The sequence below is a fragment of the Cebidichthys violaceus genome, unplaced genomic scaffold, assembly GCF_023349555.1.
Source record: "Cebidichthys violaceus isolate CVI_PGR_0920_01 unplaced genomic scaffold, fCebVio1.0.p SCAF_9, whole genome shotgun sequence".
NCBI lineage: Eukaryota > Metazoa > Chordata > Actinopteri > Perciformes > Stichaeidae > Cebidichthys > Cebidichthys violaceus.
Window position 1 is genome coordinate 974,731 of NW_027176975.1, and position 144,179 is coordinate 1,118,909.

Below are 144,179 nucleotides of genomic sequence, written 5' to 3' on the forward strand. Positions count from 1 at the left end.
TAGAAGAATACTACCTTTAATACACTTTACCAGTCTCATAGTAGAAGAATACTACCTTTAATACACTTTACCAGTCTCATAGTAGAAGAATACTACCTTTAATACACTTTACCAGTCTCATAGTAGAAGAATACTACCTTTAATACACTTTACCAGTCTCATAGTAGAAGAAAACTACCTTTAATACACTTTACCAGTCTCATAGTAGAAGAATACTACCTTTAATACACTTTACCAGTCTCATAGTAGAAGAATACTACCTTTAATACACTATACCAGTCTCATAGTAGAAGAAAACTACCTTTAATACACTTTACCAGTCTCATAGTAGAAGATACTACCTTTAAACTTTACCAGTCTCATAGTAGAAGAAAACTACCTTTAATACACTTTACCAGTCTCATAGTAGAAGAATACTACCTTTAATACACTTTACCAGTCTCATAGTAGAAGAATACTACCTTTAATACACTTTACCAGTCTCATAGTAGAAGAATACTACCTTTAATACACTTTACCAGTCTCATAGTAGAAGAATACTACCTTTAATACACTTTACCAGTCTCATAGTAGAAGAATACTACCTTTAATACACTTTACCAGTCTCATAGTAGAAGAATACTACCTTTAATACACTTTACCAGTCTCATAGTAGAAGAATACTACCTTTAATACACTTTACCAGTCTCATAGTAGAAGAATACTACCTTTAATACACGTTTACCAGTCTCATAGTAGAAGAATACTACCTTTAATACACTTTACCAGTCTCATAGTAGAAGAATACTACCTGTAATACACTTTACCAGTCTCATAGTAGAAGAATACTACCTTTAATACACTTTACCAGTCTCATAGTAGAAGAATACTACCTTTAATACACTTTACCAGTCTCATAGTAGAAGAATACTACCTTTAATACACTTTACCAGTCTCATAGTAGAAGAAAACTACCTTTAATACACTTTACCAGTCTCATAGTAGAAGAAAACTACCTTTAATACACTTTACCAGTCTCATAGTAGAAGAATACTACCTTTAATACACTTTACCAGTCTCATAGTAGAAGAATACTACCTTTAATACACTTTACCAGTCTCATAGTAGAAGAAAACTACCTTTAATACACTTTACCAGTCTCATAGTAGAAGAATACTACCTTTAATACACTTTACCAGTCTCATAGTAGAAGAATACTACCTTTAATACACTTACCAGTCATAGTAGAAGAATACTACCTTTAATACACTTTTACCAGTCTCATAGTAGAAGAATACTACCTTTAATACACTTTACCAGTCTCATAGTAGAAGAATACTACCTTTAATACACTATACCAGTCTCATAGTAGAAGAAAACTACCTTTAATACACTTTACCAGTCTCATAGTAGAATAATACTACCGTTAATACACTTTACCAGTCTCATAGTAGAAGAAAACTACCTTTAATACACTTTACCAGTCTCATAGTAGAAGAATACTACCTTTAATACACTTTACCAGTCTCATAGTAGAAGAATACTACCTTTAATACACTTTACCAGTCTCATAGTAGAAGAATACTACCTTTAATACATTTTACCAGTCTCATAGTAGAAGAATACTACCTTTAATACACTTTACCAGTCTCATAGTAGAAGAAAACTACCTTTAATACACTTTACCAGTCTCATAGTAGAAGAATACTACCTTTAATACACTTTACCAGTCTCATAGTAGAAGAATACTACCTTTAATACACTTTACCAGTCTCATAGTAGAAGAATACTACCTTTAATACACTTTACCAGTCTCATAGTAGAAGAATACTACCTTTAATACACTTTACCAGTCTCATAGTAGAAGAATACTACCTTTAATACATTTTACCAGTCTCATAGTAGAAGAAAACTACCTTTAATACACTTTACCAGTCTCATAGTAGAAGAAAACTACCTTTAATACATTTTACCAGTCTCATAGTAGAAGAATACTACCTTTAATACATTTTACCAGTCTCATAGTAGAAGAATACTACCTTTAATACACTTTACCAGTCTCATAGTAGAAGAATACTACCTTTAATACATTTTACCAGTCTCATAGTAGAAGAATACTACCTTTAATACACTATACCAGTCTCATAGTAGAAGAATACTACTTTAATACACTTTACCAGTCTCATAGTAGAAGAATACTACCTTTAATACACTTTACCAGTCTCATAGTAGAAGAAAACTACCTTTAATACACTTTACCAGTCTCATAGTAGAAGAAAACTACCTTTAATACACTTTACCAGTCTCATAGTAGAAGAAAACTACCTTTAATACACTTTACCAGTCTCATAGTAGAAGAATACTACCTTTAATACACTTTACCAGTCTCATAGTAGAAGAATACTACCTTTAATACACTTTACCAGTCTCATAGTAGAAGAATACTACCTTTAATACACTTTACCAGTCTCATAGTAGAAGAATACTACCTTTAATACACTTTACCAGTCTCATAGTAGAAGAATACTACCTTTAATACACTTTACCAGTCTCATAGTAGAAGAAAACTACCTTTAATACACTTTACCAGTCTCATAGTAGAAGAATACTACCTTTAATACACTTTACCAGTCTCATAGTAGAAGAATACTACCTTTAATACACTTTACCAGTCTCATAGTAGAAGAATACTACCTTTAATACACTATACCAGTCTCATAGTAGAAGAAAACTACCTTTAATACACTTTACCAGTCTCATAGTAGAAGAATACTACCTTTAATACACTTTACCAGTCTCATAGTAGAAGAATACTACCTTTAATACACTTTACCAGTCTCATAGTAGAAGAATACTACCTTTAATACACTTTACCAGTCTCATAGTAGAAGAAAACTACCTTTAATACACTTTACCAGTCTCATAGTAGAAGAATACTACCGTTAATACACTTTACCAGTCTCATAGTAGAAGAATACTACCTTTAATACACTTTACCAGTCTCATAGTAGAAGAAAACTACCTTTAATACACTATACCAGTCTCATAGTAGAAGAATACTACCTTTAATACATTTTACCAGTCTCATAGTAGAAGAATACTACCTTTAATACATTTTACCAGTCTCATAGTAGAAGAATACTACCTTTAATACATTTTACCAGTCTCATAGTAGAAGAAAACTACCTTTAATACACTTTACCAGTCTCATAGTAGAAGAATACTACCTTTAATACATTTTACCAGTCTCATAGTAGAAGAATACTACCTTTAATACACTATACCAGTCTCATAGTAGAAGAATACTACCTTTAATACACTTTACCAGTCTCATAGTAGTAGAATACTACCTTTAATACACTTTACCAGTCTCATAGTAGAAGAAAACTACCTTTAATACACTTTACCAGTCTCATAGTAGAAGAAAACTACCTTTAATACACTTTACCAGTCTCATAGTAGAAGAAAACTACCGTTAATACACTATACCAGTCTCATAGTAGAAGAATACTACCTTTAATACACTTTACCAGTCTGATAGTAGAAGAATACTACCTTTAATACACTTTACCAGTCTCATAGTAGAAGAAAACTACCTTTAATACACTTTACCAGTCTCATAGTAGAAGAATACTACCTTTAATACACTTTACCAGTCTCATAGTAGAAGAATACTACCTTTAATACACTTTACCAGTCTCATAGTAGAAGAATACTACCTTTAATACACTTTACCAGTCTCATAGTAGAAGAATACTACCGTTAATACACTTTACCAGTCTCATAGTAGAAGAATACTACCTTTAATACACTATACCAGTCTCATAGTAGAAGAAAACTACCGTTAATACACTTTACCAGTCTCATAGTAGAAGAATACTACCTTTAATACACTTTACCAGTCTCATAGTAGAAGAATACTACCTTTAATACGCTTTACCAGTCTCATAGTAGAAGAAAACTACCTTTAATACACTTTACCAGTCTCATAGTAGAAGAAAACTACCTTTAATACACTTTACCAGTCTCATAGTAGAAGAAAACTACCTTTAATACACTATACCAGTCTCATAGTAGAAGAATACTACCGTTAATACACTTTACCAGTCTCATAGTAGAAGAATACTACCTTTAATACACTTTACCAGTCTCATAGTAGAAGAATACTACCTTTAATACACTTTACCAGTCTCATAGTAGAAGAATACTACCTTTAATACATTTTACCAGTCTCATAGTAGAAGAATACTACCTTTAATACATTTTACCAGTCTCATAGTAGAAGAATACTACCTTTAATACATTTTACCAGTCTCATAGTAGAAGAAAACTACCTTTAATACACTTTACCAGTCTCATAGTAGAAGAATACTACCGTTAATACACTTTACCAGTCTCATAGTAGAAGAATACTACCTTTAATACACTTTACCAGTCTCATAGTAGAAGAATACTACCTTTAATACATTTTACCAGTCTCATAGTAGAAGAAAACTACCTTTAATACACTTTACCAGTCTCATAGTAGAAGAATACTACCGTTAATACACTTTACCAGTCTGATAGTAGAAGAATACTACCTTTAATACACTTTACCAGTCTCATAGTAGAAGAAAACTACCTTTAATACACTATACCAGTCTCATAGTAGAAGAATACTACCTTTAATACACTATACCAGTCTCATAGTAGAAGAATACTACCTTTAATACACTATACCAGTCTCATAGTAGAAGAAAACTACCTTTAATACACTTTACCAGTCTCATAGTAGAAGAATACTACCTTTAATACACTTTACCAGTCTCATAGTAGAAGAATACTACCTTTAATACACTTTACCAGTCTCATAGTAGAAGAAAACTACCTTTAATACACTTTACCAGTCTCATAGTAGAAGAAAACTACCTTTAATACACTTTACCAGTCTCATAGTAGAAGAATACTACCTTTAATACACTTTACCAGTCTCATAGTAGAAGAATACTACCTTTAATACACTATACCAGTCTCATAGTAGAAGAATACTACCTTTAATACACTATACCAGTCTCATAGTAGAAGAATACTACCTTTAATACACTTTACCAGTCTCATAGTAGAAGAATACTACCTTTAATACACTATACCAGTCTCATAGTAGAAGAATACTACCTTTAATACACTATACCAGTCTCATAGTAGAAGAAAACTACCTTTAATACACTTTACCAGTCTCATAGTAGAAGAATACTACCTTTAATACACTTTACCAGTCTCATAGTAGAAGAAAACTACCTTTAATACACTTTACCAGTCTCATAGTAGAAGAAAACTACCTTTAATACACTTTACCAGTCTCATAGTAGAAGAATACTACCTTTAATACACTATACCAGTCTCATAGTAGAAGAAAACTACCTTTAATACACTTTACCAGTCTCATAGTAGAAGAATACTACCGTTAATACACTTTACCAGTCTCATAGTAGAAGAATACTACCTTTAATACACTTTACCAGTCTCATAGTAGAAGAATACTACCTTTAATACACTTTACCAGTCTCATAGTAGAAGAATACTACCTTTAATACACTTTACCAGTCTCATAGTAGAAGAATACTACCTTTAATACATTTTACCAGTCTCATAGTAGAAGAAAACTTCCGTTAATACACTATACCAGTCTCATAGTAGAAGAATACTACCTTTAATACACTTTACCAGTCTGATAGTAGAAGAATACTACCTTTAATACACTTTACCAGTCTCATAGTAGAAGAAAACTACCTTTAATACACTTTACCAGTCTCATAGTAGAAGAAAACTACCTTTAATACACTTTACCAGTCTCATAGTAGAAGAATACTACCTTTAATACACTTTACCAGTCTCATAGTAGAAGAATACTACCTTTAATACACTTTACCAGTCTCATAGTAGAAGAATACTACCTTTAATACACTATACCAGTCTCATAGTAGAAGAAAACTACCTTTAATACACTATACCAGTCTCATAGTAGAAGAATACTACCTTTAATACACTTTACCAGTCTCATAGTAGAAGAAAACTACCTTTAATACATTTTACCAGTCTCATAGTAGAAGAAAACTACCTTTAATACACTTTACCAGTCTCATAGTAGAAGAATACTACCTTTAATACACTTTACCAGTCTCATAGTAGAAGAATACTACCTTTAATACACTTTACCAGTCTCATAGTAGAAGAATACTACCTTTAATACACTTTACCAGTCTCATAGTAGAAGAATACTACCTTTAATACACTTTACCAGTCTCATAGTAGAAGAATACTACCTTTAATACACTTTACCAGTCTCATAGTAGAAGAATACTACCTTTAATACACTTTACCAGTCTCATAGTAGAAGAAAACTACCTTTAATACACTTTACCAGTCTCATAGTAGAAGAATACTACCTTTAATATACTTTACCAGTCTCATAGTAGAAGAATACTACCTTTAATACACTTTACCAGTCTCATAGTAGAAGAAAACTACCTTTAATACACTATACCAGTCTCATAGTAGAAGAATACTACCTTTAATACACTTTACCAGTCTCATAGTAGAAGAATACTACCTTTAATACACTTTACCAGTCTCATAGTAGAAGAAAACTACCTTTAATACACTTTACCAGTCTCATAGTAGAAGAATACTACCTTTAATACACTATACCAGTCTCATAGTAGAAGAATACTACCTTTAATACATTTTACCAGTCTCATAGTAGAAGAATACTACCTTTAATACACTATACCAGTCTCATAGTAGAAGAATACTACCTTTAATACACTATACCAGTCTCATAGTAGAAGAATACTACCTTTAATACACTATACCAGTCTCATAGTAGAAGAATACTACCTTTAATACATTTTACCAGTCTCATAGTAGAAGAATACTACCTTTAATACACTATACCAGTCTCATAGTAGAAGAATACTACCTTTAATACACTTTACCAGTCTCATAGTAGAAGAAAACTACCTTTAATACACTTTACCAGTCTCATAGTAGAAGAAAACTACCTTTAATACATTTTACCAGTCTCATAGTAGAAGAAAACTACCTTTAATACACAAGTACTTTAGCAACAACATTTACTTTAATCATAAAAGATAAAAGTACTCATAATGCTGAGGATTAATACGACTGATGCATTCTGGGTAGTTTTATCTGCTCTTTAATATTGTGTAAATGATGCACCTTAAAGACGCGATGCATTGTTGCCATGTCTTAGAAGTTCATCATTTGTTTCTCAAAGTGAATCTTAGTCAACAAAGTGACCAAAGAAAATGTCTTCCAGTAAAAAAGTACAACGTTCCTGAAGATTACCTCAACATTGTACATCGTGTGGAGAATAGGATGTTTCTAAACCGATTTTCTGATTTTACACTTGCAACACTTGGTTTCCGTCCGTTTTCAGCTTGTCTGGGTCCAGGTTGCCGTTGAGGATCAACTTTAACTGCTGGGGTCCCCCTGTGTTCCTCACCCAGTGCATCGTGTCATTTGTACAGAAAGAAGTGTTTTCCAACAAAAGTGCAAATTTCTGCTCGTAACATGATACGGTCCTTTCAAGATGAACGAAATGTCTTCACGATAAACTCAGGTAGGGTTAGACAACTAAACTACGTAAAAGACGGTGGTTTTGGTTAAACTAACCGTTACAGAACGTTGACTTTCACATCAGGGAACAACCAGCGGTCTTCTGCCTAAACGCTCGATGTTTGTTGGACCGATCCAGCTCCCCTCTCGTCTGCCGTGTGTGTGTGTGTGTGTGTGTGTGTGTGTGTGTGTGTGTGTGTGTGTGTGTGTGTGTGTGTGTGTATACTTCCCCATTCATGATATCGTGGATCGCGTACGGAATTATTTTGTATGAATTATGGTGCGTTATTTTTGGTAGCTTTTGCTACGGATGCTGCTCCTGAGTCCTCCAGCTGTCACCTCCTCAGAGGGTCTTACTTAAAATGGTCCTTCTACCACCAACGATGTCCCCAAATCAAGTCTCCACTGGCTTTAGGAGCAGCAGTAAACTCCATCAGAAGTGTTTGTCAGACGGATTCTCTTAGAGATCTTCACAGACTTCTTTGCCAACGTTTGATTGTTTTAAACGCACACGTCAAATGTTTGGACCACTTCCCCACAGTTACCCCGGAGATTCCACCGCCATAGAGCAAATTGGCCGCCATTGAGAATATGGTGAATACCCCAACCTCAACCCCCTGATGCCCACCTACAAGCTCCCCTCCCAGGTCTGGATCTAGTAGGAGACCATCTGGGCAAAGTGTCTCTTTCCCATAGACTGTCTATGAGAAGTGGACATAGTCATTGTAATGTCACTCATTGGTTTGTGGACGTTTTGAAGCCTCTTTTTTGCAACCAGTGAACAGGAAGTGACCATATCTAGACTGAGGAGGAGTGACGTAGAGACCTGTCAATCAGCGTGTAGCCCCGCCCCTAAATCATCCCCTGCTTTATGGTCTGTTTGACTCTAAATGGATCATAATGTACTAAATGAACATCATGCTGTATTGAAGAAGACTGTAAACTAGAGATTGAGACCATAAACTCATGTTTACAATGTTTACTGAGGGAATAAATCAAGAGAGAAGTAGAGTCATTTTAGACTAGACTTCTATACGACCAGAGGAGTCGCCCCCTGGTGGACACTAGAGAGAATGCAGCTTTAAGACTCTTTACTCAGCAGAACCGGAGGTTGCCGCCCATGACTACACCTACCAGGTCTTGATCTAGCAGGAGACCATCCGGCCAAAGCGTGTCTTGTCCCTGAAGACGCCGCTCGACGGAGGTCTTTTGAATTGCGTCGTCTGTGATCAAACTGGATGTGGTCTCAGTTGTGCCGGACATGTGACCGTGTGGCAAATAGACGCAAATCTAAAAACAGACACTCTCATTACAAACAGCCTCTCGTCTCTCAGCGAGCTGGAAGACATACCGGGTCAAACACTCGACCCTGCAGACGGTCTGGTTCTTAAAGGTCTCCGTAATGATGATCAGGAAGGCTGGAACCTGAACTCACCTCGTAAACCTGTAGACTGCATCATATTGAGAAACCTTCCTTCCTCTCTGCTGTATCTTATCTTAACTCTTGTTGTTTCATAAAGGTTTGGTATTGATCCATCCATCTTCTTCTTTCTCAAACTCCGTCGTTACATTACTAAGGGATTTTCAGGTGTACGTATACATCCTCCCGTTAAACCTTCACCTCTTGGCGTTACAACCAGCTATTAGCCAGATCCCTCCTAACTCCAGTCCTCTATCCCCCCTTAACCTCACACCTCCTCCTCAGCCCATCACACCTAATCCCCCTGCTATCCATTACACTGTACCCCTAAATCCCCCACCTATCAATACCGTGTATCTCCTAATCCCCCGGCTATCTATTGCAATGTCAGCCCCGAGTCCACAGCTATCTGCCCCCCCCCCCCCCCCCCCCCCCCCGCTGCCTCTAACCCCGGCTCTAGCTCCTGCTAATTGTGTGTGTGTGTGTGTTATGTGTGACCTGGCCAGAGGCTGGGGGGGGGGGAGAGCGATGAGTGATGGAGGCCGGCTGACATTCGGAGGCTGAAATTAGAAGATATTCCATTCTAGAAAAAAAACAGACATGAGGAAGGAAAGCTGGAATTGAATTATATTATATCATGTCGTCGATGCTCTTTGGTATACTGAGCTGCAACAAATTGTGGATTTATTGATTCGTCTATCAACAGAGAACACAAAGCACACATTTTCATCCCAGATGTCCTCAATATCAGCAAATTTTGACCCAGGCATCAACCTCCGGTTCTTTAAAGTTCTTCAAAGCTTCACGTGTTAAAGCTGCATTCTCTCTAGTGTCCACCAGGGGGCGACTCCTCTGGTTGTATAGAAGTCTAGTCTAAAATGACTCTACTTCTCTCTTGATTTATTCCCTCAGTAAACATTGTAAACACGACTTTATGGTCTCAGTCTCTAGTTTACAGTCTTCTTCAATACAGCATGATGTTCATTTAGTACATTATGGAACATTTAGAGTCAAACAGACCATAAAGAAGGGATGATTTAGGGGGCGGGGCTACACGCTGATTGACAGGTCTCTACCAGAGACGTATATACGACGTCTCTATGTCACTCCTCCTCAGTCCAGATGTGGTCACTTCCTGTTCACTGGTTGCAAAGATCCAAGATGGCGACGGCCAAAACACTGAACTCGAGGCCTTCTTGGGTCGATCTCAATCCTCACACTTCCTTCTTCGATGTCGATGAGTTTATCTCTGTCATATTCCATAATCCAGTAATAAAGACAAAAAGATTAAAACTGAAAAAGGAAGCAAAGTTCATTGGAACAGTTCCTGTGTGTTCTTTGATGGCTGCTCTTGTATATTCTATGATACAGATGAATACCTGTAGCTACTGTAGAGTCATTAGTATCTGATTAAACAGAAGCCAGATGTTGGTGGTGTTAGCGGGTTTCTGAACGAGGATTTTCTCTCTGCCTCTGCTGAGGTCAGCTAGATTATCAGCAGCTGAAAGGACAAATGGAATAATCCAAAAAACTTGACAGGAAGGTGGCAAAGACACAGTGAGGACAGCTGAGAGTGAGGGTTAGGTTACACACACACACACACACACACACACACACACACACACACACACACACACAGTGATGTTGGTGTGTGTTTGATTGATGGTGAAATAAATAAAGGAGTGAAATGAAACGCTGATGTGAACGTGATAACACTGCAGCTGTCACCAAGATACCAGATCTGCTTAGAGACACTAAATCTGACCTCAGTGCTGCTTCTACACACCGTGAGAATGAAATACTGTGAGGATGAAACACTGTGAGGATGAAACACTGTGGATGAAACACTGTGGATGAAACACTGTGAAGATGAAACACTGTGAAGATGAAACACTGAGGATGAAACACTGAGGATGAAACACTGTGAGGATGAAACACTGAGGATGAAACACTGTGAGGATGAAACACTGTGAGGATGAAACACTGAGGATGAAACACTGTGAAGATGAAACACTGTGAGGATGAAACACTGAGGATGAAACACCGTGAGGATGAAACACTGTGAAGATGAAACACTGAGGATAAAACACTGTGAGAATGAAACACTGAGGATGAAACACTGTGAGGATGAAACACTGTGAGGATGAAACACTGTGAGGATGAAATACTGTGAAGATGAAACACTGTGAGGATGAAACACTGAGGATGAAACACTGAGGATGAAACACTGAAGATGAAACACTGTGAGGATGAAACACTGAGGATGAAACACTGAGGATGAAACACTGAAGATGAAACACTGAGGATAAAACACTGTGAGAATGAAACACTGAGGATGAAACACTGAGGATGAAACACTGTGAGGATGAAACACTGTGAGGATGAAATACTGTGAAGATGAAACACTGTGAGGATGAAACACTGAGGATGAAACACTGAGGATGAAACACTGAAGATGAAACACTGTGAGGATGAAACACTGAGGATGAAACACTGAGGATGAAACACTGAAGATGAAACACTGTGAGGATGAAACACTGTGAGGATGAAACACCGTGAGGATGAAACACTGAGGATGAAACACCATGAGGATGAAACACCGTGAGGGTGAAACACCGAGGATGAAACACTGTGAAGATGAAACACTGAGGATGAAACACCATGAGGATGAAACACTGTGAAGATGAAACACCGTGAGGATGAAACACTGAGGATGAAACACCATGAGGATGAAACACTGTGAAGATGAAACACCATGAGGATGAAACACTGAGGATGAAACACTGTGAGGATGAAACACTGTGAAGATGAAACACTGTGAGGATGAAACACTGTGAGGATGAAACACTGTGAAGATGAAACACTGTGAAGATGAAACACTGTGAGGGTGAAACACTGAAGATGAAACACCGTGAGGGTGAAACACTGAGGGTGAAACACTGTGAGGATGAAACACTGAAGATGAAACACTGTGAGGATGAAACACTGTGAGGGTGAAACACTGTGAAGATGAAACACTGTGAGGATGAAACACTGTGAGGTAAAAGTACAATAGTTTGCCGGTTTGAAGGACCTGATATCACAAATTAAACCTGACTCTGACTCACCTTCTTCTTTTTGTAAATAAAGACATAAATCGTGTCCTCTCCTCCTCTGTGTCTCCAGGCTGAGGGACGAGTGGACGATCCGTCTGGACAACAGAACCAAACACCTGAAGAAACTCAACGACAGCGTCAGGAAGGTCCAAGAGGAGTCAGCTGACCAGACATGAGGTCCAACATATGAACTATGACATCATGACGTCACCAGAAGAATAAAGGGAATAACAACTCTGATTCTTTTCTCTCTGATTATGTCGAATTTAGTCTTTTGTTTGCAGGAATTATGAAACTAAGGGTGTAAATAATACGTTGTATACACAGTAAACATAATAAACTGTGTAGGACCGTAGAGATGTCAACACAAACGTGAGAATCAAGTTTTAATCTATTTAATAGTTCAACACAGTGAACGTGTTTGAGGACGAGCCAAGAAACAAACATTCAGACATTTAAACATAAACTCATCATTAATAACTCTTTTCTGTTTGTGTTTGTTTGGCATTAAATTAAAATATATATATATATATATATATATATATATATATACATATAGAGTATATACTTAACGTATTTCCCTATTTAAAGGGATACAATAAATATGTATCTGTAAATCTGCAGAGTGATTAGTACATGTCATATAATATAACATACAGTAATATAATAAGACATAATACAATGTAAAATATGTATGTATGTATGTATGTATGTATGTATGTAGAGTACATGTTATGTCTTAAAGGGACAGTAGTGATGTTTAGAAGTGTGGTTGTATGAGGTACTTCTACACAGTCAGAGTATTACTACAGTACAGTGCGCTGGTATTCCTGTCATGTTCTCATGCGCTCATAAAACCACACTTCTGTCCCTTTAGAGCCACCAGTTAGCGTGTTCCTTTCACAATAAGAGTCCTCTTGAGTGCTCAGTACAGGCTGTGGATGGGTAAGATGGAGGTGTTTTTGGTCTTCTCCAGCAGTTTCTCTCTCAGAGTTTGTTTCTGGACTTGGTGCCAGACGTACCGAGGGTTTTCCACCGGTGGAGGCGTCCCCGTCCCCGTCCCCGTCCCCGTCCACTCCACCTTCTCCCCGTCCTCGTTGCGTCTGACGTGGTCGGGCACCAGCACCACCAGCGTATTGAAGCACACGCCGTCCGTCTTCCCGTGCTGCCGGCCGTTGTGCTGCAGGCTGAAGGCGCCCAGCGTGTTGACGTCGTGGTCGTGGTACGCAGACGGCATGGCGTCCTGCACCACCATGTTGGCCGCCCACGTCACCGTGTGGGTCTTCACCGCCGCCGCCGTGGGGAGGTGGAGCACCGGGGCTGCAGGACACGGGGGGGGGTTAATACTATCACTATTATGTATAAATACATATATATATATATATACATATATACATATACATACATACATATATAAAGTTCATATACACATTTACAGAATAGTGTGGAATATAAAATACAGCTCTGATTAAAATCCGCTACCTTTGACGAGGAGGATCCAGATCTGCTCCTCAGCGCCGGTGAAGACCAGGACCAGTTTCTGGACCACGTGACGGCAGCTCAGGTCTACGGGCAACGTGACGGGATGCCAGGGATCCTGACGGTACCTGAATGCATCACAAACAGACAGACGTAAAAATGCTCTGTTCGCTGTAATGAGATAAGATAGAACTGTATTAAAGGATATTATAATAAAATAGATCCTAGGTATCTTTTTCAGAGGACATTAAAGTTTGTGTTTTTGTAGAAAAGGACAGAGACACACTGAGTGTCTTGTGTCAGATATCATAGACATCTTTAGCCTAGCTTAGCATAAAGGCTCAGAGAGCTTTAATGGCGTACTTGAGTCCGCAGTCGATGAGACGCAGGATGTCCCGTCCTCTCAGAGGGAGGACAGACTGTCTGTCCCACCACAAGGCCTGAAGAGACTCTTTATCTGCAGCCGACAGACTCTTCAGACTCCCTCCTGGAACAGAGAACACGTTTCACTTCATTGAAGTCGTCAATAAGTTCTCCTGACGATGGTTCTCCTCCAGTACTCAGTAGAACTTGTGTTTCTAGTCTCTGATCTCTGATCATGTTTCATTGTTAACAACTAATCAAGAGGTGAGCTAGTAACGTTAGCAGCACCGCTAACGGCTAACCAACGGAGGTTCACTTCAGTTACATTGTGATGCCTTCAGGCTCTGCTCAGTGAACATGAGTACTGGCTGAAGGTACATTATAACGTTATCGTGATGTGTTCACATGTAATCTGTAAAATGTAGTTTTGGTGGTGAACTTACCTGTGACCGTAGCGAGGAAGATGAAGCGGATCCACTGTGGTCCCTGCTCCTGGATCAGCAGCAACGTGATTGGCTCACAGTCAAACCCCGCCTCCTCCTTCACCTGCAGACAAAAACAAGAGCGTGAACCCAGGTAACAGTGTGTGTGTGTGTGTGTGTGTGTGTGTGTGTGTGAGAGTGTGTGTGTGTGTCTCACCTCCCTCCTCAGACCCTCCTCCAGACTCTCCCCCACCTCCACCCTCCCAGCAGGCAGGTACCACTGTTTGTAACAGTCCTGCTTCGCCTCCTGCACCATCAGCACCTCCTCCTGATGGACGACACACACACACACACACACACACACACACACACACACACACACACACACACACTTATAGACCCTAACACCAGCTGACTGATGAAGCAGACCGATGGACTTGATGGTGCGTCACCTTCTCGTTGAAGATGACGGCACAGACGATGTAGGTGACGTTCTTCCTCAGAGACGCTGGTTTGCTGTCTCTCTGCTCCAGACCCACGTCACACCCCGTCACCTCCGAGCCCTGACCGCCCAGCAGCCGCTCCACCTGCTCCTCCACCTGCTCCTCCACCTCCATGTCTGCAGGTACACAAACACACTTTAGTCCAGAAGTAAAGTAACATCTCAAAGTGTTTTATTACACTAAAGTAAAAACTTATTCTAAATATGGAACTAGAAATATTTCAAATTAGAATAAAAAACTAAAACAAAGGCAGTAAAATAAAACTAATTATATAACATAAACACAACTGTTTTTAATCTAGTATTTACGTCTCCAGCCAACATTTAATTTACATTTAATTTAGTCTCATTTTATTCCAATAATTCCACATTATTTTATTACATTTTAGTGTTATTTTGTCAACTTTTAATTAATTCCGTAAATGTTTTTAAGTAAGGTGCAATACAATATTATAAGTATTAATATAATACATCAGTACTTCATCACATTGATGCAATAACAATATATATAAATATATATATGCCATATATTAAGGAGACAAATATGATATGTTATAATATTAGTTCGTACTTCTGTTTATTCTTAGTGTATTATTACATTTAACAGTGCTAATAAAAGTATTTTTTATATTTAAATGAATGTTTATTTGATGTAAACAAAGCTTTAAAAATTTATTTTACTCGTCAATTAATAAATACTGAATTAATTGATTATTGTTGTTAATAAGAAGCTCAACATGCAGATTAATAATGGATTTATAAGCTAAACTAATTAGCTTCAGTAAGCTAACGTTAGCTTCATGTCGTCAGAAGAGGCGTTTTTTTCCACTTTCGTCAAACTTCCAAACCGGAAACGGGTTTTATGAAACACTCGGAAACATATTCAGAAATAAAAGCACGAACCTTTCTGTGATAAACGAGTTAAGTTTAGTGTCATTCACTGGTTCCGAGCTGACTGCTGCGGCTCTGTTTTGACATTTGATACCTTCAAGTCAAACCGGAAATCAGCATTCTCTTCCGGTTCGGTTTCTTTTCAGAATAAACTTGATGTGAAAAAAATCCCTTGTTTATAAATCAATTAAAGCTTTATTATTCTACTCTACCAATATGTATCTGATACACACCAGCTCATACATATTAAAAAATGCGTCATCACAACAATTTCTGGTGTTTTGACCAAGAAGGAATGTTTTTGATTTTATTATTTATTCATTTAAATCATCAGTTTACATTATTTTAAGGAATCTGAAATCAATATTCCTACTAGACCTTTTAATGTGTTGAATTTTTCTAAATTAATAACAAATAAAAAAGTCGTAATATTCCGTGTTTCGAAATGAGTATTTTATTGTGAAATCGTTCACCGGAAGTTGTAGTCTTCTGTAGTCTTCTGGCTTCACAGTGGTGTTGTAACTCGTAGTAAGGTCACACGGAGTCGGTTAGCATCAGCTAGCATCAGCTAGTAATGAAGTACTGGTCGTATTGAGGTTGATTACCTGACGGTTAACTTCACGGGTCTGAACCACAGATTGAACAGGTAAGTTGAGTTAACTAGTTTAACTGGTTTAACTGGTTGAGTTGTGTTACTGGTGTATCTCCCAGTTTAACTCACGTTAACATGAATGATGTGTTTGTGTTGGTTGTATTGACACGTTAGCAGCAAGCTAACAGTTTCTGTTCGTTCTTAACCTCATTAGAAACACATGGTGGTCAGTTGATCTGCTGCTAATACTAGCGCATACTAATATTGTTGTTTCTACTACTTAAACTACTGTAGTACTCAGACATAAGCTAGTATTACACCTGTATGTTTGTCTTACAACTACTACTAGTACTACTACTTCTACTACTACTTTAACTACTGTAGTACTCATACATAAGCTAGTATTCTACTTGTATTTATGTCCCACAACTACCACCATATCTACTACCACAATTACTACTTTAACTACTGTAGTACTCAGACATAAGCTAGTATTACACCTGTATGTTTGTCCCACAACTACCACCATATCTACTACTTCTACTCCTACTTTTACTGCTGTAGTATTAATCCATACACTATATTCCACAGCTGGTCCTCTCTCCATCCACTCAACATCTGTTCAACACCTGGAAACCTCAGACGACCTCTCAGCCAATCAGAGCGCCCCGTCCCCCCCTCATCTCAGAGACACCTGTGAGAGGACAGCGAGGATCGGAGCCCTAAAACGCCCCAGAGAGGAGAGAAACCGGAGCGCCGTGGTGCGTTCAGGGTCCTCTGTGATGTGCTGAACTTTCCCCTTCACTTCCACACAGTCAGAGTTCACAGCAGCCTCTGGTGGACGTTAGACGAACTGCAGCTGAAGACACTCCTGTCTTCCCGTCTGCCCGGTTCTGATCGGGGTCGAGTCGGTCCCGATGGCGCGGCACAGCAAGCTGCAGAAGCAGGTCCTGGTTCTGTACCGGCACTTCCTGCGGGCCGGTCGGGACAAACCGGGCTTCGTCCCGCGGATCCGCGACGAGTTCCGAGAGAACGCTCGCATCAAGAAGACGGACGTGATGCACATCGAGTATCTGTTCCGCAGAGGACAGAGACAGCTGGAGCAGCTGAGGGACGTCAACACCAAACAGCTGGGCTCCTTCTGCAAGCCTGCAGAGAACTCCTGATCCTGGTCCCGGTCCTGATCCTGGTCCCGCTCCTGATCCTGGTCCTGATCCTGGTCCCGGTCCCGGTCCCGCTCCTGGTCCCGCTCCTGGTCCTGATCCTGGTCCTGGTCCTGGTCCTGACTCACACCAACAAACAAACCTCTCATCACTCTCAAACTGTCATGCTGAGATGCTGCATTCAAGTCCAGTGGGAGAAACGACGGCTCAGCAGAGGGAACATGAGTGATGAATGGTGACATATTGTGGATGTTTAATCTGAAGTGTCAATGTTTTGAACATGAATAATCTGTGATAATAATAAACTCAGTGATGTGAAAATGATTCATGTTCCATTAATCATCATCATCATGTTAACAAATGTTAAAGTTACACGTTTAAATACTTTGAACCGCAAGACGCTGAAGCAGGACTCACCTCAGTTCATATTGTATCATAACAAAGTACATTTACTCAAGTACTGAAATACTATCTCCTGGTTGTTGTACTTTGGTGAAGTATTTTGGGTTTGTGGTGCTACTTGTACTTGTACTCCACTACATCTCAGAGGTAACTATTGCAGTTTTTACTGCACTGCGTTCATGTAGTAATAATATGATTTCACAATGAAAACATGATGAATGTATTAAATATATTAAACTGTCAAACAGTATCTGAAGGAGTTCTAATCATGGTGTGTGAAGAAATACTGAAATAAATCAACACAATGTTGACATGACTTGATAAATCAATGAAGACATGAATGATGTTACTGATGTGTCTCCTTGATAAATCAATGAAGACATGAATGATGAATGATGTTACTGATGTGTCTCCTTGATAAATCAATGAAGACATGAATGATGTTACTGATGTGTCTCCTTGATAAATCAATGAAGACATGAATGATGTTATTGATGTGTCTCCTTGATAAATCAATGAAGACATGAATGATGTTATTGATGTGTCTCCTTGATAAATCAATGAAGACATGAATGATGAATGATGTTATTGATGTGTCTCCTTGATAAATCAATGAAGACATGAATGATGAATGATGTTATTGATGTGTCTCCTTGATAAATCAATGAAGACATGAATGATGTTATTGATGTGTCTCCTTGATAAATCAATGAAGACATGAATGATGAATGATGTTACTGATGTGTCTCCTTGATAAATCAATGAAGACATGAATGATGTTATTGATGTGTCTCCTTGATAAATCAATGAAGACATGAATGATGAATGATGTTATTGATGTGTCTCCTTGATAAATCAATGAAGACATGAATGATGAATGATGTTACTGATGTGTCTCCTTGATAAATCAATGAAGACATGAATGATGAATGATGTTACTGATGTGTCTCCTTGATAAATCAATGAAGACATGAATGATGAATGATGTGTCTCCTTGATAAATCAATGAAGACATGAATGATGAATGATGTTACTGATGTGTCTCCTTGATAAATCAATGAAGACATGAATGATGAATGATGTTATTGATGTCTCCTTGATAAATCAATGAAGACATGAATGATGAATGATGTTACTGATGTGTCTCCTTGATAAATCAATGAAGACATGAATGATGAATGATGTTATTGATGTGTCTCCTTGATAAATCAATGAAGACATGAATGATGAATGATGTTACTGATGTGTCTCCTTGATAAATCAATGAAGACATGAATGATGAATGATGTTACTGATGTGTCTCCTTGATAAATCAATGAAGACATGAATGATGAATGATGTTACTGATGTGTCTCCTTGATAAATCAATGAAGACATGAATGATGTTATTGATGTGTCTCCTTGATAAATCAATGAAGACATGAATGATGAATGATGTTATTGATGTGTCTCCAGCAGTGAGGGTTGTCTGATGTAGCACAGTTCATCCTGTACTTTATTAAAGTCATCTGGTGTCACCACTGATCTTCATGTCTCCTCATATTGGGTTGTTGTTGTTTCAGTGACCTCAGAGCTCAGACTGGAGACGTTAAAGTGTTTCACATCTCTACCACTAGGTGTCACTACACGTGTGTTTAAAGCATACATGTTCTCATATGGAGCTGTTCTTTGTTCGTCATCTGATTGATACACATGTTTTAATGATGCTCCTTTCATCTCACACTTCATGGTCATGCTTCAGTTGGACTTTACTGTCGTGGGACTGCTGCCACCTGCTGGTGGACTCAAGAAGTCCACCAGCCTCACAGGAAGAGGACCAGGAACGGAGACCAGGGAGAGAGACCAGAGACATAAGACAAGGGACAGAGACCAGAGACAGAGGACCGGGGACGGAGACCAGGGACAGAGACCAGAGACAAAGGACCAGGAACGGAGACCAGAGACAGAGGACCGGAGACAGAGGACCAGAGACAGAGACCAGAGACAGAGGACCAGAGAAAGAGGACCAGGGACAGAGACCAGAGACAGAGGACCAGAGAAAGAGGACCAGAGAAAGAGGACCAGGGACGGAGACCAGGGACAGAGGACCAGAGAAAGAGGACCAGGGACAGAGACCAGGGACAGAGACCAGAGACAGAGGACCAGAGAAAGAGGACCAGGGACAGAGACCAGAGACAGAGGACCAGAGAAAGAGGACCAGGGACAGAGACCAGAGACAGAGGACCAGGGACAAAGGACCAGAGAAAGAGGACCAGGAATGGAGACCAGAGACCAGAGAAAGAGGACCAGGGACGGAAACCAGAGACAGAGAACCAGAGACAGAGGACCAGAGACATAGGACCAGGAACGGACACCAGAGACAGAGGACCAGGGACAGAGACCAGAGAGAGAGGACCAGGGACGGAGACCAGGGACAGATACCAGAGACCAGGGACAGAGACCAGAAACCAGAGACCAGTGACCAGAGACCAGAGACAGAGGACCGGGGACAGAGACCAGAAACAGAGACCAGAGACAGAGGACCAGGGACAGAGACCAGAGACAGAGGATCAGAGAAAGAGGACCAGGGATGGAGACCAGGGACAGAGACCAGAAACAGAGACCAGAGACAGAGGACCAGGGACAGAGACCGGAGACCAGTGACCAGAGACAGAGGACCAGGGACAGAGACCAGAGACCAGGGACAGAGGACCAGGAACAGAGACCAGGGACAGAGACCAGAGACAGAGGACCAGGAACAGAGACAAGGGACAGAGACCAGGGACAGAGACCAAGGACAGAGACCAGAGACAGAGACCAAGGACAGAGACCAGAGACAGAGACCAGGGACAGAGACCAGGGACAGAGACCAGAGACAGAGACCAGAGACAGAGACCAAGAACAGAGACCAGAGACAGAGACCAGGGACAGAGACCAGGGACAGAGACCAGAGACAGAGGCCAGGGACAGAGACAAGGGACAGAGACCAGAGACAGAGACCAGGGACAGAGACCAGAGACAGAGACCAGGGACAGAGACCAGGGACAGAGACCAAGGACAGAGACCAGAGACAGAGACCAAGGACAGAGACCAGAGACAGAGACCAGGGACAGAGACCAGGGACAGAGACCAGAGACAGAGACCAGAGACAGAGACCAAGAACAGAGACCAGAGACAGAGACCAGGGACAGAGACCAGGGACAGAGACCAGAGACAGAGGCCAGGGACAGAGACAAGGGACAGAGACCAGAGACAGAGACCAGGGACAGAGACCAGGGACAGAGACCAGAGACAGAGACCAGGGACAGAGACCAGGGACAGAGACCAGAGACAGAGACCAAGAACAGAGACCAGAGACAGAGACCAGGGACAGAGACCAGAGACCAGGGACAGAGACCAGAGACAGAGGCCAGGGACAGAGACAAGGGACAGAGACCAGAGACAGAGACCAGGGACAGAGACCAGGGACAGAGACCAGAGACAGAGAACAATATTAAAGTAAATAATTCATGCATAGAAATCGGTCCTGATCTTATAAACAGGACACAGTATAAATACCACAGACTGTGTATAAATACTCAATGCAGTTTGTTAAAGAGGAAACAGACTACAGAGAGAAAACTCCTCTACAGTGATGATTACTGTCTTTATTAGTTATTAGTAGTATTAGTTACCATGATGATATTATATTTATATTATATATCTCCAGCTGTGATCAGCTGATCCTCCGTCATCAGAAACAGACGTAGCTTCACGTGACGCACCGAGGAAAGGACGTCTCTTATCTCGTTTCCTCTCTCCTCGTGACGGCCCCTCCCTTCCTGCTCCTCTTTAGTTTCACTTCTGGAGCTCGTGGTGTCGCAGCTTCTTCTTCTTCTTCTTCTAAAGGTTAGTGATAAACTCTTTTCACTGAGGACTCTTGGAGGACTCTTTGGTCCTTCGGGTCCAGCAGAAACTGGTTCAAGTGGTCTTCAGAGGAGGACCAGTGAAGAAGAACAGAGCAACACGTCACAAAGTCTTCAGTGCGCGTGTCGCTCCTTCTCTCCTTCTCTCCTCGTGAAGGAACCAAAGTGACTTTTGAGTTCAGTCTCGCGAGAAGAAGTAACAGAAACACTTGATGTTTTTCTTCAGTCAGCTGAACTCAAATGATTTAAAGTGAAGTTTAGTGTGTACAGGATGACGTCTTCGTCCACCCTGAAGCTGCCGCACATCCCTCCATGGAGTACTTCCGGTCCGGATTTCAAAGTAAAGGATCGCGTGAGTTCCAGTTTTCGTTCTTTGTGATCAAGGAACAGAAGAGTAATTTAAGATCCTGTTATTTATTACTATTTAGACTACAGTCAGTACTACTATGAAGTATTTTACTGTGTACTTTGTGAATTAAGACAAAAAGAATGAGTCTTGGTCTCTGAAGGAACTTTGACATTAGATTATTCACATAGTACACAGTAAAATACTTCATATTAGTACTGACTGTAGTCTTAATAATAAATAACAGGATCTTAAATTACTCTTCTGTTCCTTAATCACAAAGAACTCACGCGATCCTTTACTTTGAAATCTGGACCGGAAGTACTCCTTGGAGCGATTTGCGGCAGCTTTAGGACGGATGATGACGTCATCCTGTACACACTAAACTTCATTTAGATTTAGAGGAGCTATTGTTCTCCTAATGTTTGTTATTATTATTGATTATGATTATGATGATGATTATTGTAATGTGATAAAGATAAAGACTTTAAAGTGTTTGGAGAGCAGGAATGAGCTCACAACAGTTTAGAGTCATGTCAGTAGGCATCAGTATAAACCACCTGTAAAGCAGTAAACGGTGAGCTTCAGGTTACGAGTCACAATAAATGATGCACACTACATTGAGACAACACATCACTAAACATCTGCAGATGAAAGCTCACAGTGTTTCATTGAAGGGTTCAACTAACAGCCAGTTGAGTCCACTTTCCTCTCTCAGCTCTGGATTCACTGACGCTCCTTTCTCTGGACTCCTCACTCGTCTCCTCACTCGTCTCCTCACTCGTCTCCTCACTCGTCTCCTCACTCGTCTCCTCTGTCAGCGTGTTCTACTAGATTACTGTCAGACCTCCAGGAGACACACAGAGAGTTCAGAGAGATGCTTTTACTTTGACAGTCTGTTATGTTACAAACACTGAAGCTACTCTAAGTGGCCGTCTGCATGAAGAAGATGTTCAGCTGATATTAAACCGTTTGATAAGAACATCAACCCAACAAATAATGATGGTGTTTTATTGTGAAAAGCTGTAGACGGTGAAATGAGTCAGTTGAAGGTGACGGTTTCCCTTTGAGCCACCAGAGGGCGACAGCTCCACTAACAGCCTCATTGAGAGGAGGCATCAGTGTGACTCCATCAGAGAGAATCAGGACGTTGATGTGAAGGAGGAATGAGTGCTGATGTGCTGATCAATGATTGGACGGATGCTTTCAGCTCTGCTCTCAGTGGTTCCTCTACACATGAAGGTACAAAGTGATGTGGATCCAGCAGCAGCTAACGAGGTCACATGACTGATTCTGGATTCTTGGACTAGCTGCTTCATGCTCTGACTGGATGTAGTAGACGTGGAAACAGAGGAACATTTCAAACGTGGAAGAGCTTTTCAAAGTCAGTCCAATAGAAGTGAACGGTGACGTCATCCCAAAGAAAGGCCAATAAAAAGCCACATGAAGTGTCTTCCTCTAGTCTTCAAACAAGACAAAAGACTAGAGAGCATTGAGAACGTCACTTCTTAGAGATGACTCTGCAGCTCAACGTGACGACAACATGGAAACTGTCCCATGAGTGTGTTCAGTGTTGAGGTGAATGAGCTGTGTGTGTTTGTCCTGATGAAGAGACATAATGTTGTTGTGTTTGTGTGAAGGTGTGGACTCTGCTATGAATCAGTGTGAGGACAGAGAGGAGGGAGTCCCTCCCTCTACAACCAGACACACCAAAGCTCAGAGGTGAGATGACCATCTCTAACTGTCCATGACTCAAAGTCCTTCATCCACTGACTCTGTTTCTACATGTGACCAGGACCCATCAGGGACCACACTGTCCTGGACCTGGACCAGAGCCTGAACCTGAACCTGGACCTGAACCTGAACCCAGCTGTGTGTCCATGAAGAGTGACTGGTCTATGCCTTATCTTATTAACTTCAAAGATGGACGCCACTCTGTTGATCAAAGGTGAGGATTTCAAACTGATGAAGATGTTGATGATGAAGATGTCAGAAGGTCACTCAGGTAAAACTCTGTTACACCACATGGTTCCTCTCTTCATCCTGATTGGACAGCATTACTCTTCAACCATCATGGTCACCTCACTGCATCACTTCCTGTCTTTGCTGCACTGAATACAGCTTCAACATCAACACTGAAACATTTCTACATGAAACATTGATTTAATGCTAAATGTCTCCTAAAACTACCAGAGTACAAATACACTGAGTACAGTAGGATTATTACATCACTGAATGTATCTGGTGTTTCTATCAGGAGGAAGCTGGAACAACCTGGACCTGGACCTGGACCTGGACCTGAACCTGGACCTGAACCTGGACCTGAACCCAGCTGTGTGTCCATGAAGAGTGACTGGTCTCTGCCTCATCTTATTAACTTCAAAGATGGACGCCACTCTGTTGATCAAAGGTGAGGATTTCAAAGTGATGATAATAATAATGACTTTATTTAAATAGCACCTTTTCAAAATAAAGTTACAAACTGCTTCACAATAAAACATGAAAGCAAATCAGAAACAATCAAACCGTAAAATAAGATTTTAAATCAATAAACAGATGTAGAAATAAGTCAAAGGGTGAAAGTGAGTCTTCAGAAGAGGTTTAAAGAGGAGACTGAATCTGCCGGTCTTAGATTAGCAGGAAGAGAGTTCCACAGCTGAGGGGCCCGGACAGCAAAGGCCCGTTAGTAAGGTGTGGTGTAAAAACTATAGAATAGTAGCGAGTGAGTGCTGTAATACTGAAATAAGGAAATGTGAGGAAAGAAAGTTTGTCTTTGGAGTATTTATTGTCTGTGCAGAGAAGGTTCAATCATCCCACTGAGCGCCTGTGTGCAGTCTGAGGGATGAAGAGCCCCGTGTGCAGGTTTGAACATCTTATAAAGGACCAGTGCACAAGGGTGGGGGGGTAGGAGGAGTCCTCACTAACATCTGTTTCTGTTCCTAACCCAAACATTCTGTGCTTCACTGCCTGCTCCCCCATTCACTTACTTCCTCTCATGGAAGCAGAGCAGACATCACATATATGGTCCTGATATACACTGAAGCTCACACTAAGTCACACATATGGTCCTGATATACACTGAAGCTCACACTAAGTCACATATATGGTCCTGATATACACTGAAGCTCACACTAAGTCACACATATGGTCCTGATATACACTGAAGCTCACACTAAGTCACATATATGGTCCTGATATACACTGAAGCTCACACTAAGTCACATATATGGTCCTGATATACACTGAAGCTCACACTAAGTCACACATATGGTCCTGATATACACTGAAGCTCACACTAAGTCACACATATGGTCCTGATATACACTGAAGCTCACACTAAGTCACATATATGGTCCTGATATTGTGTTGGAAAAAAAATCCTGTACCCGCTTTGCGTGAGTCTTCTAATGCTGAAATACATAATACCAAAAACCAGGTTGTCTTTTAAGTATTTATTCTCTGCGCAGAGAAGGTTCAATCATCACAACAGAATGCGTTCAGTCTCAGTGAGGAAGAACCTCGAAAAAAGTGAACAAGCTTTCTTTATACAGAGTAAAGGTGGGGGCCGATGGCCAACGTTACAGACATCTCAGTCTCAGACTTTTGGTCTCAGACTGATGGAACAACAAGTGAAAACAAACGGCCAGCAACCAAAACAAGCAGCCCAAAGGCCTCAGCATGAACGTTCTCATACAACACAGTTAGTTATCTATGTGAACAGAGAGGGAGAATTCTTCTTCTGCACAACAGAGACACGGTGAAGTTCAACAAAGTCCAGAGCAAAATGACTTCTGCATGAATACAATATACTGAGGAGAAATATATACTACGTAAAAAATGACCATTACAATCCTCCCCTTGATCATTACATTAGATCACTACAATAGTATATATTCTCTGCTAGAAGTGAGAACATAAGTCAATAATATTTCATAACGATTTTAGTTAAGGGCATCATTAGTAGTGAAAACACCAAGCCTGTGGAGGAAACAATCTTTATCATAGTTGTGAAAAGTGTCTAATTGTGCAGTCGTTAGAACAGAGTGCTCATGGGAATACAGGAGGAGTTGATGGGACACTGATTTATTGATGGTTCTCACTGAAGGACAGTCTAACAGACGGATTGACACGTAGCATCATCTGGACAGTTCACTAGTTAGTTTGGTTAACATTGGCAGGCGAGACTAGAGAAGTTGACTGACATGTAGACAGAATAATTAAAGTGTTGAAAACACAGATTTCGTTGTAGCCTGTCGTCAATCAGGGGCATATCAAAACATCAACACATAATACTCAAAATGGTTTACATATGCACATCATTAATCAATAAGGTTAAGGCATTAGCTGTTTTTTTTTTTTAAATTGTAGGCAAATCTATGTTGCAGCAAGCTAGGGAATGTTAACATGAACATGGGAAGAGAAGTCTCCTGAGATGAGGTGAAACACAGACCCTCTCTGTAGAACAGTATCATAAGACAACATATCAGTGAGTTTCATAACAAACAATAATCAAACAACTTAAACGATTTGTAAGAAATTCTATCATATTACCATAATGCACATTCAGAATCAAGTGTCAGTTTAATCGATTCCTTTATCAGGTAAACTAAAGAAAAGCACGAGCTGTTTTATGAGATCATATTTCTCAGATAACAAGCTGGTATAATAAACATAAGTATTACACAGAAATGTCACTATTAAAGTACTACTCCTCTAAGGGAGGAAAACAGTCGGGCATTGAAAACAAGTCACATGTTGCAGGATCGGCCTTTTTCCTTCTTTTCTAACAGCATGTCTACGGCTAATTTAAATCAATGTAGTGTATTCATATCACATCTTATTTGCCGTTTAGTTAAATTACAAACCGTTTCTTTAATCTGATGGTTGCTGGTTTTTGGTTCTATGTTATTTGGTTGCCATGGTTTCTCATGCATCAATTATTAGGAAACACAATTATTATTGGACAAAAGTACAGAAAACCCATTGAACCTCTTAGGCCACACCCCCCCGGACCGTGGAATGGGTGCCATGGTGCTGGAGATCTGCCTTCCATCAACGTTACTTAGGTGCTTGATGAGTTGTTAGCAAACAATACATTTTCTTTAAAATACAAAAAACTGTGCACTCTTTTGTGTACCATGCTGAATTAATACAATAACATTCCATATTTCTTTGCTTTATTTCCACTGACCGTTACTTTAAGTCTAGTCTTAAAATCCTGAAATCTACAGATGAATGATGCTACTTAGTCTATTCTGATAAATCCCTGCTGTGATACATCATAACGTATTGTATTGGAATTCCTAAAATAATAACTTAATAAAACACAAATATTTATCGCTGCAGTTCTTTTACATTCCTTAATGCCAGTTAACAACTAATTTGAATACAGTGATATTTATATTATTTAATGTAGAGGCTCAGCTCATCATGTTATCTTGAGTTTAGATAGTAGATAGTAGATACTTTATTCATCCTGCAAGGGGGAATGTGTTTGTTACAGCAGCAGAAAATATACTAAAGCAATTAAAGTAAAATAAAAGTTTAAAGTATAAAAATGCACAATATATACAATAAAAATAGCAGAGTAAAACTATAGAATATATACAAAAAACATGCACAGTAGTGTATACAATGAAATAGAATGGTATCATTACCAAGGCTAAAATAAACAGTAGTGCAAAGATTTAGATTTAGTATAAGAGGTGCAAAATGTTCTAAAACGTTTGTACTCATTGTATTTAAGTTGTGTTTTTATTTGCTTTGATGATACATCAAGATTTTGATGACCAGTTGAAGAAAGGGATCATAACCTGCATGGAACAGTTACAAAGTAAAAGTATAAGATTCAATCTTATTCAATCTCTTATCACTGGTAGAAGACTGGGATTTTGGTAGTCTTTTAGACAAAGGTTGTGGTTTTAAACAACGTTGTTGAATATTAAATTCTGTACAAAATGTGGATAACACATATACTTAAAACTACATATCTCCCCTGTACCAAGTTATCTCTGCTGTGAGCTAATTTAGCGTACTACTGGAAGAGAGCATGTGGCAAATGTCTGCAATAATTGAATATCATAAGTGAGGGATATTTCTGTAGGCTCACCTAGCATAAGTGTTGTGAGCTAAAAAGAGTAACCTGATAATAAAAAAAATTAAAAAATGCTTGCTTAGTCGTAGCATCAGCTGCAGCATTTCCTGTTGAAATGGGATCAGAAGCGTTCGTGTGAGCATCACATTTCATAACACAGACAGTTTTAGGGAATGCATTCTTTACTTGTCATCTGAATATAAGAAGTTTTCCTAGCAACTATGACAAATGAATTCATTATTTGTCTTTACTTAAGCATGAATTTGCATTTATTGCCCTCTCAGAAACATGGCTTACTGAGGACTCTAGATACATCTTTAAAATAACAAAATAGAGTTCAGTTCACCGTGTAGGAGAGGATGGATCTGGAGGTGGAGTATCTCTGTTTATTCATGGTGATTATGAATTCAACAGTTTGTCTTTACTTTAGTTACCTTTTCCCTCTTATTTTTAAAGCAACATGAGTTACAGAGTTACATGAGTTCTGTATTCACGATTAATAGAGCTAAATATATTAATACAATAATGGATAATACATCGTTCCACAGTAATGTTAGGCACATCTAATGTATTAATCTAATCTAATGTGTGAAACGGCAGAAAGGAACCATGAGCTCCCCATGTTCCTGAGTCAGAACTGATGTCATGTAAACGTCTCTTTGGTCAACGTACTGAGTGAACGGTGTGTCTAGTTTAAGTAGTCCAAGTGTCAGAGCTCACAGTAAAGCTCTTCATGTCATTAAAGCAGCAGTCGAGGAGTCAGTCCAGGTCAGTTTGTTCTGAGCAGAAAGATGTTCACCATGAATCATGGGAGAGAGGGATGCCTCTCTTTGTGAGAAGTTTAGGATCCACCGATCTAATATGACGTCATTCATATAAAGCTCATCATTGTTTCTTAGTTGTGTTTTAGGCACATTTTGAATTGCCTGTATTCTCTTGGGAGAGAGAGTTTTGTCCTCTGCTGTGATCACATGTCCCAGATATGAAACTTTATCCAGAGTGAATTTCAATCTGACGGATAGCCTTGTGACCATTTGCAGACAAAAATTTAAGTAGAATAACTGTAATTGTGAATTACTGTAATCTGCATGCTTCTTCTGTGGGGCTGCAAATCATGATGTCATCAACATGTTGTAACAAGGCAGAACCATTTGGTAACTATAAATTAGCCAGATTGTCTCTCAAGACACTGTTTAACACCAGGGCATTCTGGGTATCCCTGAGGACACCGGGTCCCTTTAAATTAGAAGCTACCCAAAAGTGACTCTTTGTGCACAGGTACAGAAATACAAATATAAAAAAACATTGGCCAAGTCAAAGACGGAGAAACTGTGTCTGGAGGGATGAGTGACATCATGGTGTGGATTAGAACTTTGAGGCGCTCGTGATGCACCGAAGCATTAACTGATTGTGAATCTTAGACAAATCGTCACTCAGTCGGTTTCTCCAGGTCTGAATTTTCTTTACCTGAACGATTGGTGTGCGCAACACCAGAGAATCATCACAAATCAGATTTTGGGTGAACCACCAAAGGTGTCACACCCCTCACCAGTCCTACGTCATATTTGTGTGCAGACCATAGAGAGGAAGGCACCTCAGACAGCTCAGCCATGTTTACAGACGGAACATTTCAAACCATGGTGTGTGTGTGTGTGTGTGTGTGTGTGTGTGTGTGTGTGTGTGTGTTTATCAAACATAAGTTGAGTTACTCTTTTACTGTTAACATTGATGTACATCATATTCTATTCTGTATACATATTACTGAAGTGAGTTGAGTCTTACTGTGCAGCCAGTCAGACATGTCCTTCCATCTCCAATAATGGGCCTCATGCATAGGACACATAGGACACATAGGACACATGTGTGAACTCCCTCTTAAACAACCCAGATTGTGTGGGAGACAGAGAAACAGAGACAGCAGCAGCATTTTCTGTCCAATAAATGTCCATCATACATAATTTCTCTACCTACCAAATGTATAGGGCAGTGATCAGACGGTAGAAATGAATGTTTGTCTGTGATGTTATCTAACATACAGGATAAGGGCTTTGTGTACATTTCACTAATTGGTATTCCCCTGAGCCAATCAAGAATGTAACATATTTACCTTTAATAGTTAACGTGTCTTGTGGTAACTTTCTACAAACTTAGGTGTGAGTGGTGTTTGTATGGTTTCTAATGTGTGTATTGATGTACAAGTTTGTCATAGTCAGAATCTAAAGTTGACTCACCCTCTGTGTTGTAATGTGTGTGCGTTGAATGGTCCATCACTGAGGTCCGCCCCTCCGCCTGCTCCTCCCCTTGACTGCTGATGTTGAGCCCTCCCACCAGTCCTGTCTCCATGGAGATTGTGGGCCGTCCCTTAGACAATGTCCAAGTTGCCACTTTTATGGCACACAAAGTCTTCAGCCGGTGTCTGTTTTCCAAAGTCAGTTTTGCTTCTCTCCTGTCATGATCTGATTCCATCGTCAGCTGGGCCTCCTCCAGTTTGAGCTGATGAAAGTCTTTGCTGGTTCTCTGTCGTTGATCTGCTCCTCAGCGTGTTCAGCATCTTGTAATATGGTTGCAGTCTTCCATATCACACAACTCTCTTCAGTGTGATGTTTTTCAGATTCATAGATGGCAGGAAAGCCTTCTTACAAAGTTCTGTGGTATATCACATATTCCAGGTTGATTACGGCTGGTGTGAATGCCGCACATCTTTTATGATAACGCACAAAGGAGGTCATAGTTCTCTTGAATTCTGTGAAGTTGCTCTTTGAACTCTCCACATGAGTCATGGCTTCTTCTTCTTCACGTCTTCTGTCTCTGTAGTAATGTCCTCTTTGTCTCACGTTCAGATAATCCAGGTTCATATTGTCACCAGTGTTCATTGACAGGCTTGTAGCTGTGAGCGTTGACATGGTGCCTGTAGGTTTTGATGAGTCTCCTTCTTCTTCTTCATCCTTGGAGTGTTGAGTGGTGGGTTTGGCTGTAATGTTGTTTGTGTCTGGAGAGCAAACAGCAGCGGTGTTGGAGACCAGATCAGGATCCACTCGACCATGTAAAACAAATTCAAAACAAAAAACAAAAACACAGTTCAGCAGTATATTTTCCTTTTCTATCAGTTGTATGTGTCTCATTCAAACACATCTCTTTCTTTCTTTACCTCTTGGACATCACTTCATCTGTTTCTGCTTCTCCTTTTCCTCTCTGCTCCAGACACGGGTTGAGTTGATCACATTTTTGTCGTAGGCTAAAGTTGCCTTTTCCAGGGAACCCCAATTTTATCCATTCTTCCAATTGTTAGACCGTCTGATTATCTTTGTCCCACATGTATTTTATTATTGGAGGTAAGACCTTGGCATCGGGCTGCTCAGGCTCATTATATGACTTTTTATCATTTCCAAATGTTTCACCTTTATCTTTTATTTTTATTATATATATTTTTTTCATATCATTCTCTTTTCTTCTTTTCTCTGTATATAATTTCTGTATCAGATTGAGACTGAATAAACCTCCCGCAGGAAAACCGTTTACTCATTTGTTTGGATGCCGGCAACTCACCTCCCCATATTTGTTTTTCATGAACATGACATTGGGCCCATCAGGCGGAGTGTAACCTGGCATTTACTCTTACTAGCCCCCATATCTTCACTTTTTCACTTATATGGGTCTATCTATCTCTTTCAACAATATAAACACAGTCGTCACCGTGAGTTTCAAGATTCGTTTCTGGCACAATCTGAATAAAAGCCGTTGCTCTAGACTCCCAGTCTAAGCCGTTATATAGACGCAGTTGTCCTTACGGACTCTTTGTCTCTTTGGTCAAGCGACTTACCGCCTAACCCCAAGATGGAGCAGGCGCTAAATGCTCACCTCTGTTTCCTAGCATAGGTCAAAGGACTTCGGCGCTTAGCGTACCTCCCTCCAAGGTCTGCAACATGCAACACTAAACACCCATCCTTGTTTTCCAGTTCTCCTTTTTTAGACAACATTTACTTACAGACTTTCGTTTTACAAGTCCAAGGACTGCAGTGCTCAACGTCTACCTCCTCGAAGGTCTGCAACATGCAACGCTAGACACTCATCCCTGCCTCGTTATCTACGGGTCAAAGAACTTCAGTGTTTAGCTCCAAATCCCAAACACTCACCCTTGTTTTCCAGCTACCCAATCGTCACTGCTCAGAAAAATGCTAAATTACTAAAATACGAGTTGCGCCAACATCCTCAATAAAACCCCAAGAAACACATAATAAAACCCCAATGTGCATAATATCAGATAGCTTTGCATAAAGTTTTCTGTTCTTTCTTCACAATTTCAGCGACTCACCAAATGAGAATTTGTAGTTATTTGGACTCAACGGGTCCTTCAGGATCCCAGTGAAGACGACCAGGACAGGGATCGGGCCTCTCTCTCTTAAATTTGTCTGGAGGTACGCAGAGGCAGAAGGGCCAGTTCACCGATCCCTGTTGGCTCCTGACGATCTTGCAAGGGATGCTGTTTGTGACGCCAATTGTGTTGGAAAAAAAATCCTATACCCGCTTTGCGTGAGTCTTCTAATGCTGAAATACATAATACCAAAAACCAGGTTGTCTTTTAAGTATTTATTCTCTGCGCAGAGAAGTTTCAGTCATCACAACAGAATGCGTTCAGTCTCAGTGAGGAAGAACCTCGAAAAAAGTGAACAAGCTTTCTTTATACAGAATGAGCAAAGGTGGGGGCCGATGGCCGATGTTACAGACATCTCAGTCTCAGACTTTTGGTCTCAGACTGATGGAACAACAAGTGAAAACAAACGGCCAGCAACCAAAACAAGCAGCCCAAAGGCCTCAGCATGAACATTCTCATACAACACAGTTAGTTATCTATGTGAACAGAGAGGGAGAATTCTTCTTTTGCACAACAGAGACACGGTGAAGTTCAACAAAGTCCAGAGCAAAATGACTTATGCATGAATACAATATACTGAGGAGAAATATATACTACGTAAAAAATTACCATTACAATATACACTGAAGCTCACACTAAGTCACATATATGGTCCTGATATACACTGAAGCTCACACTAAGTCACATATATGGTCCTGATATACACTGAAGCTCACACTAAGTCACACATATGGTCCTGATATACACTGAAGCTCACACTAAGTCACACATATGGTCCTGATATACACTGAAGCTCACATTAAGTCACATATATGGTCCTGATATACACTGAAGCTCACACTAAGTCACACATATGGTCCTGATATACACTGAAGCTCACACTAAGTCACACATATGGTCCTGATATACACTGAAGCTCACACTAAGTCACACATATGGTCCTGATATACACTGAAGCTCACACTAAGTCACATATATGGTCCTGATATACACTGAAGCTCACACTAAGTCACACATATGGTCCTGATATACACTGAAGCTCACACTAAGTCACACATATGGTCTTGTTAGTGAGTCTATATATTTTGCGTCCACAGGTGCAGCAGTACAAAGACTCAAACGCTCACATCCTTTGGTCATAGTGGTAGTTGGACCAGACAGGGTCCACCTTCTCCTCAGGCTTTCAATGGTGGAGACAAAGAGGGCAACAGGGGATGAACCCAGATGCAGGTAGACTCAGGAGCAGAAGGATGTTTAACAGTGATTTTAATAAAGAATAGTCCAAAACAAAACTTACAGAGGTGAGTCCAAAAGGGAGGAACAAACAATCCAGAACGGACAAAACACCAAACAGGATGAGGTGATTTAAAAGATAAAGCAGGAGGGATACATCCATGAGAGCAGGGAACACAGCGGAACATACCGGGAAGATCAGAGCAGAAGAACCAACACTGAGACAGGAACACAGGCTTTAAATACACTGAGGAGGTGCAGGTGATCAGACAGGAGGACTCAATCACACAGGCAGGAAGTGAACACGGGACACAAGAGGCAGGGAACTTCAAAATAAAACAGGAAACAAACTAAACAAAACCAAGACCGTGACACGACTCAGGTTCATGATGAACTTTGAGGATTGTCTCGACACGACGTCATCGGTGGCAGCGTTCACTATCACAGTGAGGACAGAGGGATGATGTCAAGGAGAGATCAATGAAATCACAGGATGTCATTGTACCTGAGAGCTTCACAAATCTCAGTATTGAGTCTCCAACTATGTGAAGCGTCTGCTAATCTGTTTACACGTGTTCTTTGACGTTTGTGTTCATAAGCTGAGAAATATAGTTTGTAAAAGTACTGAAGTGGCCTACAGTTCGAGTTGCCCTTGAACCTCTCGTGTCCTTACCGGATTGGTTGGTCAGGTGTCAATGTGTCGCCAGCCAATCAGGAGACTCAGAGGAGACTTTCTGGTAACCTACCGGGTTGTTAGAGGGGCGGGACTAACGACCGGAGAGCGCGAAGCGGAGAAAGAGAGAAGAACGAGGGACAGCGGTGAAGAGAGAGAGATGTAGACTAGTTATAAGATCAGAACGTGTGTTATTGTTCTTAGTTAAAGAGTTACAACCGGAGTATTTAGTAGACGTGTGGGTAAAACGTTTAAGCACCGCTGAGGTCATCGCTGCATCTGAACTTAGCTGCTAACAAGCTAACAAGCTAACGGCGGGAAAACCCCTTTAGCGTGAGTGAGTGAATATGAGAGATAAACATGTGATGACAGAGTGAGTGAGGATGAGAGATAAACATGTGATGACAGAGTTAGTGAGTGAGTGAGGATGAGAGATAAACATGTGATGACAGAGTGAGTGAGTGAGTGAGTGAGTGAGTGAGTGAGGATGAGAGATTAACATGTGATGACAGTGAGTGAGTGAGGATGAGAGATAAACATGTGATGACAGAGTGAGTGAGTGAGTGAGGATGAGAGATTAACATGTGATGACAGTGAGTGAGTGAGGATGAGAGATAAACATGTGATGACAGAGTGAGTGAGTGAGGATGAGTGTTGCCACAAGCTGCTACTGCGGTCAAGTCATCCGTCATCCGTAGAACGTCGTTCACGTCAGCCGGCGCTTGAAATGTGATGCTCGTCTATTCGTGGCGCTACGGTACGGGTGCTTTGATAGCCCAAAAAGCTCGGAAATAGACCTACATTTGATCAATCATTTGCCCAATTTTATATAACAAGCCAAAGCCTCGGACCACATCCACGGTCCTGCTGGATCCTCACCGGCTCGAGGCATGTTAGCCGGGAACACAGCTCCGTCTGCTCTGGAGGATGTCCTCCATGAGCCGCTCGATGGATCGTAGCTCCTTTTCAGCTTGAAACCTCTGCCGATGGGCCATCAGTGGAGCTGAAGTAGCCAGAACGATGAAGAGCCGCCGCTTGATTGTAGACTGTTAACACCCACGGCTAGCTAGCTAGACTGAGGTGAGCTAGTGTTGCAGTCCCAGCATCAGTGTACCAAGTACCAACAGATAAACTGCTGTTCAACGAGTAATATCCCCAACACGTAACTTTTACTACGTTTTAAACTAGATAAAAACCGTTACCATGTGTTGGTCTCTGTGTGGACGGACACAATGTGAGCTGATTGTTCATGATTCCTCCACAGAGAGGACCAGGAGAGCTCAGAGGTTCCCAGAGGTCAGTCTGCCCAGCAGCATCAAACACTGGACTCCATATTTATGGTCTGTACATGTACAACTACTGTTACATCTATTCTGTTCACAATCATCTCCATGCTGCACTTTGTAGACCAGTTGATCGTCAGTCTGTCCAACATGGATCTGATGTTTGGTTCCATGGTTTTAGTTTGTGTCATTCATAGAATGTTCTGTTCCAGCTGCTGGAGGAGAACATGGTCACTTTTGTGAAGAATGAGCTGAAGAAGATCCAGAAGGGACTGAGTTCAGATTACCCAGAATGCTTAGAGAGTCAGAGGGAGGATGAGGAGGTGTTGGACGGTGAGGATGAAGAGCAGAGGAGGAGAAGCAGAGAGGCATTCCTGAAGATCACACTGAACTTCCTGAGGAGGATGAAGCAGGAGGACCTGGCTGACTGTCTGCAGAGCAGTAAGAGGATTTCTAAAGATTTAACATGCTGGATAAATGTGACGTTTACTGTTGTCTCAAGAGATGGACCATCATATATTCATAGACTCATTCTTTGAGGACATGACATGTTGAAATCTATTCTTTGACTCATTGATCTTCTTTGTTGTGGGTTCATTCAGGACTTTTTGCACCAGTTTGTCAGCGTGAACTCAAATCTAACCTGAAGAAGAAGTTCCAGTGTGTGTTTGAGGGGATCGCTAAAGCAGGAAACCCAACCCTTCTGAATCAGATTTACACAGAGCTCTACATCACAGAGGGAGGGACTGCAGAGGTCAATGATGAACATGAGGTCAGACAGATTGAAGCAGCATCAAGGAAACCACACAGACCAGAAACAACCATCAGACAAGAAGACATCTTTAAAGCCTCACCTGGAAGAGAGGAACCAATCAGAACAGTGATGACAAAGGGAGTGGCTGGCATTGGGAAAACAGTCTTAACACAGAAGTTCACTCTGGACTGGGCTGAAGACAAACACCACCAGGACATACAGTTCACATTTCCATTCACTTTTAGAGAGCTGAATGTGCTGAAAGAGAAGAAGTTCAGCTTGGTGGAACTTGTTCATTACTTCTTCAGTGAAACCAAAGAAGCAGGAATCTGCAGGTTTGAAGAGTTCCTGATTCTGTTCATCTTTGACGGTCTGGATGAGTGTCGACTTCCTCTGGACTTCCACAACACTGAGATCCTGACTGATGTTACAGAGTCCACCTCAGTGGATGTGCTGCTGACAAACCTCTTCAGGGGGAAACTGCTTCCCTCTGCTCGCCTCTGGATAACCACACGACCTGCAGCAGCCAATCAGATCCCTCCTGAGTGTGTCGACATGGTGACAGAGGTCAGAGGGTTCACTGACCCACAGAAGGAGGAGTACTTCAGGAAGAGATTCAGAGATGAGGAGCAGGCCAGAGGGATCATCTCCCACATCAAGACCTCACGAAGCCTCCACATCATGTGCCACATCCCAGTCTTCTGCTGGATCACTGCTACAGTTCTGGAGGATGTGTTGAAGACCAGAGAAAGAGGACAGCTGCCCAAGACCCTGACTGAGATGTACATCCACTTCCTGGTGGTTCAGTCCAAACTGAAGAAGGTCAAGTATGATGGAGGAGCTGAGACAGATCCACACTGGAGTCCAGAGAGCAGGAAGATGACTGAGTCTCTGGGAAAACTGGCTTTTGATCAGCTACAGAAAGGGAACCTGATTTTCTATGAATCCGACCTGACAGAGTGTGGCATCGATATCAGAGCAGCCTCAGTGTACTCAGGAGTGTTCACACAGATCTTTAGAGAGGAGAGAGGACTGTACCAGGACAAGGTCTTCTGCTTCATCCATCTGAGTGTTCAGGAGTTTCTGGCTGCTCTTCATGTCCATCTGACCTTCATCAACTCTGGAGTCAATCTGCTGTCAGAAGAACAAACAACCTCCCGGCTGTCTGAAGTCTCTAGAGACAAACCTGAACTAACACATGTCTACCAGAGTGCTGTGGACAAGGCCTTACAAAGTCCAAATGGACACCTGGACTTGTTCCTTCGCTTCCTCCTGGGTCTTTCACTGGAGACCAATCAGACTCTCCTACGAGGTCTGCTGAGTCAGACAGGAAGTAGCTCACAGACCAATCAGGAAACAGTCCAGTACATCAAGAAGAAGATCAGTGAGGATGTGTCTCCAGAGAAAAGCATCAATCTGTTCCACTGTCTGAATGAACTGAATTATCGTTCTCTGGTGGAGGAGATCCAACGGTCCCTGAGTTCAGGACGTCTCTCCACAGATGAACTGTCTCCTGCTCAGTGGTCAGCTCTGGTCTTCATCTTACTGACATCAGAAAAAGATCTGGACGTGTTTGACCTGAAGAAATACTCTGCTTCAGAGGAGGCTCTTCTGAGGCTGCTGCCAGTGGTCAAAGCCTCCAACAAAGCTCTGTAAGTACAGAGAGACTAAGATTCATATATCATACCTTAAATACGCTGCTGTCTTTTCTACTTATTGTTTTTTATTTTTCATCCTTGTCTCTTCAGACTGAGTGGCTGTAACCTCTCAGAGAGAAGCTGTGAAGCTCTGTCCTCAGTTCTCAGCTCCCAGTCCTCTAGTCTGAGAGAGATGGACCTGAGTAACAACGACCTGCAGGATTCAGGAGTGAAGCAGCTGTCTGCTGGACTGGAGAGTCCACATTGTACACTGGAGACTCTCAGGTGATCCTCTGAATTACTTTTCTTGGACTAAGTACAAAGTTTAAAGTTTACACACAAACAGATTGGTGATGACAGTAATAAACATAAACCTTCCAGCCCTCACAGTTCCCTCAGATTATGTGACATTTGTGTTGTTTTGTGTGTTTGCAGCCTGTCAGGCTGTCTGATCACAGAGGAAGGCTGTGCTTCTCTGGCCTCAGCTCTGAGAACCAACCCCTCCCATCTGAGAGAGCTGGACCTGAGCTACAATCATCCAGGAGACTCAGGAGTGACAATGCTGTCTGCTGGAGTGGAGGATCCACACTGGAGACTGGAAACTCTCAGGTATGAAGAGACCTGCTGCAGCCACAGACAGTCAGTCTGATAGAGGAGGTCGAGCTGGAGACTTGTTCTCTGTCACACTGTCAGCCTGGTTAATGTGACCCTGACACACCAAGCTGACCTCAAACCAGAGACTCATCAAACTGTTTGTGTCCCACATCAGACCATCAATACAGACAGAAGTAGTCAGGGAACAGTAGCCAGGATGAGCCCAAACAGGGAGGGAAGGTGATGAAACTGATGTTTTTCTGGAGCGTTGTCTTGTTTCAACATTAGAAAATAGGACAGTGGTGTATCCTGACACGTTGACGGCATCATGGTGGGTTGACATGAGACAACGTTGTCACGCTGCAGGTTTGTGGACTCATGTCAAACAATAGTTGATGTTTTGATGCTCATCATCTGTCACCAGTGTGTGTTGCTCTTTAGTCCAGACATCATTGTGAAAAGACAAACAGACAAAGAAACAATCTATTTAAGCGTCTTGATGAATCATCTCAATAGGAATGTTTTTCTGTTTCAAAGGAGTTCAGCTTCACCTGATTCTGGTTTGTTCTGCAGGGTTAGGGTTAGGGTTCCCTGTCTGATAAGAGTCGACTTGTTGAAACTACAGGTGACAGTCGGCCACAGACGCTCAGTGAAGAACCAACAGCTGATTGTGGACATGGTGTGTCAGAGCCCAAAGAGGTTTATTTAGGACTGGACCAAAGTTCTAGGGGGACACAGGCAGTGCTCTGTGGCTGCAGACGGACTTGAACTGTAATATCTTCACCCCCGGATTACAGATAATAGAAACCAGTGTTGACTGTTGCTAGGAGACGGGATGTGAACGGCTTTGTACATCCAACCATCCCCCCCGACCTCCTCCATCAGAGGGTTTGTGGTGCTGTAGTGATTTCAGGATACTTTCTCCTTTACTTCTGAGAGACAACAGTCATTATCACACAAACACAAGACAAAAACAAAACATCAACAATCAATACTTCTATATTGACAACGGATCAGCTGACTCTGTGTGATGGTGAAGAGTCGTGTGGTGCTGATGAACCCACAGAGAAGCGTCTCCATCTCTGCAGCTCTACAGAGCTTTTGAGCCTCTTTTAGCTCCTAGTTTTGGTTCTGCAGCACATTTCCTGTTTGGTTCAGTCTCAGTGTTTCCAGCAGCAGCTGTTTTCATCCAACAAGCTGTGATGAAGCCTCTGTTCACTACCTGCTCAGCAGCAAACAGCAGACCGACTCAGTCAGAGACTAGCTGGTGAACATAGTGGAGCATTCAGCAGCTAAAGAGACAGATGTTTCCCTCAGGAGGTGGTGGAGACCAAAAACAGAGCTAGAAGAGAGAGAACAGTGGACTTCATTCATCAGGTGACACAAACACAAAGACTCCTGATGAGTCATCATGTTGATGTGTAACTGCTGGATGTGGAAGCAGCTGGTTGATATCATGTTAGACACGCCTCCTTTCTAAGATGATGAGATGTCACATGTTGTGTTTACAGCTTGTTGTCACTGAACCACAAGTGGACAAAGAAATCAGCTGATGCAGGTTTAAACATGTGATTCAGTGACTGACTGGTGGAGGAGACTGAGTGTGAAATGATGATGATGTATGAAGGCAAATCAGTGTCAAAATCCCAGAGCGCAAATGAGACCCACGCGCACAAATCAAACATATGTGCGCGTATTTTACTTTGTCGAGTGCTTTTACATCACTCACTTGCTCGCAGTTTTTCTTTTTGACAGTAAGTGGGCGGAGCCAGTCTCCGTTGTATCTCTACATCTGTTGGTTACAGTCCTCGTCTTCGGACAGACCGGATATCACTGTGACACAGACCCTAGGTCTGTTAGAGGTGGTTCTCAATCCTCCACTAAACACTACTCCACTACTCACCATGTTCTACATTTGTCTGACAGGTTTTGTAAAGTGTTCAGTTAAAAATGTGTTTCTCTTGTAAATGGAGTCAAGTTGCTCAGATTGATTTAAATTCACTCATCATTCTATTACAGACAATGTGTGTTTGATAGTCAAACAGCTCAAAGAAGCTCTTTGATCTGAATTGATTCAAACAGGATGTGATCATATTTAATCATACTGGTGTGTTTACAGAAGAGATATCATGTAGTTGTATATAATATGAGCAACAATTTGGACCAGGGTTAGGAACCACTGTTTCTATATGAACTGTTTGCCCAACTTCAATCACTGACAAGTAATTAGTGGATGAAAAGGTATTCAGATCCTTCACTGCAGTAAACGTACTAATACTGATGAAACAATCCACTACCAGTAAATACCTGCATTCAAAACCTTAGTCAAGTATGTTATTATCAGCAAGATGTACTTTAAGTGCAGAAAGTAAAAGTACCCGTGCAGTAAGATGTACATTATTACTGCATTATTATTATTAGTGCAATCTGAAAATCTCTGAGAATCTGAGTCTGTGTCACAGTGATATCCGGTCTGTCCAAAGACGAGGATTGTAACCAATAGATGTAGAGACTGGCTCCGCCCACTTACTGTCAAAAAGAAAATCTGCGAGCAAAAGAGCGAGAGGGACTTTTGCTCGTGGAGTGATGTAAAAGCGCTCGACTAAGTAAAATACTCCCGCGTATGTTTGATTTGTGCGCGTGGATCTCATTTGCGCTCTCGGATTTTGACACTGATTTGCCTTCATAATGATGCTCAATATAATCCTGATGAAACCAGGGACATGCAGTCATCATGACAAGTAAAACACAAATAATGATAGAATAAAATAAATATTAATATTTCTCTACTGATCTGTGCTATAAATGTAGTTTATGTATGATTCCAATCATTCCAATCATTGTTATAATCAGAACCTCTGAATGATGTCATGTCCTGTTCAAACAGAGGAGACAGTGAGGTGAGACAGTGACCAGCTGTTCCTCACCTCACTGTGAATCCTCACTAACTGGGTTGAGATCGTGTCTTTTTCTGTCTCATTGTTTGTCTCCACTGTAATATCTGTAGACTCTTTTATTATACGTCCTTTCTTTTGAAGCGTGAACGGACCCCGCCCCGGGGACAGCGGGACAGGCGTGCTCACCTAACACGGTGGTCACTCCATCGGCTGTCCCTCCTGCGAGGACATACGTTCCTCCTGGAGGTGTCAGAACAATACCTCCGGCCTTCTATCTCACCCCGTAGCTGAATCGTTAGGATTTCAGATTAATCGTCTTCATGAGAATCTTGTCCGGCTACGCCCTCGGCGTTCTCGTTAGGATGCAACCCTAGCACCCAGTATGGAGAGTTATGTAGAACGTCTGTACTTTACTATCGCCTGTTGTGAACATTCTCACCATTTATGACTAATTCTGCCAAGTCTTCACCCAGAGAACTCAGCTTAAGCTCCTCTGGTAGAGTCGGTGGTCACCTCTGTATCACACGGATGAGGGACAGGGAAGAGGGTCAAAATGTTCTAAAAACAGTCTCTAGTTTAGGTCCAGTTACTTACAAATGGTAAGGCTGTAGTTTTATTCAAGCTATTCACACAAAAATCACAATCAACACTTTCAATGCAATGAAACAGTCTCTGTGGTCCTAAACAATGAATGTGAACTGTATCCCTTTACACCGGGGTCTCTAACTTCTTGTGAAGGAATGTTTCCCGTCTCTAGAGATGTGAAAAAGAGAGTTTACTCTCAGTTTTCCTGCCTCTTTTCTGCTCCTCTGAGGCTGTACCTCCTCTAATCACATGCGTCACAAATACAGGAGACATCTTGGAGCAGAGTCAGCAACAGAATGGAACTGGTTCTGACTGGTTTGGTCCAGATGGAACCACAGAACTATACGAGGCTCAAGTGACCTTGTTACATGAAAGAGTCTAAGCAGGCTAAATGTTTCTATCACTTCTATCATGAAATAAAAGAGTTTATGTTAAATCACATCTAATATGAAATAAAAGAGTTTATGTTAAATCACATCTAATATGAAATAAAAGAGTTTATGTTAAATCACATCTAATATGAAATAAAAGAGTTTATTTTAAATCACTTCTATCATGAAATAAAAGAGTTTATGTTAAATCACATCTAATGTGAAATAAAAGAGTTTATGTTAAATCACTTCCAATATGAAATAAAAGAGTTTATGTTAAATCACTTCTAATATGAAATAAAAGAGTTTATGTTAAATCACATCTAATATGAAATAAAAGAGTTTATATATTGTGACAGTTATAAAAAGTGAACAAAATATATCTTTGGTGATTCTACTTTTATGCTTTCATATCTTCCTATGATCTCTGAACACTTTACATAGAATCATGTATTTCACGTCTGTGTAGAACATGTTTAGTGTTTCTGATCTGACATTAAACCTCAGTGAAGAAGCACAGAGAGGCAAACAGTACCTCTGACTCACTGAAGGGGGCGAGAGAGAGTCCACGGGTCGGTTCATGCTGTTCTGTCGTTGCTCTTCTTCTACACTTCTCTTCTTCTTCTACACTTCTCTTCTTCTACACTTCTCTTCTTCTTCTACACTTCTCTTCTTCTCTTTATCTGAGCTTAAAAAGTCTCTAAAAACAGTGAAATGTGAGTAAATCATCATCAGTTGACCGTTGGACAGGTAAAGTAACCTTTAATGTGTTTGTTCTTCTCTTTATACATCCTGGTTGTTCCACAGATTATCACTCGTGAGCGCTCCTCTTCTGAAACGCTCCCGGTGGAATCAAACATGGACCTTAATGTGTGTGTAAAGAATGCTGATATGAAATATGAAGAACAACCAGTAGTCAATGGTCAAGCTGCCAGTTGAATGGTGATGGAAGCTTCTCTATTGGGTTCATGTGTTTGTAAATCTGACTCATGTAGAGTCAGATTTACATTTCAGTCAGTGGGGCAAGTTTTGCCCCACTGACTGAAATCCAGGGGCATTTAAAAAAAATGGGGGCACTTTTTGAAATGTGTGAAAAATGATAAATCTACTTATTTAGGCTTACAGTATGTGAGCAATTGTCATCAAATGGCAATAATAAGACTATTAGGCAGTAGTCTACAGATTGAACGTGTTTTCTGAGATTTCTTTAACAAAAAACAAACAATAACAATAAACAATAAATCAGACAATCATATTAAATTGTATTCTTATTTCTTTGTGGTTATTTATTGTTATTATAAAAAAGTTAAACAACTATTAACAATTGTAACTTTTCTTTCTTTTTTATAATTATAACTTATGATATCTATAGATTGTTTTGGTACCTTTAATCATGTTGTACCTACCTAGTACAGGAAATACAGATAGGACAGACAAAAGAAAGAACACCAACATATAACGGCGGGTTCTCCGGGAAACGCATTTCTCAAACCCTACCAGCATCATCCCCCCCGATGCTCGCTTCGACCCGGGCAAGTCTGGTGCCAGCAGCCGCGGTAATTCCAGCTCCACTAGCGTATCTTAAAGCTGCTGCGGTTCAAAAGCTCCCGGTTGGATCTCGGGATCGAGCCGACGGTCCGCCGCGAGGCGAGCTACCGTCTGTCCCGGCCCCTGCCTCTCGGCGCCCCCTCGTCCCGCGGGGTCCGAAGCGTTTACTTTGAACAAATGAGAGTGTTCAAAGCGGGCCCGGTCGCCTGAATACCGCAGCTAGGAATAATGGAATAGGACTCCGGTTCTGTTTAGTGGGTTTTCTCTCTGAACCGGGGCCGTGATTAGAGGGACGGTCGGGGGCATTGGTATTACGAAGCGCTCCATTGATTTATTGTTTTACAACGTTCGGTTCTTCACGCACACGCAACATCAGTCAAGGCCAAAATCAAACACGTTCTATGGCAACTGGACCGGGTCATATAGGCTACGATGTTTTTGACCAAATGATCATTATTATTATTAGAGGAAATTATGGGGGCATTTTTTGCCCCTCTCCTAGTGGTATCAGGGGCAAAATGATATTTCTTAGGGTCAGTTTTGCCCTTTGCCCTCGTGAATTTGCGACGCTGGCTCCATGTGAACATGAAGAACAAAGCTCTGTGATGACAGGATGTAATGTCCATGTGTCCGTGCTGCTCTGACCCCCCTCCTCCTTTCAGGGCGGAGCCTGCTGGAGTCCGATGGGTCAGACCGGGTCTGAGGAAGTGTGAGTGTGCTTTGAATTTGATTCATGAGAACAAAGCGTCTTCAAACTGTGACATCACTCATTCACATCTCTGATGTCATCATCAAACAGATGAATAACTGCAGCTGTATTGTGTCTTGTTCTCTCCATCAGACTCCTGTGAACTCACACTCGACACAAACACAGTGAACAGAAAAATCAAACTGTCTGACAACAACAGGAAGGTGACAAGTGTGAAGGAGGAGGAGGATCAGTCATATCCTGATCATCCAGACAGGTTTGACTTCTATCATCAGCTGCTGTGTAGAACTGGTCTGACTGGTCGCTGTTACTATGAGGTCGAGTGGAGAGGAAGAGTTCATATATCAGTGAGTTACAGAGGAATCAGAAGGAAAGGAGAGAGTAGAGACTGTAGGTTTGGAGAGAATGATCAGTCCTGGAGTCTGGAGTGCTATGATGATGGTTACTATGTCCGTCATAATAAGACAAGAACACACATCACCTCCTCCTCCACCTCCTCCTCCTCCTCCTCTGGTAGAGTAGCAGTGTATGTGGACTGTCCTGCTGGCTCTCTGTCCTTCTACAGAGTCTCCTCTGACACACTGATCCACCTCCACACCTTCAACACCACATTCACTGAACCTCTGTATCCTGGGTTTGGGTTTGGGTTTGGGTTTGGGTTTAGGTCAAGTGCCATGACCATGTTAGGTTTTGGTCCCTCAGTGTCTCTGTGTTCTCTGGAGGAGCAGAGTCTCCTCCTCTAGAGGAACCTTCTCTCTGACCACATAGTTCAGTGTGTTCAGGATCACACACAGCTGATGTTAGTTAGGACCAACCTGATCTCTCAGTGGAAAACCTCTGAAGGTCAAACAAGAGTCTTTGTGGATCAAACTCAGCATCTGTGGAAAAAGAGTCTCAAGTTTAAAGAGTTGTTTTGATCTGAACAAACTAAATTCATCCTCTTTGATCATCGTGGAACAAATGAACACACTTTGAGAAGAGACGCTGAAATGAGAAGAAGTCAAAGATTTGATTGATTCTAGATAATAAAGCACATCAACATCACGTCAAAGCAGAAATGTCCAGATCCATCAGAACCGTGTGTAGAATGAAGGATTAGTTAAAGCAGCTTCATTCTTCACGTCGTATTGTTCACTGTTCCTTCATTCATCACTGACTGTGAGCTCCTTTGATCAAACTCATAGAAAGAAAAGAAAAGAGACAAAAGAAGTTTGAACCAAACTACTGATCAAGAACCAATCAGCTGTTCATTCAATGAAGACATATGATCACTCACAACGTGTCATGATTTCACTTTTCACTCTTTGGTTTGTCTTCTTACTCATCATGTGTTCATTTAATGATGATCATGTTTCAGTGATCTTCATTCATGTGTTAACTTGTGATTGTTGACGAGGCTTATTGGTCATCTGAACTTTTGAGGTTTTTGACATTTTATCTTTTCTTTTCTTTACTTTCTACATCCTCTGTTTCTGTAACCTTTAATCTTTTTATTGTAGAAACAAATAAAACTGGTTTGTATTTTGTACATTCCAACCAAAGTCCAGTGTTGCTGGTCTCTGTGGGTCTCTGAGGGTCTCTGAGGGTCTCTGAGGGTCTCTGAAGTCTCCAATATGAATATCACAGAACTGATGAACAAAGAGGGGGCGTGTCTTCTGTTAAAACACTTTCTGGAAGTCTGTTCTCGTGCGTCCTCTCTCATGTCTCCTCAGAGATCCCTCCTCTCTCCTGTCTCCTCCTTCCTCTCTCCTCTGTATAAATACCACAGAGCACAGTATAAATACCACAGACTGTGTATAAATACTACAGAACACAGTATAAATACCACAGACTGTAAATAAATACAACAGGCTACAGAGAGAAAACACCTCTACAGTGATGATTACTGTGTCTTTATTAGTTAATAATTATGTATATATATATTTACATATATATATATTTATATATATATATATAAATATATATATATATATAAATATATATATATTTACATATATATATATTTATATATATATATATATATATATATATATTTAATATATATGTTATATAGTATATACTATAGTAATAATATATATATTATAGACATTATAGTATACTTTATATACATCAAATACTATTACTGTGACTATTAAATGGAGTACTTTCACTGCTTCTACTGAAGTAACTGTAATTCATGCTGTGACCGCTGAGCGGCAGCAGCAGCAGCGAGTCAGAATCACAAAGTGACACCAACGAAGAAGAAGTGATGTAAACAGGAAGTGAGAGGTTTGTCCTCCGGTCGACAGAATCACTTTGTTTTGTTCTGTTTCAGTGAAAGTCACGAGTTGAGCTTCTGTCTCCCGTCACAGAGGAGCTTCTGAAGCTTTTAGTTCTCATAACTTTTGTGTTTTTGTCGATAATTCTTCATTTTTTCCGTCATGAACTCAGGAGGAGAAATGACGAACGCTCAGTTATTTCAGCAGGTGAGAAAGAAGACATTATTATGAATGCGTTAATTCATCACTTTAATGACTTCATATGCTGTGTAATCTATAATAATGTATTAGTTTGTTGTGTTTTCTATTAATCTGAATCTGTAACTTCCGACTAAAGTTATCAGAGCAGTAAAAAATGCAGTATTACCTCTGAGATGAAGTGAAAAATTGAAGTATTTCACATAAATAGAAGTACTTAGTGATATTACTCAACTGACAATAAGAATATTTTAGAAAACCTTTGCAGAACATGTATAAAATGAGTATTCTGGTACTTTTCTTTGTCCAATAATCTGTGTTTTACTCTATTTAATTGTCTCCAGACATTACATGACAGTAGTGAGTATCAGACATTTAGATGAATGTAGATTATTCAAAATACATTCAACTTTACTTTTGATGTGATTATAAGTGTGATTACTGTGTGAATATGACTGAAATAAATGTGTCTCAATAATGGTGGATGAGCGTCCCTCATAGCCTCATAGACTTCTATACGACCAGAGGAGTCGCCCCCTGGTGGTCACTAGAGAGAATGCAGCTTTAACACGTGAAGCTCTGGCTCTCCTGGTTTAAACCCGCAGCAGCGTCACAATGATCCTCTTTAACGTCTCCTCCCTCCTGCAGGTGGCGCTGCTGCGCTGGTTGTCCTCTCAGACCGACGAGGACCGGGCGGTTCTGGCGGCTGTTTAGTTCCTTGTAGGGACTAAACATCCTGCTGGAGGATCTGGGTCTGTCCACGGTGGACCAGGTCTCTGCTGGAGGATCTGGGTCTGTCCACGGTGGACCAGGTCTCTGCTGGAGGATCTGGGTCTGTCCACGGTGGACCAGGTCTCTGCTGGAGGATCTGGGTCTGTCCACCGTGGACCAGGTCTCTGCTGGAGGATCCGGGTCTGTCCACGGTGGACCAGGTCTCTGCTGGAGGATCCGGGTCTGTCCACGGTGGACCAGGTCTCTGCTGGAGGATCTGGGTCTGTCCACGGTGTTTGATGAAGAGAAACAGAATCATGTTCTGGTTATTTAATAATCACGTCACAAGTTATACAAATACAGACGCAAATAATAATAAATATATAAACACAACAGAACACAGTATAAATACCACAGAACACAGTATAAATACCACAGACTGTGTATAAATACTACAGAACACAGTATAAATACCACAGACTGTAAATAAATACAACAGGCTACAGAGAGAAAACTCCTCTACAGTGATGATTACTGTGTCTTTATTAGTTAATAATTATGTGTCCTCATGTCCTTGTGTCCTCATGTCCTTGTGAACTCATTAACACTGTACATGAGTCTGATGCTATAATATATATATATATGTATATGTGTATATATATACTGTTACTATAGTATAGATATATATATATATATATGTGTATATATATATATATATATATATATATATATATATATATACTGTTACTATAGTATATATATTTATATATATATATTGTGGTGGAAGAAAAACTATTCACTAGTACCGAGTGAGTCCAATAAACACTGAATACTGAAACAAGAAACATTGAGGAAAGAAGTTTGTCTTTAAAGTATTCATCCTCTGGCCAGAGAAGGCTTCACCGTCATACAGTCTGCAGAGGATGAGCCAAGAGTTCAGTTTGTCTCCTGCTCTGAAGCATCTCAGCACTCAGTAGGGCGGGGGGGGGGGGGGCCTCAGGTATTTACATTAGATACAACTGATCAACAGTTCCAAGCTCCCCATTGACCCTCCAGTCATCCCCTTCATCTTCTGAGCCTCGTCACACAAAGACACGTGTCTTTATTACTCTTGTCTGTCTCTGAGAATCTTCACACCTCAACATTCTCTGGTTAAACTGCAACCCCCCCATTTGGTTACTTCCTGTTATCACAGCAGAAGGCAGAGATACCCCACATGGTCCTGTTACCACTCTCCTTACACCATCATATGTCACATGTATCGTTCTGTTAGTGAGCAAGGCACATAAAGTACATCACAGTAGAAATGTACTAGCACAACTACATTCTCTATCACAATCCCCCGTTTTGATCACTATCAAATAGATCACTATAAGTCTATCAAATACACTAGTGTCCACTTGGAACATCTGCATTAACAATGTATGAGGCGAGTACATTTGAAGAGCCTTTGTGACTGTTCTTGTGTAGCATTACTGAGATGAGTACAAAGCTGTGGATGGAGACGGATCATTCCTCACACATGGGCGTCTTCATGATGTGTAAGCAGAACAGGTGTTACAATCGACATGTTACAAACAGTAGACGACACATTGTGCCTCTGAGGCCGCAGGTCTGGGTGTTCCGTCGTCGTCCGACGGTGGTGAATTTGCGTTTCACTCTTGAAGGTGTGTTTCACTGTCAACAGGTTAAGGTGAGTCTGTAGGTGCAGGAACCTTCTCACAGTGACTGTTTTCAGGTCGCTCGTTCTGCCACCGTTACAGTTGTGTGGGTCATTTTAATCAAATTAAAAATGACATTACATATTCCCCCTTTTGCCACGTTGTCTCTGCATTGAGCTAATGTAGCGTAACAATGGAAGAGATCACGTGGCAATTGTCTGGGTTCATCCATACATTAGCTTGTGAGCTACAGCCGTTGCAGCGTTTCCTGTTCAAGAGAAAACAACACAGTTATGCAGCTCTCCATCCTTATTACTGTACAGATTACCATGACAACACGACTTGTGGTAACTTTCTAAAACCTTCATTTTCATTACACCAAATCTTAGAATTCTCTGTGTGTGTGTGTGTCTCTCTCACCCCCTTCTCTCGGTTCAGTCCCCGCAGCCCCCCTTCTCTCGGTTCAGTCCCCGCAGCCCCCCTTCTCTCGGTTCAGTCCCCGCAGCCCCCCTTCTCTCGGTTCAGTCCCCGCAGCCCCCCTTCTCTCGGTTCAGTCCCCGCAGCCCCCCTTCTCTCGGTTCAGTCCCTGCAGCCCCCTGGTGACGGCCGTTACAGTCAGCTGCCCGATGTCCCTTTTGAAGGCACATGTAACACTCGTCTCTCTCCAGCAATTGGAAAACCACGACCTCTTCGTCTTTGTCTTCTGCCTCGTCCTCTGCCACGTCTGTTGAAGTCCGGACCCCCTTGGTTCTGTTGTTGCTGTGGTGGGCCCATGGTCATGCTCTGAACAGCCTGGACCGTAGTCAGTTGAGCCATGTGCATCTGTTTTTCTTTTGCCTCAGTTTTCTTCTGTTTGTCAGCAACTGCTTGTTTTTCTGCATGATTAGCATGTCTGATTAGTTCAGTGAGGCGGGCTTCTTCAGAACCAACACAACTCACTTTCACTGCTGCAGAGATGGGTGGCAACAGTCCATCCAGGAAGCATTGTTTGAGGTGACGCTCCCAGTTGCCTGCTGCATCTCCTCCGTTTGCAGGCTCCTGAAGGCCGCTGTGCTCGTTGAAGACAACATGGAGTCTGGCGTAGTAGTCTGCCACAATTTCACCAGTCTTTTGCTTGCGTGATGTTATTTTTGACATGTTGATTTTCGGCGGGAAAGCAAGTGTCAGAGCTGCAACCGGTGCGGTAATCACGTCTCTATATGCAGCGTCGTCGGCGTGATCCCAGTTGGTTCGTTTCTGTCTGGCATTTCCTTGACAGGCTGCTCCAACCTTGGCATAGTTAGCTGGGCCAAGTTTCTTCACCAGGAGGCGTCTGAGTTCTCCTTCAGTGGGGCTAAACTCACGGCAGAATACCACAAGTTCATCACCAAACTTTGTGCCTGATACTTGGGGGTCCGGCAGATGTGCCAGGGCGTCGGTCATGTCTCTATCAGTCCGGGGTCTATGGACCATCATTGCTCCATTTGGACCGATAGTTTTGTTAGTGAGTAAGGCACATAAAACTAAATCACAGCAGAAATGTACGAGCACAACTACATTTTTTATCACTCTATATATATATATATACATATATATATATACATATATATATATATACATATATATATATATATATATATATATATATATATATATATATACACTTTATATATAATATACTCTTTATGAGTCCTCCTGAGACAAAACATAGTTTCTCTTCTTTTTAACATTTTTCACATATTCTGATTTAATTGTACCATTTGTTCTTTCAATCAACCCTGCTGACTGTGGGGGATAAGATTATTAATTTCATGTTTATTCCAAATACATCAGCCAAATGTTTTATCACCTTGTTTACAAAATGTGAACCATTTTCACAATATTTAACTTCTGGTATTCCAAAACGTGGTCAAAGTTGTTGCTCCTGTAATAGCATCTGGTGTTTTGGTTAGAAATACCTCCATCCATTTAGAATATTGGTCAATTCTTGTCAAACTATATTTCTTCCCTTCACTCTGGTTTAGTTCAATGAAATCCATGTAAATGTGTTGAAATGGATATTGTGGTTCTGGTAGTTCACCTCTAGCTGCTCTTTGCTGCCCCTGAGGATGATGTTTCACACATACAGTACATGCTAGACAAGAACAATGTTGTTAGTAGTTTGTAGAGTCATACGCTGTAACCACCCTGCTTATCATAGATACCATCCCTCCGCATATCTATATCAGCTCTTAGGTAACACTAGTTTGCCCTCAGGTCATTCCCAGAACCCATTGCTGTGGAGCATCTGTTTGCGTGTCTTTAAGATCTCTTGATCTAAATGTTGTACTTCAAAAGAAAGTCGGTCATCAGGTGAGTTGATGTCACCATCTCTCTATTGTATTTGATTTCACACATGGACGCACGAGTACGCATAGTGACTCTCTGTCTAGATGGTGACGACCTTGACCTCGACCTCGACCTCGACCTAGTGTCCGTGCTTCTGTTGTTAGTTCAGCAGCTTGTGCTGTAGAATGTGATGGTAGAGGTTCAGATTTGAACACTATTATTTGTCACTACTGCACATCCTGTTCCCTTTGTACCGTCCAAATTCTTTGACATGAACATCAACAAACACAGTCACATCTGCTCTTTCAAATGGAGACTCTGTTAAATCAATGAAACACGACTCTCAGTTTCAGCAACACAGTCGTACATGAAAGGTGTCTTGCAGGTGACATGTAAGTTATGTTGTTTTGCAGAAGTAGAACTGCAACTGCATGTGGTACTTTTAGTGTTGAAGGTCTAAACAAAACTATTGGTGCAGATGTTTGCACAGCCATCGAGGCTGCTATCAGACAGACAGGCATTGCTCTGGAGACCCAGTCTAACTGTGAGGAGTAGAAAGCAATGGGTCTCTGCCCCCCCCCCCCCCATGCTCTCGTGTTAAAACAGATGCAATTCAAACCTCCTCAGTCCATCGTCTGTGTGAAAGATTTGTCATAGTTTGTCAAACCCAGCACTGATGAACTTGTTCTTCATCTTTTTAAATACATGAAAGCTTCATCTGCTTCAGGTGTCCAGCACAATGTGTCATGTGCTGCCATAGGTTCATCATCAATCACTGTTGATGAAGGTTCAGTTAATTCAGCGTAATTAGGAACCCAACTTTTACAGGAATCAGTCATTCCTTAGAATGACATCATTGGTCAGAAGGTGCTTTGAGAATGACTTCTTTTCTTTTGTCATCTAGTGATCGGCCGTTCTTAGAGAAATCATAACCCAAATATTTGACTTCTTCCTTCCAGAGCTGGAGTTTGTTTTTGATTACTTTATGACCTTCTTCACAGAGGAACTTTAGCAACACAAGAGTGTCCTCTTTGCATTGTTGTTGTGTCTTAGAACAAATCAAAATGTCTTCAACATAAAGTAAGATTTGACTTCCCTTCAGGTGGCTTGAATCGAGCTCTGTTAGCTGCCATCAGTAGATCAAAGATGGTAGGACTTTCACAATACTCTTCTATTATAAGTGTACTTTTCCCCTTTGAATTGACCATTTGTTTTCTTCTCACTAGTATTGATAAAAATGCATCAGCTAAATGTCTCTCAGTCATGGAGAGTTTCCTGTCTTCTGCTGCAGTGATCACACCACTCCTGTTCATCTTCTCCTAGCCGCTGTTCTGTTAAAGAATGTCTCTGCATGTTCTTATCTGGCCCTGGAGTGTCTGTAGGACATGGCACAATGCATGTCTTCAATGTATTGTTCTTGTACAGTGTGAGGAGCTGTTTCATCAGCTTCTTCTTTAACTCCTGTGTACTTGTTGGAGTCGGATCAAGACTGTAGTAATCATTTGGTGAGTTAGAACCTCTTGCACACAACAGTCAATCGTTTATTCAAACCACTTTCGTTCTCTTTCTAACAGGTTAACTGGACGGTTTTTCCTCGATCGCACAATTTTCTGTTTTGTCTGTCGGCCTGTTTTTGATCTTATGATCGTTTCATTCGTTTTTTGTCTTCTGAGGTTGAGATAACAGATTTGCTCCAGAATCACACAAAAATACCACTTCACACCCTTCTATCATCACATCACACATGTTTTTTCTTCCTGCATCAAACACAATTCTTATTTGATCTAATTCTAATATTTCTATCTTCATTGTTCACCTTTAGTCTGTGTCTGTGTATCAGTGTGTGTGTGTGTGTGTGTGTGTGTGTGTGTGTGTGTGTGTGTGTGCTTTTACATGACCTGATCTGTCTGATGAATGTGTTGTCCAGACGTCCTCCTCCTCCGATGTCCCACTCCTCTGCTCCTTTTTTCCTGCCACAGACTTCACTCCTCCTGTTGACTCCTCCTGCCTCTCCTCCTCTCTCTCTTCATCCTCTGCTCCGTCCACAGAAGCCTCCACGTCTTTGATCATCTCACAAATACACATGAGAACAAACAGGTTCACATATTTCATCAAGTCTTCAGAGTCTAACAGCATCATTTTGTTTCCCTTTTTCACTTTTGATGGTGACGCTGCAACACTGTTGCTGCATATTCAACATATAGAGAGATAGATAGTCACTTTTGCAAGCAGCACTAGGTTACAGTCAAAATAACAGGGTACAAATCTTAATATAATATCAAAAATGCACATGTCAATACACAATATCTACAATTATAATAACAGAGTAAAGATATTAGATAAAGAATGCACACTATATCCACAATGAATAGAATAACAGAATAATATTAAATCAACTAAATAAACAGTAGTGCAAAGATTTAACCAGCAGTGAATGATTTGGCCAGAGGTGATTTATTATAGAGTCTGATAGCAGAGGGTAGGAATGTTCTCCTGTACCTGTCCTTGTGACAGAGGAGCTGGATCAGTCTGTTGGAGAAAGTGCTCCTCTGTCCCTGCAGTAGGTGGTGCAGAGGGTTGGTCCAGGTTATCCAATATGGATGATAGTTTCTTCAGTGTCCTCCTCTCCACCACCTGTTCCAGACCGTCCGGTTTACAGCCGATGATGGAGCCGGCCTTCTTGACCAGTTTGTTGAGTCTGTTGGTGTCTCCGGCTCCAGTGCTGCTCCCCCAGCAGACTACGGAGAAGTACGGTGCACTGACCTCAACAGACTGGTAGAACATCTCCAACATCTTGCTGCACACGTTGAAGGATCCAAGTTTCCTCAAGAAAAAGAGTCGACTCGTCCCCTTCTTGTACACGGCGTTGATGTTGGTCTTCCGGTTCAGTCTGCTGTCGATGGAGACACTCAGGTACTCGTCCTCCTGCACCTCCAGTTTAGTGCAGTAGACAGATAACTAGAGAACCGGCAACGGTCACTGACGTGCCATTAGTTTATTCATGTGTTGTTTGTTTACGAGGTTGCACGCATCTGGTGAATCCTGAAAATTCACTGACGCACACTCCAGAATAAGACGGAATAGACGAGAGAATGGGCAGCGGTCAGAGTAAAGGGGAGAATGATGCAAGCCATGATACTAATATCCTGCCACCCTTGTGTAAATTTATGTCAGAACGTGATCCTGGCAGTTTAAATCAAATGCAAAAATGGGTTGATTTGGGGTTTCCTTCAAATGGAAGTTTGAGTGAGAATCAATTAAAACAGTTGAAGGAGCAACTGAGGGAGATGGAGAAGAGATGTGCATCTCAGCATGCAGCCCTGTCCGAAAGGAAGAACAAATAGAATGTGATAGTGAAGGCAGACTGGGGGGCATTTAAAATGTGGAAATGTGAGTCAGAGAGGAGAGAGAAGCAGAGACTGAAAGCATTTAATTCACAAAAGCCAGAAAAGACGACAAAGGGGGAAAATATTTGTCAACCAAAACCTGTTGTTTATCCTTGTCTTTCTGAAATGCTGAGGAAATCGCTGGATCTGGATCTGGACTCCTCCCCTCCCATCCCCCCTCCAGCCTACAATGTCCAGCACTCTCCTCAGCCAAGTCAAGTTCACACACACCCTCCTTCGCCAGACAACGTTCCAGAGAGAAGGCAGCCAGATTCAACCACTGACACCAGCAGGACGACCTTCTCGCCTCATACGACCCGCCTAGAGGCTCTACGAAGGGGGGCCAGGATCCGAGACCAGAGGGAGGCTTCCTTTGATCCTGAGGGTTACATGCCAATGTTGGAAGTGGCAGGGGCACAAGGCCCGATGCTGGTTTTCAGACCCTGGTCAGATGCGGATGTGGCCAAAGCAATGAGCCACGTCTGCAATCCTAAAGACAATCTTGCCAAATGGGAGACCGATATCAGACAATTTGTCCAAGAATATCGTCCCTCCATGTCCGAGCTGCGACGTCTGATGAGTACATTTCTGACAAATGACCATCACAAGGTTCAAAGTGTGTTTACCCCTGTAACAATGGCTTACCGCCTGAGTATACCAGACTATGAGGACGCTGGTAATGTGGACTTTAGAAATGCCGTGAATGCTCTCATTACAACAGTAAAAGAGCACTTTCCTTTGAGACTAAACCTGTCCTCTATCACCTCTATGAGACAAGAGCCACAAGAGACATGCAGTTCATTTCTGGCACGCCTGACTACAGCCTTTGACACTCACAGTGGCCTCACCCGACCCAACCTAATGGGCACACAGCCCCTACAGCCGTACGAAGTCCATCTGAAAGAACATTTCATAAGCAGAATGAGACCAGAACTTGCACAGATGGTGAAAAGATCCTGTGGAACCTGGAAAAGGTGTACACTGGCAGACATACTCCAGCATGCTGAACACGCCGAAGATGAGTTTCACAGTAAAGATGAACAAAAGACAGAGAGCAGGACGGATTCACAGAGGGTACGATCCAAATGTGTGTCACAACTGTGGAAGGCGAGGACACTGGCGAGCAGAATGTCCGGAGAAAGGAATGAGACAACCTTTCCACACATCGGATTGAAAGAAGGAGGGGGGAGAGGAGGACCCCGGAGACAGACCACCTCTTTGCAGAAAAGCAAATATCTACATCCACTCATATACAGACAAGAGTCAACGCAACTGCACACACACCCATCCTACATTTGACCATGTATGTATACGAGTGGAAACTAATGTTAGACCATGAAACTACGATCACTCATGATCTTGTCACGTTTGCACACACACACACACACACACACACACACACACACACACACACACACACACACACACACACACACACACACACACAGTACTGCAGCAGAAGATTACATGCAGGAACAATCATTACATTGTGCATCTCATGTAAGCGTAGGGCCAGACAGAAAGTATGAGAAAGTATGGTATGATCCACAAGGGGAATCAGAGAGATGATGTTTGAAGCATGTGTTCTGGTCAGAGGGGGCTGCTGCGGTGTCTGTCTCTCTCTCTCCCACACAGGAAAAGGTGTTCCTGGGGTCCACCCCACACATTTCATTGGCTAAACCATCACACTGGAAGTGGGAGGATCTTGGTCCATGGTTGCAACGGTGTCTCGGCCTATCAGATTTAAGAGCGGGTGCGGAGGATCCTAAAATTGAGTATAGCGCTAGTGGTAATGTATTTCTCACTGCATTGACCAGCACAGTAAATGTACAGAGAACAAGAGAGCTCGTTGAGGAACCCACTCAACACACAGACTTGTAGTCACAGATAACAGTGGAAAAGAGAGAGAGGCACCCCTCTCATGGTCCATGGTCCATGGTAGAAACCTTAGTGCGCGTGATAACTTGACTCGGACTACAGAAGCCAACAGGGCATTCGATGACTTGAAGACTTCCTTATTGCAGGCCCCGACCTCGGGCCTGCCGAGACCCGACTTGCCATACGCTCAGTTCATAGACCTAAAGGACTTTACATGACTTCAGTTTTGTGTCAACCTCATGGAGGGAAACTTAGGCCCGTTGCCTACTTCTCCTCAAAACTTGACCCTGTTGCCTCAGGCCTTCCTCTCTGCTTGCGAGCGGTGGCAGCAGCTGAGAAAGCCATATTAGCAGCATGTGACATAGTGGGCTACTCTGATGTCACACTTATGGTCCCGTATGCTGTTTCCCACATCTTGCATGTTCAGAAGACTTCTCACCTCTCTGCTCAGAGATGGCTCAGATATCATACAACATTGTTAGATTTGCCTAACATTACTGTGAAACGCTGCAGTGTCCTTAACCCAGCTACGCTTCTTCCGACCGCAGATGATGGAGAACCTCATGATTGTGTCGAAGTCTTGCAACAGACCTGCACCCCGAGGCCTGATCTGATGGACACACCTCTTCTCAATGCAGTCTGATACAGCAGTGCTGAGCCTTCAACAGAAAAGTGATGATAGCCTTGATACTGATGTATGCTCTAAGAATTTGTGTATTACCAATTGTTTGTTCGATGTTTTGATTGTCAAAAATGACAAAAAGAGAAGGATGTCGGGGGAAAATTGGTTTCATGCGACTTCTAATGATTATTTCTTACTTAGATTCGTTGATCATGTGTTTTCTATCTAGTTTGAACTTTGGCCTTTGGATAAACAGGCTCATGGGAACAAAGGGGGGCAACTTCCATGTGATAGAGCCTTATAGAGAACAGATGGTCACCTGATTTATGTAAACATCCCTCGGCCGCATGGAGCTGGACAGCTGGACTTTGATTGATAGTAGTTTCTGCTGAGGAGGGTGATACTCCGCTCAGACATTTAAGAAGGGCCTTCTTAGAGAGAAGGCAGAGTCTTCCTTTGTTCTGCCATGGGTGAAGGAACGCTCTCTGCTACACAGCTGTATCGTAATCTATGACTCTGTTTAATTAATCTGTTTATTAATATGTTAATTAATCTGTTAATTAATCTGTTAATTAATCTGTTCACTATTCTTTTATAATTGTTCTATATCTTATCCTGTAATAAATCCTTAAAAGACAGAAAGCTTGAGATACTTTTTAGATCTCTCACAAGGAAATACTTTAATTTCCACCACAGTACACAGCGTTGATGTTGGTCTTCCGGTTCAGTCTGTTGTCGATGGAGACACCCAGGTACTTGTCCTCCACCATGTCCACGTCCTCTCCCAGAACTCTCAGCGGCCGTGGAGCCGTCGTCTTCCTCCTGAAGTCGACCACCATCTCTCTGGTCTTGGCCACGTTCAGAAGCAGGTGATTTCTACCGGTCCACTCCACAAAGTCCTCCACCATTGCCCTGTACTCCTCCTCCCGTCCGTCCCTCATACACCCGACCACTGCAGAGTCATCAGAGAACTTCTGCAGATGGCATGACCCAGAGTTGTACTGGAAGTCAGTGGTGTACAAGGTGAACAGGAAGGGAGACAGAACAGTTCCCTGTGGAGCTCCAGTACCACTGACCACCGTGTCAGACAGCACACGGCCCAGTGGGACAAACTGTGGTCTGCCTGTGAGGTAGTCAGTGATCCAGGAGACGGTGGACTTGTTAACCCCCACCTCCCCAGCTTCTCACTCAGCAGCAGTGGTTGGATGGTGTTGAATGCACTGGAGAAATCAAAGAAAGTGATTCTCACAGAGCCACCGGTTCCATCCAGGTGCGACTGAGCTCGTTGCAGCAGGTAGATGATGGCGTCGTCCACTTCCACATGAGGCTGGTATGCAAATTGCACAGGGTCCAGTGAGGATCTCACCTGTGGTCGGAGGTGGGCCAAGACCAGCCTCTCCAGCACCTTCATCACATGTGATATGAGGGCAACCGGTCGGTAGTCGTTGAGGCCAGGTGTTGTCTTCTTCTTTGGTACAGGAACCAGGCACGATGTCTTCCACAGCACCGGGACCTCCTCCTGCTTCAGGCTCAGGTTGAAGAGGTGTTGCAGGACATCAGACAGCCGGATGGAGCAGGTCTTCAGGACCCTGGGGCTGATGCCATCAGGTCCTGCAGCCTTGCCTGTCGTCACAGAGAGGGGGGGGGAAGGGTGGTCATGGTGTCGGTGGTGAAAGAGCCCTTTCATGTTGAGGGCTCTGTGTCCATGCAGCTCACCAGGGGGACAGAGGGGGGAGGGGGGGAGGCAGCAGAGGTGTTTGTGAGGTGAGGTGTGTGGAGGAGACAGATGAGGGCTGTGAACTAAACCTGATGAAGAAACAGTTTAGCTCGTTGTCCCTCTCCAGGGAGCCTCCTGGCTGTCTCCCTCCAACCTTCATGTTGCACACTTTCTCCAGCTTCCTTGCTTCCTCTCTCTGCTCCTCGTTCTCACACTTGATCAACAGGCCTCCGTCACTCAGCACCACCACCATCAACATGTCTCCACCTTTCTCCTTCAGCCCGTGAGTCGGCACCACCGGACTAACTTTCCTCAAATCCTTTCCTTCCTTGAAGCCCTGATCCTCAACAATCCTCCTCCTCCTCATCACCCTGCCTTCCTCTCTCCCTTTAAAACTACGAGCAGAGACACGACTGTGTCTCCTGACTCCTTTCTTCCTCCGTACTTCAGTCCACTTCTTCACATCCTCACTCCCTCCCTCTCATCACCATTCCTCCTTCCTTAGTCCAGTCACACAGTGGCGTTTCTACATTAGGGGCACGTGGGGCACTGCCCCACCAGATCCAGATGGCGCTGTTGTGCAGAAAGCTCAATACTTTGTGTCAAAATATATTTTATTTTATTTAATATGCAAAGTAGCGTGAATGTGTGTGTGAATGAACTTGATCACAAGCATTACAGTCCTGTTGTGGAGTAATTTGATTGGTGTGTGTTTCTGTCTGTATGCTTGCTCTGTGAAACGCTGCTCTCTCTGTCCCTCTCTGCTCTGTGGGTTTAAGAGTGTTACCATGGAAACACCAATGAGCGTGAACCACTCAGGCCAAAGTTTACATTGGGAGATGGGGCACTTTCAGATGCGCCCCGTGAAATCTGCCTAGCGACTCGACTCGAATATTGCGTAAACCGCGAAAAAAGTATCTCGTGACCAAGAAAACAACAACATAGAGTCAGATCGTCATCAGACAGATCAATGGCGGTAACGTTACTGCTAGTTAGATATCGCTAGATTTGGAGTATTTTGGAAGTGTTTTAATTCAGCCTACAATGAATAATGTAGACGATTTGTTGAGGGTGAATTTACTACATTGTCGTTGGAAGAGAAATTAGAAATGAAACGTTTGGGGCCACACAGACCAGACGACTTGATCCTGCTGCAGCCTGGTGAGAAAGCGACTGGAACTTTCCAGACGGAATGGTTTGAGAGAAAGACATGGCTAACTGCTAGCACATCAACAGCAGCACTGTTCTGTTTCCCACGCCTTCTTTGTGGAAACGCTACTAATGCAGACTCACTTTGGACATGCATGTTTTGTTGCTGTTATTGGTTTCAGTTGTGCCTTTCGCTTCATATTGTATGACACACGTGAGCCACAAGCTTCATACATGATGCAAGTTATTTGAGCCGTGCGTCTGTCTAATCTTTGTACTTTGTTGCAATCGTTGTACTTTAATGCTGTATTAGAGGCAACATCTTTGTGTCGCGCTGAGCGCTGAAGCACGTGAAATGGATTTGAAACAGGATTTCTGCTCCCTGCTGGCTCTCAAAACAGGCCTCCAGGTAGCGCGTGAGTCGAGCTAATTCTTGGTCGCGAAAGCCAATCGCCGTTCAGTCTGCAACCAAGAATCGACCAAGAATTGACCAATGACGGACGAGAGCGGCCGAAGACCAAATCCCTCCCACATGTGAAAAGTTGTTTCCGGTGTTTGCGGTGGATGAAGAGAACGGACGTCGGATTCTGTTCGTTTTATCAACATTTCGAAAGTAAGTCAATCCTTTATAGCTGTTGTCAATAGAAATGAATTGAGATATATTGATGTTTGAATGAATGAGCCGCTCGGTAACTCGTTACTAACGAGGAAACGCGTCCTAACGTAAACGGCAGCTGTCCATCACTGTATTACATTATGTTACAGAGAGCGATACTTAGCTAACGTTAGCTCTACCGTTACTGATGTTACGTTCAGTCACTTTAACGTTCACCGACAAAGTTAACAAACCGACCCGCTTGTTGACGACCGGAGCGAACTCCCGTTAAGTGGGACTGTCCGCCATTCCGCCGTTATTGGACTGTTCTCTTTATGGATTCATTCATTTACAATAAAGTCAAGTTACATACAGCGTGACAAGACTTACACTAACATGAAACAGCACTCTCGTCTGTGAGTCGGAACCTTTACAATGACGTAACAACGTAACAACGTTACCGGACACCTGTTTGTAACGTACCGTTCATTTCATTACTCAACGTTACTTACAGGAGGCAGTGATGGAAAGTAACGAGGGAAATTGCATTTACTCAAGAACGTTACTGTACTGAAGTATCATTTTGAGCTACTTGTGTTTTACTTGAGTATTTCTGTTTTATTCTACTTCATACTTCTACTCGATTACAATTCAGAGGGAAATATTGTGCTTTTTACTCCACTACATGTAATTGATAACTTCAGTGACTTTGAAGATCGAGGTTCTACAAACAAAGCTCCGTGTATAAAACATATTGCGTTATAGATAGATTGTTAAAGATGAAAGGACCTTGATCAGCTGATTGCTCACACAATGGTTACACTGTGAGCATGCTTCATACACTCGTACTTTATGCACAGCAGGTTTTCTGCATTGCTTCCATTAGTCAGTTTTGCATTCCGGCTGTAATCTGTTTTCATAACATGACAAATGAAATGAAGATCTAAATGAAGTCTCTATTTGACCAAAGCAAGCATACAGAAGAGGGTGTGGTCAAAGTGTGATCCAGCTGTGTCATGCTGCTGCATCACAGTCCTGATCAAACAGCAATTCATCACTTTTGTGTATTACTGCTTAAAGGTACAATGTGTGTCGCATCATGTGGGATATATGAGTAGAAATGAGATACAACATTGATAACTATGTTTTCATGAGTGTACTATCACTGAGTTATTATTGTATGAGTGTTTTCCTTCTCTTACAATGAGCCCTTCACATCTCCATTGATACGTAGATATGAAGGCTCCGCCGTGGTGACAGACAAACACTGGTTATAGAGAGAGCCTTCTTTCACGTCTTCATGTTCACATGAAGATATGCTCAGACGTGCTTGTGAAAATGCAATGTGTTCAAAGTGTTATTATGGGATGGATGGCCCCTGAGCGAGGCAGACTCAGCGGCTCACGTTGCCACGGTCTTGGAAAAAGAGGAGCGAGCGGAGCGGCGTTCAGCTGCTCACAATCTGTTTATGAATATTGGTCGTTTTATGTTTTCCCAGGTTCAGGGCCAGATCCAGATGCACCCTGAGCAGGACCAGAGAAGCTCCCTGCAGCTCTGCAGAAAGGCTCATCTCTGCATTCTGGCAGTTTGGCTGAGCCCCACCTGTTCCTCCTGCCACCAAACAGTGCAGGAGAAGCAACGCTCAAGAAGAGGACCGCCCGTCTCCTTCCCCTTCTCTTCCATCTCTGGGGCTTCCTATAGTGGCCGGACCCTCACAGGTGATGTTTGTGAACTCCCCCAACCCCAGTTTACCTTCTGTGCCACCTTCCACTCACACGTCCGGCCGAGCGGTTCCTCACGGTACTCGACGGTACGGGGAACAAAAGAGGAGACGGAGCAAAGTGGAACCGTCAAGAGAAAGTAGGTGAAGAAGACGGACGTGATCCTTTGCAGAAAGTGCAACAAAGACAGAAAGACAGCATCACACCTTCAGTACTTTGGGACCTGGTACTGTCCAGAGTGTGACACTCATGTGAAGAATGGAGGGCTATGCTGAAGAAGCGGGGTTGAGATGAAAACCCTCCAGCATCTCCAGTGTATGTTTTCAAGTTCTTTGCACTGTTACAGAGTTTGGCTTTACAACGGTCACTGTTTTAAGGCTGCCTGTGTAAAACATTGTTGGATATCTGATCTGGGACCATCTCGTCTCTTCACTTTAGCCGTCTTGTCACCCGATCGATGATCTCACACCAGTTTTCCAACGCTCATAAGCTTTATGGACACAGAATATGTTTCATTTTAACTGTATTATCGATTATTTCAATTGTTGATTTTGATTTCTTGATTTCTTCACTTTATTTATGTTGCACTTTCATTACATTACATTTTTCTTTTAGTTTATTTATACCTTAAGTCCTTTATGTTACACTTTATTATTATTGTCGTTTTAGTTTTTCTGTAATAAAAAATATGAAACTGACTTTTCTGTGTTGATAACTTCTTCCTATTTATTATTAGTATTATTTAGTTATTACAACAACTTCACTCAAAAACATTACAACTTGTAATATCTACCCAAGAGAGGATTATCTGAACTCCAAACTATGTTGATAAATAATAATAATCCTCCTATTTGTCACATTCTTTGTTTGCTTCATCATCACATGAGGTTTTTAGTCTGCAGGCTTCTTAATTAAACAGTAACTAATTACATGTACTCAAGTACTCTACTTAAGTACAATTTTGAAGTACTTGTTCTTTACTTGTGTATTTACATTTCATGTCACTTTATACTTCTAGTCCACTGCACCTTAAAGGTAAATATTGTACTTTTTACTCCACTACATTTGATATCTTTAGTTCCTTGAAGATTCAGATGAATAAAGAAAATGTCATCACCTTTCCACCAATGCATTAACATAGGCCTGCTATGTTTATTTTAGTTGCTGACGTACATATTTCTAGATGATCACGACGAGTCAAAACAGGCCCGAGCGGGTTTCGAAACCGCGCAATTAGGGCGCATTTCAGGCTAATCGTGGTCCGTTACATAGACCAATGCGCTACATCTTTAGCGCATAGCGGGTCTTACCGGTCTATATATAGACCTACTGCTTATAATAATCAGCTGCCTCTAGTTCTGTGACGGTGACATGACGTCATACAAAATTGCCCCACCAGAAATTTCAGGCTAAAATCGCCACTGCAGTCACACATCACTTTATGAACTGAGCTCGTTTTTGTAAATTCCTCTTTTGTTTTCTCTTTTGAAAAGACACGCAAAGCAAGACAGGAAGTAGGAATGTTTCAAAATAAAAGTCAAGGCAATATAAATTCTTCTCTAGTCCGTGATGAACACATACCAGAGTAACATTAGAATCAAATACATGAATGAATATAAGTACATAAACGTGGTAGATGGAGTGTGTTACCATCAGTAGACGACTACATGCAGTTTAATATGTATTTATCCATGTACTCATCAAGAATGTAGTTTTCTATGAATGTGAGGCTTGTCTGATGTAGCTCACTTCATCCTGTACTTTGACAGTTGACTATAGTCACGTGTGTTTAAAGCATACATGTTCTCATATGGAGCTGTTCTTTGTTCGTCATCTGATTGATACACATGTTTTAATGATGCTCCTTTCATCTCACACTTCATGGTCATGCTTCAGTTGGACTTTACTGTCGTGGGACTGCTGCCACCTGCTGGTGGACTCAAGAAGTCCACCAGCCTCACAGGAAGAGGACCAGGAACGGAGACCAGGGACAGAGACCAGAGAGAGAGGACCAGGGACGGAGACCAGAGACATAAGACCAGAAACAGCGACTAGAGACAGAGGACCAAAGACAGAGGACCAGAGACAGAGACCAAAGACCAGAGACAGAGGACCAGGGACGGAGACCAGAGACATAGGACCAGCAACAGAGACTAGAGACAGAGGACCGGGAACAGGGGACCAGGGACAGAGACCAAAGACCAGAGACAGAGGACCAGGGACGGAGACCAGGGACAGAGACCAGAGACAAAGGACCAGGGACAGAGACCAGAGACAGAGGACCAGAGACAGAGGACCAGAGAAAGAGGACCAGGGACAGAGACCAGAGACAGAGGACCGGGGACAGAGACCAGAGACAGAGGACCAGAGTAAGAGGACCAGGAACGGAGACCAGGGACGGAGACCAAAGACAGAGACCAGGGACAGAGACCAGAAACCAGAGACCATTGACAGAGGACCAGAGACAGAGGACCAGAGAAAGAGGACCAGGAACGGAGACCAGGGACAGAGACCAGAGACAGAGGACCAGAGTAAGAGGACCAGGAACGGAGACCAGGGAAAGAGACCAGGGACAGAGACCAGAGACAGAGGACCAGAGACAGAGGACCAGAGAAAGAGGACCAGGAATGGAGACCAGGGACAGAGACCAGAGACCAGAGACAGAGGACCGGGGACAGAGACCAGAGACAGAGACCAGGGACAGAGACCGGAGACCAGAGACAGAGGACCGAGGACAGAGACCAGAGACCAGGGACAGAGACCAGAGATCAGAAACAGAGACCAGGGACAGAGGACCAGGGACAGGGAACCAGGGACAGAGACCAGGGACAGAGACAGAGACAGAGACCAGAGACATAAAGGGATGAGTGATTTACAAAACCAGAATCGGGTCCTTATTTGACTTTGGTTCTTTGGTTTTCTTGTTTTTTTGTTTAAAAAGGAAAACAAAAAAAAGATGGTATTTCTGAATTTCCGTTTTTTTTCTTGATTAAACAAAGTATCAAAACAATGATTATAATCTCTCCTTTATTTGCTTCATAAAACATTTCTAATAATAAAATGTTCTACACATCGTTTCATATCCCCCCCCCTCGGATCGATAAGGTGGATATGGTTTGATATGAACACAAAGCAACATCTCCTCGTGACGTGTCCTCGTGACGACCACTCTCTTCCTGTTCCTCTTTAGTTTCACTTCTGGAGCTCGTGGTGTCGCAGCTTCTTCTTCTTCTTCTAAAGGTTAGTGAGAGACTCTTTTCACTGAGGACTCTTGGAGGACTCTTTGGTCCTTCGGGTCCAGCAGAAACTGGTTCAAGTGGTCTTCAGAGGAGGACCAGTGAAGAAGAACAGAGCAACACGTCACAAAGTCTTCAGTGCGCGTGTCGCTCCTTCTCTCCTCGTGAAGGAACCAAAGTGACTTTTGAGTTCAGTCTCGCGAGAAGAAGTAACAGAAATACTTGATGTTTTTCTTCAGTCAGCTGAACTCAAATGATTTAAAGTGAAGTTTAGTGTGTACAGGATGACGTCTTCGTCCACCCTGAAGCTGCCGCACATCACTCCAAGGAGTACTTCCGGTCCGGATTTCAAAGTAAAGGATCGCGTGACTTCCAGTTTTCGTTCTTTGTGATTAAGGAACAGAAGAGTAATTTAAGATCCTGTTATTTATTATTATTTAGACTACAGTTAGATATAATATGAAGTATTTTACTGTGTACTTTGTGAATTAAGACAAAACGAATGAGTCTTGGTCTCTGAAGGAATTTTGACATTAGATTATTCACATAGTACACAGTAAAATACTTCATATTAGTACTGACTGTAGTCTAAATAATAATAAATAACAGGATCTTAAATTACTCTTCTGTTCCTTAATCACAAAGAACTCACGCGATCCTTTACTTTGAAATCTGGACCGGAAGTACTCCTTGGAGCGATGTGCGGCAGCTTTAGGGCGGACGATGACGTCATCCTGTACACACTAAACTTCATTTAGATTTAGAGGAGCTATTGTTCTCCTAATGTTTGTTATTATTATTGATTATGATTATGATGATGATTATTTTAATGTGATAAAGATAAAGACTTTAAAGTGTTTGGAGAGCAGGAATGAGCTCACAACAGTTTAGAGTCATGTCAGTAGGCATCAGTATAAACCACCTGTAAAGCAGTAAACGGTGAGCTTCAGGTTACGAGTCACAATAAATGATGCACACTACATTGAGACAACACATCACTAAACATCTGCAGATGAAAGCTCACAGTGTTTCATTGAAGGGTTCAACTAACAGCCAGTTGAGTCCACTTTCCTCTCTCAGCCTCTGGATTCACTGACGCTCCTTTCTCTGGACTCCTCACTCATCTCCTCACTCGTCTCCTCACTCGTCTCCTCACTCGTCTCCTCTGTCAGCGTGTTCTACTAGATTACTGTCAGACCTCCAGGAGACACACAGAGAGTTCAGAGAGATGCTTTTACTTTGACAGTCTGTTATGTTACAAACACTGAAGCTACTCTAGGTGGCCGTCTGCATGAAGAAGATGTTCAGCTGATATTAAACCGTTTTATAAGAACGTCAACCCAACAAATAATGATGGTGTTTTATTGTGAAAAGCTGTAGACGGTGAAATGAGTCAGTTGAAGGTGACGGTTTCCCTTTGAGCCACCAGAGGGCGACAGCTCCACTAACAGCCTCATTGAGAGGAGGCATCAGTGTGACTCCATCAGAGAGAATCAGGACGTTGATGTGAAGGAGGAATGAGTGCTGATGTGCTGATCAATGATTGGACGGATGCTTTCAGCTCTGCTCTCAGTGGTTCCTCTACACATGAAGGTACAAAGTGATGTGGATCCAGCAGCAGCTAACGAGGTCACATGACTGATTCTGGATTCTTGGACTAGCTGCTTCATGCTCTGACTGGATGTAGTAGACGTGGAAACAGAGGAACATTTCAAACGTGGAAGAGCTTTTCAAAGTCAGTCCAATAGAAGTGAACGGTGACGTCATCCCAAAGAAAGGCCAATAAAAAGCCACATGAAGTGTCTTCCTCTAGTCTTCAAACAAGACAAAAGACTAGAGAGCATTGAGAACGTCACTTCTTAGAGATGACTCTGCAGCTCAACGTGACGACAACATGGAAACTGTCCCATGAGTGTGTTCAGTGTTGAGGTGAATGAGCTGTGTGTGTTTGTCCTGATGAAGAGACATAATGTTGTTGTGTTTGTGTGAAGGTGTGGACTCTGCTATGAATCAGTGTGAGGACAGAGAGGAGGGAGTCCCTCCCTCTACAACCAGACACACCAAAGCTCAGAGGTGAGATGACCATCTCTAACTGTCCATGACTCAAAGTCCTTCATCCACTGACTCTGTTTCTACATGTGACCAGGACCCATCAGGGACCACACTGTCCTGGACCTGGACCTGGACCTGGACCTGAACCTGGACCTGAACCTAAACGTAAAAGAAAAAGTAAACCTGGACCTGGACCCAGCAGAAGGTCACTCAGGTAAAACTCTTTTACACCACATGGTTCCTCTCTTCATCCTGATTGGACAGCATTACTCTTCAACCATCATGGTCACCTCACTGCATCACTTCCTGTCTTTGCTGCACTGAATACAGCTTCAACATCAACACTGAAACATTTCTACATGAAACATTGATTTAATGCTAAATGTCTCCTAAAACTACCAGAATACAAATACACTGAGTACAGTAGGATTATTACATCACTGAATGTATCTGGTGTTTCTATCAGGAGGAAGCTGGAACAACCTGGACCTGGACCTGGACCTGGACCTGAACCTGGACCTGGACCCAGCTGTGTGTCCATGAAGAGTGACTGGTCTATGCCTCATCTTATTAACTTCAAAGATGGACGCCACTCTGTTGATCAAAGGTGAGGATTTCAAACCGATGATAATAATAATAATAATAACAACTTTATTTAAATAGCACCTTTTCAAAATAAAGTTACAAAGTGCTTCACAATAAAACATGAAAGCAAATCAGAAACAATCAAACCGTAAAATAAGATTTAAATAAATAAACAGATGTAGAAATAAGTCAAAGGGTAAAAGTGAGTCTTCAGAAGAGGTTTAAAGAGGAGACTGAATCTGCCGGTCTTAGATTAGCAGGAAGAGAGTTCCACAGCTGAGGGGCCCGGACAGCAAAGGCCCGTTAGTAAGGTGTGGTGTAAAAACTATAGAATAGTAGCGAGTGAGTGCTGTAATACTGAAATAAGGAAATGTGAGGAAAGAAAGTTTGTCTTTGGAGTATTTATTGTCTGTGCAGAGAAGGTTCAATCATCCCACTGAGCGCCTGTGTGCAGTCTGAGGGATGAAGAGCCCCGTGTGCAGGTTTGAACATCTTATAAAGGACCAGTGCACAAGGGTGGGGGGGTAGGAGGAGTCCTCACTAACATCTGTTTCTGTTCCTAACCCAAACATTCTGTGCTTCACTGTCTGCTCCCCCATTCACTTACTTCCTCTAATGGAAGCAGAGCAGACATCCCATATATGGTCCTGATATACACTGAAGCTCACACTAAGTCACATATATGGTCCTGATAAACACTGAAGCTCACACTAAGTCACATATATGGTCCTGATATACACTGAAGCTCACACTAAGTCACATATATGGTCCTGATATACACTGAAGCTCACACTAAGTCACACATATGGTCCTGATATACACTGAAGCTCACACTAAGTCACACATATGTTCCTGATATACACTGAAGCTCACACTAAGTCACACATATGGTCCTGATATACACTGAAGCTCACACTAAGTCACATATATGGTCCTGATATACACTGAAGCTCACACTAAGTCACATATATGGTCCTGATATACACTGAAGCTCACACTAAGTTACATATTCATCATTCATTCATCTTCGTCCGCTTATCCGTGATCGGGTCGCGGGGGCAACAGCTCCAGCAGGGGACCCCAAACTTCCCTTTCCCGGGCCACATCAGCCAGCTCTGACTGGGGGATCCCGAGGCGCTCCCAGGCCAGTTTGGAGATATAGTCCCTCCACCTGGTCCTGGGCCTCCCTCGGGGTCTCCTCCCAGCTGGTCGTGCCTGGAACACCTCCCTAGGGAGGCGCCCAGGTGGCATCCTCACCAGATGCCCGAACCACCTCAACTGGCTCCGTTCCACGCAAAGAAGCAGCGGCTCTACTCCGATTCTTTCACGGATGACCGAACTTCTCACCCTATCTCTAAGGGAGATGCCAGCCACCCTCCTGAGGAAACCCATTTCGGCCGCTTGTACCCGCGATCTAATTCTTTTGGTCATGACCCAGTCCACATGACCATAGGTGAGGGTAGGAACGAAGAAAGCGACTGCAATACCGCCCCAGCTGCTCCGATTCTCCGGCCAATCTCGTGTTCCGTTGTTCCCTCTCTCTCGAACAAGACCTCGAGGTACTTGAACTCCTTCACTTGGGGTAAGGACTCATTCCCTACCCGGAGTGGGCAATCCACCGGTTTCCTGCTGAGAACCATGGCCTCAGATTTAGAGGTGCTGATCCTCATCCCAACCGCTTCACACTCGGCTGCGAACCGATCCAGTGAGTGCTGGAGGTCACAGCCCGATGAAGACATCAGGACCACATCATCTGCAAAAAGCAGCGATGCAATCCTCAGCCCACCGAACTGTAAACACTCCTCCCCACGACTCCGCCTCGATATCCTGTCCATGAATACCACAAACAGGATTGGTGACAAAGCGCAGCCCTGGCGGAGGCCAACCCTCACCGGAAATGAGTCCGACTTACTACCGAGAACCCGGACACAGCTCTCGCTTTGGGCATACAGGGATTGGATGGCCCCCAGAAGTGGCCCCCTCACCCCATACTCCCGCAGCACCTCCCACAGTATCTCCCGGGGGACCCGGTCATACGCCTTCTCCAGGTCCACAAAACACATATAGACCGGATGGGCGTATTCCCAAGCCCCCTCCAGGATCCTTGCGAGAGTGAAGAGCTGGTCCGTTGTTCCAGGGCCAGGACGGAATCCGCATTGTTCCTCTTCAATCCGAGGTTCGACTATCGGCCGAACCCTCCTTTCCAGCACGGCGGAGCAGAGCACCCTAGACCTTCGGCCTAGGGTGCTCTGGTACCACGTACACTTATGAACATCCTTATGCTTGAACATGGTGTTTGTTATGGACAATCCATGACTAGCACAGAAGTCCAACAACAAACGACCGCTCGAATTTAGATCAGGGAGGCCGTTCCTCCCAATCACGCCTCTCCAGGTATCCCCATCGTTGCCCACGTGCGCGTTGAAATCCCCCAGCAGAACTATTGAGTCCCCCACTGGAGCCCCATACAGGACTCCAGTCAGGGTCTCTAAGAAGGCCGAATACTTTGAACTGTTGTTTCGGTGCATATGCACAGACAACAGTCAGAGTTTTCCCCCCCATAACCCGCAGGTGTAGGGAGGCGACCCTCTCGTCCACCGGGGTAAACTCCGACGCAGCAGCACTCAGCCGGGGATTTGTGAGTATCCCCACACCCGCCTGGCGCCTCACACCCTGGGCAACTCCAGAGAAGAAAAGAGTCCAACCCCTATCCATGAGTGCGGTTCCAGAACCGATGCAGTGCGTAGAGGTAAGCCCCACCAGATCTAACTGGTAGCGCGCCACCTCCCGCACAAGCTCCGGCTCCTTCCCCCACAGAGAGGTGACGTTCCACGTCCCCAGAGCCAGCCTTTGCTGCCCGGGTCTGGTCCGTCGAGATCCCTGGCCTTCACTGCCACCCATGGGGCAGCGCACCCGACCCAAGCGGTTCCTCCTGCAAGTGGTGAGCCCACAGGATGGAGAGGAGGGAGGTGCCACGTTGCTGCTTCGGGCTGTGCCCGGCCGGGCTCCGTGGCAAACCCGGCCACCAGGCGCTCGCTGTCGGGCCCTCCGACTGGGCCTGGCTCCAGACGTGGGCCCCGGTCTTCCTCCGGGCAGGGTCTCCTCGACTCTTCTTCGTTCTTTCATTGGGGTTTTTGAATATATATATATATTTTGAATATATATATGTATATATGGTCTTGATATACACTGAAGCACACACTAAGTCACATATATGGTCCTGATATACACTGAAGCTCACACTAAGTCACACATATGGTCCTGATATACACTGAAGCTCACACTAAGTCACACATATGGTCTTGTTAGTGAGTCTATATATTTTGCGTCCACAGGTGCAGCAGTACAAAGACTCAAACGCTCACATCCTTTGGTCATAGTGGTAGTTGGACCAGACAGGGTCCACCTTCTCATCAGGCTTTCAATGGTGGAGACAAAGAGGGCAACAGGGGATGAACCCAGATGCAGGTAGACTCAGGAGCAGAAGGATATTTAACAGTGATTTTAATAAAGAATAGTCCAAAACAAAACTTACAGAGGTGAGTCCAAAAGGGAGGAGCAAACAATCCAGAACGGACAAAACACCAAACAGGATGAGGTGATTTAAAAGATAAAGCAGGAGGGATACATCCATGAGAGCAGGGAACACAGCGGAACATACCGGGAAGATCAGAGCAGAAGAACCAACACTGAGACAGGAACACAGGCTTTAAATACACTGAGGAGGTGCAGGTGATCAGACAGGAGGACTCAATCACACAGGCAGGAAGTGAACACGGGACACAAGAGGCAGGGAACTTCAAAATAAAACAGGAAACAAACTAAACAAAACCAAGACCGTGACACGACTCAGGTTCATGATGAACTTTGAGGATTGTCTCGACACGACGTCATCGGTGGCAGCGTTCACTATCACAGTGAGGACAGAGGGATGATGTCAAGGAGAGATCAATGAAATCACAGGATGTCATTGTACCTGAGAGCTTCACAAATCTCAGTATTGAGTCTCCAACTATGTGAAGCATCTGCTAATCTGCTTACACGTGTTCTTTGACGTTTGTCATAAGCAGAGAAATATAGTTTGTAAAAGTACTGAAGTGTCCTACAGTTCGAGTTGCCCTTGAACCTCTTGCGTCCTTACCGGATTGGTTGGTCAGGTGTCAATGTGTCGCCAGCCAATCAGGAGACTCAGAGGAGACTTTCTGGTAACCTACCGGGTTGTTAGAGGGGCGGGACTAACGACCGGAGAGCGCGAAGCGGAGAAAGAGAGAAGAACGAGGGACAGCGGTGAAGAGAGAGAGATGTAGACTAGTTATAAGATCAGAACGTGTGTTATTGTTCTTAGTTAAAGAGTTACAACCGGAGTATTTAGTAGACGTGTGGGTAAAACGTTTAAGCGCCGCTGAGGTCATCGCTGCATCTGAACTTAGCTGCTAACAAGCTAACAAGCTAACGGCTTCGCTAGCTGGGAGAAGAGAGCCAGCGGCGGGAAAACCCCTTTAGAGAGTCTGAGAGATAAACATGTGATGACAGAGTGAGTGAGGATGAAAGATAAACATGTGATGACAGAGTGAGTGAGTGAGTGAGTGAGTGAGGATGAGAGATAAACATGTGATGACAGAGTGAGTGAGTATGAGAGATAAACATGTGATGACAGAGTGAGTGAGGATGAGAGATAAACATGTGATGACAGAGTGAGTGAGTGAGGATGAGAGATAAACATGTGATGACAGAGTGAGTGAGTGAGGATGAGAGATAAACATGTGATGACAGAGTGAGTGAGTATGAGAGATAAACATGTGATGACAGAGTGAGTGATTGAGGATGAGAGATAAACATGTGATGACAGAGTGAGTGAGTGAGTATGAGAGATAAACATGTGATGACAGAGTGAGTGAGCATGAGAGATAAACATGTGATGACAGAGTGATTGAGTAAGGATGAGAGATAAACATGTGATGACAGAGTGAGTGAGTGAGTATGAGAGATAATCATGTGATGACAGAGTGAGTGAGGATGAGAGATAAACATGTGATTACAGAGTGAGTGAGGATGAGAGATAAACATATGATGACAGAGTGAGTGAGTGAGGATGAGAGATAAACATGTGATGACAGAGTGAGTGAGGATGAGAGATAAACATGTGATGACAGAGTGAGTGAGGAGAGATAAACATGTGATGACAGAGTGAGTATGAGAGATAAACATGTGATGACAGAGTGAGTGAGTGAGTGTGAGAGATAAACATGTGATGACAGAGTGAGTGAGTGAGTGTGAGAGATAAACATGTGATGACAGAGTGAGTGAGTGAGGATGAGAGATAAACATGTGATGACAGAGTGAGTGAGGATGAGAGATAAACATGTGATGACAGAGTGAGTGAGTGAGTGAGGATGAGAGATAAACATGTGATGACAGAGTGAGTGAGTGAGGATGAGAGATAAACGTGATGACAGAGTGAGTGACTGAGGATGACAGATAAACATGTGATGACAGTGAGTGAGTGAGGATGAGAGATAAACATGTGATGACAGAGTGAGTGAGTGAGGATGAGAGATAAACATGTGATGACAGAGTGAGTGAGTGAGGATGAGAGATAAACATGTGATGACAGAGTGAGTGAGTGAGGATGAGAGATAAACATGTGATGACAGTGAGTGAGGATGAGAGATAAACATGTGATGACAGAGTGAGTGAGTGGGGATGAGAGATAAATATGTGATGACAGAGTGAGTGAGTGAGTGAGTGAGGATGAGAGATAAACATGTGATGACAGAGTGAGTGAGTGAGTGAGTGTGAGAGATAAACATGTGATGACAGAGTGAGTGAGTGAGTGTGAGAGATAAACATGTGATGACAGAGTGAGTGAGTGAGGATGAGAGATAAACATGTGATGACAGAGTGAGTGAGGATGAGAGATAAACATGTGATGACAGAGTGAGTGAGTGAGTGAGTGAGGACTAGAGATAAACATGTGATGAGTGAGTGAGTGAGGATGAGAGATAAACGTGATGACAGAGTGAGTGACTGAGGATGAGAGATAAACATGTGATGACAGAGTGAGTGAGTGAGGATGAGAGATAAACATGTGATGACAGAGTGAGTGAGTGAGGATGAGAGATAAACATGTGATGACAGTGAGTGAGTGAGGATGAGAGATAAACATGTGATGACTGAGTGAGTGAGGATGAGAGATAAACATGTGATGACAGAGTGAGTGAGTGAGGATGAGAGATAAACATGTGATGACAAAGTGAGTGAGTGAGGATGAGAGATAAACATGTGATGACAAAGTGAGTGAGTGAGGATGAGAGATAAACATGTGATGACAGAGTGAGTGAGTGAGGATGAGAGATAAACATGTGATGACAAAGTGAGTGAGTGAGGATGAGAGATAAACATGTGATGACAGAGTGAGTGAGTGAGGATGAGAGATAAACATGTGATGATTGAGTGAGTGAGTATGAGAGATAAACATGTGATGACAGAGTGAGTGAGTGGGGATGAGAGATAAATATGTAATGACAGAGTGAGTGGGGATGAGAGATAAACTTGTGATGACAGAGTGAGTGAGTATGAGAGATAAACATGTGATGACAGAGTGAGTGAGTGAGGATGAGAGATAAACATGTGATGACAGAGTGAGTGAGTGAGTGTGAGAGAGAAACATGTGATGACAGAGTGAGTGAGTGAGGATGAGAGATAAACATGTGATGACAGAGTGAGTGAGTGAGGATGAGTGTTGCCACAAGCTGCTACTGCGGTCAAGTCATCCGTCAGCCGGCGCTTGAAATGTGATGCTCGTCTATTCGTGGCGCTACGGTACGGGTGCTTTGATAGCCCAAAAAGCCCGGAAATAGACCTACATTTGATCAATCATTTGCCCAATTTTATATAACGAGTCAAAGCCTCGGACCACATCCACGGTCCTGCTGGATCCTCACCGGCTCGAGGCATGTTAGCCGGGAACACAGCTCCGTCTGCGCTGGAGGATGTCCTCCATGAGCCGCTCGATGGATCGTAGCTCCTTTTCAGCTTGAAACCTCTGCCGATGGGCCATCAGTGGAGCTGAAGTAGCCAGAACGATGAAGAGCCGCCGCTTGATTGTAGACTGTTAACACCCATGGCTAGCTAGCTAGACTGAGGTGAGCTAGTGTTGCAGTCCCAGCATCAGTGTACCAAGTACCAACAGATAAACTGGTGTTCAACGAGTAATATCTCCAACACGTAACTTTTACTATGTTTTAAACTAGATAAAAACCTTTACCTTGTGTTGGTCTCTGTGTGGACGGACACAATGTGAGCTGATTGTTCATGATTCCTCCACAGAGAGGACCAGGAGAGCTCAGAGGTTCCCAGAGGTCAGTCTGCCCAGCAGCATCAAACACTGGACTCCATATTTATGGTCTGTACATGTACAACTACTGTTACATCTATTCTGTTCACAATCATCTCCATGCTGCACTTTGTAGACCAGTGGATCGTCAGTCTGTCCAACATGGATCTGATGTTTGGTTCCATGGTTTTAGTTTGTGTCATTCATAGAATGTTCTGTTCCAGCTGCTGGAGGAGAACATGGTCACTTTTGTGAAGAACGAGCTGAAGAAGATCCAGAAGGGACTGAGTTCAGATAACCCAGAATGCTTAGAGAGTCAGAGGGAGGATGAGGAGGTAGTGGAGGGTGAGGATGAAGAGCAGAGGAGGAGCAGCAGAGAGGCATTTCTGAAGATCACACTAAACTTCCTGAGGAGGATGAAGCAGGAGGAGCTGGCTGACTGTCTGCAGAGCAGTAAGAGGATTTCTAAAGATTTAACATGCTGGATAAATGTGATGTTTACTAATGTCTCAAGAGATGGACCAACATATATTCATAGACTCATTCTTTGAAGACATGACATGTTGAAATCTATTCTTTGACTCATTGATCTTCTTTGTTGTGTTTTCATTCAGGACTTTTTGCACCAGTTTGTCAGCGTGAACTCAAATCTAACCTGAAGAAGAAGTTCCAGTGTGTGTTTGAGGGGATCGCAAAAGCAGGAAACCCAACCCTTCTGAATCAGATCTACACAGAGCTCTACATCACAGAGGGAGTGACTGCAGAGGTCAATGATGAACATGAGGTCAGACACATTGAAGCAGCATCCAGGAAACCAGACAGACCAGAAACAACCATCAGACAAGAAGACATCTTTAAAGCCTCACCTGGAAGAGAGGAACCAATCAGAACAGTGATGACAAAGGGAGTGGCTGGCATTGGGAAAACAGTCTTAACACAGAAGTTCACTCTGGACTGGGCTGAAGACAAAGACCACCAGGACATACAGTTCACATTTCCATTCACTTTCAGAGAGCTGAATGTGCTGAAAGAAAAGAAGTTCAGCTTGGTGGAACTTGTTCATCACTTCTTCACTGAAACCAAAGAAGCAGGAATCTGTAGGTTTGAAGAGTTCCTGGTTCTGTTCATCTTTGACGGTCTGGATGAGTGTCGACTTCCTCTGGACTTTCACAACAATGAGATCCTGACTGATGTTACAGAGTCCACCTCAGTGGATGTGCTGCTGACAAACCTCTTCAGGGGGAAACTGCTTCCCTCTGCTCGCCTCTGGATAACTACACGACCTGCAGCAGCCAATCAGATCCCTCCTGAGTGTGTCGACATGGTGACAGAGGTCAGAGGGTTCACTGACCCACAGAAGGAGGAGTACTTCAGGAAGAGATTCAGAGATGAGGAGCAGGCCAGCAGGATCATCTCCCACATCAAGACCTCACGAAGCCTCCACATCATGTGCCACATCCCAGTCTTCTGCTGGATCACTGCTACAGTTCTGGAGGATGTGCTGAAGACCAGAGAAAGAGGACAGCTGCCCAAGACCCTGACTGAGATGTACATCCACTTCCTGGTGGTTCAGTCCAAACTGAAGAAGGTCAAGTATGATGGAGGAGCTGAGACAGATCCACACTGGAGTCCAGAGAGCAGGAAGATGACTGAGTCTCTGGGAAAACTGGCTTTTGATCAGCTGCAAAAAGGGAACCTGATCTTCTATGAATCCGACGTGACAGAGTGTGGTATCGATATCAGAGCAGCCTCAGTGTACTCAGGAGTGTTCACAGAGATCTTTAGAGAGGAGAGTGGACTGTACCAGGACAAGGTCTTCTGCTTCGTCCATCTGAGTGTTCAGGAGTTTCTGGCTGCTCTTCATGTCCATCTGACCTTCATCAGCTCTGGAGTCAATCTGCTGTCAGAAGAACAAACAACCTCCCGGCTGTCTGAAGTCTCTAGAGACAAACCTGAACTAACACATGTCTACCAGAGTGCTGTGGACAAGGCCTTACAAAGTCCAAATGGACACCTAGACTTGTTCCTCCGCTTCCTCCTGGGTCTTTCACTGGAGACCAATCAGACTCTCCTACGAGGTCTGCTGAGTCAGACAGGAAGTAGCTCACAGACCAATCAGAGAACAGTCCAGTACATCAAGAAGAAGATCAGTGAGGATGTGTCTCCAGAGAAAAGCATCAATCTGTTCCACTGTCTGAATGAACTGAATGATAGTTCTCTAGTGGAAGAGATCCAACGGTCCCTGAGTTCAGGACGTCTCTCCACAGATGAACTGTCTCCTGCTCAGTGGTCAGCTCTGGTCTTCATCTTACTGTCATCAGAAAATGATCTGGACGTGTTTGACCTGAAGAAATACTCTGCTTCAGAGGAGGCTCTTCTGAGGCTGCTGCCAGTGGTCAAAGCCTCCAACAAAGTTCTGTAAGTACAGAGAGACTAAGATTCATATATCATACCTTAAATACGCTGCTGTCTTTTCTACTTATTGTTTATTTTTTCTTCATCCTTGTCTCTTCAGACTGAGTGGCTGTAACCTCTCAGAGAGAAGCTTTGAAGCTCTGTCCTCAGTTCTCAGCTCCCAGTCCTCTAGTCTGAGAGAGATGGACCTGAGTAACAACAACCTGCAGGATTCAGGAGTGAAGCAGCTTTCTGCTGGACTGGAGAGTCCACATTGTGAACTGGAAACTCTCAGGTCAGGATTCAATTAATGTCCAAATAGTGTCCTTATTTACATCTATGGGTAAACTCATAACCTTCATAAGATTGTCTCTGCTTTCAAGATTTCAATCAAATATTTAATTTCAATGTATTTCCTTAAACATACGTTATAGTGTTTTTTTCGCAGTTTATTGTTACATCAGAGAGTTAGCAGTAATGTTGTCAGATTGTTGATGGACATTAGTGGGTTTTTGGTTGTGACTAGAAAATAATCAGTAACAATGGTAATGTAACCCCACAGTAGGCGACAGTATCTCAGTACTGCAGTAACCTTCCAGCCCTCACAGTTCCTCACATAACTTAAATATGCTATTTTTTTCAACTTTTCAAATATTTTTTTTTCTTCATCCTTGTCTCTTCAGACTGAGTGGCTGTAACCTCTCAGAGAGAAGCTGTGAAGCTCTGTCCTCAGTTCTCAGCTCCCAGTCCTCTAGTCTGAGAGAGATGGACCTGAGTAACAACGACCTGCAGGATTCAGGAGTGAAGCAGCTGTCTGCTGTACTGGAGAGTCCACATTGTACACTGGAGACTCTCAGGTGATCCTGTGAATTACTTTTCTTGGACTAAGTACTAAGTTTAAAGTTTACACACAAACAGATTGGTGATGACAGTAATAAACATAAACCTTCCAGCCCTCACAGTTCCATCAGATTATGTGACATTTGTGTTGTTTTGTGTGTTTGCAGCCTGTCAGGCTGTCTGATCACAGAGGAAGGCTGTGCTTCTCTGGTCTCAGCTCTGAGAACCAACCCCTCCCATCTGAGAGAGCTGGACCTGAGCTACAATCATCCAGGAGACTCAGGAGTGAAGCTGCTGTCTGCTGGAGTGAAGGATCCACACTGGAGACTGGAAACTCTCAGGTATGAAGAGACCTGCTGCAGCCACAGACAATCAGTTTGATAGAGGAGGTAGAGCTGGAGACTTGTTCTCTGTCACACTGTCAGCCTGGTTAATGTGACCCTGACACACCAAGCTGACCTCAAACTACCAGAGACTCATCAAACTGTTTGTGTCCCACATCAGACCATCAATACAGACAGAAGTAGTCAGGGAACAGTAGCCAGGATGAGCCCAAACGGGAGGGAAGGTGATGAAACTGATGTTTTTCTGGAGCGTTGTCTTGTTTCAACATTAGAAAATAGGACAGTGGTGTATCCTGACACGTTGACGGCATCATGGTGGGTTGACATGAGTCAACGTCATCACGCTGCAGGTTTGTGGACTCATATCAAACAATAGTTGATGTTTTGATGCTCATCATCTGTCACCAGTGTGTGTTGACCTTTAGTCCAGACATCATTGTGAAAAGACAAACAGACAAAGAAACAATTTGTTTAAACATCTTGATGAATCATCACAATATGAATGTTTTTCTGTTTCAAAGGAGTTCAGCTTCACCTGGTTCTGGTTTGTTCTGCAGGGTTAGGGTTAGGGTTCCCCGTCTGATAAGAGTCGACTTGTTGAAACTACAGGTGACAGTCGGCCACAGACGCTCAGTGAAGAACCAACAGCTGATTGTGGACATGGTGTGTCAGAGCCCAAAGAGGTTTATTTAGGACTGGACCAAAGTTCTAGGGCGACACAGGCAGTGCTCTGTGGCTGCAGACGGACTTGAACTGTAATATCTTCACCCCCGGATTACAGATAATAGAAACCAGTGTTGACTGTTGCTAGGAGACGGGATGTGAACGGCTTTGTACATCCAACCATCCCCCCCGACCTCCTCCATCAGAGGGTTTGTGGTGCTGTAGTGATTTCAGGATACTTTCTCCTTTACTTCTGAGAGACAACAGTCATCATCACACAAACACAAGACAAAAACAAAACATCAACAATCAATACTTCTATTATTGACAACGGATCAGCTGACTCTGTGTGATGGTGAAGAGTCGTGTGGTGCTGATGAACCCACAGAGAAGCGTCTCCATCTCTGCAGCTCTACAGAGCTTTTGAGCCTCTTTTAGCCCCTAGTTTTGGTTCTGCAGCACATTTCCTGTTTGGTTCAGTCTCAGTGTTTCCAGCAGCAGCTGTTTTCATCCAACAAGCTGTGATGAAGCCTCTGTTCACTACCTGCTCAGCAGCAAACAGCAGACAGACTCAGTCAGAGACTAGCTGTTGAACATAGTGGAGCATTCAGCAGCTAAAGAGACAGATGTTTCCCTCAGGAGGTGGTGGAGACCAAAAACAGAGCTAGAAGAGAGAGAACAGTGGACTTCATTCATCAGGTGACACAAACACAAAGACTCCTGATGAGTCATCATGTTGATGTGTAACTGCTGGATGTGGAAGCAGCTGGTTGATATCATGTTAGACACGCCTCCTTTCTAAGATGGTGAGATGTCACATGTTGTGTTTACAGCTTGTTGTCACTGAACCACAAGTGGACAAAGAAATCAGCTGATGCAGGTTTAAACATGTGATTCAGTGACTGACTGGTGGAGGAGACTGAGTGTGAAATGATGATGATGCTCAATATAATCCTGATGAAACCAGGGACATGCAGTCATCATGACAAGTAAAAAACAAATAATGATAGAATAAAATAAATATTAATATTTCTCTACTGATCTGTGCTATAAATGTAGTTTATGTATGATTCCAATCATTTCAATCATTGTTATAATCAGAATCTCTGAATGATGTCATGTCCTGTTCAAACAGAGGAGACAGTGAGGTGAGACAGTGACCAGCTGTTCCTCACCTCACTGTGAATCCTCACTAACTGGGTTGAGATCGTGTCTTTTTCTGTCTCATTGTTTGTCTCCACTGTAATATCTGTAGACTCTTTTATTATACGTCCTTTCTTTTGAAGCGTGAACGGACCCCGCCCCGGGGACAGCGGGACAGGCGTGCTCACCTAACACGGTGGTCACTCCATCGGCTGTCCCTCCTGCGAGGACATACGTTCCTCCTGGAGGTGTCAGAACAATACCTCCGGCCTTCTATCTCACCCCGTAGCTGAATCGTTAGGATTTCAGATTAATCGTCTTCACGAGAATCTTGTCCGGCTACGCCCTCGGCGTTCTCGTTAGGATGCAACCCTAGCACCCAGTATGGAGAGTTATGTAGAACGTCTGTACTTTACTATCGCCTGTTGTGAACATTCTCACCATTTATGACTAATTCTGCCAAGTCTTCACCCAGAGAACTCAGCTTAAGCTCCTCTGGTAGAGTCGGTGGTCACCTCTGTATCACACGGATGAGGGACAGGGAAGAGGGTCAAAATGTTCTAAAAACAGTCTCTAGTTTAGGTCCAGTTACTTACAAATGGTAAGGCTGTAGTTTTATTCAAGCTATTCACACAAAAATCACAATCAACACTTTCAATGCAATGAAACAGTCTCTGTGGTCCTAAACAATGAATGTGAACTGTATCCCTTTACACCGGGGTCTCTAACTTCTTGTGAAGGAATGTTTCCCGTCTCTAGAGATGTGAAAAAGAGAGTTTACTCTCAGTTTTCCTGCCTCTTTTCTGCTCCTCTGAGGCTGTACCTCCTCTAATCACATGCGTCACAAATACAGGAGACATCTTGGAGCAGAGTCAGCAACAGAATGGAACTGGTTCTGACTGGTTTGGTCCAGATGGAACCACAGAACTATACGAGGCTCAAGTTACCTTGTTACATGAAAGAGTCTAAGCAGGCTAAATGTTTCTATCACTTCTATCATGAAATAAAAGAGTTTATGTTAAATCACATCTAATATGAAATAAAAGAGTTTATGTTAAATCACATCTAATATGAAATAAAAGAGTTTATGTTAAATCACATCTAATATGAAATAAAAGAGTTTATGTTAAATCACATCTAATATGAAATAAAAGAGTTTATGTTAAATCACATCTAATATGAAATAAAAGAGTTTATTTTAAATCACTTCTATCATGAAATAAAAGAGTTTATGTTAAATCACATCTAATGTGAAATAAAAGAGTTTATGTTAAATCACTTCCAATATGAAATAAAAGAGTTTATGTTAAATCACATCTAATATGAAATAAAAGAGTTTATGTTAAATCACATCTAATATGAAATAAAAGAGTTTATGTTAAATCACATCTAATATGAAATTAAAGAGTTTATGTTAAATCACATCTAATATTAAATTAAAGAGTTTATGTTAAATCACATCTAATATGAAATAAAAGAGTTTATATATTGTGACAGTTATAAAAAGTGAACAAAATATATCTTTGGTGATTCTACTTTTATGCTGTCATATCTTCCTATGATCTCTGAACACTTTACATAGAATCATGTATTTCACGTCTGTGTAGAACATGTTTAGTGTTCTGATCTGACATTAAACCTCAGTGAAGAAGCACAGAGAGGCAAACAGTACCTCTGACTCACTGAAGGGGGCGAGAGAGAGTCCACGGGTCGGTTCATGCTGTTCTGTTGTTGCTCTTCTTCTACACTTCTCTTCTTCTACACTTCTCTTCTTCTTCTACACTTCTCTTCTTCTTCTACACTTCTCTTCTTCTTCTTCTTATATTTTGCTTTAACCACAAAAATGTAAGATTCTATATCTGAGCTTAAAAAGTCTCTAAAAACAGTGAAATGTGAGTAAATCATCATCAGTTGACCGTTGGACAGGTAAAGTAACCTTTAATGTGTTTGTTCTTCTCTTTATACATCCTGGTTGTTCCACAGATTATCACTCGTGAGCGCTCCTCTTCTGAAACGCTCCCGGTGGAATCAAACATGGACCTTAATGTGTGTGTAAAGAATGCTGATATGAAATATGAAGAACAACCAGTAGTCAATGGTCAGGCTGCCAGTTGAATGGTGATGGAAGCTTCTCTATTGGGTTCATGTGTTTGTAAATCTGACTCAGATTTAGATTTCAGTCAGTGGGGCAAGTTTTGCCCCACTGACTGAAATCCAGGGGCATTTAAAAAAAATGGGGGCACTTTTTGAAACGTGTGAAAAATGATAAATCTACTTATTTAGGCTTACAGTATGTGAGCAATTGTCATCAAATGGCAATAATAAGATTATTAGGCAGTAGTCTACAGATTGAACGTGTTTTCTGAGATTTCTTTAACAAAAAACAAACAATAACAATAAACAATAAATCAGACAATCATATTAAATTTTATTCTTATTTCTTTGTGGTTATTTATTGTTATTATAAAAAAGTTAAACAACTATTAACAATTGTAACTTTTCTTTCTTTTTTATAATTGTAACTTATGATATCTATAGATTGTTTTGGTACCTTTAATCATGTTGTACCTACCTAGTACAGGAAATACAGATAGGACAGACAAAAGAAAGAACACCAACATATAACGGCGGGTTCTCCGGGAAACGCATTTCTCAAACCCTACCAGCATCATCCCCCCGATGCTCGCTTCGACCCGGGCAAGTCTGGTGCCAGCAGCCGCGGTAATTCCAGCTCCACTAGCGTATCTTAAAGCTGCTGCGGTTCAAAAGCTCCCGGTTGGATCTCGGGATCGAGCCGACGGTCCGCCGCGAGGCGAGCTACCGTCTGTCCCGGCCCCTGCCTCTCGGCGCCCCCTCGTCCCGCGGGGTCCGAAGCGTTTACTTTGAACAAATGAGAGTGTTCAAAGCGGGCCCGGTCGCCTGAATACCGCAGCTAGGAATAATGGAATAGGACTCCGGTTCTGTTTAGTGGGTTTTCTCTCTGAACCGGGGCCGTGATTAGAGGGACGGTCGGGGGCATTGGTATTACGAAGCGCTCCATTGATTTATTGTTTTACAACGTTCGGTTCTTCACGCACACGCAACATCAGTCAAGGCCAAAATCAAACACATTCTATGGCAACTGGACCGGGTCATATAGGCTACGATGTTTTTGACCAAATGATCATTATTATTATTAGAGGAAATTATGGGGGCATTTTTTGCCCCTCTCCTAGTGGTATCAGGGGCAAAATGATATTTCTTAGGGTCAGTTTTGCCCTTTGCCCTCGTGAATTTGCGACGTTGGCTCCATGTGAACATGAAGAACAAAGCTCTGTGATGACAGGATGTAATGTCCATGTGTCCATGCTGCTCTGACCCCCCTCCTCCTTTCAGGGCGGAGCCTGCTGGAGTCCGATGGGTCAGACCGGGTCTGAGGAAGTGTGAGTGTGCTTTGAATTTGATTCATGAGAACAAAGCGTCTTCAAACTGTGACATCACTCATTCACATCTCTGATGTCATCATCAAACAGATGAATAACTGCAGCTGTATTGTGTCTTGTTCTCTCCATCAGACTCCTGTGAACTCACACTCGACACAAACACAGTGAACAGAAACCTTGAACTGTCTGACAACAACAGGAAGATGACAAGTGTGAAGGAGGAGGAGGATCAGTCATATCCTGATCATCCAGACAGGTTTGACTCCTGTCCTCAGCTGCTGTGTAGAACTGGTCTGACTGGTCGCTGTTACTATGAGGTCGAGTGGAGAGGAAGAGTTCATATATCAGTGAGTTACAGAGGAATCAGAAGGAAAGGAGACAGTGAAGACTGTTGGTTTGGAGAGAATGATCAGTCCTGGAGTCTGTGGTGCTTTGGTGATGGTCGTTACTATGTCCTTCACAATAAGACACAAACATACATCATCCCCTCCTCCTCCTCCTCCTCCTCCTCCTCCTCCTCTGGTAGAGTAGCAGTGTATGTGGACTGTCCTGCTGGCTCTCTGTCCTTCTACAGAGTCTCCTCTGACACACTGATCCACCTCCACACCTTCAACACCACATTCACTGAACCTCTGTATCCTGGGTTTGGGTTTGATTTTAGGTTTGGGTTAAGGTTAAGGACCATGGCCATGGCTGGTTCTTGTTCCTCAGTGTCTCTGTGTTCTCTGGAGGAGCAGAGTCTCCTCCTCTAGAGGAACCTTCTCTCTGACCACATAGTTCAGTGTGTTCAGGATCACACACAGCTGATGTTAGTTAGGACCAACCTGATCTCTCAGTGGAAAACCTCTGAAGGTCAAACAAGAGTCTTTGTGGATCAAACTCAGCATCTGTGGAAAAAGAGTCTCAAGTTTAAAGAGTTGTTTTGATCTGAACAAACTAAATTCATCCTCTTTGATCATCGTGGAACAAATGAACACACTTTGAGAAGAGACGCTGAAATGAGAAGAAGTCAAAGTTTTGATTGATTCTAGATAATAAAGCACATCAACATCACGTCAAAGCAGAAATGTCCAGATCCATCAGAACCGTGTGTAGAATGAAGGATTAGTTAAAGCAGCTTCATTCTTCACGTCGTATTGTTCACTGTTCCTTCATTCATCACTGACTGTGAGCTCCTTTGATCAAACTCATAGAAAGAAAAGAAAAGAGACAAAAGAAGTTTGAACCAAACTACTGATCAAGAACCAATCAGCTGTTCATTCAATGAAGACATATGATCACTCACAACGTGTCATGATTTCACTTTTCACTCTTTGGTTTGTCTTCTTACTCATCATGTGTTCATTTAATGATGATCATGTTTCAGTGATCTTCATTCATGTGTTAACGTGTGATTGTTGACGAGGCTTATTGGTCATCTGAACTTTTGAGGTTTTTGACATTTTATCTTTTCTTTTCTTTACTTTCTACATCCTCCGTTTGTGTAACCTCTGTTGGAAGGTGATGTAAAGGTTTTTTCGGGTTGTTCATAGACATAATGCTCTGGCCATAAGATTGTAGGTGTTAAAGGCACCAGGCTGCTTACGAAACAAAGCCTGAAAAGACCAAAAACAAAAGTAGGTTACTTGGAGTCACAGGGCTCTGTGGCTCTCATGAGAAAGCTCCAGCTGTACACTCTGTGGTAAACAGAGTGCAGTTTGAGACACACACCTACCCACACACACACACACACACACATAGTCGGGGCTTTCTAGCCTCCATGTCAGGTAGTGAGTTCGGCACGTCGCCGTCGGAGGAACTGAAGGGACTTTGATGGCGGCCATGTTGGCACGTAGGGGAAGCGCTGCAGTGATCAATACAGCACAGTTGGACGGCATTGTCCCTACATATGGGTAGTAATGCTTACTGTTTCCACAGGTAAAGGCACAGCTGGAACCGAATGTAGTCCCTTGAGGACCTATTCATCATGAGACATGGCACACACACACACACACACACACACACACACACACACACACACACACACGCACACACAGGCCCCTGTTCTTGGAACCAGTAGTCACAAACACATTCTTTGGTATTAAACATGAACCATTAAGATGAACCATTTTAGTGAACCTTACCAATATATAGCTTATGTGACTTCTACCTCATAAAGGCAGTAGTCAACATCCTTGCTGAAGAGTACATACATTTGAGAGTTTACTTTGTTATCTAACCTAAGCTGGGCAAAAAGTGTATTTTGTTATTGTATCGTTAATATTTGGTGTGATATGATGTATCCATGTAACCTGTTGAGAACATACGGTGGTGTATCCATGAGATGCTGTGTATTGTTGTCCACCAGTGAGCAAGTGGGTTATACGTCCTGGGAACCGGCAGAGGTCGATGTGTTGGAATAGAAGGAGGGGGGGGGGGGGGGGGGGGGGGGCGAATTAGTACATCTATAAGCATGCAAAGCAAGAAAATAAAGCAAACGAACAATTAATGGTGTTGTTGTTAGTCATTTATTACTGTTTGGTACAATTGGCTACCCGTCAAGGTTTCTCTTAGCGAAGGCTTCCGAGGCAAAGTTGGGCGAGTCGTGTGGGTGAACGTCTCCCGGTGCAACCCGAGTGGTGTGCATGAGATGCTTCCCCACATGGCTCATCAGGCCAGGTGGGTGAGTCTCATAGAGAGAGCTCGTCCTCCGCCTCTCTCCCCCTTCTCGCAGTCCTTCCCTGGACCTCAGAACTCACGGGACTCCCTAAGTCAGAGACGGGATACCGTGAACCCGGGAGTGAGACTGCCTCGGGGAACCCACAGGGGGGGCGACCGGACATCGGGACCGAGAAACTGCCTGTCATTTCTCTTAAGGCTACGGGCCAGCTAGCTACCTTTGATCCGTGATCACCCCGGCAGCAGACCAGGAAGGAGTGAATCCAAGTCTTGCTCGTCGCCGGCGAGGTCCCTCAGTTTGCGCACACACTTCTGAGGGATAAAAACAGAAAACTCTTTGGAAAAAAAAAACGTAGAACGTGTGGGACACTTTTAATCTTTTTATTGTAAAAAACAAATAAAACCGTTTTGTATTTTGTACATTCCAACCAAAGTCCAGTCTTGCTGGTCTCTGAGGATGTCTGCGTAGTCTCCATTCAATTCAATTTATTTTTGTATCGCCCAAAATCACAAATCACAAATTTGCCTCAGAGGGCTTTACAATCTGTACACATACAACATCCTCTGTCCCAGGACCCTCACATTGGAACAGGAAAAACTTAAATTAACTAACTAAACAGTAGTGCAAAGATTTAACCAACAACAAACAAACAACAGCGTAACGGAGTTATAGTTGTTTGAATGATTTGGCCAGAGGTGATGTATTATAGAGTCTTATAGCAGAGGGTAGGAATGTTCTCCTATACCTGTCCTTGTGAGAGCGGAGCTGAATCAGTCTGTTGGAGAAAGTGCTCCTCTGTCCCTGCAGTAGGTGGTGGAGAGGGTGATCCAGGTTATCCAATATGGATAATAGTTTCTTCAGTGAGCTAACTCTCTCTCCTCTGTCCTGATTCTCCTGGACTTGTCTGCGGCGTTTGACACTGTGAACCATCAAATCCTCCTCTCCACCCTCGAGGGGATGGGCGTCTCAGGCTCTGCACTCTCCCTGTTTGCATCCTACCTGACGGGTCGATCCTACCAGGTGACCTGGAGGGGGGCCGTGTCGGAACCACGCATGCTGACTACGGGGGTTCCGCAAGGGTCAGTCCTGGGCCCCCTTCTCTTCTCGCTCTACACAACATCTCTGGGTTCTGTTATTCGCTCGCATGACTTCTCCTACCATTGTTATGCCGATGACACCCAGCTGGTCTTGTCATTTCCCCCCGGTGACACCCAAGTGGAGACGCGCATCGCTGCGTGTTTGGCTGACATCTCGAAGTGGATGACGACACACCACCTCAAGCTCAACCTAGACAAAACTGAGCTACTGTTCCTCCTGGGGAAGGGTTGCCCGCACCGGGACCTGTCCATCACCATTGATGATACCGTGGTGACGCCAACTCGGACTGCGAGGAACCTGGGTGTGACCCTGGATGACCAACTGTCATTTTTGGCAAACATTTCATCCGTTACACGCTCCTGCAGATTCCTGCTCTACAACATCAGGAGGATTCGTCCCTTCCTGACTGACGAGACGGCGCAGGTGCTCATCCAGGCTCTTGTCATCTCCCGCCTGGACTACTGCAACTCTCTACTCGCCGAAGTCCGACGCTTTTGGATAAAAGCGTCTGCTAAATGATTGTAATGTAATGTAATGTTCAGTGACCACACGTTGAAGGATCCAAGTTTCCTCAAGAAAAAGAGTCGACTTGAGCGCTGCATTTGATTCTATTGGTTGTGACCATGTCCACATCCTCTCCCAGAACAGGTACTTGTCCTCCTCCACCATGTCCACGTCCTCTCGCAGAACTCTCAGCGGCTGTGGAGCCGTCGTCTTCCTCCTGAAGTCGACCACCATCTCTCTGGTTTTGGCCACGTTCAGAAGCAGGTGATTTTTACCGGCCCACTCCACAAAGTCCTCCACTACTACTGTACTCCTCCTCCCGTCCGTCCCTCATACACCCGACCACTGCAGAGTCATCGGAGAACTTCTGCAGATGGCATGACCCCGAGTTGTACTAGAAGTCAGTGGTGTACAAGGTGAACAGGAAGGGAGACAGAACAGTTCCCTGTGGAGCTCCAGAATTTCCTGTTTTATTTTGTGTGACTTACCTCTCCTCTCATTTCAGATCACTTCACTTCCTGCCTTTGTTTGTTTTCTGACACTGTTTTCTGCCCCGCCTCTGATTGACTCCACCTGTGTCTAATCACCTACGGCTCCCCAGTGGTTTTAAACCCTGTGTTCCCCGTCTCTGCGCCAGTTTGTCGTAGTCCTCTGTGTCTACGGTCCAGCAGTTTTCCTATTGTTCATGTTCCTGTTTTTTTCTCTGAGTCAGGTATCCTCAAGCCTATTAGGCCTCATCCAGCTAGCCTCAAGCCCGCTGGTTCCCAATCGATTAGCCTGTTACCAGCTAGCCACCAGTCCGCTAGTCTCCAGTCTGCTTCTCAGCCTGTACCAGCCCCTGACTGCACAGCCCTGACTCCAGCTTCAGGTTTCCTTTAAGAGGTCCGGCCGACTCCTGTACTGAAAGGGCCTCAGCGACCCCGTTTCTTTTCTCGCAGAAACCTCTTGTTTCAACAGAGCTCCAGTGGCTAGAGCTCCAGGCCGCAGAGACCCAGTGACGAGAGACCCAGGCCCCAGTGACCGAGTTGCCAGAGCTCCATGTTCCTGAGACCCAGCTACCAGACCTCCGCCCTCCAGGTCTTCCTTCAGCTTGACCCCTCAGGAGCAGCTCTGTCCGCCTTGTCGTCGTCCTGCCCATGCTCTGAAACAGTTCTGCATTTCAGAGCACAATACTGTTTGTTATTGTGCTTTCCTTGTTTTGACTTGCCAAGGGACTACAGATGCGAATTAGCTCAGTGTGGATCCTACACTCTGGTTCATAAATGAGACCTCTGGTCTTTATCGACCGTCTCCTCACCTGCAGCTCATCCTCTCAATAGTCCCTCAGTATTGTTACAAGTCTACTTTCACTCGGTCCTTGTCACATTCACTTGTATGTTTCTGTCAAACTCTCCAGTGTTTCCTAGTCCGTGTTCTCTGATCTGCCTGTTCTGACCCTGCATGTCTGCTTCTTGGACTTTGGATTTTGTACCTGAACCTTTTCACATTTGGTATCCTGAGTGACTGATCTCCTGGTTTGGATCTCGCCCGACCTGATAAGTAAACTGAACTTTCCTTCAACTGTCTCATTGTCAGGCTTTTTGATTCAAGTCTGAACCAGTGAACGTTACACAAAACAACTACAAAGAGACTCAAACAACTACAAAGAGACTCATAATGACAACAAAGAGACTCAAAATGACTACAAAGAGACTCAAAATGACTACAAAGAGATGAAACAACACAAAGAGACTCAACAACTATACAGTGTGAGTCTTGCTCCTATGAAAGAGAGCTGGTGAGGTGTTTTAGGGGCTGATTGTCTCATAATCCACCATATTGTAAAAAGAAGCTCCTCCTATATTATGTGTAACATTACATTACATTACATTATGGTCATTTAGCAGACGCTTTTATCCAAAGCGACTTACAATTCAGTATCTATCTACACACCGTAGACGCAGCTACGGGAGACATTTTTGGGGTTAAGTGTCTCGCTCAAGGACACATTGACATGAGACTAGTAGAGCAGGATCCGGGGATCGAACCGCCGACCCTCTGATTGAAAGGCGGCCCTGATCTCCACTTAGCCATGGTGTAAAGTTTGTTTTGTTCACTCTGACTGATTTCACAGCTGATGGAGAATATGTAGTGACAAATGTCAGAATGTGTGAATCTAACGGGGCCAAGTTTGTTGAAATCTTCTGAATGATTTTGTGAGGAAAGACCTCTGCTGCCCTCTAGTGACCAAAGCTGAGAACATTGTTGTGAGTTGTGATTGTTGTGAGTATAGATTGTGTGAAACCTTACTAACTAACACTTTACCAACGCAGTATGTTTGAGCTGATGACTGGTTTTATAAAGCGTCTGTCTTGTTGAGAAACTCTTTTCAGGTTTGTTAGTACAAAATACTAAATGTTTACAGTATTTTTTCTGTTTTTTAAAATTATATACAAAACTCTGTAAAATTACAGGCATTATCTGTAAATTAACAACCCAACTGTCAATTTAAGTATTATGCTAATAATAACAAATTACAATTTTTTTCTCATTTTTGTACAGAAAAATGACTTATTTATACAGTATTTTTACTGCTTTCTTAAATTACATACAAATTCATGTAAAATAACAATAATTACCTGTAATTAAATATCTAGCTCATTATATGAAGGTGTATGTCCATACTAACAATTTAACGATTTTCTTTGTAATTTTAAGGTAAATCATATTAGTTTTATATTAATGTTGGCGGGTCGATTGCAGCTGTCCTGTGTCATAGTGTCCCTGAGCAAGACACCTAACTGCTCATTGTAAGTCGCTTTGGAAAAAAGCGTCAGCTAAATGGTATGTAACATGCTTGAAAGTTTCAACCTCAAGAGAGCAGTGCAGCAGAAACTTTTGCCATATGGGATTTAGTGTGGACTTACAATTAAAAGTGTTCACAATAGGCAATTGGCTTCATAACGGAGAATAACACAAAAGACAGTGAAGCGTCAAACACCCTTTATTTTTAGCAAAATAGCCTTCATATGAACTTTGAATACTGTTAACATTTTTGGCTGGAGGGGTCCAGGGAGACCCTCTTCACAAAACGTTTTCAAACATCAGACATCTGTAAGAAAAGAGAAGAAATAAATGAGTTTGATTAAATGAACACAGTCTCATCTGATAGACTGTAACCCCCCCCCCCCCCCAAAAAAAAACAAAAACAACTATCTGCTTTATGGCACTTACTCTTATTGATTCTCTCCTGACTAGAACCTTGCTTGTGTTGTATTAAAATCTCATATGTACCTCGCTTTAGATAAAAGCATCTGCCAAATTGCAAGGTAGCCCCGCCGTAAAGCATAACCTGCTTCTATTTTACTCTAAATGGGAACATAATTTACAAATGAATGTCATGTCGCATTGAAGACTTGAAACTAGCGATTGAGACCACAAACTAATTAGGAAAATGTTTACTGAGGTAATAAATCAAGTGAGAAGTAGGGTCATTTTGTCATAGACTTCTATACAATCGGACTTCTTTTTGAAACCAGTGGATTCGCCTCCTGCTGGCCATTAGAAAGAATGCAGTATTAAGGCACTTCCGCATTGGCTTCACTTTTCAGACCCAGAGGTTGAGAGAATGTTGGGGAGTGGTTATCATGGTTACCTGCTGCCTTGCTGGAGGAAAGATCCTAAACATTCTGTGAGAAGTTGACAGTAGTCAAACTACACCTCAAGTGACAAAGAGTTCCAACAATCATAATTAGAAAATGGCAATATTAGCTCAAAAAAACAAGTACCTTTGACTGAATAATATTGCTGTAGTGTTTGTTTATAATTCAGAAGTGTATTATATTTAAACTTGGTCCTCAAAATGAATGTAAGTGAATGAGGAGCCCGACACCGGAGAGGAATGATGGTTTTGACAGCAGATGACAGGGACAGTAGTGCTAGCTTATTTGTAGATGACTTTAGAGGTAAGACCGCAGATTTTTTTTAAACGTTAAACAAGTAAATTAATATTACAACATATTGTGTGTTGTTCTTGCATAGATTTAATGTGATTTTTTTCACTTTAATTAAAGCAAACAATGACCACTTATAGTGACTTATAACCAGCTTGTAATGTATTATATCTGCCTAAACCTCAGGAAATTCATTACTTTACTTAAAGCACCCAAGGACCACTTTTAGTGACATTGCATTATAACAGTGATTATAATGTATTATAAAATGATAATATATTACAACTATGAGAATTATAATACACTATGATCCTTGCAAAAGAATGTCAGTGAGTGACCAGCAATTATGAAGTATTATGATACTTGACCTTATAAGTCATTATAAAATGCTTTATAATGTGTTATGATTATTATTCTAAAGCATCATGAATATTTTTGAGTGCTTATAACTATAATTTTACAGTGCTATAAGCAGATTATAACGCATTACAAGTATCTTTATAATGCATTATAGACATGGGCTTCATAGAAATTGTTACTGTTTATTCTACTGTTTTACTGCATTTCAATAGCCTATTAAGACACTGATCACAGCACAAAGCAAATCATCACAATAGGACAAAACATTACATAGTGCACATAGGCAACATTCTTCTGAAAATACTGCCTTCTAGTGTATTCAGTGGACAGATGAGAGCTACATGCAGCATGCAAATCAGTTTCCTGAAGACTCTGAAAAAGTGACTCAATCTCGGTATCTGACACGTTAGTATTAACTCTAAGTGTCTCTTTAATCTTGTCGTTTGTGTACTGATGGCAAATGTCATTCAAACATTGATCTCTTCAACAATCATTTGAATAGTTGACGACGGAACAAGATACTTTGCTGGAGTTGCATGTAAAACAGGCACAGATTTCTCATGTACAAAGACCTAATATCAATATCTTCCGTAGCCTGAGACAGATTTTCACTTTGGACCATTCCAGTTTCATTGGGCTCAATCTGAGAGGATACAGATGGCTCAGAGTATGTGACTCTAGTATTTACATCAGTTTCCTGTTTATGTGTTCTGGAAACATGGGATGTAAATGATGACTTCACTTTGAACGCCTTGTTACAATTGCTGAATGGGAATGTACTAACTCATGCTTACTCAAATGTACCTTAAGGTGTGTAAGAAGATCTCTCAGATCTATGCATTGCTTCTTACAATTAACAGCATCACATACAAATGACCTTTGCGTGTCATCCAACTGTGAAACAGGGCTGTTGTGGGAACGATAGACATGAGCTTTTAAGGCAGTGTACTTAGTGAATTTTTGTTTGGGGTCTGAAAAGCAACATGGATAGTAACGATTTGCCTCATGTCTATGCAGAATCTGATGATCAACATAGGTTTGAATACTTTTCAGTAACATACCACATGAGCGGCATGTTAACTTTTGCATAACTTTTGCCATTCTAGCCCACTGTTGGAAAATCTTGACTCTCGACTACTCTACCAAGCACAAAAGGAAAATACACACTAGAACAAGCCTAAGAACTCTGTAAGTCATAAGTGCACTCTTAATTTTGAATTTTCTGTCCAGTCTCGTTGAAGATCATCGCTGAAGGAGAAGTTGTGGTGGACAACATTCAAGACCTGCCAAACGCTATGGGCCTTCTGTTTGGACTTGGATACGCGCTGCATCTGAACTACCCCAAGTCTATGAAGCTCACGTTCCAGTTCATCCAGCAGGTCCTTCTCACGTTGGGCCACAGTGAACTAAAACCAAGGTTACAAACCTTGAAGAACCAGCTTGCAATGTACAGTTAGGTCCATAAATATTTGGACATTGACACAATTTTCATCATTTTGGCTCTGTACACCACCACAATGGATTTTGAATGAAACAATCAAGATGTGCTTTAAGTGCAGACTTTCAGCTTTAATTTGAGGGTATTTACATCCCAATCAGGTGAACGGTGTAGGAATTACAACACATTTTATATGTGGCCCCTCCTTTTTAAGGGACCAAAAGTAATTGGACAATTGGCTGCTCAGCTGTTCCATGGCCAGGTGTGTGTTATTCCCTCGTTATTTCATTGACAAGGAGCAGATAAAAGGTCTAGAGTTCATTTCAAGTGTGGTATTTGTGTTTGGAATCTGTTGCTGTCAACTCTCAATATGAAGTCCAAAGATCTGTCACTATCAGTGAAGCAAGCCATCATTAGGCTGAAAAATCGAAACAAACCTATCAGAGAGATAGCAAAAACATTAGGTGTGGCCAAATCAATTGGTACATTTTTAAAAAGAAAGAACGCACTGGTGAGCTCAGCAACAACAAAAGACCTGGAAGACCACGGAAAACAACTGTGGTGGATGACAGAAGAATTATTTCCCTGGTGAAGAAAAACCCCTTCACAACAGTTGGCCAGATCAAGAACACTCTCCAGGAGGTAGGCGTATCTGTGTCAAAGTCAACAATCAAGAGAAGTCTTCACCAGAGTAAATACAGAGGGTTCACCACAAGATGTAAACCATTGGTGAGCCTCAAAAACAGGAAGACCAGATTAGAGTTTGCCAAAAAACATCTAAAAGAGCCTGAACAGTTCTGGAACAACATCCTATGGACAGATGAGACAAAGATCAACTTGTACCAGAGTGATGGGAAGAGAAGAGTATGGAGAAGGGAAGGAACTGATCATGATCCAAAGCATACCACCTCATCAGTGAAGCATGGTGGAGGTAGTGTTATGGCGTGGGCATGTATGGCTGCCAATGCAACTGGTTCCCTTGTATTTATTGATGATGTGACTGCTGACAAAAGCAGTAGGATGAATTCTGAAGTGTTTCGGGCAATATTATCTGCTCATATTCAGCCAAATGCTTCAGAACTCATTGGACGGCGCTTCACAGTGCAGACGGACAATGACCCGAAGCATACTGCGAAAGCAACCAAAGACCTTTTTAAGGCAAAGAAGTGGAATGTTCTGCAATGGCCAAGTCAATCACCTGACCTGAATCCAATTGAGCATGCATTTCACTTGCTGAAGACAAAACTGAAGGGAAAATGCCCCAAGAACAAGCAGGAACTGAAGACAGTTGCAGTAGAGGCCTGGCAGAGCATCACCAGGGATGAAATCCAGCGTCTGGTGATGTCTATGGGTTCCAGACTTCAGGCTGTCATTGACTGCAAAGGATTTGCAACCAAGTATTAAAAGTGACAATTACATTGATGATTATGTTAGTTTGTCCAATTACTTTTGGTCCCTTAAAAAGGAGGGGCCACATATAAAATGTGTTGTAATTCCTACACCGTTCACCTGATTGGGTTATAAATACCCTCAAATTAAAGCTGAAAGTCTGCACTTAACGCACATCTTGATTGTTTCATTTCAAATCCATTGTGGTGGTGTACAGAGCCAAAATGATGAAAATTGTGTCAATGTCCAAATATTTATGGACCTAACTGTAAATAAAGTACGTCAAGTACAGTCCATGGCGCAGCTGCAGCCAGGGGTGAATATAGGTCTGTATGTCTGAGGTGGTCTCAAAGGAGGCCACACACACACACACACACACACACACACACACACACACACACACACACACACACACACACACACACACACACACACACACACACACGCTCTCTCAAAATATGTAAGGTACTCGACATCACCTTTTCTCCTTGTCTCACTCCGATCTCAGAAACGCTGGCCGGCCAGTTAAGGTATGGTGTGCAGTTAGTGATTTCTCAACAGTATGGAAGTTATTAATTAATGAGACGCATGTCTTACATTCCAAGGTAACAGCTTTGAGATATAATTGACAGTATTCTTCACTGTTTCGAACTGTACTTCACACAGCAAAGGAGCCTAAGCAGTGCATCACCTGTGAGATCATGAGAAGGCTGAAGAACCAGGAGTGCCAAGAATTCTGGGGCACAGAGTTAAACCCAGGGACAGGTAGGCAAACAGAGGCAAGACATACAGAGATTGGATTTGTTCTTCCATAAAACCAATCTAAAACAGAAACATCCATGCATACATACACATACAAACACACATACTGTAAAAATACGCTGTGTTCATTTAAGAAGCCTGCTCAGAACAAATGCATGCATGAGTTACTCTGAGTCAGACGGGGAAATAAAGCCTCTGATTGTTGGAAATGTTTCTGAGGTGGAAAAAGGCAACCTTGGTGATGCTGGTGATATGACCCTTAAAAGTGAGTTCACCATCCATGGTTACTTCCAGGTTTTGAATCTGTTCTTAGTGATCTGAAGATGGCTGTTCACCGACGGTCCCCATCCAACCTGACAGAGCTTGAGAGGATCTGCAGAGAAGAATGGCAGAAAATCCTCAAATCCAGGTGTGTAAAGCTTGTGGCGTTCTACCGAAGAGACTCCAGGCTGTAACCGTGCCAACGGTGCATTAACGAAGTCCTGAGTAGAGTGTCTGAATACGGATGTCAATGTGATATTTCACTTTTTCCTTTTTCATCAAACATTTCTATAATTCTGTTTTCTCTTTTTTTATTATGGGGTATTGGGGGAAAAAATGATTTCAATGATTTTAGCATAAGGTTGCAACATAAGAAAAAGTGAAACAGTGAAGAGGTCTGAATACTTTATGAATGTACTATATGTGTAGCAGCAGTTTCTTTCTGAGTCATTTTTACATCAACACTGATAACTGCTAATGATAAGAAACTTCAGATCAAGCATTGGAACAACGTTTACGGGGAGAACAAGCACCCAACAACACCCAAAGTCCATCACCAGGAAGTGTCAACTGCACTAAATACCACAAGATATTAGTCCATTTGAACCACTACTTCTAAACCTTACATTGTGGTTAATATATGTAGTATTAAGTATGATTTCTTAAGTACTTTAATGATCTCAGCAAAGTACATTTGGAAGACATTTCCCCCACTGGCCATAGAAAACCTGAGGAACTTTTCCTTTTGCCTTCCTTCCTCTGAGTTGTACGGTGGCCCTGAGAGCTCAGCGCACTGCAACTTCAGAAAACACATGCTAATAGACAAAACCCAAGCAAATGAAGAAAACAACTTCATCAAATTCAGACAACACACGTGCAGCATTTAGAAAACACGCTGCAAATTCAGACCACACAGTACAGACGAGCTCTGCAAATCCAGAAAAAGACAATGGAAGTGTCTCCAGAGGACACTGAATCGTGATGAACACGGCTCGGACAGGCTTGTTGTTGCTACGGTTTGTGACTCGTGAAGTTATTGAAGTCGGCTACGTGTTTCATCCCTTTCTGTTTACCTTGTGGACTTGCATCATGCTACTGCTCTACTCTGCACAAAGTGCGCTGCATGCACCTCGCAGGAGCTTGCGGAGCGGAAAAGCAGAATAATATCAGTCATTGTAATTATTTCTGAGGAGATTTGACCGATTTTAAACTTAACTCTCCGGTTCAACGGTGTGGACGGACGGCCTGTAGCCTGCATAATAATCATATAGGCATTATGAGACCAAAGAATATCCCGAGGTATAGGCTGCAGTAGGCCAAGCATTCCTTCCTATAATAATCCCCATACAGACGACTGCTACCTCGTGAAATGTACATACCCCCCACCATCACCGCCGCTCATAAAGCTATTGATTATGTGGTTATTATGCAAGCTACAGTTAACGTCACTTTTTCTGTTTCCAAGCTGAGGTCACGTGAGACAGAATTCCGCTTTTTGGCTCTGCAAGGTCCTGCGAGTTGCGTGCAGCGGTCCCTTTCTGTGCAGAGTAGAGCAGCAGCAAAAGTGAGTCCACAACGTAAACCTAAAGGGATGAAACACGGACCCGACTTCAAGAACTTCATGAGCCTCAAACTGTAGCAGCAACAAACGGGTTCAAGCCCCGTTCATCACCAGTGTCCTTTGGAAACACTTTGGTTTTCTTTATTCGCAGTGTCTTTTCTAAATGCTGCACATGTGTTATCAAATTGATGAAGTTTATTTCTTCATTTGCTGGTGTTTTCTTAAGTGGCAGTGTGTTGAGCTCTCAGGGCCACCGTAGAGTTGGCATACTTTTCAAAGACATGTCGTCGTCATCATCATCATCATCAGGCCTTTATTTATTTCTCAGGAGAACATTGGGGGAAAGACCCTCAGACATGTCATAACAGGCTAAACGCAGCAGCAGTTAATACAATTCTAGGTGGTTGGTTTGACTTTGGTGGATCAATTGGCTCTTTGTTTTTGGTGAAAAGTGTCTTTACCTTGCTAGGATAGATCTGTGAAAAGTGTCCATTGTTGTGAATCGACGTCTTTCGTCTTTTCGTGATTCACGTTGTTCTGACGGGAGTGCTAAGACGTGCTTTAGGTGCATGTTTAAATTGGTAAACATTTAATAACTTTCATTCTCAAAGCTGACTCCGTGTTCACATTGCCAGAATGTTTCATAACGGCAAATGTCGGTACAGACGATGTAATTATAGTTTGGTTTAAAGGAATGGTAAAAAGTGAAAGCCTACTTTCTAAGGACGTCTCAGTGAATCTTAGGGTGTCCTCTTCTCTCTTTTTTTCCCCAGATGCACCAAGGATCGGGCTGATTACTGGCAATTTGGAAGCTTGTTCTTTATCTGCACTGTCACTTCTGGTGAAGATTCTTTGACCTTTTGTGGTATGTTTTGATTTGACTTATTAATACACTGCATAGTTGAGATTCTGAATGAAAAGACTGTAATGTTTGTCCTCATGTTATCAGAACTAAATGTAATGTAAATACTATTATGGAAAACAATATAATACTGAATTGGAAAACACAAGCTAAAACCCCAGACCTCACCCCCCAGCCCCCCTCAGCTCAACAGCACAATGTGTTGCTTTCTCCACCTGTTTCAATGGTGAAATCAAGACCTCATCTTGATAGTAGCTCTACCAGTCAAGATGGACACATGGACAAATGCCATTTTTAGTGTTTCTATTCCTCCTGGTTTGAAGTTTGTGAATAATTGGTTGATTTTGTACATTTTCATCTAAATACATTCAATAAAATAGTTTTAAAATCAATAGTGGTGTGTACTTTTAGTTGTAATTAAGTGTCCAACCCCTAGTTTAATTGAAACATTGAAAGTCTTGTAGATGTATCAATTTATTTTGTATTTTTCACAGTAATCTGAAAAGCTTATATTTCATGAGAATTGAGATATAACAGTATTTCACTGCAGAACTTTGAGTGACATCACTTTATTGAAAGTGTTCGATTGTAATAATACAGGAAAAATCTGTAAAATAACAGTGTTTCACGGCAAAACCTTTAATGAAAATTTCTGTAAATTTCTGGTTTTCACTCTTTATTTGAATTAAGATATTTTACCTTTAATTTTACGGTTTTTGTTTGGCAAAAAAAGTCATTTGACCTTTTTTTACGGTTGTTTTTTTTTTTACAGTAGAAATTGAAATAAAATACCATAACTGTCCATCAGCGTCCAACACAATGAAAGCAGTGAAAGCAGCACTCTGACAGTTGGGTGTGTTCCAGTTATGTAAATGAAAGCTTCCAGCTTCCTGAGCCTCTCTCACAAAACAAGAAGAATAATCAACGTGTCTCTGCAGCTTTGATGAAACCTCTGCTTCAGAAGCCTGTTCTCATCAAATGACAGATGAAGGACATGAACATGTCTGTCACGTTGCATTAGTGTCATTTGTACGCCATGTCTTTACTGAGTGCAATGTTAAAGCCTAACATTCGTTCTGATGACAGGTGGAGATGTTGGTAATGATGAGCTATTTATACCATGTAATGACATCAGGTGGAGACTTTAGTGACCTGATAACTTCAGGCTGATCTCAAATCTTCCTCAGAGTGTACTTCATCAGAAGATTGTATTTGAGCAGCTGCATGATCGTCTGAATAATGATGATATATTAGATAAACTCCAGTCTGGCTATCGGACCAACCAAAGCACTGAAAGCGTTTTATTGAAGGTCGTAAATGACATGAGAGTTTCTTGTGATTCAAACAATGTGTCTGTCCTCTTTTTATTAGACTTGAGCGCTGACTGTGATTCTGTTGGTCATGACATTTTAATCAGTGGACTTGAGAGATTGGTAGGTCTCTCTGGAGCAGAGCTCCACTGGTTTCACTTGTCCTTGTCAGAAAGAAAAAACATGTTTTTACTGTCAGCCACTAAGATTATTGAACTTTCTTTTTACTGGTCGTCCTAGAAATCTTGAAGGAAATGACAGTTGATTCAGATCGCTGCAGTCAGGATCGTGACCACTAGAACAAACAGAGATCACATTAGCGCTCTGCTCGCATCACTACACTGGCTCCCCTGTGTCTCTTACAGTTGATGTTAAAGTCCTTGTACTGATCTACAAAGACTCGATCAAACACCTTCATTTAACAGCGACTGTCTTTCATTTCATGTCCCAACAAGAACTCTCAGATCTTCCACTGCCGTTCTTCTAGAAGAATTCTAGTGAGGTTCTTTCTGTTCTCATGGCCCTGAACTGTGGACCTCACTCCCCTTGGATCTTAGAACAGAAAACTCCCTTGGAAGTTTTAAAAATAAATGAAAGACCTGTCCTTGAATTTGACTTTTAATTAGGTTTAACTTGTTAATGTTTTGTTGTATTGTGATTGTCGTGGCAGTTTGTTTAAAAACGTATACGCCACTTTTGGGTCTTCTGCACATGAGAAACCTTCAGCGATGGTTTGCACTGCTGCAGTTACAGTCGACTTCTCCTGGTGTGTGTCCCCATCACGTCCAGGTTTTCATGGACGAGTGGGAGTAGGAGGCACATGGCCGGACTCCTCCTATCTCATCAACCTGCTGGAGCTTGTTGCTGTGGAGAAGGTGCTGAACCATCTCACTCCACCACTGAGGGGGAACACGTGATGTTGAGGTGGGACAACACCACTGTGGAGCTGAACCTCAACAGACAGGAGGTTGTCAGATCCCCGTCCCTGCACAGGACAGCAGTGTCTCATCATCACCTCTTCTCTCTTATTCACTAATAGAGAAAACACCCAGTGTCCCCCTTTAGGAGTGGACACTTCATCAGGGTTCAAAGCAGTACCTGTCCATGTTGCATCACTAGTGGTCCTAGCGGTTACTGGACCTGCCAACTGCTCTGCATCAAGGAGAGCTCTCCATTCTGGGTCAGCACCTCATGGTCTGGAGGTTTAAGGGTGAGACTGAGGGACCTGGGTTTACCGGTCCCTGTTGTCTACACGTATCAGAATGTCTCCTCCCGTTAGAGGGATTACTTGTCTTGTTGGTGGACTGATGCAGATGAAGGGCCTCGCTCCTCCGTCCTGCTCTCTTGAGGACATCTTGTCTTTCCTGCAGGTTGTCTTTGACAGTGGTCGTGTTGTTTCCACCTTGGGGCTGTTTTCTGCAGGAATTACAGTTTGTGTTCTACATTCAGTCACATTTTGCAGTATGCAAGCCAGCATGCTTTCCTGGCTGTTCTGACCCACAATCCTTTGCACAGCAGATATATGAGCGAGAGGGTCAAAGTTCAAGGTGTCATGAGATGAGGAAGCAGTTTGTCCCAGTTGAATGCAGACTACATGCATCAGTACTTTGTAAGGAAGCTGCAGTATGTCCTAAAAGTACAAATAAAAAGTAAATGATTCAGAGCTCAGCTTCAGTCTGATACGTGGGTAAGTTGTCCCGCCCCAACAGGTTCAACCAGATCCACAAAGTGGAGTGAAGAATACAAACTCTCTCAGGTCAGACTCTGTTGTCTTAGTGAAGGTATTCATTCAAGATAAACTCTACACAACAGTTGCTGCAGAGGTTTCTGCTTGATCATCTGTTCCCTACTAGTCTACATATAGAAGAAGACCAGGAGACATAGAGGGGCGTCATGGATCCTCTAGACTATCTGGTCTAAACAACACAATCCAGTCTGTTGTCAAAGCAACTCTTTACAAGTTGAAATGATTTCTCCACAGACGCTGAGTTTGATCCTAAAGACTCTTGTTTGAGCTGTGAGGAGGTTTGTGTTCACGATGACATTTGATTCTGTGAACGCAGCTCAGACTGAGACTCAGTCCAACCAGTCAGACTGCATACTGTGATGGTGACGTGAGGACACGCCCTCTCTCTGATGAAGGGTAAGAAGCTGCGTCACTTCACTTCGTCTGATGGAAGTTGAAGTTGAAGTGAAGCACGAAGCTCCTTTTCTACACAGACCTGCTGAGGACAGAAGAGAGCTGCTCACTGATGAAGTTCATGCTACACGTTCAGTAAGTGAGCTGTGATTGGTTGAAATGACGTCATTGATCCTTGTGAACGTGTGATTGTTTAAAGCTGCTTTCAAACACAAACGTCAGCTGGGAAACAAGATGGCCGCCTGTGTGAGCAGTCGGAGAGAAGCTGCTGTTAGTTTGAATGTTGAAGTCCAGATGAAGTGTTGCTTTGAATGAAGAGGAGGAGTTCAGTCTGATCTGGGGTCTGTCAGGACTGTTACTGTGTTGAGCACTAGGACCCAGCAGGGACCAGAGAGCTCACCTGGGCCTTTGTTGCTGCACTGAAACACACCTGAGAGACTCTCTGTTTGCTCTCACCTGCTGCTTTCAACCCTTTAAGTCCACAAAGCTTCATGTTCATGTCTTCATCTGCTTCTCAACACATTTAGTCCATTTCTGACAGTGTTTGAATGTGTTTGTGTTTCCTTCAGTGTTCACTTGTTCTCTCATTGATCACCAGGTTGTAGTCGACCTTTTACTAACTGATCAAATGGTGAAGTGAACAATCCATCAAACGAAAGCTTCCACATGTTCCCATAGTGAGCTCAGTGTTTTCTATGAGGACAGCTACATGTCACTTCACTGTTCTGTGTTTCACTGACTTCGTGACATCTTGGTGAGATGGTACTCCTGGGGTGCGTCCCTCATTACGTCCAGGTTTTCTCGGGCCGCACCCTGGCAGGTCTGGGCGGGACATCGAGGAAGCCAGGGTGGTAGGCACATCGCCAAACTCCTCCCTTCACAGCAACCTGTTGGAGCTTGTTGCTGTAGAGAAGGTGCTGCACCATTTCACTCCACAACTGAGGGGGAAGCATGTTGAGGTGGGACAACACCACTGTGGAGGTGAACCTCAACAGACAGGAGGTTCTCAGACCCCCTATCCTTCACAGGGCAGTGGTGTCCGTCCTGACGTGGGAAGATCGTCAACTTTTCTGTATTATTCAAAATGAGAGAAAACACCCAGTGTCCCCCTTTGGGCGTAGATGCACTAGTCCTTTCAGACCAGACCCTCTGGCCTGCTGAATGCCCTCCCCCCCTTTGCGCCTGATGATGCAACTTCAACAGGGTTCAAAGCAGCACCTGTCCATCTTACTGGTAGCTCCAGAGAGTCCAGGCACCAGGTTGTTCCTGTGCTTTGCATCACTAGTGGTGGCAGAACCGCGTCCGTTACCACATCTGCCCACTGCTCTGTGTCAAGCAGAGGTGTTTCATCCTCTCACCACCAATCTGGGTCAGCACCTCATGGTCTGGAGCAGGGGCGTTTCTAGGATTCATAGAAAGGGGGGGCTTAGCCCTAAGGGGAGTGGCATGTTTCAGCAGTTCATAGATTGGTTCAATCAGACAGAGTGTGATTTTGCTCTGTAGTTTTGCTTGCATTCAGTATATGATAACACAAGAGACAGAATTTCAGGGTCGTAGTGAAATTTGACAACAGAAATATGAACTTTTGTCAAATAAAGAGGGAGAAATCATTTTCCTGCTTGTAAAGGAAAGACGGATAAACTAGCTTTCATATCCGCATCACTCCCAAATCCTAGTTGTTAAAGGGACCGCACACAATGGATGGAGAATGGACCTGACAGAGTCAACTTTTGAGTTGTTTACTTGTTTTATTATGAGCAGAAGGGAATAAGATTTTGATCAACATTTACATCTGTTTTGTGCTCCGTGTAGTTTTTACATACCAGTGATATTTTATGCTCATTTGGACACTATCACTGAGATAAAGATGAACTAGTTCAGTGTCAAATATACCATTAACTGATTATAAACAACATTCTATAGGGACTGATATTATTGTTTCGAAATACTAGAGAGATATATTAATGCAAAGAATAGAGAGATGTCGATAGTTATTTCTTGTATTTTGAATTCGCTCGTTCACTCTTGCTCACTGGAGACAGTTTCTAACAAAATAGCTAGCTAGCTAGCTAAGTGTTAACATAGCCCACTACTATATTCCCTTGCATTTGCCTCAAGTAAACCTAAATGTAAGCAGGTACCAATCGTTAACAACTACAGATAAACACATTCTGTAACTAGCTGTACTTACAATTTCACTCCGTACATCATTTACTTTGAGCTAAACTCCATCGCTCTAGTCCTGGCTGTCGTTAACGAGAGACGTTACTTGGCAGAGTGAGAAAGCCAGCGCAGCAGCCTCCCCAAGGTCCTAGTGCCCGGGATTAATAGTTCAGTATTATGACGGGCTGTAGCATGTTAGTTATAAATAACTTGTCCATGTGAGAAACAATAGTTTAATTTAATGACATCACCAAAATAAAAATTAAAAAATGTTTGTTTTTTTTAAAGCCAATAATGCCAAATTATTTGGGGGGGGCTGAAGAACATTTTCAGCCCCCCCCTAAAATAGGCATAACGACGCCCCTGGTCTAAAGGTTGAAGGGTGAGACTGAGCAACCTGGGTCAACCGGTCCCTGTTGTCTACACGTATCAGAATGCACATACCCCCTTTCAATAGAGGGCTTACTTGACTTGTTGGTGGTTGTTGGTGGACTGATGCAGATGAAGGGCCTCGCTCCTCCTTCCTGCTCTCTTGAGGACATCTTGTCTTTCCTGCAGGTTGTTGTTGACAGTGGTCGTGTTGTTTCCACCTTGGGGCTGTTTTCTGCAGGAATTACAGTTTGTGTTCTACATTCGGTTGTATTTTGCAGTATGCAAGCCAGCATGCTTTCCTGACTATTCTGACCCACAATCCTTTGCACAGCAGATATATGAGCGAGAGGGTCAAAGTTCAAGGTGTCATGTGATGAGGAAGCAGTTTGTCCCAGTGAATGCAGACTGCATGCATCAGTATGTAGTTTGTAAGGACGCTGCAGTATGTCCTAAAAGTACAAATAAAAAGTAAATGATTCAGAGCTCAGCTTCAGTCTGATACGTGGGTAAGTTGTCCCGCCCCAACAGGTTCAACCAGATCCACAAAGTGGAGTGAAGAATACAAACACTCTCAGGTCAGACTCTGTTGTCTTAGTGAAGGTATTCATTCAAGATTAACTCTACACAACATTTGCTGCAGAGGTTTCTGCTTGATCATCTGTTCCCTACTGGTCTACATATACAAGAAGACCAGGAGACAAAGAGGGGCGTCATGGATCCTCTAGACTATCTGGTCTAAACAACACAATCCAGTCTGTTGTCAAAGCAACTCTTTACAAGTTGAAATGATTTCTCCACAGACGCTGAGTTTGACCCTAAAGACTCTTGTTTGAGCTGTGAGGAGGTTTGTGTTCACGATGACATTTGATCCTGTGAACGCAGCTCAGACTGAGACTCAGTCCAACCAGTCAGACTGCATACTGTGATGGTGACGTGAGGACACGCCCTCTCTCTGATGAAGGGTAAGAAGCTGCGTCACTTCACTTCGTCTGATGGAAGTTGAAGTTGAAGTGAAGCACGAAGCTCCTTTTCTACACAGACCTGCTGAGGACAGAAGAGAGCTGCTCACTGATGAAGTTCATGCTACACGTTCAGTAAGTGAGCTGTGATTGGTTGAAATGACGTCATTGATCCTTGTGAACGTGTGATTGTTTAAAGCTGCTTTCAAACACAAACGTCAGCTGGGAAACAAGATGGCCGCCTGTGTGAGCAGGCAGAGAGAAGCTGCTGTTAGTGTGAATGTTGAAGTCCAGATGAAGTGTTGCTTTGAATGAAGAAGAGGAGTTCAGTCTGATCTGGGGTCTGTCAGGACTGTTACTGGTGGAGCACTAGGACCCAGCAGGGACCAGAGAGCTCACCTGGGCCTTTGTTGCTGCACTGAAACACACCTGAGAGACTCTCTGTTTGCTCTCACCTGCTGCTTTCAACTCTTTAAGTCCACAAAGCTTCATGTTCATGTCTTCATCTGCTTCTCAACACATTTAGTCCATTTCTGACAGTGTTTGAATGTGTTTGTGTTTCCTTCAGTGTTCACTTGTTCTCTCATTGATCACCAGGTTGTAGTCGACCTTTTACTAACTGATCAAATGGTGAAGTGAACAATCCATCAAACGAAAGCTTCCACATGTTCCCATAGTGAGCTCAGTGTTTTCTATGAGGACAGCTACATGTCACTTCACTGTTCTGTGTTTCACTGACTTCTACTCTGAAGGGAGATCATGAGGAGAAACAGCTCAGCTCCATTTGTTGGAGGTTGATGAACAATATTTAACTTGTAAAACACTGTAAACTTATAGGATGAGCATTTAAAATGACGTCTGTTGACACGTTAACAGGGTTTAAAAGAAGGAGAAGTGAAGTTTGATTTATCTCCAGAAATCTAAACTTTAACAGACAGATGTTGGAGATAAAATGAATAATTCTATGAAATAGTTCAATTCAATCTGCAGTATTTATTCAGTATTCTCTAAAACCTTTCACATGTTTTCTAATAATGACTAAATGTACTTGTACTAGAGTTTTTCTGTAATGTTACAGAGTGTATTTACAGCTCATATCTGTATTTAATGGTATTTTATTGCAGTAGAATATATATATATATATATATATGAAGTATTATATACTTCTGCTGCCAGACTTTCTATAAAGATCATTTTTCAAAGTGTGCACATTAATCAGCAGGTTGTAGTTGACCTTTTCTCTTCACACTTCTCTGAGTTAAAGAGGAGCTGAGCAGCAGAGGAAGTGTTTCCTCGAGTGCTTTGAGTTTTCACTGTAAAAACAACTGAAGTCACAATGAACAAAAGGTTTGTTCACTTCAGTCTTTAGTGAGCAACAAGAAGCCAAAGGGATTCATCTGACACTGATAGGAAACAGAGAGGAGCAGCTGATACAGGAGAGATGATGTGAAGGAGGAATGAGTGCTGATGTGCTGATCAATGATTGGACGGATGCTTTCAGCTCTGCTCTCAGTGGTTCCTCTACACATGAAGGTACAAAGTGATGTGGATCCAGCAGCAGCTAACGAGGTCACATGACTGATTCTGGATTCTTGGACTAGCTGCTTCATGCTCTGACTGGATGTAGTAGACGTGGAAACAGAGGAACATTTCAAACGTGGAAGAGCTTTTCAAAGTCAGTCCAATAGAAGTGAACGGTGACGTCATCCCAAAGAAAGGCCAATAAAAAGCCACATGAAGTGTCTTCCTCTAGTCTTCAAACAAGACAAAAGACTAGAGAGCATTGAGAACGTCACTTCTTAGAGATGACTCTGCAGCTCAACGTGACGACAACATGGAAACTGTCCCATGAGTGTATTCAGTGTTGAGGTGAATGAGCTGTGTGTGTTTGTCCTGATGAAGAGACATAATGTTGTTGTGTTTGTGTGAAGGTGTGGACTCTGCTATGAATCAGTGTGAGGACAGAGAGGAGGGAGTCCCTCCCTCTACAACCAGACACACCAAAGCTCAGAGGTGAGATGACCATCTCTAACTGTCCATGACTCAAAGTCCTTCATCCACTGACTCTGTTTCTACATGTGACCAGGACCCATCAGGGACCACACTGTCCTGGACCTGAACCTGAACCTGAACCTGAACCTGAACCTGGACCTGAACCCAGCTGTGTGTCCATGAAGAGTGACCGGTCTATGCCTCATCTTATTACCTTCAAAGATGGACGCCACTCTGTTGATCAAAGGTGAGGATTTCAAAGTGATGATAATAATGCTAACTTTATTTAAATAGCACCTTTTCAAAATAAAGTTACAAACTGCTTCACAATAAAACATGAAAGCAAATAAGAAACAATCAAACCGTAAAATCAGATTTAAATCAATAAACAGATGTAGAAATAAGTCAAAGGGTGAAAGTGAGTCTTCAGAAGAGGTTTAAAGAGGAGACTGAATCTGCCGGTCTTAGATTAGCAGGAAGAGAGTTCCACAGCTGAGGGGCCCGGACAGCAAAGGCCCGTTAGTAAGGTGTGGTGTAAAAACTATAGAATAGTAGCGAGTGAGTGCTGTAATACTGAAATAAGGAAATGTGAGGAAAGAAAGTTTGTCTTTGGAGTATTTATTGTCTGTGCAGAGAAGGTTCAATCATCCCACTGAGCGCCTGTGTGCAGTCTGAGGGATGAAGAGCCCCGTGTGCAGGTTTGAACATCTTATAAAGGACCAGTGCACAAGGGTGGGGGGGTAGGAGGAGTCCTCACTAACATCTGTTTCTGTTCCTAACCCAAACATTCTGTGCTTCACTGTCTGCTCCCCCATTCACTTACTTCCTCTAATGGAAGCAGAGCAGACATCCCATATATGGTCCTGATATACACTGAAGCTCACACTAAGTCACATATATGGTCCTGATATACACTGAAGCTCACACTAAGTCACACATATGGTCCTGATAAACACTGAAGCTCACACTAAGTCACACATATGGTCCTGATATACACTGAAGCTCACACTAAGTCACATATATGGTCCTGATTTACACTGAAGCTCACACTAAGTCACACATATGGTCCTGATATACACTGAAGCTCACACTAAGTCACACATATGGTCCTGATATACACTGAAGCTCACACTAAGTCACACATATGGTCCTGATATACACTGAAGCTCACACTAAGTCACACATATGGTCCTGATATACACTGAAGCTCACACTAAGTCACACATATGGTCCTGATATACACTGAAGCTCACACTAAGTCACACATATGGTCCTGATATACACTGAAGCTCACACTAAGTCACACATATGGTCCTGATATACACTGAAGCTCACACTAAGTCACATATATGGTCCTGATATTGTGTTGGAAAAAAAATCCTGTACCCGCTTTGCGTGAGTCTTCTAATGCTGAAATACATAATACCAAAAACCAGGTTGTCTTTTAAGTATTTATTCTCTGCGCAGAGAAGGTTCAATCATCACAACAGAATGCGTTCAGTCTCAGTGAGGAAGAACCTCGAAAAAAGTGAACAAGCTTTCTTTATACAGAGTAAAGGTGGGGGCCGATGGCCGATGTTACAGACATCTCAGTCTCAGACTTTTGGTCTCAGACTGATGGAACAACAAGTGAAAACAAACAGCCAGCAACCAAAACAAGCAGCCCAAAGGCCTCAGCATGAACGTTCTCATACAACACAGTTAGTTATCTATGTGAACAGAGAGGGAGAATTCTTCTTCTGCACAACAGAGACACGGTGAAGTTCAACAAAGTCCAGAGCAAAATGACTTCTGCATGAATACAATATACTGAGGAGAAATATATACTACGTAAAAAATGACCATTACAATCCTCCCCTTGATCATTACATTAGATTACTACAATAGTATATATTCTCTGCTAGAAGTGAGAACATAAGTCAATAATATTTCATAACGATTTTAGTTAAGGGCATCATTAGTAGTGAAAACACCAAGCCTGTGGAGGAAACAAAATCTGTATCATAGTTGTGAAAAGTGTCTAATTGTGCAGTCGTTAGAACAGAGTGCTCATGGGAATACAGGAGGAGTTGATGGGACACTGATCTGTTGATGGTTCTCACTGAAGGACAGTCTAACAGACGGATTGACACGTAGCATCATCTGGATAGTTCACTAGTTAGTTTGGTTAACATTGGCAGGCGAGACTAGAGAAGTTGACTGACATGTAGACAGAATAATTAAAGTGTTGAAAACACAGATTTCGTTGTAGCCTGTCGTCAATCAGGGGCATATCAAAACATCAACACATAATACTCAAAATGGTTTACATATGCACATCATTAATCAATAAGGTTAAGGCATTAGCTGTTTTTTTTTTTTAAATTGTAGGCAAATCTATGTTGCAGCAAGCTAGGGAATGTTAACATGAACATGGGAAGATAAGTCTCCTGAGATGAGGTGAAACACAGACCCTCTCTGTAGAACAGTATCATAAGACAACATATCAGTGAGTTTCATAACAAACAATAATCAAACAACTTAAACGATTTGTAAGAAATTCTATCATATTACCATAATGCACATTCAGAATCAAGTGTCAGTTTAATCGATTCCTTTATCAGGTAAACTAAACAAAAGCACGAGCTGTTTTATGAGATCATATTTCTCAGATAACAAGCTGGTATAATAAACATAAGTATTACACAGAAATGTCACTATTAAAGTACTACTCCTCTAAGGGAGGAAAACAGTCGGGCATTGAAAACAAGTCACATGTTGCAGGATCGGCCTTTTCCCTTCTTTTCTAACAGCATGTCTACGGCTAATTTAAATCAATGTAGTGTTTTCATATCACATGTTATTTGCTGTTTAGTTAAATTACAAACCGTTTCTTTAATCTGATGGTTGCTGGTTTTTGGTTCTATGGTATTTGGTTGCCATGGTTTCTCATGCATTAATTATTAGGAAACACAATTATTATTGGACAAAAGTACAGAAAACCCATTGAACCTCTTAGGCCACACCCCCCCGGACCGTGGAATGGGTGCCATGGTGCTGGAGATCTGCCTTCCATCAACGTTGCTTAGGTGCTTGATGAGTTGTTAGCAAACAATACATTTTCTTTAAAATACAAAAAAAAACTGTGCACTCTTTTGTGTACCATGTTGAATTAATACATTAACATTCCATATGTCTTTGCTTTATTTCCACTGACCGTTACTTTAAGTCTAGTCTTAAAATCCTGAAATCTACAGATGAATGATGCTACTTAGTCTATTCTGATAAACCCCTGCTGTGATACATCATAACGTATTGTATTGGAATTCCTAAAATAATAACTTAATAAAACACAAATATTTATCGCTGCAGTTCTTTTACATTCCTTAATGCCAGTTAACAACTAATTTGAATACAGTGATATTTATATTATTTAATGTAGAGGCTCAGCTCATCATGTTATCTTGAGAGTTTAGATAGTAGATAGTAGATACTTTATTCATCCTGCAAGGGGGAATGTGTTTGTTACAGCAGCAGAAAATATACTAAAGCAATTAAAGTAAAATAAAAGTTTAAAGTATAAAAATGCACAATATATACAATAAAAATATAAAATATATTTAAAAAAACATGCACAGTAGTGTATACAATGAAATAGAATGGTATCATTACCTAAGCTAAAATAAACTGTAGTGCAAAGATTTAGATTTAGTATAAGAGGTGCAAAATGTTCTAAAACGTTTGTACTCATTGTATTTAAGTTGTGTTTTTATTTGCTTTGATGATACATCAAGATTTTGATGACCAGTTGAAGAAAGGGATCATAACCTGCATGGAACAGTTACACAGTAAAAGTATAAGATTCAATCTTATTCAATCTCTTATCACTGGTAGAAGACTGGGATTTTGGTAGTCTTTTAGACAAAGGTTGTGGTTTTAAACAACGTTGTTGAATATTAAATTCTGTACAAAATGTGGATAACACATATACTTAAAACTACATATCTCCCCTGTACCAAGTTATCTCTGCTGTGAGCTGATTTAGCGTACTACTGGAAGAGAGCATGTGGCAAATGTCTGCAATAATTGAATATCATAAGTGAGGGATATTTCTGTAGGCTCACCTAGCATAAGTGTTGTGAGCTAAAAAGAGTAACCTGATAATAAAAAAAATAAAAAACGCTTGCTTAGTCGTAGCATCAGCTGCAGCATTTCCTGTTGAAATGGGATCAGAAGCGTTAGTGTGAGCATCACAGTTCATAACACAGACAGTTTTAGGGAATACATTCTTTACTTGTCATCTGAATATAAGAAGTTTTCCTAGCAACTATGACAAATGAATTCATTATTTGTCTTTACTTAAGCATGAATTTGCATTTATTGGCCTCTCAGAAACATGGCTTACTGAGGACTCTAGATACATCTTTAAAATAACAAAATAGAGTTCAGTTCACCGTGTAGGAGAGGATGGATCTGGAGGTGGAGTATCTCTGTTTATTCATGGTGATTATGAATTCAACAGTTTGTCTTTACTTTAGTTACCTTTTCCCTCTTATTTTTAAAGCATCATGAGTTACAGAGTTACATGAGTTCTGTATTCAAGATTAATAGAGCTAAACATATTAATACAATAATGGATAATACATCGTTCCACAGTAATGTTAGGCACATCTAATGTATTAATCTAATCTAATGTGTGAAACGGTAGAAAGGAACCATGAGCTCCCCATGTTCCTGAGTCAGAACTGATGTCATGTAAACGTCTCTTTGGTCAACGTACTGAGTGAACGGTGTGTCTAGTTTAAGTAGTCCAAGTGTCAGAGCTCACAGTAAAGCTCTTCATGTCATTAAAGCAGCAGTCGAGGAGTCAGTCCAGGTCACTTTGTTCTGAGCAGAAAGATGTTCACCATGAATCATGGGAGAGAGGAATGCCTCTCTTTGTGAGAAGTTTAGGATCCACTGATCTAATATGACGTCATTCATATAAAGCTCATCATTGTTTCTTAGTTGTGTTTTAGGCACATTTTGAATTGCCTGTATTCTCTTGGGAGAGAGGGTTTTGTCCTCTGCTGTGATCACATGTCCCAGATATGAAACTTTATCCAGAGTGAATTTCAATCTGACGGATAGCCTTGTGACCATTTGCAGACAAAAATTTAAGTAGGATAACTGTAATTGTAAATTACTCTAATCTGCATGCTTCTTCTGTGGGGCTGCAAATCATGATGTCATCAACATGTTGTAACAAGGCAGAACCATTTGGTAACTATAAATTAGCCAGATTGTCTCTCAAGACACTGTTTAACACCAGGGCATTCTGGGTATCCCTGAGGACACCGGGTCCCTTTAAATTAGAAGCTACCCAAAAGTGACTCTTTGTGCACAGGTACAGAAATAAAAATATAAAAAAAACATTGGCCAAGTCAAAGACGGAAAAACTGTGTCTGGAGGGATGAGTGACATCATGGTGTGGATTAGAACTTTGAGGCGCTCGTGATGCACCGAAGCATTAACTGATTGTGAATCTTAGACAAATCGTCACTCAGTCGGTTCCCCCAGGTCTGAATTTTCTTTACCAGAATGATTGGTGTGAGCAACACCAGAGAATCATCACAAATCAGATTTTGGGTGAACCACCAAAGGTGTCACACCCCTCACCAGTCCTACGTCATATTTGTGTGCAGACCATAGAGAGGAAGGCACCTCAGACAGATCAGCCATGTTTACAGACGGAACATTTCAAACCATGGTGTGTGTGTGTGTGTGTGTGTGTGTGTGTGTGTTTATCAAACATAAGTTGAGTTACTCTTTTACTGTTAACATTGATGTACATCATATTCTATTCTGTATACATATTACTGAAGTGAGTTGAGTCTTACTGTGCAGCCAGTCAGACATGTCCTTCCATCTCCAATAATGGGCCTCATGCATAGGACACATAGGACACATAGGACACATGTGTGAACTCCCTCTTAAACAACTCAGATTGTGTGGGAGACAGAGAAACAGAGACAGCAGCAGCATTTTCTGTCCAATAAATGTCCATCATACATAATTTCTCTACCTACTAAATGTATAGGGCAGTGATCAGACGGTAGAAATGAATGTTTGTCTGTGATGTTATCTAACATACAGGATAAGGGCTTTGTGTACATTTCACTAATTGGTATTCCCCTGAGCCAATTAAAAATGTAACATATTTACCTTTAATAAATATGTGTGTCTTGTGGTAACTTTCTAAAAACTTAATTTGTGTTTGAGTACACATGGTATGTGGGTGTGAGTGGTGTTTGTATGGTTTCTAATGTGTGTATTGATGTACAAGGTTGTCATAGTCAGAATCTAAAGTTGACTCACCCTCTGTGTTGTAATGTGTGTGCGTTGAATGGTCCATCACTGAGGTCCGCCCCTTCGCCTGCTCCTCCCCTTGACTGCTGATGTTGAGCCCTCCCACCAGTCCTGTCTCCATGGAGATTGTGGGCCGTCCCTTAGACAATGTCCAAGTTGCCACTTTTATGGCACACAAAGTTTTCAGCCGGTGTCTGTTTTCCAAAGTCAGTTTTGCTCCTCTCCTGTCATGATCTGATTCCATCGTCAGCTGGGCCTCCTCCAGTTTGAGCTGATGAAAGTCTTTGCTTGTTCTCTGTCGTTGATCTGCTCCTCAGCGTGTTCAGCATCTTGTAATATGGTTGCAGTCTTCCATATCACACAACTCTCTTCAGTGTGATGTTTTTCAGATTCATAGATGGCAGGAAAGCCTTCTTACAAAGTTCTGTGGTATATCACATATTCCAGGTTGATTACGGCTGGTGTGAATGCCGCACATCTTTTATGATAACGCACAAAGGAGGTCATAGTTCTCTTGAATTCTGTGAAGTTGCTCTTTGAACTCTCCACATGAGTCATGGCTTCTTCTTCTTCTTCACGTCTTCTGTCTCTGTAGTAATGTCCTCTTTGTCTCGCGTTCAGATAATCCAGGTTCATATTGTCACCAGTGTTCATTGACGGGCTTGTAGCTGTGAGCGTTGACATGGTGCCTGTAGGTTTTGATGAGTCTCCTTCTTCTTCTTCATCCTTGGAGTGTTGAGTGGTGGGTTTGGCTGTAATGTTGTTTATGTCTGGAGAGCAAACAGCAGCGGCGTTGGAGACCAGATCAGGATCCACTCGACCATGTAAAACAAATACAAAAACAGTATATTTTCCTTTTCTATCAGTTGTATGTGTCTCATTCAAACACATCTGTTTCTTTCTTTACCTCTTGGACATCACTTCATCTGTTTCTGCTTCTCCTTTTCCTCTCTGCTCCAGACACGGGTTGAGTTGATCACATTTTTGTCGTAGGCTAAAGTTGCCTTTTCCAGGGAACCCCAATTTTATCCATTCTTCCAATTGTTAGGCCGTCTGATTATCTTTGTCCCACATGTATTTTATTATTGGAGGTAAGACCTTGGCATCGGGCTGCTCAGGCTCATTATATGACTTTTTATCATTTCCAAATGTTTCACCTTTATCTTTTATTTTTATTATATATATTTTTTTCATATCATTCTCTTTTCTTCTTTTCTCTGTATATAATTTCTGTATCAGATTGAGACTGAATAAACCTCCCACATTAAACCGTTTACTCATTTGTTTGGATGCCGGCAACTCACCTCCCCATATTTGTTTTTCATGAACATGACATTGGGCCCATCAGGCGGAGTGTAACCTGGCATTTACTCTTACTAGCCCCCATATCTTCACTTTTTCACTTATATGGGTCTATCTATCTCTTTCAACAATATAAACACAGTCGTCACCGTGAGTTTCAAGATTCGTTTCTGGCACAATCTGAATAAAAGCCGTTGCTCTAGACTCCCAGTCTAAGCCGTTATATAGACGCAGTTGTCCTTACGGACTCTTTGTCTCTTTGGTCAAGCGACTTCAGCGCTTACCGCCTAACCCCAAGATGGAGCAGGCGCTAAATGCTCACCTCTGTTTCCTAGCATAGGTCAAAGGACTTCGGCGCTTAGCGTACCTCCCTCCAAGGTCTGCAACATGCAACACTAAACACCCATCCTTGTTTTCCAGTTCTCCTTTTTTAGACAACATTTACTTACAGACTTTCGTTTTACAAGTCCAAGGACTGCAGTGCTCAACGTCTACCTCCTCGAAGGTCTGCAACATGCAACGCTAGACACGCATCCCTGCCTCGTTATCTACGGGTCAAAGGATTTCAGTGTTTGGCTCTATATCCCAAACACTCACCCTTGTTTTCCAGCTACCCAATCGTCACTGCTCAGAAAAATGCTAAATTACTAAAATACGAGTTGCGCCAACATCCTCAATAAAACCCCAAAAAACACATAATAAAACCCCAATGTGCATAATATCAGATAGCTTTGCATAAAGTTTTCTGTTCTTTCTTCACAATTTCAGCGACTCACCAAATGAGAATTTGTAGTTATTTGGACTCAACGGGTCCTTCAGGATCCCAGTGAAGACGACCAGGACAGGGATCGGGCCTCTCTCTCTTAAATTTGTCTGGAGGTACGCAGAGGCAGAAGGGCCAGTTCACCGATCCCTGTTGGCTCCTGACGATTTTACAAGGGATCCTGTTTGTGACGCCAATTGTGTTGGAAAAAAAATCCTATACCCGCTTTGCGTGAGTCTTCTAATGCTGAAATACATAATACCAAAAACCAGGTTGTCTTTTAAGTATTTATTCTCTGCGCAGAGAAGTTTCAGTCATCACAACAGAATGCGTTCAGTCTCAGTGAGGAAGAACCTCGAAAAAAGTGAACAAGCTTTCTTTATACAGAGTAAAGGTGGGGGCCGATGGCCGACGTTACAGACATTTCAGTCTCAGACTTTTGGTCTCAGACTGATGGAACAACAAGTGAAAACAAACGGCCAGCAACCAAAACAAGCAGCCCAAAGGCCTCAGCATGAACATTCTCATACAACACAGTTAGTTATCTATGTGAACAGAGAGGGAGAATTCTTCTTTTGCACAACAGAAACACGGTGAAGTTCAACAAAGTCCAGAGCAAAATGACTTATGCATGAATACAATATACTGAGGAGAAATATATACTACGTAAAAAATTACCATTACAATATACACTGAAGCTCACACTAAGTCACATATATGGTCCTGATATACACTGAAGCTCACACTAAGTCACATATATGGTCCTGATATACACTGAAGCTCACACTAAGTCACACATATGGTCCTGATATACACTGAAGCTCACACTAAGTCACACATATGGTCCTGATATACACTGAAGCACACACTAAGTCACACATATGGTCCTGTTATACACTGAAGCTCACACTAAGTCACACATATGGTCCTGATATACACTGAAGCTCACACTAAGTCACACATATGGTCTTGTTAGTGAGTCTATATATTTTGCGTCCACAGCTGCAGCAGTACAAAGATTCAAACGCTCACATCCTTTGGTCATAGTGGTAGTTGGACCAGACAGGGTCCACTTTCTCCTCAGGCTTTCAATGGTGGAGACAAAGAGGGCAACAGGGGATGAACCCAGATGCAGGTAGACTCAGGAGCAGAAGGATGTTTAACAGTGATTTTAATAAAGAATAGTCCAAAACAAAACTTACAGAGGTGAGTCCAAAAGGGAGGAACAAACAATCCAGAACGGACAAAACACCAAACAGGATGAGGTGATTTAAAAGATAAAGCAGGAGGGATACATCCATGAGAGCAGGGAACACAGCGGAACATACCGGGAAGATCAGAGCAGAAGAACCAACACTGAGACAGGAACACAGGCTTTAAATACACTGAGGAGGTGCAGGTGATCAGACAGGAGGACTCAATCACACAGGCAGGAAGTGAACACGGGACACAAGAGGCAGGGAACTTCAAAATAAAACAGGAAACAAACTAAACAAAACCAAGACCGTGACACGACTCAGATTCATGATGAACTTTGAGGATTGTCTCGACACGACGTCATCGGTGGCAGCGTTCACTATCACAGTGAGGACAGAGGGATGATGTCAAGGAGAGATCAATGAAATCACAGGATGTCATTGTACCTGAGAGCTTCACAAATCTCAGTATTGAGTCTCCAACTATGTGAAGCGTCTGCTAATCTGTTTACACGTGTTCTTTGACGTTTGTGTTCATAAGCAGAGAAATATAGTTTGTAAAAGTACTGAAGTGGCCTACAGTCCGAGTTGCCCTTGAACCTCTCGTGTCCTTACCGGATTGGTTGGTCAGGTGTCAATGTGTCACCAGCCAATCAGGAGACTCAGAGGAGACTTTCTGGTAACCTACCGGGTTGTTAGAGGGGCGGGACTAACGACCGGAGAGCGCGAAGCGGAGAAAGAGAGAAGAACGAGGGACAGCGGTGAAGAGAGAGAGATGTAGACTAGTTATAAGATCAGAACGTGTGTTATTGTTCTTAGTTAAAGAGTTACAACCGGAGTATTTAGTAGACGTGTGGGTAAAACGTTTAAGCGCCGCTGAGGTCATCGCTGCATCTGAACTTAGCTGCTAACAAGCTAACAAGCTAACGGCGGGAAAACCCCTTTAGAGTGAGTGAGTGAATATGAGAGATAAACATGTGATGACAGAGTGAGTGAGTGAATATGAGAGATAAACATGTGATGACAGAGTTAGTGAGTGAGTGAGGATGAGAGATAAACATGTGATGACAGAGTGTGTGAGTGAGGATGAGAGATAAACATGTGATGACTGAGTGAGTGAGTGAGTGAGTGAGGATGAGAGATAAACATGTGATGACAGAGTGAGTGAGTGAGTGAGGATGAGAGATTAACATGTGATGACAGTGAGTGAGTGAGGATGAGAGATTAACATGTGATGACAGAGTGAGTGAGTGAATGAGGATGAGAGATTAACATGTGATGACAGAGTGAGTGAGTGAGGATGAGAGATTAACATGTGATGACAGAGTGAGTGAGTGAGGATGAGTGTTGCCACAAGCTGCTACTGCGGTCAAGTCATCCGTCATCCGTAGAACGTTGTTCACGTCAGCCGGCGCTTGAAATGTGATGCTCGTCTATTCGTGGTGTTACGGTACGGGTGCTTTGATAGCCCGAAAAGCACGGAAATAGACCTACATTTGATCAATCATTTTCCCAATTTTATATAACAAGCCAAAGCCTCGGACCACATCCACGGTCCTGCTGGATCCTCACCGGCTCGAGGCATGTTAGCCGGGAACACAGCTCCGTCTGCGCTGGAGGAGGTCCTCCATGAGCCGCTCGATGGATCGTAGCTCCTTTTCAGCTTGAAACCTCTGCCGATGGGCCATCAGTGGAGCTGAAGTAGCCAGAACGATGAAGAGCCGCCGCTTGATTGTAGACTGTTAACACCCACGGCTAGCTAGCTAGACTGAGGTGAGCTAGTGTTGCAGTCCCAGCATCAGTGTACCAAGTACCAACAGATAAACTGCTGTTCAACGAGTAATATCTCCAACACGTAACTTTTACTACGTTTTAAACTAGATAAAAACCTTTACCTTGTGTTGGTCTCTGTGTGGACGGACACAATGTGAGCTGATTGTTCATGATTCCTCCACAGAGAGGACCAGGAGAGCTCAGAGGTTCCCAGAGGTCAGTCTGCCCAGCAGCATCAAACACTGGACTCCATATTTATGGTCTGTACATGTACAACTACTGTACATCTATTCTGTTCACAATCATCTCCATGCTGCACTTTGTAGATCAGTGGATCGTCAGTCTGTCCAACATGGACCTGATGTTTGGTTCCATGGTTTTAGTTTGTGTCATTCATAGAATGTTCTGTTCCAGCTGCTGGAGGAGAACATGGTCACTTTTGTGAAGAACGAGCTGAAGAAGATCCAGAAGGGACTGAGTTCAGATTACCCAGAATGCTTAGAGAGTCAGAGGGAGGATGAGGAGGTGTTGGACGGTGAGGATGAAGAGCAGAGGAGGAGCAGCAGAGAGGCATTTCTGAAGATCACACTGAACTTCCTGAGGAGGATGAAGCAGGAGGAGCTGGCTGACTGTCTGGAGAGCAGTAAGAGGATTTCTAAAGATTTAACATGCTGGATAAATGTGACGTTTACTAATGTCTCAAGAGATGGACCAACATATATTCATAGACTCATTCTTTGAGGACATGACATGTTGAAATCTATTCTTTGACTCATTGATCTTCTTTATTGTGTGTTCATTCAGGACTTTTTGCACCAGTTTGTCAGCGTGAACTCAAATCTAACCTGAAGAAGAAGTTCCAGTGTGTGTTTGAGGGGATCGCTAAAGCAGGAAACCCAACCCTTCTGAATCAGATCTACACAGAGCTCTACATCACAGAGGGAGGGACTGCAGAGGTCAATGATGAACATGAGGTCAGACAGATTGAAGCAGCATCCAGGAAACCACACAGACCAGAAACAACCATCAGACAAGAAGACATCTTTAAAGCCTCACCTGGAAGAGAGGAACCAATCAGAACAGTGATGACAAAGGGAGTGGCTGGCATTGGGAAAACAGTCTTAACACAGAAGTTCACTCTGGACTGGGCTGAAGACAAACACCACCAGGACATACAGTTCACATTTCCATTCACTTTCAGAGAGCTGAATGTGCTGAAAGAGAAGAAGTTCAGCTTGGTGGAACTTGTTCATCACTTCTTCAGTGAAACCAAAGAAGCAGGAATCTGCAGGTTTGAAGAGTTCCTGGTTGTGTTCATCTTTGACGGTCTGGATGAGTGTCGACTTCCTCTGGACTTCCACAACACTGAGATCCTGACTGATGTTACAGAGTCCACCTCAGTGGATGTGCTGCTGACAAACCTCTTCAGGGGGAAACTGCTTCCCTCTGCTCGCCTCTGGATAACTACACGACCTGCAGCAGCCAATCAGATCCCTCCTGAGTGTGTCGACATGGTGACAGAGGTCAGAGGGTTCACTGACCCACAGAAGGAGGAGTACTTCAGGAAGAGATTCAGCAATGAGGAGCAGGCCAGAGGGATCATCTCCCACATCAAGACCTCACGAAGCCTCCACATCATGTGCCACATCCCAGTCTTCTGCTGGATCACTGCTACAGTTCTGGAGGATGTGTTGAAGACCAGAGAAAGAGGACAGCTGCCCAAGACCCTGACTGAGATGTACATCCACTTCCTGGTGGTTCAGTCCAAACTGAAGAAGGTCAAGTATGATGGAGGAGCTGAGACAGATCCACACTGGAGTCCAGAGAGCAGGAAGATGACTGAGTCTCTGGGAAAACTGGCTTTTGATCAGCTACAGAAAGGGAACCTGATTTTCTATGAATCCGACCTGACAGAGTGTGGCATCGATATCAGAGCAGCCTCAGTGTACTCAGGGGTGTTCACACAGATCTTTAGAGAGGAGAGAGGACTGTACCAGGACAAGGTCTTCTGCTTCATCCATCTGAGTGTTCAGGAGTTTCTGGCTGCTCTTCATGTCCATCTGACCTTCATCAACTCTGGAGTCAATCTGCTGTCAGAAGAACAAACAACCTCCTTGTTGTCTAAAGTCTTTAGAGACAAACCTGAACTAACACATGTCTACCAGAGTGCTGTGGACAAGGCCTTACAAAGTCCAAATGGACACCTGGACTTGTTCCTTCGCTTCCTCCTGGGTCTTTCACTGGAGACCAATCAGACTCTCCTACGAGGTCTGTTGACACAGACAGGAAGTAGCTCACAGACCAATCAGGAAACAGTCCAGTACATCAAGAAGAAGATCAGTGAGGATGTGTCTCCAGAGAAAAGCATCAATCTGTTCCACTGTCTGAATGAACTGACTTATCGTTCTCTGGTGGAGGAGATCCAACGGTCCCTGAGTTCAGGACGTCTCTCCACAGATGAACTGTCTCCTTCTCAGTGGTCAGCTCTGGTCTTCATCTTACTGACATCAGAAAAAGATCTGGACGTGTTTGACCTGAAGAAATACTCTGCTTCAGAGGAGGCTCTTCTGAGGCTGCTGCCAGTGGTCAAAGCCTCCAACAAAGTTCTGTAAGTACAGAGAGACTAAGATTCATATATCATACCTTAAATACGCTGCTGTCTTTTCTACTTATTGTTTTTTATTTTTCATCCTTGTCTCTTCAGACTGAGTGACTGTAACCTATCAGAGAGAAGCTGTGAAGCTCTGTCCTCAGTTCTCAGCTCCCAGTCCTCTAGTCTGAGAGAGATGGACCTGAGTAACAACGACCTGCAGGATTCAGGAGTGAAGCAGCTGTCTGCTGGACTGGAGAGTCCACATTGTACACTGGAGACTCTCAGGTGATCCTCTGAATTACTTTTCTTGGACTAAGTACAAAGTTTAAAGTTTACACACAAACAGATTGGTGATGACAGTAATAAACATAAACCTTCCAGCCCTCACAGTTCCCTCAGATTATGTGACATGTGTGTTGTTTTGTGTGTTTGCAGCCTGTCAGGCTGTCTGATCACAGAGGAAGGCTGTGCTTCACTGGCCTCAGCTCTGAGAACCAACCCCTCCCATCTGAGAGAGCTGGACCTGAGCTACAATCATCCAGGAGTCTCAGGAGTGAAGCTGCTGTCTGATGGAGTGGAGGATCCACACTGGAGATTGGAAACTCTCAGGTATGAAGAGACCTGCTGCAGCCACAGACAATCAGTCTGATAGAGGAGGTCGAGCTGGAGACTTCTTCTCTGTCACACTGTCAGCCTGGTTAATGTGACCCTGACACACAAAGCTGACCTCAAACCAGAGACTCATCAAACTGTTTGTGTCCCACATCAGACCATCAATACAGACAGAAGTAGTCAGGGAACAGTAGCCAGGATGAGCCCAAACAGGGAGGGAAGGTGATGAAACTGATGTTTTTCTGGAGCGTTGTCTTGTTCCAACATTAGAAAATAGGACAGTGGTGTATCCTGACACGTTGACGGCATCATGGTGGGTTGACATGAGACAACGTTGTCACGCTGCAGGTTTGTGGACTCATATCAAACAATAGTTGATGTTTTGATGCTCATCATCTGTCACCAGTGTGTGTTGACCTTTAGTCCAGACATCATTGTGAAAAGACAAACAGACAAAGAAACAATCTGTTTAAACGTCTTGATGAATCATCACAATAGGAATGTTTTTCTGTTTCAAAGGAGTTCAGCTTCACCTGATTCTGGTTTGTTCTGCAGGGTTAGGGTTCCCTGTCTGATAAGAGTCGACTTGTTGAAACTACAGGTGACAGTCGGCCACAGACGCTCAGTGAAGAACCAACAGCTGATTGTGGACATGGTGTGTCAGAGCCCAAAGAGGTTTATTTAGGACTGGACCAAAGTTCTAGGGGGACACAGGCAGTGCTCTGTGGCTGCAGACGGACTTGAACTGTAATATCTTCACCCCCAGATTACAGATAATAGAAACCAGTGTTGACTGTTGCTAGGAGACGGGATGTGAACGGCTTTGTACATCCAACCATCCCCCCCGACCTCCTCCATCAGAGGGTTTGTGGTGCTGTAGTGATTTCAGGATACTTTCTCCTTTACTTCTGAGAGACAACAGTCATTATCACACAAACACAAGACAAAAACAAAACATCAACAATCAATACTTCTATATTGACAACGGATCAGCTGACTCTGTGTGATGGTGAAGAGTCGTGTGGTGCTGATGAACCCACAGAGAAGCGTCTCCATCTCTGCAGCTCTACAGAGCTTTTGAGCCTCTTGTAGCTCCTAGTTTTGGTTCTGCAGCACATTTCCTGTTTGGTTCAGTCTCAGTGTTTCCAGCAGCAGCTGTTTTCATCCAACAAGCTGTGATGAAGCCTCTGTTCACTACCTGCTCAGCAGCAAACAGCAGACAGACTCAGTCAGAGACTAGCTGGTGAACATAGTGGAGCATTCAGCAGCTAAAGAGACAGATGTTTCCCTCAGGAGGTGGTGGAGACCAAAAAACAGAGCTAAAAGAGAGAGAACAGTGGACTTCATTCATCAGGTGACACAAACACAAAGACTCCTGATGAGTCATCATGTTGATGTGTAACTGCTGGATGTGGAAGCAGCTGGTTGATATCATGTTAGACACGCCTCCTTTCTAAGATGATGAGATGTCACATGTTGTGTTTACAGCTTGTTGTCACTGAACCACAAGTGGACAAAGAAATCAGCTGATGCAGGTTTAAACATGTGATTCAGTGACTGACTGGTGGAGGAGACTGAGTGTGAAATGATGATGGTGTATGAAGGCAAATCAGTGTCAAAATCCCAGAGCGCAAATGAGACCCACGCGCACAAATCAAACATATGTGCGCGTATTTTACTTTGTCGAGTGCTTTTACATCACTCACTTGCTCGCAGTTTTTCTTTTTGACAGTAAGTGGGCGGAGCCATTCTCCGTTGTATCTCTACATCTGTTGGTTACAGTCCTCGTCTTCGGACAGACCGGATATCACTGTGACACAGACCCTAGGTCTGTTAGAGGTGGTTCTCAATCCTCCACTAAACACTACTCCACTACTCACCATGTTCTACATTTGTCTGACAGGTTTTGTAAAGTGTTCAGTTAAAAATGTGTTTCTCTTGTAAATGGAGTCAAGTTGCTCAGATTGATTTAAATTCACTCATCATTCTATTACAGACAATGTGTGTTTGATAGTCAAACAGCTCAAAGAAGCTCTTTGATCTGAATTGATTCAAACAGGATGTGATCATATTTAATCATACTGGTGTGTTTACAGATAAGATATCATGTAGTTGTACATAATATGAGCAACAATTTGGACCAGGGTTAGGAACCACTGTTTCTATATGAACTGTTTGCCCAACTTCAATCACTGACAAGTAATTAGTGGATGAAAAGGTATTCAGATCCTTCACTGCAGTAAACGTACTAATACTGATGAAACAATCCACTACCAGTAAATACCTGCATTCAAAACCTTAGTCAAGTATGTTATTATCAGCAAGATGTACTTTAAGTGCAGAAAGTAAAAGTACCCGTGCAGTAAGATGTACATTATTACTGCATTATTATTATTAGTGCAATCTGAAAATCTCTGAGAATCTGAGTCTGTGTCACAGTGATATCCGGTCTGTCCAAAGACGAGGATTGTAACCAATAGATGTAGAGACTGGCTCCGCCCACTTACTGTCAAAAAGAAAAACTGCGAGCGAAAGAGCGAGAGGGACTTTTGCTCGTGGAGTGATGTAAAAGCGCTCGACGAAGTAAAATACGCCCGCGTATGTTTGATTTGTGCGCGTGGATCTCATTTGCGCTCTCGGATTTTGACACTGATTTGCCTTCATAATGATGCTCAATATAATCCTGATGAAACCAGGGACATGCAGTCATCATGACAAGTAAAACACAAATAATGATAGAATAAAATAAATATTAATATTTCTCTACTGATCTGTGCTATAAATGTAGTTTCTGTATGATTACAATCATTTCAATCATTGTTATAATCAGAACCTCTGAATGATGTCATGTCCTGTTCAAACAGAGGAGACAGTGAGGTGAGACAGTGACCAGCTGTTCCTCACCTCACTGTGAATCCTCACTAACTGGGTTGAGATCGTGTCTTTTTCTGTCTCATTGTTTGTCTCCACTGTAATATCTGTAGACTCTTTTATTATACGTCCTTTCTTTTGAAGCGTGAACGGACCCCGCCCCGGGGACAGCGGGACAGGCGTGCTCACCTAACACGGTGGTCACTCCATCGGCTGTCCCTCCTGCGAGGACATACGTTCCTCCTGGAGGTGTCAGAACAATACCTCCGGCCTTCTATCTCACCCCGTAGCTGAATCGTTAGGATTTCAGATTAATCGTCTTCATGAGAATCTTGTCCGGCTACGCCCTCGGCGTTCTCGTTAGGATGCAACCCTAGCACCCAGTATGGAGAGTTATGTAGAACGTCTGTACTTTACTATCGCCTGTTGTGAACATTCTCACCATTTATGACTAATTCTGCCAAGTCTTCACCCAGAGAACTCAGCTTAAGCTCCTCTGGTAGAGTCGGTGGTCACCTCTGTATCACACGGATGAGGGACAGGGAAGAGGGTCAAAATGTTCTAAAAACAGTCTCTAGTTTAGGTCCAGTTACTTACAAATGGTAAGGCTGTAGTTTTATTCAAGCTATTCACACAAAAATCACAATCAACACTTTCAATGCAATGAAACAGTCTCTGTGGTCCTAAACAATGAATGTGAACTGTATCCCTTTACACCGGGGTCTCTAACTTCTTGTGAAGGAATGTTTCCCGTCTCTAGAGATGTGAAAAAGAGAGTTTACTCTCAGTTTTCCTGCCTCTTTTCTGCTCCTCTGAGGCTGTACCTCCTCTAATCACATGCGTCACAAATACAGGAGACATCTTGGAGCAGAGTCAGCAACAGAATGGAACTGGTTCTGACTGGTTTGGTCCAGATGGAACCAAAGAACTATACGAGGCTCAAGTGACCTTGTTACATGAAAGAGTCTAAGCAGGCTAAATGTTTCTATCACTTCTATCATGAAATAAAAGAGTTTATGTTAAATCACATCTAATATGAAATAAAAGAGTTTATGTTAAATCACATCTAATGTGAAATAAAAGAGTTTATGTTAAATCACATCTAATATGAAATAAAAGAGTTTATGTTAAATCACATCTAATATGAAATAAAAGAGTTTATGTTAAATCACATCTAATATGAAATAAAAGAGTTTATGTTAAATCACATCTAATATGAAATAAAAGAGTTTATGTTAAATCACATCTAATATGAAATAAAAGAGTTTATGTTAAATCACATCTAATATGAAATAAAAGAGTTTATGTTAAATCATATCTAATATGAAATAAAAGAGTTTATATATTGTGACAGTTATAAAAAGTGAACAAAATATATCTTTGGTGATTATACTTTTATGCTTTCATATCTTCCTATGATCTCTGAACACTTTACATAGAATCATGTATTTCACGTCTGTGTAGAACATGTTTAGTGTTTCTGATCTGACATTAAACCTCAGTGAAGAAGCACAGAGAGGCAAACAGTACCTCTGACTCACTGAAGGGGGCGAGAGAGAGTCCACGGGTCGGTTCATGCTGTTCTGTTGTTGCTCTTCTTCTACACTTCTCTTCTTCTACACTTCTCTTCTTCTTCTACACTTCTCTTCTTCTACACTTCTCTTCTTCTTCTACACTTCTCTTCTTCTACACTTCTCTTCTTCTACACTTCTCTTCTTCTTCTACACTTCTCTTCTTCTACACTTCTCTTCTTCTTCTACACTTCTCTTCTTCTACACTACTCTTCTTCTTGAAATTCTTTTACGGCTAAAGCCCTCGGCGTTCTCAACGGGATGCAACCCTAGCACCCTGTATGTAATAGTTATGTACTTGGTCTGTACTTTACTATTGCCTATTGTGAACATTCTCACCATTTTATGACTAACACTGCCAAGTCTTCACTCAGGGAACTCACCTTAAGCTCCTCTGCATGCTTCAGTCCTCACTTCTGATCACACCATCAACAGACAGGGGAAGAGGGTTAACTTGTTCTAAAGGACCAGAATACGTTGTTTGGTTTCAGTCTCTTACTAAATGTAAGGCCGGATTTTTATTTAGGTTTTTCTCACAACAATCTCATACAACAATTTCAAGTCAATGAAACAGTTTCTGTGGTACCAGAAATAAGTCCAACCCTCCTTCTATACGGAGTTTTCCTCTTGATCAGTTCTCACTGATTCTGCTATGAGGAATCATCCAGTCACTTTCTAAGGGGGTAAGACCTCTAAGTCCAGTTGGGGGGAAAAAAGCCCAACCTCACAGATTCTCTGCTCCTTTTTATGCTGCTAAAAAGCTCCACCTCCTTCAGGCTCATGAGTCACTCACACACAAGTCCTCCCCTCTTTGAGAGCTAACACAGAATGTAACTGGTTTGATCCTGTTCACAAGAGGAAGCATACGTTTTAGAGTGACTATTCTAATAAAGACACATATACAGTTTATATGGTTCATCACCTCTATCAAAAAGTAAAGCAAGTTATAGGTTTAATCATTTCTATCAAAAAGTAAAAAGGTTTATAGGTTCAATGGTTATACGTTGATTCAAAAGGTTTACAGGTTATAACGTTATACTTTTACACTTTCATACTTTTCTACGATCTCTCAACAACTTCTATTCTTCTTCTACACTTCTCATCTCTTCTTCTACACTTCTCTTCTTCTTCTACACTTCTCTTCTTCTACACTTCTGTTCTTCTTCTACACTTCTCTTCTTCTTCTACACTTCTCTTCTTCTACACTTCTATTCTTCTTCTACACTTCTCTTCTCTTCTTCTACACTTCTCTTCTTCTACACTTCTCTTCTTCTTCTACACTTCTCTTCTTCTACACTTCTATTCTTCTTCTTCACTTCTCTTCTCTTCTTCTACACTTCTCTTCTTCTTCTACACTTCTCTTCTTCTACACTTCTCTTCTTCTTCTACACTTCTCTTCTTCTTCTTATATTTTGCTTTAACCACAAAAATGTAAGATTCTATATCTGAGCTTAAAGAGTCTCTAAAAACAGTGAAATGTGAGTAAATCATCATCAGTTGACCGTTGGACAGGTAAAGTAACCTTTAATGTGTTTGTTCTTCTCTTTATACATCCTGGTTGTTCCACAGATTATCACTCGTGAGCGCTCCTCTTCTGAAACGCTCCCGGTGGAATCAAACATGGACCTTAATGTGTGTGTAAAGAATGCTGATATGAAATATGAAGAACAACCAGTAGTCAATGGTCAGGCTGCCAGTTGAATGGTGATGGAAGCTTCTCTATTGGGTTCATGTGTTTGTAAATCTGACTCATGTAGAGTCAGATTTAGATTTCAGTCAGTGGGGCAAGTTTTGCCCCACTGACTGAAATCCAGGGGCATTTAAAAAAAATGGGGCACTTTTTGAAATGTGTGAAAAATGATAAATCTACTTATTTAGGCTTACAGTATGTGAGCAATTGTCATCAAATGGCAATAATAAGATTATTAGGCAGTAGTCTACAGATTGAACGTGTTTTCTGAGATTTCTTTAACAAAAAACAAACAATAACAATAAACAATAAATCAGACAATCATATTAAATTTTATTCTTATTTCTTTGTGGTTATTTATTGTTATTATAAAAAAGTTAAACAACTATTAACAATTGTAACTTTTCTTTCTTTTTTATAATTATAACTTATGATATCTATAGATTGTTTTGGTACCTTTAATCATGTTGTACCTACCTAGTACAGGAAATACAGATAGGACAGACAAAAGAAAGAACACCAACATATAACGGCGGGTTCTCCGGGAAACGCATTTCTCAAACCCTACCAGCATCATCCCCCCGATGCTCGCTTCGACCCGGGCAAGTCTGGTGCCAGCAGCCGCGGTAATTCCAGCTCCACTAGCGTATCTTAAAGCTGCTGCGGTTCAAAAGCTCCCGGTTGGATCTCGGGATCGAGCCGACGGTCCGCCGCGAGGCGAGCTACCGTCTGTCCCGGCCCCTGCCTCTCGGCGCCCCCTCGTCCCGCGGGGTCCGAAGCGTTTACTTTGAACAAATGAGAGTGTTCAAAGCGGGCCCGGTCGCCTGAATACCGCAGCTAGGAATAATGGAATAGGACTCCGGTTCTGTTTAGTGGGTTTTCTCTCTGAACCGGGGCCGTGATTAGAGGGACGGTCGGGGGCATTGGTATTACGAAGCGCTCCATTGATTTATTGTTTTACAACGTTCGGTTCTTCACGCACACGCAACATCAGTCAAGGCCAAAATCAAACACATTCTATGGCAACTGGACCGGGTCATATAGGCTACGATGTTTTTGACCAAATGATCATTATTATTATTAGAGGAAATGATGGGGGCATTTTTTGCCCCTCTCCTAGTGGTATCAGGGGCAAAATGATATTTCTTAGGGTCAGTTTTGCCCTTTGCCCTCGTGAATTTGCGACGCTGGCTCCATGTGAACATGAAGAACAAAGCTCTGTGATGACAGGATGTAATGTCCATGTGTCCATGCTGCTCTGACCCCCCTCCTCCTTTCAGGGCGGAGCCTGCTGGAGTCCGATGGGTCAGACCGGGTCTGAGGAAGTGTGAGTGTGCTTTGAATTTGATTCATGAGAACAAAGGGTCTTCAAACTGTGACATCACTCATTCACATCTCTGATGTCATCATCAAACAGATGAATAACTGCAGCTGTATTGTGTCTTGTTCTCTCCATCAGACTCCTGTGAACTCACACTCGACACAAACACAGTGAACAGAAACCTCAAACTGTCTGACAACAACAGGAAGGTGACATGTGTGAAGAAGGAGGAGGATCAGTCATATCCTGATCATCCAGACAGGTTTGACTTCTATCATCAGCTGCTGTGTAGAACTGGTCTGACTGGTCGCTGTTACTATGAGGTCGAGTGGAGAGGAGACGTTCATATATCAGTGAGTTACAGAGGAATCAGAAGGAAAGGAGAGAGTAGAGACTGTAGGTTTGGAGAGAATGATCAGTCCTGGAGTCTGGAGTGCTATGATGATGGTTACTATGTCCGTCATAATAAGACAAGAACACACATCACCTCCTCCTCCTCCTCCTCCTCCTCCTCCTCCTCCTCTGGTAGAGTAGCAGTGTATGTGGACTGTCCTGCTGGCTCTCTGTCCTTCTACAGAGTCTCCTCTGACACACTGATCCACCTCCACACCTTCAACACCACATTCACTGAACCTCTGTATCCTGGGTTTGGGTTTGGGTTTGGGTTTGGGTTTAGGTCAAGTGCCATGACCATGTTAGGTTCAGGTCCCTCAGTGTCTCTGTGTTCTCTGGAGGAGCAGAGTCTCCTCCTCTAGAGGAACCTTCTCTCTGACCACATAGTTCAGTGTGTTCAGGATCACACACAGCTGATGTTAGTTAGGACCAACCTGATCTCTCAGTGGAAAACCTCTGAAGGTCAAACAAGAGTCTTTGTGGATCAAACTCAGCATCTGTGGAAAAAGAGTCTCAAGTTTAAAGAGTTGTTTTGATCTGAACAAACTAAATTCATCCTCTTTGATCATCGTGGAACAAATGAACACACTTTGAGAAGAGACGCTGAAATGAGAAGAAGTCAAAGTTTTGATTGATTCTAGATAATAAAGCACATCAACATCACGTCAAAGCAGAAATGTCCAGATCCATCAGAACCGTGTGTAGAATGAAGGATTAGTTAAAGCAGCTTCATTCTTCACGTCGTATTGTTCACTGTTCCTTCATTCATCACTGACTGTGAGCTCCTTTGATCAAACTCATAGAAAGAAAAGAAAAGAGACAAAAGAAGTTTGAACCAAACTACTGATCAAGAACCAATCAGCTGTTCATTCAGTGAAGACATATGATCACTCACAACGTGTCATGATTTCACTTTTCACTCTTTGGTTTGTCTTCTTACTCATCATGTGTTCATTTAATGATGATCATGTTTCAGTGATCTTCATTCATGTGTTAACGTGTGATTGTTGACGAGGCTTATTGGTCATCTGAACTTTTGAGGTTTTTGACATTTTATCTTTTCTTTTCTTTACTTTCTACATCCTCTGTTTCTGTAACCTTTAATCTTTTTATTGTAGAAACAAATAAAACTGGTTTGTATTTTGTACATTCCAAACAAAGTCCAGTGTTGCTGGTCTCTGAGGGTCTCTGAAGTCTCTGAGGGTCTCTGAAGGTCTCTGAGGGTCTCTGAAGGTCTTTGAGGGTCTCTGAGGGTCTCTGAAGTCTCTGAGGGTCTCTGAAGGTCTCTGAAGGTCTCTGAGGGTCTCTGAGGGTCTCTGAGGGTCTCTGAAGTCTCCAATATGAATATCACAGAACTGATGAACAAAGAGGGGGCGTGTCTTCTGTTAAAACACTTCCTGGAAGTCTGTTCTCGTGCGTCCTCTCTCATGTCTCCTCAGAGATCCCTCCTCTCTCCTCCCTCCTCTCTCCTCTGTGTATAAATACCACAGAACACAATATAAATACCACAGACTGTATAAATACCACAGAACACAATATAAATACCACAGACTGTGTATAAATACCACAAGACACAGAACACAGTATAAATACCACAGAACACAGTATAAATACCACAGAACACAGAACACAGTATAAATACCACAGAACACAGTATAAATACCACAGAACACAGTATAAATACCACAGAACACAGAACACAGTATAAATACCACAGAACACAGTATAAATACCACAGAACACAGTATGAATACCACAGAACACAGAACACAGTATAAATACCACAGAACACAGAACACAGTATAAATACCACAGAACACAGTATAAATACCACAGAACACAATATAAATACCACAGACTGTGTATAAATACCACAGAACACAGAACATAGTATAAATACCACAGAACACAGTATAAATACCACAGAACACAGTATAAATACCACAGAACACAGTATAAATACCACAGAACACAGAACACAGTATAAATACCACAGAACACAGAACACAGTATAAATACCACAGAACACAGTATAAATACCACAGAACACAATATAAATACCACAGACTGTGTATAAATACCACAGAACACAGAACATAGTATAAATACCACAGAACACAGTATAAATACCACAGAACACAGTATAAATACCACAGAACACAGAACACAGTATAAATACCACAGAACACAGTATAAATACCACAGAACACAGTATAAATACCACAGAACACAGAACACAGTATAAATACCACAGAACACAGTATAAATACCACAGAACACAGTATCAATACCACAGAACACAGTATAAATACCACAGAACACAGAACACAGTATAAATACCACAGAACACAGAACACAGTATAAATAACACAGAACACAGTATAAATACCACAGAACACAGTATAAATACCACAGAACACAGTATAAATACCACAGAACACAGAACACAGTATAAATACCACAGAACACAGTATAAATACCACAGAACACAGTATGAATACCACAGAACACAGAACACAGTATAAATACCACAGAACACAGTATAAATACCACAGAACACAGAACACAGTATAAATACCACAGAACACAGTATAAATACCACAGAACACAGTATGAATACCACAGAACACAGAACACAGTATAAATACCACAGAACACAGTATAAATACCACAGAACACAATATAAATACCACAGACTGTGTATAAATACCACAGAACACAGAACATAGTATAAATACCACAGACTGTGTATAAATACCACAGAACACAGTATGAATACCACAGAACACAGTATAAATACCACAGAACACAGTATAAATACCACAGAACACAGTATAAATACCACAGAACACAGTATAAATACCACAGAACACAGTATAAATACCACAGAACACAGAACACAGTATAAATACCACAGAACACAGTATAAATACCACAGAACACAATATAAATACCACAGACTGTGTATAAATACCACAGAACACAGAACATAGTATAAATACCACAGAACACAGTATAAATACCACAGAACACAGTATAAATACCACAGAACACAGAACACAGTATAAATACCACAGAACACAGTATAAATACTACAGAACACAGAACACAGTATAAATACCACAGAACACAGTATAAATACCACAGGACACAGTATAAATACCACAGAACACAGTATAAATACCACAGAACACAGTATAAATACTACAGAACACAGAACACAGTATAAATACCACAGAACACAGTATAAATACCACAGGACACAGTATAAATACCACAGAACACAGAACACAGTATAAATACCACAGAACACAGTATAAATACCACAGAACACAGTATAAATACTACAGAACACAGAACACAGTATAAATACCACAGAACATAGTATAAATACCACAGAACACAGTATAAATACCACAGAACACAGAACACAGTATAAATACCACAGAACACAGAACACAGTATAAATACTACAGAACACAGAACACAGTATAAATACCACAGAACACAGTATCAATACCACAGAACACAGTATAAATACCACAGAACACAGTATCAATACCACAGAACACAGTATAAATACCACAGAACACAGTATAAATACTACAGAACACAGAACACAGTATAAATACCACAGAACACAGAACACAGTATAAATACCACAAAACACAGTATAAATACCACAGAACACAATATAAATACCACAGACTGTGTATAAATACCACAGAACACAGAACATAGTATAAATACCACAGAACACAGTATAAATACCACAGAACACAGTATAAATACCACAGAACACAGTATAAATACCACAGAACACAGAACACAGTATAAATACCACAGAACACAGTATAAATACCACAGAACACAGTATAAATACCACAGAACACAATATAAATACCACAGACTGTGTATAAATACCACAGAACACAGTATGAATACCACAGAACACAGTATAAATACCACAGAACACAGAACACAGTATAAATACCACAGAACACAGAACACAGTATAAATACCACAGAACACAGTATAAATACCACAGAACACAATATAAATACCACAGACTGTGTATAAATACCACAGAACACAGAACATAGTATAAATACCACAGAACACAGTATAAATACCACAGAACACAGTATAAATACCACAGAACACAGAACACAGTATAAATACCACAGAACACAGTATAAATACCACAGAACACAGAACACAGTATAAATACCACAGAACACAGTATAAATACCACAGAACACAGTATAAATAACACAGAACACAGAACACAGTATAAATACCACAGAACACAGAACACAGTATAAATAACACAGAACACAGTATAAATACCACAGAACACAGTATAAATACCACAGAACACAGAACACAGTATAAATACCACAGAACACAGTATAAATACCACAGAACACAATATAAATACCACAGACTGTGTATAAATACCACAGAACACAGAACATAGTATAAATACCACAGAACACAGTATAAATACCACAGAACACAGTATAAATACCAGAGAACACAGAACACAGTATAAATACCACAGAACACAGTATAAATACCACAGAACACAGAACACAGTATAAATACCACAGAACACAGTATAAATACCACAGAACACAGTATAAATAACACAGAACACAGTATAAATACCACAGAACACAGAACACAGTATAAATAACACAGAACACAGTATAAATACCACAGAACACAGTATAAATACCACAGAACACAGAACACAGTATAAATACCACAGAACACAGTATGAATACCACAGAACACAGAACACAGTATAAATACCACAGAACACAGTATAAATACCACAGAACACAGTATAAATACCACAGAACACAGTATGAATACCACAGAACACAGAACACAGTATAAATACCACAGAACACAGTATAAATACCACAGAACACAGAACACAGTATAAATACCACAGAACACAGAACACAGTATAAATACCACAGAACACAGTATAAATACCACAGAACACAATATAAATACCACAGACTGTGTATAAATACCACAGAACACAGAACATAGTATAAATACCACAGACTGTGTATAAATACCACAGAACACAGTATGAATACCACAGAACACAGTATAAATACCACAGAACACAGTATAAATACCACAGAACACAGAACACAGTATAAATACCACAGAACACAGAACACAGTATAAATACCACAGAACACAGAACACAGTATAAATACCACAGAACACAGTATAAATACCACAGACTGTGTATAAATACCACAGAACACAGAACATAGTATAAATACCACAGAACACAGTATAAATACCACAGAACACAGTATAAATACCACAGAACACAGAACACAGTATAAATACCACAGAACACAGTATAAATACTACAGAACACAGTATAAATACCACAGAACACAGTATAAATACTACAGAACACAGAACACAGTATAAATACCACAGAACACAGTATAAATACCACAGAACACAGTATAAATACCACAGAACACAGAACACAGTATAAATACTACAGAACACAGAACACAGTATAAATACCACAGAACATAGTATAAATACCACAGAACACAGTATAAATACCACAGAACACAGAACACAGTATAAATACCACAGAACACAGAACACAGTATAAATACTACAGAACACAGAACACAGTATAAATACCACAGAACACAGTATCAATACCACAGAACACAGTATAAATACCACAGAACACAGTATCAATACCACAGAACACAGTATAAATACCACAGAACACAGTATAAATACTACAGAACACAGAACACAGTATAAATACCACAGAACACAGAACACAGTATAAATACCACAGAACACAGTATAAATACCACAGGACACAGAACACAGTATAAATACCACAGAACATAGTATAAATACCACAGAACACAGTATAAATACCACAGAACACAGAACACAGTATAAATACTACAGAACACAGTATAAATACCACAGAACATAGTATAAATACCACAGAACACAGTATAAATACCACAGGACACAGAACACAGTATAAATACCACAGAACATAGTATAAATACCACAGAACACAGAACACAGTATAAATACTACAGAACACAGAACACAGTATAAATACCACAGAACACAGTATCAATACCACAGAACACAGAACACAGTATAAATACCACAGAACACAGTATAAATACTACAGAACACAGAACACAGTATAAATACCACAGAACACAGAACACAGTATAAATACCACAGAACACAGTATAAATACCACAGGACACAGAACACAGTATAAATACCACAGAACATAGTATAAATACCACAGAACACAGTATAAATACCACAGAACACAGAACACAGTATAAATACTACAGAACACAGTATAAATACCACAGAACACAGTATAAATACCACAGAACACAGAACACAGTATAAATACCACAGAACACAGTATAAATACTACAGAACACAGAACACAGTATAAATACCACAGAACACAGTATAAATACTACAGAACACAGAACACAGTATAAATACCACAGAACACAGAACACAGTATAAATACTACAGAACACAGAACACAGTATAAATACCACAGAACACAGTATAAATACTACAGAACACAGAACACAGTATAAATACCACAGAACACAGTATAAATACCACAGAACACAGTATAAATACCACAGGACACAGAACACAGTATAAATACCACAGAACATAGTATAAATACCACAGAACACAGTATAAATACCACAGAACACAGTATAAATACTACAGAACACAGAACACAGTATAAATACCACAGAACACAGTATCAATACTACAGAACACAGAACACAGTATAAATACCACAGAACACAGAACACAGTATAAATACCACAGAACACAGTATAAATACCACAGGACACAGAACACAGTATAAATACCACAGAACATAGTATAAATACCACAGAACACAGTATAAATACCACAGAACACAGTATAAATACCACAGAACACAGAACACAGTATAAATACCACAGAACACAGTATAAATACCACAGAACACAGAACACAGTATAAATACCACAGAACACAGTATAAATACTACAGAACACAGAACACAGTATAAATACCACAGAACACAGTATAAATACCACAGGACACAGTATAAATACCACAGAACACAGAACACAGTATAAATACCACAGAACACAGTATAAATACTACAGAACACAGAACACAGTATAAATACCACAGAACATAGTATAAATACCACAGAACACAGAACACAGTATAAATACTACAGAACACAGAACACAGTATAAATACCACAGAACATAGTATAATTACCACAGAACACAGTATAAATACCACAGAACACAGAACACAGTATAAATACTACAGAACACAGAACACAGTATAAATACCACAGAACACAGCATCAATACCACAGAACACAGTATAAATACCACAGAACACAGTATAAATACTACAGAACACAGAACACAGTATAAATACCACAGAACACAGTATAAATACCACAGGACACAGAACACAGTATAAATACCACAGAACACAGAACACAGTATAAATACTACAGAACACAGAACACAGTATAAATACCACAGAACACAGTATCAATACCACAGAACACAGAACACAGTATAAATACCACAGAACACAGTATAAATACTACAGATCACAGAACACAGTATAAATACCACAGAACACAGAACACAGTATAAATACCACAGAACACAGTATAAATACCACAGAACATAGTATAAATACCACAGAACACAGTATAAATACCACAGAACACAGAACACAGTATAAATACTACAGAACACAGTATAAATACCACAGAACACAGAACACAGTATAAATACCACAGAACACAGTATAAATACCACAGAACACAGAACACAGTATAAATACTACAGAACACAGAACACAGTATAAATACCACAGAACACAGTATAAATACTACAGAACACAGAACACAGTATAAATACCACAGAACACAGTATAAATACCACAGAACACAGAACACAGTATAAATACCACAGAACACAGTATAAATACCACAGACTGTGTATTAATACTCAATGCAGTTTGTTAAAGAGGAAACAGAGAGAAAACTCCTCTACAGTGATGATTACTGTGTCTTTATTAGTTACTAACTATGTATATGTATATATATATTTACATATATATATATATATATTTATATATTTATATATTTATAATATATATGTATATATATACATATATATTATATATATATATTATATATATACATATATACATATATGTATATATATATATATATATAATATATATTCTATAGTCTATACTATAGTAATAATATATATATTATAGACATTATAGTATACTTTATATACATCAAATACTATTACTGTGACTATTAAATGGAGTACTTTCACTGCTTCTACTGAAGTAACTGTAATTCATGCTGTGACCGCTGAGCGGCAGCAGCAGCAGCGAGTCAGAATCACAAAGTGACACCAACGAAGAAGAAGTGATGTAAACAGGAAGTGAGAGGTTTGTCCTCCGGTCGACAGAATCACTTTGTTTTGTTCTGTTTCAGTGAAAGTCACGAGTTGAGCTTCTGTCTCCCGTCACAGAGGAGCTTCTGAAGCTTTTAGTTCTCATAACTTTTGTGTTTTTGTCGATAATTCTTCATTTTTTCCGTCATGAACTCAGGAGGAGAAATGACGAACGCTCAGTTATTTCAGCAGGTGAGAAAGAAGACATTATTATGAATGCGTTAATTCATCACTTTAATGACTTCATATGCTGTGTAATCTATAATAATGTATTAGTTTGTTGTGTTTTCTATTAATCTGAATCTGTAACTTCAGACTAAAGTTATCAGAGCAGTAAAAAATGCAGTATTACCTCTGAGATGAAGTGAAAAATTGAAGTATTTCACATAAATAGAAGTACTTAGTGATATTACTCAACTGACAATAAGAATATTTTAGAAAACCTTTGCAGAACATGTATAAAATGAGTATTCTGGTACTTTTCTTTGTCCAATAATCTGTGTTTTACTCTATTTAATTGTCTCCAGACATTACATGACAGTAGTGAGTATCAGACATTTAGATGAATGTAGATTATTCAAAATACATTCAACTTTACTTTTGATGTGATTATAAGTGTGATTACTGTGTGAATATGACTGAAATAAATGTGTCTCAATAATGGTGGATGAGCGTCCCTCATAGCCTCATAGACTTCTATACGACCAGAGGAGTCGCCCCCTGGTGGTCACTAGAGAGAATGCAGCTTTAACACGTGAAGCTCTGGCTCTCCTGGTTTAAACCCGCAGCAGCGTCACAATGATCCTCTTTAACGTCTCCTCCCTCCTGCAGGTGGCGCTGCTGCGCTGGTTGTCCTCTCAGACCGACGAGGACCGGGCGGTTCTGGCGGCGGTGACGGGCGTCCAGGTCGGCAGAGAGCTGCTGAACCGCTTCACCGGACAGGACCGAGTGGACGCTTACAAGGTGACCGGCTGCTTATTGTGTCGTAAATCCACTTTACTACACAAACCCTGTGCTTCATTTAAAGTGACAGTGAGCAGCTTTGAACTGGTCCTGAACCAGTCTCAGTGTAGTCCTGATCCTCTATGAACTTGTCTCAGTGTAGTCTTGATCCTCTATGAACCAGTCTCAGTGTAGTCCTGGTCCTCTATGAACCAGTCTGTGTAGTCCTGATCCTCTATATGAACCAGTCTCAGTGTAGTCCTGATCCTCTATATGAACCAGTCTCAGTGTAGTCCTGATCCTCTGTATGAACCAGTCTCAGTGTAGTCCTGATCCTCTATATGAACCAGTCTCAGTGTAGTCCTGATCCTCTATATGAACCAGTCTCAGTGTAGTCCTGATCCTCTATATGAACCAGTCTCAGTGTAGTCCTGATCCTATATGAACCAGTCTCAGTTTAGTCCTGATCCTATATGAACCAGTCTCAGTTTAGTCCTGATCCTCTATGAACCAGTCTCAGTTTAGTCCTGATCCTCTATGAACCAGTCTCAGTTTAGTCCTGATCCTATATGAACCAGTCTCAGTTTAGTCCTGATCCTCTATGAACCAGTCTCAGTTTAGTCCTGATCCTATATGAACCAGTCTCAGTTTAGTCTTGATCCTCTATGAACCAGTCTCAGTGTAGTCCTGATCCTCTATGAACTTGTCTCAGTGTAGTCTTGATCCTCTATGAACCAGTCTCAGTGTAGTCCTGGTCCTCTATGAACCAGTCTGTGTAGTCCTGATCCTCTATATGAACCAGTCTCAGTGTAGTCCTGATCCTCTATGAACTTGTCTCAGTGTAGTCTTGATCCTCTATGAACCAGTCTCAGTGTAGTCCTGGTCCTCTATGAACCAGTCTGTGTAGTCCTGATCCTCTATATGAACCAGTCTCAGTGTAGTCCTGATCCTCTATATGAACCAGTCTCAGTGTAGTCCTGATCCTCTGTATGAACCAGTCTCAGTGTAGTCCTGATCCTCTATATGAACCAGTCTCAGTGTAGTCCTGATCCTCTATATGAACCAGTCTCAGTGTAGTCCTGATCCTCTCTATGAACCAGTCTCAGTGTAGTCCTGATCCTATATGAACCAGTCTCAGTTTAGTCCTGATCCTATATGAACCAGTCTCAGTTTAGTCCTGATCCTCTATGAACCAGTCTCAGTGTAGTCCTGATCCTCTATGAACTTGTCTCAGTGTAGTCTTGATCCTCTATGAACCAGTCTCAGTGTAGTCCTGGTCCTCTATGAACCAGTCTGTGTAGTCCTGATCCTCTATATGAACCAGTCTCAGTGTAGTCCTGATCCTCTATATGAACCAGTGTCAGTGTAGTCCCGATCCTCTATGAACCAGTCTCAGTGTAGTCCTGATCCTCTATATGAACCAGTCTCAGTGTAGTCCTGATCCTCTATGAACCAGTCTCAGTGTAGTCCTGATCCTCTCTATGAACCAGTCTCAGTGTAGTCCTGATCCTCTATGAACTTGTCTCAGTGTAGTCCTGATCCTCTCTATGAACCAGTGTCAGTGTAGTCCTGATCCTCTATGAACCAGTCTCAGTGTAGTCCTGATCGTCTATGAACCAGTCTCAGTGTAGTCCTGATCCTCTATATGAACCAGTCTCAGTGTAGTCCTGATCCTCTGTATGAACCAGTCTCAGTTTAGTCCTGATCCTCTATGAACCAGTCTCAGTGTAGTCCTGATCCTCTATATGAACCAGTCTCAGTGTAGTCCTGATCCTCTATATGAACCAGTCTCAGTGTAGTCCTGATCCTCTATGAACCAGTCTCAGTGTAGTCCTGATCCTCTCTATGAACCAGTCTCAGTGTAGTCCTGATCCTCTATGAACCAGTCTCAGTGTAGTCCTGATCCTCTCTATGAACCAGTGTCAGTGTAGTCCTGATCCTCTATGAACCAGTCTCAGTGTAGTCCTGATCCTCTATATGAACCAGTCTCAGTTTAGTCCTGATCCTCTATATGAACCAGTCTCAGTGTAGTCCTGATCCTCTACATGATCCAGTCTCAGTGTAGTCCTGATCCTCTATATGAACCAGTCTCAGTGTAGTCCTGATCCTCTATGAACCAGTCTCAGTGTAGTCCTGATCCTCTATGAACTTGTCTCAGTGTAGTCTTGATCCTCTATGAACCAGTCTCAGTGTAGTCCTGGTCCTCTATGAACCAGTCTCAGTGTAGTCCCGATCCTCTATGAACCAGTCTCAGTGTAGTCCTGATCCTCTATGAACCAGTCTCAGTGTAGTCCTGATCCTCTATATGAACCAGTCTCAGTGTAGTCCTGATCCTCTATATGAACCAGTCTCAGTGTAGTCCTGATCCTATATGAACCAGTCTCAGTTTAGTCCTGATCCTCTATGAACCAGTCTCAGTGTAGTCCTGATCCTCTATATGAACCAGTCTCAGTGTAGTCCTGATCCTCTATGAACCAGTCTCAGTGTAGTCCTGATCCTCTCTATGAACCAGTCTCAGTGTAGTCCTGATCCTCTATGAACCAGTCTCAGTGTAGTCCTGATCCTCTCTATGAACCAGTCTCAGTGTAGTCCTGATCCTCTATGAACCAGTCTCAGTGTAGTCCTGATCCTCTCTATGAACCAGTCTCAGTGTAGTCCTGATCCTCTCTATGAACCAGTCTCAGTGTAGTCCTGATGCTCTATATGAACCAGTCTCAATGTAGTCCTGATCCTCTATGAACCAGTCTCAGTGTAGTCCTGATCCTCTACATGAACCAGTCTCAGTGTAGTCCTGGTCCTCTGTATGAACCAGTCTCAGTGTAGTCCTGGTCCTCTATCAGACCTCCATCAGTACAGAGACCATCAGAGAGAAGATGGTCTGTTTCTATAGAGTTGTTCTTGATGATGTCATCGGAGCCACCGGGTCGGATTCTGGTGAAACCAGATGAACTCATGCAGGTTCACCAGAACCTCCTTCAGCTCAGACTCCAGCAGAGACCTGGTCCATCGTGGACAGATCCGGATCCTCCAGCAGAGACCGGTCCAACCGTGGACAGACCCAGATCCTCCAGCAGAGACCGGTCCACCGTGGACAGACCCAGATCCTCCAGCAGAGACCTGGTCCACTGTGGACAGACCCAGATCCTCCAGCAGAGACCTGGTCCACCGCGGACAGGAACACGACCACTTTAGTCCACAGGGCTCCTTAGCATATAGTTATATTTCCGTTTGTGTTTCCTGACTCATTGAGTGTGTGTGTGTGTGTGTGTGTGTGTGTGTGTGGTGTGTGTGTTGTGTGTGTGTGTGTGTGTGTGTGTGTGTGTGTGGTGTGTGTGTGGTGTGTGTGTGTGTGGTGTGTGTGTGT

General features: G+C 42.1%; 4 protein-coding genes across 8 annotated transcripts; 3 read left to right on the forward strand and 1 right to left on the reverse strand.

Annotated features, from left to right (window-relative positions):
• Positions 1–12,490: 12,490 nt before the first annotated feature.
• nudt18 (nudix (nucleoside diphosphate linked moiety X)-type motif 18) lies at positions 12,491–15,869 on the reverse strand. The gene is made up of 7 exons (XM_068703034.1): positions 15,781–15,869; positions 14,828–14,994; positions 14,593–14,703; positions 14,397–14,499; positions 13,954–14,077; positions 13,594–13,718; positions 12,491–13,431 (listed from the first exon to the last, which is right to left on the reverse strand). Exons 1-7 carry the CDS (start codon positions 15,812–15,814, stop codon positions 13,037–13,039), a joined length of 1,059 nt encoding a protein of 352 aa, XP_068559135.1. The 5' UTR covers positions 15,815–15,869; the 3' UTR covers positions 12,491–13,036.
• A 408-nt stretch (positions 15,870–16,277) lies between these two features.
• On the forward strand, positions 16,278–17,847 carry sdhaf1 (succinate dehydrogenase complex assembly factor 1). Its single transcript, XM_068703059.1, has 2 exons — positions 16,278–16,414; positions 16,952–17,847. Exon 2 carries the CDS (start codon positions 17,278–17,280, stop codon positions 17,524–17,526), a length of 249 nt encoding a protein of 82 aa, XP_068559160.1. The 5' UTR covers positions 16,278–16,414; positions 16,952–17,277; the 3' UTR covers positions 17,527–17,847.
• Positions 17,848–21,717: 3,870 nt separating this feature from the next.
• LOC137866820 (NLR family CARD domain-containing protein 3-like) lies at positions 21,718–87,611 on the forward strand. 5 transcript variants are annotated; one of them, XM_068702972.1, is made up of 13 exons: positions 21,718–21,792; positions 23,796–23,877; positions 23,951–24,103; positions 24,413–24,565; positions 68,863–69,003; positions 76,311–76,386; positions 76,542–76,770; positions 76,932–78,735; positions 78,833–79,006; positions 79,395–79,568; positions 79,719–79,892; positions 85,077–85,123; positions 85,256–87,611. In XM_068702972.1, the coding sequence occupies exons 2-13, from the start codon at positions 23,810–23,812 to the stop codon at positions 85,873–85,875; spliced, it is 3,813 nt and encodes a 1,270-aa protein (XP_068559073.1). In that variant the 5' UTR covers positions 21,718–21,792; positions 23,796–23,809; the 3' UTR covers positions 85,876–87,611. The 5 variants fall into 5 exon arrangements, with proteins under 5 accessions (XP_068559073.1, XP_068559072.1, XP_068559076.1 ...); XM_068702971.1 differs by lacking the exon at positions 21,718–21,792 and having other exon boundaries at positions 22,559–23,877; XM_068702974.1 differs by lacking the exons at positions 21,718–21,792; positions 23,796–23,877; positions 23,951–24,103; positions 24,413–24,565 and adding exons at positions 66,295–66,348; positions 68,336–68,417; positions 68,491–68,610.
• Positions 87,612–108,762: 21,151 nt separating this feature from the next.
• On the forward strand, positions 108,763–132,457 carry LOC137866824 (protein NLRC3-like). The gene is made up of 9 exons (XM_068702983.1): positions 108,763–108,906; positions 108,980–109,132; positions 120,431–120,506; positions 120,661–120,889; positions 121,051–122,854; positions 122,951–123,124; positions 123,275–123,448; positions 130,864–130,910; positions 131,043–132,457. Exons 1-9 carry the CDS (start codon positions 108,803–108,805, stop codon positions 131,657–131,659), a joined length of 3,378 nt encoding a protein of 1,125 aa, XP_068559084.1. The 5' UTR covers positions 108,763–108,802; the 3' UTR covers positions 131,660–132,457.
• Positions 132,458–144,179: the final 11,722 nt, after the last annotated feature.

Excerpts from the sequence above, each read along its gene's own strand:
- nudt18 (XM_068703034.1), bottom strand. The coding sequence starts at position 15,814 with ATGACACTAAACTTAACTCGTTTATCACAGAAAG. Across the intron at positions 14,704-14,827 it reads CCGTCATCTTCAACGAGAAG|GAGGAGGTGCTGATGGTGCA; the intron begins GTGACGCACCAT and ends GTCGTCCATCAG. Across the intron at positions 14,500-14,592 it reads AGGAGGGTCTGAGGAGGGAG|GTGAAGGAGGAGGCGGGGTT; the intron begins GTGAGACACACA and ends TTTTGTCTGCAG.
- sdhaf1 (XM_068703059.1), top strand. The coding sequence starts at position 17,278 with ATGGCGCGGCACAGCAAGCTGCAGAAGCAGGTCCTGGTTCTGTACCGG.
- LOC137866820 (XM_068702971.1), top strand. The coding sequence starts at position 23,774 with ATGTTGTTGTGTTTGTGTGAAGGTGTGGACTCTGCTATGAATCAGTGT. Across the intron at positions 24,104-24,412 it reads CGCCACTCTGTTGATCAAAG|GAGGAAGCTGGAACAACCTG; the intron begins GTGAGGATTTCA and ends TGTTTCTATCAG. Across the intron at positions 79,893-85,076 it reads TGGAGACTGGAAACTCTCAG|GGCGGAGCCTGCTGGAGTCC; the intron begins GTATGAAGAGAC and ends TCCTCCTTTCAG.
- LOC137866824 (XM_068702983.1), top strand. The coding sequence starts at position 108,803 with ATGTTGTTGTGTTTGTGTGAAGGTGTGGACTCTGCTATGAATCAGTGT. Across the intron at positions 120,890-121,050 it reads GGCTGACTGTCTGGAGAGCA|GACTTTTTGCACCAGTTTGT; the intron begins GTAAGAGGATTT and ends GTGTTCATTCAG. Across the intron at positions 123,449-130,863 it reads TGGAGATTGGAAACTCTCAG|GGCGGAGCCTGCTGGAGTCC; the intron begins GTATGAAGAGAC and ends TCCTCCTTTCAG.